General features: G+C 43.5%; 1 protein-coding gene across 1 annotated transcript; it reads left to right on the top strand.

Moving 5' to 3' along the window:
• Nucleotides 1–65,025: 65,025 nt before the first annotated feature.
• LOC124775625 (brachyurin-like) lies at nucleotides 65,026–118,010 on the top strand. The gene is made up of 6 exons (XM_047250454.1): nucleotides 65,026–65,234; nucleotides 86,766–86,936; nucleotides 88,232–88,261; nucleotides 94,544–94,593; nucleotides 108,482–108,603; nucleotides 117,840–118,010. Exons 1-6 carry the CDS (start codon nucleotides 65,026–65,028, stop codon nucleotides 118,008–118,010), a joined length of 753 nt encoding a protein of 250 aa, XP_047106410.1.
• The last annotated feature ends 8,997 nt before the right edge of the window (nucleotides 118,011–127,007 follow it).

The raw sequence follows: 127,007 nt of genomic DNA, 5'->3' as shown, positions 1-127,007 counted from the left end.
TGAGGCGCCAGCAAAACAACAGCCCACGAAAAGTCAAAACAGGGAAGCAGCGGTGGTTGTCGACTCGTGGTACACCACGTCGGTAATGTTGCGTTCTGCCCGCTCAACTAATATAGGGTGCCTAGGAAACCTGCTTCCTCGGATCGCTAGGCAACAGTCCTAGCAGATCGTACTAATGAAGTTTATTAGAGTAAGATAAATGACAATACTTAACTTTGCGTATTCACGAAGGTGTGTCACAAGCAAATGGCCACATGTAATCAATCAATGTCCTTCAGTGTATACAACTCCAAAACAAGCAAAACAATACAGTTCGTAAGTGACTGCTGTAGCGCTATGGAGACGGCTCGTCTTCAACTCGGGCCGTGGCCAGGCGGAGCGGCGCTTACATTCTCTTCGTGTACAGGCCGCTCCTGTCCCGGTGTAGTCATGCAGAGAGGTCTGTCAGCGTACTACTGGCTGATGTCTCACAGCCCTCTCTGCTGTAACGTTCCTGGCCGACGTGCCGGGGCTTCACGTTACACCTGAACAGTGACCAACTTGCATAAATCATTCACGGAAAGTCTTCTATATATACAGGGTGGTCCATTGATAGCGACCAGGCCAAATATCTCACGTAATAAGCAAAAAAAGAAAAAACTACGAAGAACGAAACTCGTCTAGCTTGAAGGAGGAAACCAGATGGCGCTATGGTTGGCCCTCTAGATGGCGCTGCCATAGGGAAAACGGATGTCAACTGCGTTTTTTTAAAATAGGAATCCACATTTTTATTACATATTCGTGTAGTATGTAAAGAAATATGAATGTTTTAGTTGGACCACTTTTTTCGCTTTGTGATAGATGGCGCTGTAATAGAACAAACAACTTCTTAAAGATGACCTCGTACATACAAACTTCGTAAGTGCTACACAGTAACCGTGTCAGGCTGTCTGTGGTAGGAAGGACAGGGCTAAAGAGAGACTGAACATCATTTCTATTGTGAACTTTAACTGAACACACTAAGTTAGGCTTAATAAACATCTATTGGAGAAACAACTCCAGCGTTACTGACTACTAAGAGACGGATTAATTTACAATCATAAATCTGTACCACATTGATTAATAGCAAATAGATGAAACACAAAACTGTAGCTGCAGAATAAAAAGCTAGAAAATTCTTTCTCGAAGAGACATTAAGGTTTAGAATCTTAAACGGAAATACACTCCGCAAATACGCACCACATTAGAAAATTACTATACCGCCGGACAGAGGAGGTGCACAAGACACGCGAGAGAAATTGTGTTCAGAATGATACATACACTCGATGAGAATCTCCATGAACTTAACAGATTTGAAATCTCCTATAGTTTGGCCAGTTCAAAAAGCAGCAGTGCATACAAGGAATAAGATTAATAGACATTCAATTGGCCGAGTCACAGGTGAATAAACACACTTAAGTAGATAAATCTAGTAAATAATCACTTGGCAAATTAGCCCGTTAACACTTCAACAATTTACATAAACTAAAAATAAAAAAATAAAAAGAAGAGTTGTAGTGGGCGTGCAATGATTAAGACACAAATATATCGACGTGCTATACAACTCCGTCTTGGAAACACGTACTGGGCTCGGAAAGATTAAGTGGTACACCCGGTTGGCATTTCGGGTGGCATTTCGGTCGCGCGAGGACTTTGTTCCGCTTTCCGATGCTGCGTGTTCTCTAACAACCACGGCAGATTTCATCCAAGCCCCACTAATAGAAACACAAATAGTAGCCTAATTAACAGCGAAATTAAGTATTGTCATTTATCTTACTCTAATAAACTTCATTAGTACGATCTGCTAGGACTGTTGCCTAGCGATCCGAGGAAGCAGGTTTCCTAGGCACCCTATATTAGTTGAGCGGGCAGAACGCAACATTACCGACGTGGTGTACTGTTATATCCTAGCCAGTAATGCCACCCGAGCCCGCTGCTAAAAGGTTGGCAGCATCAAAGTCCGGACGCCGTCCGCATAAGCAGCGCCAGCGAGAGAGGAAATCGCCGCAAGTCTGCGCGCGCCACCGCTGGCTTCTGGCTTCTTAAGCGCTGGAGTCGCGAGCGCTATGACAGTTCTGTATTCGCCGCTCAGTTGTATACTCGCCACCGAATTGTGTACTTGCTAGTCAGTTGTGTGTTCATCGCAGTAGAGTTGTTGTTTGTCGTCAGCCGACGCTGACCTAGCCGCTCCGACTCGAACTAGACAGATTTCTGTAGACACCGAGTTCACTACTGTGTTACTGTATCTTCATTAATAAAGATAAGTACCGACTTTTATTTAATATGAGTGTTTGGGTTTTCATCTTTCTGTTTACTGTTCTAGCGGACCGGTCGGCCCGCTATTAAAAGTGTGGCGGTGACTTCGTAAGCCGTTTCTACAGCGAATTGCTTGTCGCTACGAACACCGCCACAAAACTGGCGACGAGGTCTTCCGAACTCGTGTGCAGGGCTGGTTCAACTTGTTCTTGTTATACTAATTATAGAGATAAATTTTGGGGGCTGGTTTAATTTGTGTTCACTATGTCTGCCGAATTACAACAGTTGATCTTGTTACAGAGTCAGCAAATACAAAGTCTGGTGGAAGCAATCGCCACACAAGCGGCTAATCCTCCAACACAAAAGGAACAAGCACAGGCAGCACCACCTTTCCGTGCTTTTGATGCATCACGAGAAGAATGGCGAGAATATTTCGCGCAGTTGCAGGCGCACATGACAGTCTACAAAATCACAGGTACTAAGCGGCAGCTTTATTTAATTTGCACTGCAGGCGTGGAAGTCTATCGACTACTTTGTAAGTTGTTCCCGGAATCCCAGCCAGAAGCTTTAGACTATGACGTTGTTGTTAACAAGCTTGCTGAGTATTTCGAGTCGCGAGTTCATGTGGCAGCAGCCAGATTCAAGTTCTTCAGATTAAAGAAACTGCCACATCAATCTAATAAACAGTGGTTAACAGATTTACGGGGCCTCACTCGTCAGTGCCGATTTAATTGTGTGTGTGGAGCTTCCTACAGTGATGTCATGTTACGAGACGCTATTACTCAAAACATTGCAGATTCTCGTATTCGTGCTGCTATCTTAAAGTTGCCTGACCCGTCATTAGAGACTGTGATGAACATCATTGAAGCCCAAGATACTTTTGACTCTGCTGAGTGTGAGTTAGATCAGCCATGTATTTCTCAAATTGCCTGTGCTAAGCAAGTTATGTCACGCCCGCGGCCCCACCGGCAGAGTCGGACTGTAAACACTAACCGGCCGCGTCATGTTAAACACATTCGTCAGCCGCGTGTGCAAAATGATAGAGTTAAGTCTTGCCCTAAGTGTGTTCTTGCTCATCCTCGTGAACGTTGCCCGTTAAGAAACGCGGTTTGTCACTTTTGTCAAAGGAAAGGACACATCCAGACTGTTTGTTTGCGTAAACGCAAGAACAATTCTAGTGCTGCCCAGCCCATGGATATTCATGTTCTTCAAAGCCAGCCCGCCCAGAAGGTCGCGTTTAAAGACTCTTCCACGGTTCGTGTGGGTAATAAACTTGTTCGCAATAAGCCACCCACCCAGCCCTCTGCTATGCGACCCAAGCGTAATTCAAACGCTGTAAAAAGTAATGTACAGACTGCAAGTGAAGCGGGAGTTGTTGTTCCACCCGCCCAACCCACGAGTTGTCGTAAGCAGCGAACACGCACTAAACGCACTGATTTTGTGTCTTCCGCCTCCACTGCACCGATCCAGAGACAGTGTAATAAACTATTTGTGAAGCTACGCATCCAGGATAAGACCTTCAATTTTCAATTAGACACTGGTGCGTCTGTGACTCTCATAAATAGTGCTACGTATGCGGCTATCGGCCGCCCTAAACTTTCAGCGGCAAAACATTCTTTGGCTACTTATAGTGGAGAACAAATTCCTGTGTTAGGTGTATGTAGCGTGCCAGCCACATTCCGTGGCAATACAAGAACAGTTTCATTCACAGTGCTCCGCGCTACAGACAGTGTAAACATTTTCGGATTAGACTGTTTTGACTTGTTTGGCCTGTCTATCCAAGACAATGTGTTGCAAATTAATTCTGTTGTTGTTCCTCAAGACAGCATAACCGATTTGTGTAAACGATACAGTGACATATTTAAAGACGAACTAGGTTGTGCTGCGAACTTTGCCGCTCATATTACGTTAAAAGATAATGCTCAGCCTCGATTTTGTCATGCTCGTCCAGTGCCTCACGCCCTCCGGGCACCTGTAGAAGATGAACTTCGTCGTTGGGAAAACAACGGTGTTATTCAACCCGTTTCAGCGAGCCAGTGGGCTTCTCCCTTAGTTATTATAAAGAAACCGTCTGGCAAGTTACGTTTGTGTGCTGATTTTAAGTCGACAGTTAATCCTCAGACTGTCATTGATTCTTTTCCTTTGCCTAGACCGGACGACCTGATGGATAAGTTAGGGGAAGCTCGTTTCTTTTCCAAAATTGATCTCCGTGAAGCATATTTGCAATTGCCCCTCGACGAGCAATCACAACAGTATTTTGTCATAAACACGTCGTTGGGGTTGTTCCGTTTTCTGCGTTTGCCTTTTGGTTGTGCGTCAGCTCCAGCTGTTTTTCAGCGTTTTTTGTCACAACTTCTGGCTAATGTGCCATCGTGTTGCCACTATTTAGATGATATTGTTGTGTCCGGTCGGACGCCTGCTGAACATTTCCGTAATTTGGAGTGTTTGTTTCAAGTGTTGTCTCAGGCAGGCCTACGTTGCAACATCGATAAATGTTCATTTTTCCTTACGGAGATGGAGTATCTGGGACATGTTATTAATGCTCAAGGCATTCATCCCTCCCAGTCACATTTAGCAGCTATTCGTGATTTGCCCGCCCCTCGCAATCTGCATGAATTGCAAGCAGTTCTGGGCAAATTGACGTATTATATTAGGTTTATACCTAATGCATCACAGATTGCTGCACCGTTGCATCGGCTCCGCCGTAAGAATGTTCCGTTTGTGTGGTCAGCTGATTGCCAATCAGCCTTTCAGCAGCTTAAAGAGGCTTTATTGAATGATCGTTGTCTGGTCCATTACGACCCTAACAAGCCTCTGGTGTTAGCTTGTGATGCCTCTTCTTTCGGCCTCGGTGCTGTGTTGTCTCACCGAGTCGGTAACATCGAACGTCCTATTGCGTTCGCATCTAAATTGCTAAACAAAGCTCAGTGTAATTATAGCCAATTGGACAAGGAAGCGTTGGCTATTGTGTTCGGTGTCACAAAATTCCATCACAACCTCTATGGTAGACCATTCTATTTAGTAACAGATCACAAGCCCCTGACGTCACTGTTTCATCCGTCTAAACCAGTTCCTCAGCGGACAGCTCAGAGACTACAACGTTGGGCTCTTTTGTTATCACAATACCAGTATGAGGTACTGTATCGCCCTACAGCTCAGCATGCAAACGCTGACGCGCTTTCTCGATTGCCGATTGCTGCGGATGATGTCTTCGATTCCTCTGACGACTCTTGCCATCAGATTGACGCCGATGAGCATCAATCCCTCCGGGATTTTCCGATTGATTATCGTCAGGTGGCACGTGAGACAGCTACGGATCCTCATCTGAGTTTACTATTACGTTTTGTTCAACGTGGTTGGCCGTCCAAGGCAAAGGACATATCGGATCCTGTGGTTCGTCGCTATTATCCGCAACGTCATCTGTTGTCTGTTTCGCACGGAGTTTTGCTGTTACGCACCGAGAATGACCAGCTTCGTGTAGTGGTTCCCCAAGTGCTCCAATCCAAGCTCCTCGACTTGTTGCATCAAGGTCATTGGGGAGTGGTCCGCACCAAGCAGCTTGCCCGCCGGCATTGTACATGGATCGGCATTGATAAGCAGATTACGCAAATGTCTACAGATTGTTCGACGTGTGCCGAACACCAAGCTGCTCCGCTTCAACGCTATTTTGAGTGGGCACGCCCTGCCGGTCCCTGGCAGCGAGTACATATTGATTTCGCTGGTCCATATTGGAATTCTCGTTGGCTCATCGTGATAGATGCATTTAGTAATTTTCCGTTTGTTGTGCCCATGCAGTCTACAACGTCTGCACAAACTATACAGGCGTTGACTTCCATTTTTTGTATTGAGGGTCTTCCAGAAGTTTTAGTGTCTGACAATGGTCCACAATTTACCTCTGCTGAATTTGAAAGGTTTTGTTCTGCCAATGGCATTCGCCATGTTCTTACTCCGCCGTTCCATCCTCAATCGAATGGTGCAGCGGAACGTTTTGTACGCACATTCAAGGATCATATGGACCGCCTTCGTGCTACGCACTCTCGTCAGCAGGCCCTCATCACGTTCCTGTCGTCGTACCGGACCACGCCACGCGACGGCCCTTCGCCTGCGGAGCTTCTCCACGGCCGTCGTCATCGCACCCTACTACGGTTGTTGCACCCCCCGCATCGACCCGCCGCTTCTGAGCATCGCACGCGTTTTCAGCGCAACGACGCCGTTTTTTTCAGAGTTTATCACGGTCGCCGTCATTGGGAACGTGGTCCCGTGATAAGTGTCCAGGGTCGCGGTTTATATACTGTTCAAGGTGCTACTGGGGTGCACAGGAGGCATCAGAACCAGTTGCGCCGCGCTGGCCGCCCGGATTCTGCCGCTCGTTCTTTGTCCACAGATTTGGTCCGCGGCGGGTTCCAGCCGCGCCTTCCGACTTCGCTGCCGCCCCCAGGGCAGCAGCAGCAGCCGTCGCCGCTACCACGCCGACAGCCCGTCCCGTTGATGCCTCCCGCGCAGCTTCATCCGGGAGCGCCCCAGGTGGTCGCTCCGGCGCCTGCGGTCCCTCTTCAGTCGCCACCGCCTTCGGAGCTGATGGACGTCGACCCCTCAGCCGGGCCGCCTTCCCAAGCGGTGGCTGTGCAGCCTGTCCTACAGCCGCTTTCCTTGGGCACCCCCAAGGAGTCTGACACCGCAGCGCCTTGTCCGGCGCAAACTTTGCAGCCGTCGACGCAGCGTCAGGAGACGCTGCCTCTCTTCGTGGGTCCCGACGCCCCGTCGCGTCCAGTACCAGAAGCTGCGCCCGTGGTCACAGGCGTGCACCCTGACCTCGGTTTTCAGTCGGTGTTTCCCGAGGCCCCGCGCAGCCAATGCTGGGGTGCGGACCGGGGACTGCCACCGACAACAGTCTCCGCCCCGGTCTCTTCTGCTACGCCTGCGGCCAGACCCCTCCCCCGCCGTCGACGCTCGCCACGTCATTATTCAACGACGGTGCGGCGATTTGGGGGGGGAGGAGTGTTATATCCTAGCCAGTAATGCCACCCGAGCCCGCTGTCAAAAGGTTGGCAGCATCAAAGTCCGGACGCCGTCCGCATAAGCAGCGCCAGCGAGAGAGGAAATCGCTGCAAGTCTGCGCGCGCCACCGCTGGCTTCTGGCTTCTTAAGCGCTGGAGTCGCGAGCGCTAGGACAGTTCTGTATTCGCCGCTCAGTTGTATACTCGCCACCGAATTGTGTACTTGCTAGTCAGTTGTGTGTTCATCGCAGCAGAGTTGTTGTTTGTCGTCAGCCGACGCTGACATAGCCGCTCCGACTCGAACTAGACAGATTTCTGTAGACACCGAGTTCACTACTGTGTTACTGTATCTTCATTAACAAAGATAAGTACCGACTTTTATTTAATCAGAGTGTTTGGGTTTTCATCTTTCTGTTTACTGTTCCAGCGGACCGGTCGGCCCGCTATTAAAAGTGTGGCGGTGACTTCGTAAGCCGTTTCTACAGCGAATTGCTTGTCGCTACGAACACCGCCACAAAATGTACCACGAGTCGACAACCACCGCTGCTTCCCTGTTTTGACTTTTCGTGGGCTGTTGTTTTGCTGGCGCCTCAATTCGCTCCTGTCTTTTCTTTGCAGGGGTGTTTAACTGTTTTTGGTAATCAGTGTTTTCTGGTGGGCGTTGCAAAAATTTTCTTTGCTTTTGTACTATTTTTCTTACTTGCCTTGACTGTTTATTGCATTTGTCTGTTCCAGTATGCCCACCCACTGCTCTGGTGCCTCAGCTGGAAGCGTTAGATGCAACGCAGCTGACACATATGTTTCAATTCCAGACCCAGTAAGTTCTACACTGCTAAACACAGTGCAGCAGCTACCGGCCAACACTGTGCACCCAACAGGTGAAGCTCCTACCGTAGCTCCAAGTGCTATATCATATTTTCTCCAGTTTCATGAACAAGATGAGGAATGGCGGGAGTGGCTGCAACACTTTGAACCCCGCGTAATTGGTCACAACGTACCAGGTACTGTGAAATTGCCATATTTATTGTCCACGGTTAGAAGTGTAGTGTTCCATCTTATTCATAACCTCTTTCCTAATGCTACTCCCAGTGGACTTTCGTATGATCACGTTGTGGATTCGCTAACTCATTATTATGACCAACAAGTGTATGTGGTAGCTGCTAGGTACCAATTCTTTGATTGCAGGAAACGGTCAGAACGAACTTATCCCGGGTGGGTAAGAGATTTGAAGGTATGACGAGGAAATTCAAATTCAGATGTGCTTGTGGTGCTTTATATTCAGATGTTATGTTCTGTAATGTGATCGTGTACATTGAAACTGATATCAAACTCAGAGAACAGATTTTGAAACAGTCGGGTCCATCATTTCAGCAAGTAGTGCAAATACTAGATGAGTCCGATTGAGGTGCCCTTTTGCCCGACAAAACTGAGCAGCCAGCAATTTGTTGGGTTGAGTGGTACCTTGCTAGCCATGGGCCCATTAAGCAACAGCCAACATCTTGCACGTGCCACGCCGCATGAACAATTTTCCATGCCTCGTAAGCAGCTCGTTAAATGGGTGGCTACATAGACGAACAGAATTAAGTCATGCCCTCGGTTTTAATCATGGCACAAACAAGACTGCCCCTCTCGACAAGAACAGTGTTCTGCTTGTGGAAAGAAAGGATAAGTACAATCCGTATGTTTGCAACAAATCCAACCTAAGAATTCGGCCTACTCACAAAAATATAGCCACAAGGCCCATGTAATTAACGCAGTATATTCAAAGACTGCAACAGGCATTAGCAAAACCAGCAAGCGAGCAGTTTCTTCAGAGCTACGCCAGTCCAACAAACTTCGTTCATTTCCTTCTTTGTGGAAAACGTGTGAAATTTCAGTTGTACATGGGTGCCTCTGTCACATTGCTAAATCGTCACGCATATGAACTGTTAGTCTCGCCACGCCTGTCTAAAACTAGCACGCAACTGATAGCTTATAACAGTCAAGACATTCCCGTTCTCAGAACATGTAATTTGCCTGCTAAGTATCGCTCGCATACGCGAAAAGTGATTTTTTACAGTGCTACAATCACGTGATTGTGAGAACATATTGGGTCTTAATTCATTTCATTTGATCTGTTTGGTTTTAACATTCATGACAATGTGTTGTCGGTGTCTGCAATCCATGCAAAAGACAGTGCTTGCTGAAAGAATTCCCAGAACTCTTTTCTGAAGGTTTAGGCAAAACTAATCATTTTGTTGCGCGTATTACCATGAAAGACAATGCTCAGCCGAAATTTTTCCAGGCAGGACGTGTTTCCAGTACATTACGGGGCAAAGGTGCTGCTGAATTTAAAGCAATGCAAGATAGCAGAGCTGTTGCGCCAGTACAAGCTAGTCAGTGGGTAAGGCCACTGGTTTTGCTCCCCAAACCTTCAGGTCGCATTCGCGTCTGTGTTGACTTTGTCTACGGCAACCCACTAACTGTGATTGATATTTACCCATTGCCACGCCCAGAGGATCTCACGAACGGATTAGACGCTGGTCACTACTCTTCAAAAAATGATTTGTGCGACACCTATCTTCAAATACCGCTCGATGAAGACTCTCAAAAAGTGTGTGTAGTGAATACTCGTTTGGGCTTGCTTAAATATTTGCGTTTGCCTTTTGGCAGTGCATCCGTACCCCCCATTTTCCAACAGTATTTGGAACAGCTGGCTGCACAAGTGCCAGACTGTTCAAACTATTGTCGTAGCAGGTCATACACATGATGATCACATTGCAAATTTGCGTGCATTGTTTTGTGTGTTACCTGATGCAGGACTGAAGTGTATACTGGACAAGTGCGATTTTTTAAACCTGAGTTGCAGTGTCTTGGTCATGTCATAAACAGTCGAGATGTACACCCTCTTTAGTCGCCTTTATTAGCAATTTGAGATTTTCCAGTTCCTTGCAATGTCATAGAATTGCAGTCAGTTTTAGAGAAAATCAACTATTATACTCGGTTCATACGGAACGCTGCACAAATCGCAGCTCCATTGCATCGCTTGCGTCGCAAGAATATCCCTTTGTTTGGACAGATGAGTGCCAAGTAGCTTTTCAAAAACTTAAAGATGCATTGCTCAGTGATCGATGCTTAGTTCACTTTGATCATGACAAGCCAATTGTATTGCAAGTTGACGCTTCCTCTTGTGGAGGAATCGGTGCAGTGCTTTCGCATAGAATTGGAGATACAGACCTATTACTTTAACATCAAAAGTGTTGTCCAAAGCTCAGTGTAACTATTCACAAACCGAGAAAGAGGCATTGGCTATTGTGTATGATGTCACCAAATTTCACTACTATTTATACGGCAGAAAGTCCTATTTAGTAACGGACCACAAGCCATGGCAGTCGTTGTTTCATTCGACAAAGCCAATTCCTGCATGAAACGCCAAAAAATTGGGAAGATGGGCTTTTTTGTTGTCTCAATACCACAAAAATAGTGTGTATCGTCCGACAGCTAAAAATGGTAATGCGGACGCACTTTCACGTCTTCCTATTGGCCCTGATACAAACTTTGACGCTTCTGCTGCATCTTGTCGTCACACCGATGCTCAGGATTTTGAATTTAAAAAAAAGTGTGTGAAATCTTATGGGAGTTAACTGCTAAGGGCATCAGTCCCTAAGCTTACACACGACTTAATGTAAATTATCTTAAGGACAAACACACACGCCCATGCCGAAGGGAGGACTCGAACCTCCGCCGGGATCAGCAGCACAGTCCAGGATGCACCGCCTAAGACAGCTCGGCTTATCCCGCGCGGCGATCCTGAATTGCTAAAATCCTTTCCTCTCAACCATAGGAAAATTGCGTAGTCCACGGAAGCTGATTCAGATTTGAACATTTTGCTAAGATACATTCGCACATCTTGGCCTCGCTCCCTGAATAGCATAAAGAACTCTGTAGTGCGCCGATACTTTGCACGTCGGTATAGCCTCGCTATACAGCAAGGTGTGATTCTTGTTCAAAATCACAGTGAACAGTCACGCATGTTGATCCTTATAGTTTTGCAATAAGAAGTGTTGCAGTTACTTCACCAAGAACACTGAGGGACTGTTTGTACGAAACAGTTAGCGCGACGCCCATGTAGTTGCCACGGTCTAGATACCCAACTAGAACAGATGACGTCACAGTGTCACACATGTGTGAAAAATCAGTCCACTCCACCACAAACATTCTCTGCTTGCCCTAAGTTGCAATCACCATGGTGACGTGTGCACATAGATTTTGCGGGATCTTTTTGGAACTCTCGTTGGTTCATTGTGGTTGACTCGTATAGCAAGTCTCCTTTTCCTGTGTCACTAGACATGACAACGTGACGTAGCACAATTCAGGTGTTGTCCACTATTTTTTGTCTCGAATGATTGCCTGAAGTCAGTGTCGGACAACAGCCCTCTGTTTCTCAAATGAATTTGAAATATTCTGTGAACACAGTGGCATACAGCATCTAATTAGAGCACTGTTCCAGCCACAGTCAAACGGCGCAGCTGAACAGTTTGTCAGAACATTCAAGCAGCAGAAGGCCAAACTTCGCCTTGCACACACCACGGATCAGGCATTGCAACGGTTTCTTACCTTTCATCGTTCGCATCCACGAGAGGGGCCATCGCCGGAGAATTTCTTCACGTCCGCCGCCATCGCATTGCTCCGCCTGCTCCACCTCCCTCAGTTTCCGGCGCTGAAGGAAGGCCGCCAGTATTGCTTCGCGCAGCATGATATTGTGTTTTACAGGGTATTTAGCGGCAGCATACGGTGGGTGCTAGGCGACATTGTCCGTAGACTTGGCGCATGCATGTATCTCATTTCAGGCCCCGAGGGATTGCAGCGTCGACGTCACAATCAAATTCTCCACTGTCTAGTGCACGGGGTTCCTGTGTCTCTTGCCCCAGATTCACCGATCCCGAGGACAGAGAAACCACAGTAGCGGCCAGAAGGTGTCATCATGACACCGCGGGACTACCCCATGGAGACGGAGCCTTTCGCCTCCTCCGTCTCGTCGTCCTACCGATGGTGCTGGGCACACCCACGCCGCAGCAGCCGACACTTTCCACAACATGTAGGGGCCTCAGGGGGTGGATGCGTACCCTTCTGGTCGTGTTCCGGGGGACGTGTCCGCCAGAGCGAAGGCCATATGGCGGGGTACGAACTGAAGCCTGACGTCCCCTTTAGCCACGGCTTCAGGTCCAGCGCAGCGTCCACGTTTCTTCCTCCGCCACCATTGTCGTGCTTCCTATATGACGGTCCGTCGCCTTGGGGTTGGAGTGGTAGGGGGGGAGGGGGAAGGGGAGGAATGTTCCAGGGAAACGAACGTCAAGTGCCGGCACGTCGGCCAGGGACGTTACAGCAGAGAAGGCTGTGACCTGTCAGCCAATAGTACGCTGACGGACCCCTCTGTGGGACGACAGAGACAGGAGTGGCCTCTACACGAAGAGAATATAAGCACCGCTCCGCCTGGTCGCGGTCCGAGTTGAAGACGAACCGTCTCCCGAACACTACAGCAGTGACTTGCGAACTGTATTGGTTGTATTCGAGTTGTATACACCGAAGGACATTGATTGATTGCTTGTCGCCATTTGCTTGCGATACACCTCTGTGAATATGCGAAGTATTGTCATTTATCTTACTGTAATAAACTTTATTAATACGATTTGCTTGAATTGTTGTCTAGCGATCCGAGAAAGCAGGTTTCCTAGGCACCCTGTATTAGGCGAGTGGGCAGAACACAAGTCAAAAACCGGTTTTCATGCAGATATCGACGGAAAATGCAAAATTGTGAACTTTGGAGGCCGACGGATGAATGCGTGACGTTGCGGAACAGTTTCACCACACAGCTGGCAGAGATAGTAAACAGGAGACAATTTGATATCAGTCCATAAAGACCTTGAGAATTTCATTGTATGTACTCACCTGGACAGTACTATGGCTCCCAGACAGGGGTGTGAACAATGTATGCTGGTGTCAGCATTTGAGGGAGGACGTGTAGTTAGGCTTGTAGAAGCCAGCTGGAGTAATAGGTGAATCGTTCGACATTTGCATAGGAGCGACGACACTATTCAACGATGTTGGAAGAAATGAGTAAACCATAGCCGAACATAGCATCAAAAAGGAAGCAGTCGACCTAGAGAGACCACTGAACATGAGCGCTGAGCGATCCCCAGAGAGACATTCAGAGCCCTGGATTCATCATTGTCATCGATCCGACTGAGCACGAGGACCATTAATAGGCGGCTCACACAAAGGGGCTGAGATCACGGCGCCCCTTCCGCCGACTACCTTTGAATTCTATGCACCAACAAGCCAGTTTGCACTAGTGGTGGCCACATTTCGGCATGGAATCTCATGAGCGAAGTAGGATGGTTTTCAGCGATAAGACCCACTTCGAACTGAGCCCAGGTTACTAGCGAAGACGTGTCCGGAGACGCCCCAGGCAGTGATGGGATACCAACTTGACATTCGCCCACCGTACGGCTCGACAACCAGGGACGATGGTCTGGGAAGCATTTCATGTCATCGAATGTCCCCTGTCAGTGTCACCGCGGCGCCCTTAAAGCGCAGCGGTTTGTAGACGGTATTCTACTTTCCGTTTTGTTCCGTTTCACTGCAAGTCATCCAGGACTTACATGTCAGTAAGCTAATGCCCGTCCTGGGACAGGGCTGGAACTTATACTGCTTCCCTTAGTGCTTGCCAAACCCTACATTGGTCAGATAGGTCCCCACTTGATAACATTAGGAGCATTATGCAAGACCCTCCAGCCAGTTTGGGATTTTGACGATCCAACGCGCCAGTTGGACAGAATTTGGCTCGATAGCCCTCAGGAGGACATCCAAAAACTCTATCGATTAATGCCAAGCTGAATAATTGCTTGAATGTGGGCCACAGGTGGACCAATGTGTTATTGGCTTTCTCAGTCTGACAAGCTCTTTCTCTTGATTAAATCATCCAGTATTTCTGAAATTGGAAGCATTTGTTTCTCTGTACATGTACATCACATCACCGATTTCCGTCCCATTCGGATAGTTTCGGCGTGGTGCATCGTTCTGTTTTCCTCTCTTATGAGGTGTTCCGAGCCTCGCAAAATTAATATTCTGTTTTCAGTATACAAAGATATTGTTCAAACAATAGTAAAGAAGGTTTAATTCGGCAATAGAAGTTGGAGTAACTATGTCTCTCATTAGGTAGCCAAATGGCGGCGGTCCAGCTGCATCCGGACTTGGCTTTTCGAAGAGCGGTTCTGATGTAGTCACTCTGCTGCTTTGAGGCGCCTTCCTTGGGTTGTAGTTACATGGAGAGTGATGTGCAATCCACGGGCCTAGCCCTTTTAGCCTCTCCTCTCCTGCAGTCTTCCCCCCCCCCCTCCCCCTCCCCCGTTCATGTGGGGCCCGCTGATTTCGCCGAGTGGAAGACTTCTCTGGGGGCTTGGGGGGTTATCAGCCTCCCCTCGAATTATACCCTTTTTTAGTTGGGGGCAGCATGACAGAAAACAGGGGAATTGGCCCTCTCGCTGGAGGTGCCCACACAGATATCCCAGTGCCTACTCAGCCAACCAGCCCTGCTGAGGTTCCTGTACGAGACACAGCACACAAATGCCCGCGCCTTCACCACCAAGTCCAGCCTGGGGGTTTACCGCCGCCGACAACACCAGGTGGCAGCCAACGCAGACATTGTGATGGACCATAAACATGTGAGGTTATCCAAGGAGGAGGCCCTCTCGCTCGCCCGGTCAGAGGCAGAGCTCTCCCTTGGGAGGGACTGCCGGTTCTTCTTCGCCCATCAGGAGCTCCTGCGACTCTTTCCCGACAGGTCGCTCGACTCCATAAAGTGCCAGAGCCGAAAACCTGCGCACCGCCAGGGTGTGCAGGAGTTTCTGGCCAGACTGAGGGAGAGGGACGAGGAGGGGCCGGCGTCCAGCCGTTGGGGTCTCCGCCGCTGGACGGGGGAGAGGACAACACGACACCGCCAGGGACGCCGCCGCCAGAAGCCGATGTTGACAAGGCCATCTGGGAGCATCTAGCGGGGCTTCCCGCTTCCACACCGCGTTTCTCGGCCCTGGACCGCATCATTGGTTTGGGCCCGGGGACGCTGCCCGCTACCATCCTGAGCATGCTCCCTGATGGCCTCGCCGCCGTCGGCTCCAAGAGCCAAAAGGGGGAGAATTCACAGGTCGACGCCTCGCTCACCACCTAAGCGGCAGCAGCCGCCTGAGCGCCGGAGGAAGTGGCGCTGATGGGACACAGGACACAGGAGGCCTTCCGGCGGTCCCGCGCGCTATGCGTAGAGGGCATCCTGGATGGCACCCTGGTGCAGCTGCCACCCGACATCCCCGACCCCGTCCAGCAGCAGCTGCAGTCCACTGCTGGCGCCATCAGTGACTACCTCCTGCCGCACTCGCAGCCCGCGGACTTCGAGTGCCTATGGCGACCGGTCACAGTAGAAGAGGTCGCTGATTCCCTGCCACCCAGGGGTTCTGCGCCGGGCCCGGACGGCCTAGCTCCAGCCGAGCTGCGCCGCCTGCCACTCTGTCTTTGTTGCATCTCTCGACGTGTTCAAGGCGCTCGATTCGCTCGACCATACTGCTCTACGCCCTGTGCTGAAAGCGCATGGTCTTCCAACCGAATTTGCTGACTACGTTGAGAGCTGTTACAGGGGCAGCCCGGCGGCGATAGCGGGCGGCGGCGGCGTGGGCATGGCCGTGCAGCCGTCAAGGGGTGTCCATCAAGGGGACCCACTCTCTCCCCTCCTTTTTAATATGACATTGGACACGATGCTTAACACCTTCCCTTCCCACATAGGAGCCCGGATTTTAGGTCGCAAGATCAACGCTGCGGCCTTTGCTGATGACATCCTGCTGTTTGCATCGACGAAGAGGCGCCTGCAGTCCCTCATCTACCCACCCACAGTAGCCCTCGCCACCTGGGGCTACATATCAACGCTCGGAAGTATTTCACCCTCGCCTTAGTGGCCTCGGACCGCGAGAAGAAGGTGAAGGTGGATGACACCGTCATCTTCACAGCCGGCAACGCCTTACGCGTGGGTGAAATCTTCCAATACCTGGGGCTGTAGTTCTCCTCTTCCTGTCGGTGCCTGTTCCATCCTCGCCGCCATCTGCAGGAGCAGCTGGACATCAGCAGCTGGGCTCCTCTGAAGCCTCAACAGCGCCCTCGTCCACGTGCTGCTGCTGGCCCTCAGCCGCACTCGGATCGGTGCCCTGAACACAACGGACACCGCAATGCACGCAACTGTCAGAAGATGGTTTCTCCTCCCAGCAGACACCCCCTTGGGCTACTTCCACTCTCCTGTGGCCCATGGGGGCCTTGGCATTCCATCTGCCCGCTGAATGGGCCCTATTCTACGGCGGGGCCACCTCCTGACACTGCAGAAGATGGGGCCAGCTGTGGACGACGCGGGCCTGCACGGGGTACAACGCGAGGTCGCGGCGCTCGAGCGGCACTTAACGTGGGAAGGCCACGTCCTCACGACGTCGGAGCAGGTCAGGGACATGTGGACAGCTCGCCTTCACGTCGCCTTCGACGGTGTAGTCCTCTCAGAGTCTGTCCCCATCCGGGGGCAGCACCAGTGGGTCACCGACGCCAGTCGTCTTCTATCTGGGCGCGACTTCATCAACGCCATCCGCACCTGCATCAGCGCCTTCCCCTCCAAGGCGCGTCGAAGTCGCGGGCGCGCGGCTGACAAGCGATGCCGCGGGGGCTGCAGGGCCGTCGAGACCGTCAACCACGTCATCCAGGCTTGCGGACAAACGCACGGGTCCCGCGTGAAACGTCACAACGCTGTCGTGAAGTACCTCGCTCGTAGACTCGCGCAAAGGGGCTTCGATGTCTCAGTGGAACCCCACCTTCATATGCCAGAAGGCATCCGCAAGGCTGACATCATCGCGGTCAAAGGCGGCCAGGCCCACATCGTCGACGCCCAGATAGTCGGAGACCACCTCCGGCTCGACTGGTGTTACCAGCAGAAGGTGGCGAAATACAACACGCCGTCCATCAGCGTGCTGTCCTCGAACTTCGTCCCGGCGTCCAGAGTGTTGTCTACTCCTCGGCTACCTTGAACTGGAGGGGAACCTGGTCCCTACAATCCGCACGTGACCTCTTGAAGCTGGGCTTCAAGGTGCGGGAATTTTCCATCATCTCATCGAGGGTGTTAACGTCGTGCTGCGCATCGTACAAGATCTTCGAGCGTGTGACGGCTCGTCGCCCGATGTCCAGGGCTGGCGTTGGATAGAGCGCTGGTTCTCTTCTACCCTACTCCTGGGGTCTTTCACAGGAGCAATAACCTGTATTTATTCCTTTCCTACCTGTTTCTGTGTTTTGTTTCGTTATTTAAGTTATGTTTATTTTCTATCTGTATACATTGAAGTCTTACGCCCTGTAATCATTCACTCCGGTGGAGGTATGGCGTGACGTAAGGTGCTTATTACCTGTATCTGATGTAAGTTATATTTCGGAATAAGGCGGCTTTGAATAGAGGCACACAGTCAGCCTACATAATGTATATTTAACGGACAGCAAGGCAGTAACTGCGAGAGAAATAATCTGATAGTCGCGGAGGACTAAATTACGTCACAATAAGACATCCCAGATTTCGATCGGGAACATTTGGGTGAGACAGTTACCGATTATACAAGCGAGGTTTAAGCAAAAACTGAATCATTAGACAATAAGGTATGTGGTTGATGCACGATAACGTAGATATCTGAAACGGTGAATACTGAATTGGCATATTCTTTAATGAAGCAGACAGAAAATATGAAAATGTAAGATTAACAATTCATTGAGGAGTGAACTTCATGTTAAGACCGATTCTCTGGACAAATCGGTGAACAATGAGATGAATAGTAAAATTAGATTCTTCGGATAATAAATAAGCAATGGCTAATAAGCTAGATTCTTTGAGGAAATCAGTGGGCAGTGAAGTTAAAGAGACAAACAAGAAACCTTAGTCATATACAAAGCCCGAAGAAGCTGTTTGTCATAACCTTGAAAAGTTAATAGATCGTGAAGTTTGTAAAAGTAAAGGAGCGAGCAGTTTGAAAGATAGACGCTACACCACCACAATTAAATTGTGGTGTATAGGAAGGTGGAGGATGAACACGGGGTCAGATGATTCTGCAAATGCTTAGTGCCACTCTCGTACGTAAGGAAGTTAATGATAACGTTCAGACAAGCGGTATCAGTAATATGCGACAAAAAAATTCAACCTTCGATAATCACGTCAAATTCATAAAAAGGAAACGTAGATTACAGTGTATACGAATTCGTGGTGGTCGCTGCACGTTCGAACTTGAGTGATGAGGAGAGTGAAAGTAGTGCTGCTAATGTACAGCCGGTAACAGAATTTGGGAGACCCCTCGCCTTGTCAGCACAGTTTTACCTTCTGTTACACAGCATGACATGCAAAAATACAACTGCTACCAACATGTTGCCTAAGTTATAAAATACCCGAGCATTGTCGGACTGTTTAGATAATTGACAAACTATATTACTGCTGATAAATTTATCTTCTATATTTATCTGCTGTGTTCAAAAAACTAACGAAAAAACGCGGTTTAGCTGTACTGACCTAATACCAACTGAGTCAGCAATCTTTGCCTCCTCTGGTCCTTGGCGATTTTGCCGCGTCTTGCTCTCTCTCTGCTGCGGTCTAGACACACACAGGTTACAAGTGGCGCCACGTTGTGTTCCCGGCGGTTAAGGCCCGAAGTTTGCTACAGGTGCCGTCACCATCGGTCCGCAGTGTGTGTGTGTGTGTGTGTGTGTGTGTGTGTGTGTGTGTCAAGTAATTGGAGACGCCTTCGGATATCAGTTGTTGTAGGGAGGTCACTACATTCGTGCGAGTGGTGGTCGAATCCTGCTGGTGCCCTATCAGCACTGCGAGGTGAATTTATGCGGATGAGCCATCGTTCTGTTATACACTTCAGATCTGTATGCTCACTAATCGGATCTATCAAAAAGCAGTGAGAAATTGGTCTGTATTGACAAAGTAGCTCTTATCGCCCTCTTAAATAGTATTTATGTGAAATCTCCGACAGGTTCATTAAGTACTTACGTAACTGCCCAGTGTTGTAACTAGCGCTTAATTTTATAGTGACTTGGTTGTCGGTCACGTTATTTGTTATTCTATTAAAAACAGAACTGCCGTGACTACAGCAGTACGGATAACTAAAGATTCTGTTTTAAACACTGGAGGCGCCTGCAGATATCAGTTGTTGTAGAAGGGGTAGTCTTCACTCGTGCAAATGGTGGTCGAATCCTGGTGTGCTCTGTCAATGCGCCTTGTGTACAGTTACTTGCTTGTAGTAATTGTTTTAAGTCACAGGAATATGGTTATATACTTGTTTTTCTCTGTTGAAAATTTTGTATATTCAGGCTGAGCTATAGCAAAAGTGGCAGACCCACAAGATGGTGACCACTTCGACAGAGGGAGCCTCTTGTACTCCTAATGATTGAATACGACACTGTCTGGGAAGTTGAGTAATTTGTTTCTTCTCTTGTTCGTTTATTCTCTCGCGAACTGCATCAGTTCGAGAGGGGGTGTGAAAGAGGGAGGGTGGGAGAGAGGGGGGGGTGAAGAGGGGGGAGAGAGGGGGGAGAGGGATAGAACATACATCAGCGCACATATAGTTACAGAAAACACAATTGAAAGCAAAACCATAAAAAATGGCAACACTTACAAAACCAAATGACAGTATACACACAGAAAATGGCGTTACAGTCATGTATGTTGAAAACAGTGCACAAAAGGAAAACTGTAAACTTTCAACCGGTTTGTCACATGAAAGAAAGTTATTTAGCTTAAAGATAATGAATCAGACGCAGTCTTGTAAGTACTTTTCCATTTTATTAAAAAAGTCTCACTGAGCTGTTTTAAATTTGTAACCTTTATGTGGAAACGGGAGACCTGTAGCGCCCAACAAAGTCCCGTAATATTTCAGGACACTGAAATATTACACTGAAGATGCCTTGTAACAAAGGCGAAATTCATGTGCGTGCACAAGATACATAAAAACCTTAATATACAGCTTCCAGAAGGCAGTTTTCCTTTTAACTACTGCAGATTATGTCTTTCAGAGTTTTAAGCTAAGTGTGTAAATTTAATTTGGTGTAGCTGAACAGCACATTTTTGAATTATTATTAGTTCAGGCTTTTATCAAAAATCGTAAAATCTAGAAATTTTACATAACTGCAACTAAAATTAAGATTGGTCTTATAGAAACACAATTAAGTTTTAAGAGAATTTCAAGCTTTATTGATGGTCTATAAGTTTTCCATGCTGTGGTCTTAAGATCCACTCTGTGGTTGGTCACTTTAAATTGGTTTTAATTTGTGTTTACTTTCTGACAACTTATCTTACTTAAGAATGGTGTCCAAGTTTAACTTTGTACGAAATATAACTTGATTGTTGAGGTCAGTGGTTTGAATAGTCTTTGATCATTCTATGCAAATGTTTAGAGCTGTCATCTTATCAGTTTCCGTAATTTCTTTGTTGTACTTTGAAACTGAATGTAGTAAAATCTTTGTCAAAACGAATCATTTAATTTCGGCTCACGATCTTACCACTCCCTGCCCGCTCCGTACCAACACAAAAACAATGTTTTTTAATAAAACAAATTATCATGAGTTAGCAGGATAATACGCACTTTCAGCTATGAAACGGCGTGTATATGTTCAGTTTGAAGGAGTGTTACAGGAAGAACTGCCAAAAGGTATGAAAAATGTAGCAGTAGGAGTAAATACATATCAAAATAGTTAAAAAATCATTCACAGTCACAATTAAGTCAATACAAATGACAAGAAGCAGAAAAGGCAAGCATTAACAAGTGTGCTGTCCTGCAAGTTTTCTCACCTGTAGATCTTGCCGTTTCAGAATCAAAGTAGCGTCGGAACTTATAGAGGAGAAGTTGTTTTAAGATTTTTTTCCTGATAGTCGATCTGCCTGCTGGTAGTTCTTTCACAGAAGAGGTAAAAATCTTGTCACCAGCGAGACTAGATCAGAAATCTAACGCAACGTTTCCCTTGAAGAGCGAACACTTTATCGCTAAGTTATCGTACAACTATAGCCGACATCACTCCCTTGTTATCACACAATGGCTAATACGGAGGGCTCGTATATGATGAAGTAAGCTGCAGATTCTGTTGCATCAAACTTGTTGGATTCAAAAACATGAAGATGCTACCTCTGCATCAGTCATGAAGTAAGACTCATTCAGAATACTTAATTCAAATGGCAAGAAAAAATTGAGTGAATTGACCACGATAATTCTGAATCGCTCCTGGAAGTAAAACGACAGTCATAGCTGCCAAACTTATTCTAGAATGTTGCCAAATCAATGTCAGACTAGCGACAGGCAGAATACAGTTCCTCAGCTCATGTCTTGCTTGAGGTGTTTACCACTGGAAACTCTCGCGCTCAGACACGTTGACGCTGGATGAAATATAGCGAAGACTGCAAGGTGTTTCTCTCAGACTTGTTTCTCTCATGCATTGCACTGATACTGCTGAACAAGTAAAATTCAAGGGGAGACGTCCAGGCACTGACGATGTTTGCGAGAAATTCAAGTAACCTGCTGGCAAAGTAACTGTTAGTGCCAAAAGGACAAAACTGACCACTTTCCTCAGTGGAATAAGACTAGAAGAATATGCAAAATTTGCAAGAAACAGAACACTCTTGTTTTATCTGTGCTTCAGAAGATTCCACTGCTAAAAGAAATGTATGTGAAGAACTTGTTACATTATTAAATGTACTTTTGTAATAAACGGAATCAGAACGCAGAAATATTATTAGACGTTTGTTGCCTTGCTGATACTTTACCTCGAATCAAAATGTTACACATGTGTAACACATTGTAAAACACTTAAAATTAAAACAATTGTTCATGTGTCCTTAAATCAATAGACAACTGTAAATAATACTGTGCTAGCTACAACCTACAAATAATATTAATTTTTGTGGGTCTTGTCACACTGGTATCCATTCATATCTAAGCCTGCAGTTAGAAAAACTCTATTTCATGAGCAATACAAGCTATAACATCCTAATTCCTAGTCCAGTTTCACATATCTTTCCCATAAAAGGATTTCGAAAGCAAGGAGCATCGGTAACCTACTGCATGCATTTGGTGACATATACAACTCTACAGTTTTCTTTCCGAATACAAGATTGTGTAATCTCGAGCACCACTGAGTTTCTATTTATGTTATCTCGAAATATCTCAGTCTCATCCACTTCACAGTGAAGGCCAGTATCGTTATCACAACGTATGAGTTACTGGTAGTTCCAACAAAACGATTACGCTTGGGACCATCTAGAGTGATACATACTGGTGCATATATTTAATGTTTTAATTTTTATCTTTTCATTCCTTAAGTTACTAAAAATGTTAGTGTATCTTAATGCTATTAAGACTAGTTTGGTCTTTGTATTTTTATGCTATTTTTATCATCAGATGGATTACTGGCACGTCGTCATACCCGTATTTAGGTTGCCAGCAAGCTTCGCCATGAAAACGTCCACTCAGAAGTCTTTCCGAATACCGACAGTCTGCCGTTAACAAAATCGGCATTACTAAGTGCAGTTTTCTGTTTTTCTTCCTACCAGCCATTTTTTGTCACCGTGGCACCCTGGCAACAGCATTTCGCCTAGGGCTCAAAGTATCACTTGAACATGCTATGTACCAGTTACACAGCGTTTTGTAACGTGTATGTTTCCGTTTTAGTACCTAGTTTGTCATTATATTTTATGCGCAATATTACGCCAACTTTTCAGCCACACGCCGCCACTTGGTAACGATAATTTTCAGCCTTTCCAGGTACCTATGTTATGAGTTGTCCGCACAATCGTCGCTGAAGACATCGACCTAGATCGTTACCACGACTACAGTCGTCGTCCCCATGTGTACTTCTTTGGTTTCTGAACTACCATATTGGTTTCTACGTTACCATGGCTGTTCTACTATGAAGAATGTTGTCTAAATTTATGAGTAGTGGTAATATCGTACGTTCACTCACAGTATCAACAGTAAAGAGACGGAGGGCGTGTGTTTGTGAAACTCACTTCACTTGGAATTTGTATCTCTAAGAATCTGATGGCACCGGCAAGGGGTGTTTAATGTCGTTCATTGTTTTACCATTATTTATTTATTTTGGGTCAATACTTCAACCTGTTTTTCTGTAACTGTAGCTAATTTTGTACATGAGTATTACATTTAAGTTTAAACAACACTTAAAGACTGCCAGAATCTCTAATTTTGTAGTTTTGAACATCGAGACTAACTTTCTTTAATGTCTTTTTCAGAAGGTGGATATATTATCTCCAATTCTGACATTGAAATATACAGCATACACTTGTGGAATAATAACGGATCTAAATACGATTCTTTGAAATAACCAATGCTAGTAATAACAAATTTTAAGTCTAATTTTAAATACAAATTTTCAACTGGTATTCTGAAGTATTTACATATTCATGATCACTTCATCATGTGTCAGGTCGCACATATTACAGTCGCCAACACTCTCGGGCAGTGGTAATGACAACCATCAAAAACGTTTTATATGTATTGCTTCGAGATGTGGCAATGGCATGCTTCACCACCGTTCACACTCTTTGGGCTCATTGTCTATGATTGGGTAAATTAAAATAAAGAGCTGACCAAGTATCTAAAGAGAGCTTTGTTAGAGTAATGGAGGCGAAGGCGGCAACGTGATCCAAGTTACGGATCGTGAGATATTTAGGTTTCAGGTCAGCTGGTCGATCTTTCGCAAGTGGTCGACGCAAGCGGGCTCCGGCAGTGTCGTGAAGCGGGCCAGTGTTGGTCGACAATCGCAAGTAGCTTGGGCGCGGTCGCAGCCAGAGGGCTTCTGCATGGGTCGAAGGCTGGCGGATGGATAGACAAGTGCTTCAAACGAAAATACTGCGTAGTTTACATCAGTGGACACCCCTTCTTCCTGAACGGTTGGACGAGTTCAGAGTAACATAAGAAGTCAGAGACAAAGTATTGCCTGATGATCTACACCTCTGTACTCTTGCAAAACACCGGGAGCTGCACGGCAGAGGGTACATCCCACTGCACCAGCTATTTGGGTTTATTTTCGTTCCATTCACGTATGGAACGCGGGTAGAATGCTTGTTTGAATTCCTCTGTGCATGTTGTAATTATTCTAATCTTATTCTCATAGTCATGTGAGCGATTCGTAGGGGGCTCCAGTACATTCCTAGAGTCACTGTCTGAGCCCGGTTCTTGGAACTTTGCCAGTAGTTTACGTCTATCATCAAGAGTCTCCGAGTTCAGTTTCTTCATTATCTCTGTGACGCACACGCATGATACCTATGACCATTCCTTCCGCCATTCTCTGTATACGTTCAATATCACCTGTTAGTCCGATTTGGAACGGTCTGACACAGTTGAGCAGTTTTCTAGGATCGGTTGCATAAGTGCTTTGTAAGCATTCTCTTTTGAAGACTGATTTTATTTCGGCAGTATTCTACCAATAAACCAAAGTCTACCACCTGTTTTACCCACAACTGAAACAATCTGGTCATTGCATTTTATATCCCTACGAAGTGTTGCACGCAGATATTTGCTAACCGAATCCAGCTGTGACTCATTAATACTCTAGTCATAGGATACTGTGGTTTTTCGTTTTGCAAAGTGCACAAATCCATATTACGAACATTTAAACCAAGTTACTAAACTTTACACCATTTGGAAATCTTCTCAAGATCTCACTGAATATTTATGCAGTTTCTTTCAGGCAGTAGTTCATTATAGACAAGTGCATCATCTGCCAAGTCTGAGGCTATTGTTAATACAGTCTGCAAGGTCATTAATATTGGCTAGAACATGAACTGTAAGCGTCCCACACACTGCCCTGGGGCACACAAGAAGTTACTTCTCCATCTGACGATAAATCTCCATCCAACATACCAGGCTGCATCCTCCGTATCAAAAATCCTCAATCCAGACACAAATTTCTCTTTATAGCCCAATGGTCTTATTTTTGCCAATAAGCGTAAGTGTGTTACTGAGTCTCTGGCACTTTCCGGAAATCGAGAAATACTGCATGTGACTTACTTCCTTGATCCAAAGCTTTCAGTATGTCATGTGAGAGAAATGCGAGTTGGGTTTCATACGATCGCTGTTTTCGGGATCCATGCCGGTTGACATGGAGGAGGTCATTCTAATCGACATACCTCATTATATTTGAGCTCAGAATCTGTTCTAAGATTCTACAAGTTCACATCAAGAATATCGGACGATGGTTTTTTGCATCACTTCTACTAACCATCTTGTAGGCGGCTGCGACCTGTGCTTTTTCCCAGGAACTGGGCACAGGTTTTTGTTCGAGCGATCTGCGATAGACTATGGCTACAAGAGGGACTAACTTAGCCGCAAGTTCAGTACGGAATCTGATAGCGATGCAGTCGGACCCTGTAGCTTTATTCAATTTTAACGATTTGAGTTGGTTCTTAACACCACTGACATTAATACTTGTTTTACTCATATTTTTATTGGTACGAGGATTAAATTGAGGCAATTCTCCTTTTCCTTTGTAAAATGAACATTTGAAAATGTTGTGGATCGTAATAGTTGGGAGAGACGTAAAATTATTGCTGATATCATTCTGCAAGAGTCTACCTTGGAGTATTGATGGGATGTATTCTAATATCAACATGGTTGGTCAGCAGAGAGGAGGATGCGCCATTGTTCCAGGAGAACGCGACTGGAGACTGGAGCTCATGTACGTATAGAGCCGGTTCCGCAGTTATGAAAAAATAAGCTTTGTTTTTGCACACATTACACAAAGAATGTTGTCGAAAGTCAAGTCGCGTAGGGAGTGAATATGTTTGGTGATTACAAGTGTTTCTGCTTGGTGACATACGCACAGACCTAAAAAAGTCAGACAATGTGCGAAGCTTATGCCAATCGAGACTGTGAGTTGCTACGATGTAAGTTCGTTGGCCTTACTGTTCCGATGTGTGCCATCTTAGTGTGGTGAAATTCTTATCGCTGATGACCATTTGGTTGTGGCAGGAAGATATTTCAGTCACTTTGTGTTCGTTGTGAAAGTGCCAGCATTACCAAAACTGTGCTGGCGGTGTGTATGAGATGGCAAGACTCGCATTGCTCCAAACATAGTAGAATGATGGGAGGTAGTTACTGTGTGTTCTGGTTTCGGTAACTTCTCTTGTGTATCGGTAATGTCGGCCTGCACGCAAAAGCTACCTTTTCTATTGTACGGTGGATTCTGATAGAAGCAGCTGGAACTGAGTGCCATCACTTTAGCGAATGTACCCATACGAAATTGGAGGACACTGGACCCCAGCAAAATATCAAGACTTTACCAAATTTGCTCATCGTTTATTTACGAGGGTAACTACATCCCCAGAGTGTTATTTTCGTTGTACATTCGTATTCAGAATTCACAGGCTGGTGTACAACGTGCAGTTAGCCTGTGTTGATGTTTCGTTTTGGTAGACAAGAAAAAGGAAACAAGCCAAATTCACGTAAAATACAAAAAGGAAGATAGAATAGGTTACAACATGTAGTTTGTCAGATAATAGATAATTTTCAAACGCCAACTTTTCAGGTATGATCTATCGTTCCTTTTTTCGAACAGAACATATACATTTTGCAATATCATACGTTAATAATCAATGTAATAAACTCAAGGTGATAATAGATAATAGAAAAGCAAAGTACATGTAGCTAAAAAACGACAAGACCTGTACACTAACTTCTGCTAGTGATCATGTTTCCATTATAGGGAGTGTAGTGGAACCGACATATAGTTCATTGTCTGATTGCATCACTGTCCCTATTGCTACACTCTTCTGAATTCTTCTACATGGTGAGCTGGTATGTTCCAGACCGTAGGTTGAACACAAATTCGTATAACACTCACACAACATCCTTGTGCAAATGTGGTAGGAAGATAGACCAGAACCAGTCTCGCACATGTCAGAACATAACTACATACGTGACCGCAAACTATAAGTACTTTGAGAACAAATAATTAGTTGCAATTAGTTATGTTGTTGAATTCTTTGCAATGTTATGTTGGTGTTACATTTATTCTTAATATTTGTACCAGGGTATTTTTGGCAGTGTGTTGGGTATGGCTGGATTTAGTGTTTTCATGTCACTGCAACATATTTTTCTTTTATTATTGGATGGTTATTGTCAGGTTTCTATTGTTATTTGTTTCGATTGGTCACTATTTATTCGTTTCAGAAGGAGGGAGAGTTTGATGGACGGTTCCTTTTCTCAGATGACGACTTCATGTGGACATACCGGGATGATGAGAATGGTCCTGGGTCGGCTATACTTCGTTGGTAGTGCAGCAGATCGCCTAACTGTCGTTTAACCGTTGGAATCAGGTGTGTTGTTTTCTAGGTAATCGGATGTCTTAATTATGAGCTATCAGTGGATATTAAAATCAGCAGTAGAGATATTGGAAATTGGGAATGATATTCGGAGATTTTTTTCAGAATAGGGAAGTGACCTTAGTAGGGAAAAGCAAGAGGAGTGCCAAGAGCTACAGCTTACTTACGGTAAATTAAGATCACAGTTATCACAACTGGTGCATATTGAACGACAGACTGTGGTTCGGATGAAAGGAGGTTGGTTAGTGTACTACGTAAATTTTTAAAAACTGTGTGCAAGATAGTAACAGAGGACGGTGGAACTTAAATTGTACACTCGGTCAGGTGTAGCAAATGTTGAGTTGTGCGAAGGGTGTTGTAGGATTCCATGCAATTCGACTTTCTAGTTTAGCGCAGGGAGTATCAGACAATATGAACTTAGTTCGAGAGTTAACTATGGCGCTAATTCGGTATATCAGTGTACAAAGAAGGTGTTGAATTCAACGACCTGGGAAAGATCAGGGACAATTAAGTTTATTGGATAACAAGTTGGTCATCGTAAAGATGCTCCATGCACTGGCAGATCAGTCGGGTTGAAGCAAGGAGTGAGGTGACCATGCTGCAGGAAGAAATGTATTATGCGGTAAACAGACAACTCAGTTCAGTGTTGATTCCAACACAGGATTTATGCTGGGATTACGCCTAGCAGAGAAACGATTCCCAGCAGAATTAAGACATATAAGTAGAAGTGATAGAAAGTAATTTAGCATTATTTTTTCATATGGCTAGGATAATGGCAAGAACAAATGGAGCAGGGGTATATACAGCAGTTCACTTACCTATAGCAGGGATTAGTTCAAAATTTCAGCATTATACCATTCACCCATATCTGATGAAATGTGAGATAATAGGGAAATGAATATGAATAAGGATGCATGAGGTACTGTCGATCTCAGATAGCAGGGAAACCCATGTGGCTATGTTGTTACTGGATTTGGAGAAGTGCACTCGGAGAGTATTGTTGTCTGGCCAGGTAGACCAGTACAGCAGTACATGCAGGCATATGAAGCGAGTAAGGTTGTAGGAAAAATGGATGAGACAAGTAATGTGAAGGAAATCTTACCTGCATAGTCTTACTTTCAGCAGGCAGGGAGGCACTGGCTGTACGCAATCTTCTTGTCAGATACTATGTTAGCAAATTACTTGAAAATCGAAAATCTGAGAAAATTAGAGCTGTAGGGAAGTGATATTATCATTAACAGAATGGCTTGTGAGATAGTCGGAAGGGTTTCTGGCTTCCAGCTACACTGACTGGTACAACTGTCATGACACTGATGCAGAATACATTGTATTTTCCAGATGGGTGACTAAGGGTATTAGCCACCCAGAATTTAGCTTACCTTCATGCCAGCATCAACCCTGAACTTACGTGATCATTAGACAAATTTATCATATTACAGCAGGGAAAAATTTCAATGGAGTGGATGTTATAACTTGTTTAAAATTTGCACGAAAATCGTCATCACAAGATTATCTCGATAAGCATTTCAGTTCAGCATTGTGGCCTGTTTCTGCCAGGTATTTGCACATTTTATTTCTGTAATAAACACAGGCGTGTATAGTCTGATGCATCGATTACCAGTCGAGTTGTTAGCTGGCGTAGGCCAAGGGAACAAAATGATGAAAGTAAAACTTCTGTTTTACGTAGTATAAGTATTAGATTAAGGACTATCTTATAACAAGGTCTTGGAGACCATACTTCGAGAGTAAGCCCCTGTTAGTACTAGATAAAGGAGGAACCCCTGTGGATAGTTCATGGCGAGAGCTGGGTGTTGCCATCAGCACACCATGGAATTTTTTTTGGTTAAGAGATTCGGGACGAATCTTTTGAGAGAGGGAAGCGTCCTGTATTCCTGAAACTTAACTGTGCAGATAGTGAACTTTTAAAGTTTTATCCTGCTGTGGCCATGCAGGAGAGGCCAGCCCAGTAAATGTGCTAATCAAATAATCCACTGGACGGTGTTGTTGACATTATGACAAAACACGTTGGGCAGACAGGGATTTGTGATACTACTCAACTATTGAGCGTATGGAACAACTAACATGGAGTGACCAAGAGTGGAGTAATATTCTATAAGTCGGTCAGGCGACTGCGTGCTGCTGAGAATCTCACACTTTGTAAGTTTCACTGGGCCTTGCATCCCAAGCTCAGAGCATAGCGAGCTAGGAAAAGGGACAAGTAAAAGGAAGCAGGACGAGAAGAGAATGATGGACATTTGAGTTTCAGAGAAACCACGACCCACTCACTCTTGGTGATAAAGATCAGCTGACTACCTACCTGCTGATTGACACATTGAGATCCAATGAGGCATGTGACATAGTGGCTGCGGCGCTTGGGAAACTTCGCTGATGTGAAGAAGTAGTGTGTGGCTAGCATCAAGACACTGGCAGGCTTCAGCCATTCGACTGCAAGCCATCTAAGACCCGGCTGGGGGAGAAATGCCTTCGCAGCCTTCTATTCACTTAGACATAATCAGGAATCATCCTGGTTGGTCCCTGGGGTCCGGAGGGGGGTGGAGGGAGGGGTCGATGGGAGCATTGCAGCTCAGCAGTAGACATCTGGTGTCAGCTACTGCATCCAAGCTCAAGACATGGGGAAAACTTGTTAGTGTATGGTGCGTAGTGACAAGACTCTGGAGGACCAGGAAGGGCTGTCCTCATTCTTCACTGCTGGTGGCATACACGTGGTCACCTGATGACAGGCTGCTCGTCATCATGGTAGCCGCTGCTTGCGCCCCTACTCAGTGGACGTCATCCATCACTGGTGGAATAAAACGTCAATGTATCCCACGAGTGACTGTGATTGCAAGCATACAGTGCGGCCGTGAGCACTGCGGGAGTTCTGAATAAGGATACGTGAATAAACACCTATGAATACTATCACTGTTCGACTGTACACCCCATGCAAATGTGCCCTCTCCCTCAGGATTATCACCATTTCTCTCATCCATCCTGATACGCAGCCACCACGTTGTTACAATACTTCTGGTCTGATTCTGGAACCTTTCTGGCCCATTTCTTGTGTAGACAATAGAATGCTTCTAATACATTTTTGACTTTGTTGAGTCAGGAAATATTATCCCCTAGCTCTTCTGTTTCCACACTTAAATCAAATAGACATCTGTAACAGAAGCACTAAACACAATGGACATATTATAAAATGTAATATTAACGTGCTGAGATTCTTACATCAGAATTACTTATTTTAAAACTAAAACCACCTATTTTACTATGAGAAATACTTGCTTGAATGACGACACACATGATACCAATCAAAAGCAATCTACTATCCTAGAGGGAACTAATCATAATAGCAAATACATATTTTAGATGTGAAACATATCAAACGAAAAATCAGCCAGCCAAGTCCATTACCCAGATGCCCTCTATATACGTTCTAGTTTGAAATGCACCACACTCCCCTTTAACTTTTGGATCAGAGGGTCTCTAATTGTGCACGTTGTCCCATGTTGTTGCACACTACTTTGATCGTAGCATTCACTGAGGCCAGTCACGTGACAAAATATTGGCCAGACGTGGCCGCAATCGGCTGCGTGCACTTTCTCCTCTGTATAATTTGCCGCATCCGACGAGCGGCGAGTCTGATCGCAACCAAGGAGCCACTAGTGCGCCTCTGCCCTAAGGCACAGCACTGCAAAATGCAAGAGGTGGAAGAGTGGGTAGAGGGGGGGGGGGGGGGGAGGCATGTTCTCGCGGTTCTCTCACTGGGGAGACACTCCTCTAAAACGACCTCGAAAACTGCATGTTTCCAACTGGTAACATGTGTTGCCTGCAAGATACAAGTTATGTGTAAGACAGTGTCAACTACAGCTAGTTCAAGATCTGAAAAAAAAGAAAAAAAGGAAACACTGACATCAGTTGTACAGGTGCACTCGATAGCAGAAGAATCATTAGTTAAAATGGGATAAACATGAAATAAAACTTGCACTTTATAATAAGGAAAAGAAAACATAGAAAAGCTAAGTTTAAAATAACAAGTACAGATTGTACATCGATTTGTAACGACAGACGACCGGAGTGAGGCAGCATAGTACACACAGTTTAAGACTTTTATGTGTACTTAGTGAGTATCTGTGGGTAACCACAGCAAACTCTGAGTTCAGAAGTGGCCACCGCCTTCGGACATGATTGTCTACGTTAGAAACATGACAGAGACACGCTAGGACGACACAGATTTGATACAAAAAAAGACTGTGGCGTGCTGAAGATTATTGCAACTTGGATACCCGATAGAGTAACACTAGTGAAGACAATCACGTAAGTAGAAACGAACACAGAGGTGGAAATCTCTATGAAGAACTGCAGAAATAAAGCATTCCGCAAACCACAGCGTAAGTAAAAATTAAAAACATACACAAACAGAAAAATAAAAACAAACAGAATAGATACCACAGGAAGAAAGGTTGTTCTTATAGACATGGCAGCAAAACGAAATACCCAACAAACGAAAACCATGAAAAGTAGCACAGTGGAAAACTTCGATTGCAAGACAGACTCGATATAATCTTTCAGTTCCAAGGGGAACATAACATAAATATAAAACTTGGAGAACTGTATGATACACACTGCGCTGTCTTACAATATATTCATTCACTAACAGCTTCGATCATGGACCATCTTCACAATGGAATAATATCTATTGTGAGAACCACACATGCCATACTTGCTATTTCACCAGAAAAGTATACGCCATTGCTGACTTGAAAATATCATAGAATGCCACTTAATGCCATAATTCCTGCTCAAACAAGCAGAAAACATTCAAAACATGAAAACGTGTAATAGCATTAAGTGTACAGCACTATTACACTGACAGAACAACACCCAGAAGTTTAACACACAAGTCACTACTGTCACATGGTTTCATGTTTCCAATGTTTTCTGCTTGCTCAAGTCGGTATTGTGGCGATAAGTATCATTACATGACATTTTAAAGTCAGCAATTGCATATACTTTTCTGGTTAAGTTATATGTATAGCATGTGAAATTGTCACAATAAATTATATTTAATTGTGAAGATGGTCCATGTTCAAAACCGGTTATGAATAAATATAGCATGCCGGAGTGGCCGAACGGTTCTAGGCGCTACAGTCTGGAACCGCGCGACCGCTACGGCCGCAGGTTCGAATCCTGCCTCGGGCATGGGTGTGTGTGATGTCCTTAGGTTAGTTAGGTTTAAGTAGTTCTAAGTTCTAGGAGACTGATGACCTCAGAAGATAAGTCCCATAGTGCTCAGAGCCATTTGAACCATTTCTGAATAAATATATTGTAAGACAGCCCAGTCTATCAAGCATTTATTCAAAAATATCGATGCTGTTGACCGTCTCCTGAAAAAAAACTGATAAATATAGAAAATATCTAAAGGGGTTTCTTGTTAGCCAAACGAGAGAGACATTAAAGGGCAAAATACACTCCTGGAAATTGAAATAAGAACACCATGAATTCATTGTCCCAGGAAGGGGAAACTTTATTGACACATTCCTGGGGTCAGATACATCACATGATCACACTGACAGAACCACAGGCACATAGACACAGGCAACAGAGCATGCACAATGTCGGCACTAGTACAGTGTATATCCACCTTTCGCAGCAATGCAGGCTGCTATTCTCCCATGGAGACGATCGTAGAGATGCTGGATGTAGTCCTGTGGAACGGCTTGCCATGCCATTTCCACCTGGCGCCTCAGTTGGACCAGCGTTCGTGCTGGACGTGCAGACCGCGTCAGACGACGCTTCATCCAGTCCCAAACATGCTCAATGGGGGACAGATCCGGAGATCTTGCTGGCCAGGGTAGTTGACTTACACCTTCTAGAGCACGTTGGGTGGCCCGGGATACATGCGGACGTGCATTGTCCTGTTGGAACAGCAAGTTCCCTTGTCGGTCTAGGAATGGTAGAACGATGGGTTCGATGACGGTTTGGATGTACCGTGCACTATTCAGTGTCCCCTCGACGATCACCAGTGGTGTACGGCCAGTGTAGGAGATCGCTCCCCACACCATGATGTCGGGTGTTGGCCCTGTGTGCCTCGGTCGTATGCAGTCCTGATTGTGGCGCTCACCTGCACGGCGCCAAACACGCATACGACCATCATTGGCACCAAGGCAGAAGCGACTCTCATCGCTGAAGACGACACGTCTCCATTCGTCCCTCCATTCACGCCTGTCGCGACACCACTGGAGGCGGGCTGCACGATGTTGGGGCGTGAGCGGAAGACGGCCTAACGGTGTGCGGGACCGTAGCCCAGCTTCATGGAGACGGTTGCGAATGGTCCTCGCCGATACCCCAGGAGCAACAGTGTCCCTAATTTGCTGGGAAGTGGCGGTGCGGTCCCCTACGGCACTGCGTAGGATCCTACGGCCTTGGCGTGCATCCGTGCGTCGCTGCGGTCCGGTCCCAGGTCGACGGGCACGTGCACCTTCCGCCGACCACTGGCGACAACATCGATGTACTGTGGAGACCTCACGCCCCACGTGTTGAGCAATTCGGCGGTACGTCCACCCGGCCTCCCGCATGCCCACTATACTCCCTCGCTCAAAGTCCGTCAACTGCACATACGGTTCACGTCCACGCTGTCGCGGCATGCTACCAGTGTTAAAGACTGCGATGGAGCTCCGTATGCCACGGCAAACTGGCTGACACTGACGGCGGCGGTGCACAAATGCTGCGCAGCTAGCGCCATTCGACGGCCAACACCGCGGTTCCTGGTGTGTCCGCTGTGCCGTGCGTGTGATCATTGCTTGTACAGCCCTCTCGCAGTGTCCGGAGCAAGTATGGTGGGTCTGACACACCGGTGTCAATGTGTTCTTTTTTCCATTTCCAGGAGTGTATTTGCTATAACTGATTCGTAGGATAAAATCGCGGGAGTCTTAATAATAAATGAGTGAGGATACCTTTAAACACCTAAAAGACTGCAGTATCACATTCATAAATTGGTCCCTCAAAAGAAAACTGTTTAAACAAATTGGGCTTCCAATACTCACTAGACGAACAGCAAATCAGGGTTTATATATGGAGTGACTGACTTAACAACAGTAGAAGCCAGACGGGTATACTGTAAACTTACATGGCAAAATTCATAATATCCCGATGACAGTGAAGCAGGAGAAAGGAAGCGTTCGACCTTTCGTTCCACAGTCTGGTAGGTTACGCAGCGTACTGACTTTCTGGTGGCAAAAGGTGCCCGTTATAGTGTTACGATTGAATGCGCCAGTGACTCTATAGTCGTCTATAATCTCTAGTAATCTGATAGATGTCGGAAGTTAGAAAAAATGTAGGCAAACTAGAAAATCTGAAAAGGGAAATGCTAACGCTCAATCTAGATACACTGGCGGTCAGTGAAGTGAAATGAAAAGAATACAAGTATTTCTGGAATGAGATTTTCACTCTGCAGCGGAGTGTGCGCTGATATGAAACTTCCTGGCAGATTAAAACTGTGTGCCGGACCAAGACTCGAACTCGGGACCTTTGCCTTTCGTGGGTAAGTGCTCTACCATCTGAGTAGAGCACTTGCCCGCGAAAGGCAAAGGACCCGAGTTCGAGTCTCGACCAGGCAAACAGTTTTAATCTGACAGGAAGTTTCACAAGTATATCTGATCAGACGACGACTATAGGGTAATTTGAACAGCGACAGAAAATGTTCTAACGGCAGTAGGATTCATTATAAACAGGAAAGTAGGACAGAAAGTGAGTTGCAGTTAACAGTCCAGCAATAGGGTAGTCCTCATCAAAATCGACAGCAAACAGTCGCCGACAGTAATAGTTCAGCTATACATGCCGACGTCAAAGCACAGGATAAAGAGATAAAGGAAGAATATGAGGATACTGAATGGGTAATTCACTACGTAAAAGGAAGTGAAAATCAATTAATAAGGGGAGGAGTGGAATGCGGTTTTAGTCGAAGAAGTAGAAGAAAAGGTTATGGGAAAGTCTGAGCTTGGTAAAATTTGGACTTGGTAGTAGAAGTGTGCGAGGACAAGCAATAATTGTGTTCTGTAACAAATTTCAGCTAGCGATAGCGAATACTGCGTTCAAAAATCACAATAGAATGAGATATACGTGGAAAAGGCCCGGAAACATGGGAAGATACCAGCTGGATTATATTTTAGTCGGACAGAGATTCTACAATTAGATATTGCATTGCAAAGAGTGCCCAAGAGCAGATGTACACACAGCTCACAATTTAGTAATGCTGCAGGCTAGACCAAAGTTTAAGAGAATTGTACGGAACTATCAGTGAGGAAAGATTGGGGATATTGAAGTACTGAAGAAAGATGAGACGCATTTTAATTTTGCTAATATGTGGATACCGTGATAAGGAATACCACAGTAACCAGTTCAGTTTAAGAGGAATGGATATATCTGAAAAGGGCCATCACAGAAAGAAAAACGTAGGTACAAAGAAGGTAACTGCGGACACACAGCATATAACGGAAGAAATACTTCAGTCGATCGCCGAAAGGAGGAAGTACAAAAATGTTCAGTCAAATTCAGAAATACAGTAATAAAAGTCATTTATGAATGAAATGAATAGGAAGCGCCTGGAAGCTAAGGTGAAATGGCTACAAGAAAAATGTGAAGAAATTGAAAAATAAATGATTTTCGGACGGACTGACTCTGTATGTAAAATAGTCAAAACAACCTTTGGTAAAATTAAAAGCAAGGGTGGTAACATTGGGAATTCCACTTCTAAACGCAGAGGAGATACTGGATAGTTGGAATGAGTAAGCTGAAGGCGTCTATAAGAGGGATGACTTGTCTGATGATGTGATAGAAGGCGAAACAGCAATCGATAGGGAAGTGACAAGGAATCCAGTATTAGAATCAGAGTTTAAAAGAGCTTTGGAAGACTTAAGACGAAACAAAGCAGAAGGGATGGATAACATTTCATCCGAATTTCTAAAATTATTGGGGAAGTGGCAACAAAACAACTGCTCACATTGGTGTGTAGAATGTAGGAGATTGGAGATATACCATCAGACTTTTCGAAAAACATCATCCACACAATTATGAAGACTGCAAGAGCCGAAAAATGCGAGAATATCGCACAATCAGCTCAGCATCTGATGCAACCAGGTTGATGACAAGAATAATATACAGAAGTACAGAAAAAAAATTGAGGATCTGTTAGATAATGATCAATTGTGGCCTTAGGAAAGGTTAAGGCACCAGCCACGGAGTTCTGACTTTGCAATTGGTAATGGAAGCATGTATGAAGAAAAAAAAGTCACATTCAAAGGACTTGTCGACCTGGAAAAGCGTTTGACGAGATAAAGTGGTGCAAGATGTTCGACATTATCAGAAAAATAGGGGTAAGCTATAGGGAAGGATAGGTCATATACAATATGTATAAAAATCAAGAGGGAACAATAGGAGTGGGAGACCAACAACGAAGTGCTGTGTTAAATGTCGTGTGCCTAGAGCCTCCCGTCGAGTAGGCCGTTCACCGGGTGCAAGTCTTTCGATTTGATGCCACTTCGGCGACTTGCGCGTCGATGGGGATGAGATGATGATGATTAGGACAACACAACACCAAGTGCCTGAGCGGAGAAAATCTCCGACCCAGACGGAAATCGAACGCGGGCACTTCGGACTGACATTCTGTCGCGCTGACCACTGAGCTACCGGTGGCGGACAGTGCTGTGATTAAAGGGAGTAAGACAAGTATGCAATCTTTTTGCCCCTTTTGTTGAATCGATACGTCGAAGAAGCAGTGTCGGACATAAAAGAAAGTTTCAAGAGTGGGACTAATATTCAAGGTGAAAGGATCTCAAAGATAAGATTCGCTGATGTCATTGCTTTCCTCAATGACAGTGAGGAAGAACTACAGGACCTGTTGAATGGAATGAACAGTCTAATGAGTACAGGATATGGATTGAGGCTAAACCAAAGAAAGAAAAAAGTAATGAGAAGTAGCAGAAATGAGAATAGCGAGAAATTTAACACCCGAATCGGTGATCATGAATCAGACGAAGTTAAGGAATTCTACTACCTTGGAAGGAAAATAACCCATGATGGTCGGAGCAAGAAGGACTTAAAAAGTAGACTAGCACCGGCAAAAGGAGCATTCTGAGCCAAGAGAGGTCTAATGGTATCAAATACAGACTTTAATTTGATGAATAAATTTCTTATTGATTTAGGGGCACAGAATCGTATGGTAGTGAATCATAGACAGAAGGAAAACCGAAACAGAAGAGAATCAAAGCATTTGAGATCTGATGCTAGAAAAAAATGTTGAAAATTTCGTGGACGGTTAAAGCAAGGAAATGTGGTTTTTAACCAAAAGAGTTGCACGTGTCCCTAAAGTCTTTTATTATCATTTCTTAGCCGATTATTGGTATGCGACGAATTCAATGTGTTTACATCTCTGTTTTGAATGTCAGGACCTGCGAGTAGCGCCACATCATTGCCAGTAAATCCGTTTCCACGCATGCTGCTGTTGGCATGCCCATTGGAATACAAAGGCGTGCAGCCACTGTTGCCACTGTCATCTTTAAAGTGCTCCTGGACCAAATCTATCGAATGAAGGATCGATAAGAAATGCTCCAGCTTACGATATGGTATGGTAATTCATTTTTCGGGAATACTGATAGGCTATTTAGCTTTCAAAATCTGCACAACTTTATGCGCTACTGGATCTTCAAAGTAGCGAGTTTCATTAATGCATCGCTCAATGTATTTCCTAAAGCTAACTTGGTTTGAATTGTTCCTAGATTGCAAACGTTTTCCCAAAGTCGTTCTTGTTGACCAATGCTTGGCCAGGAATGCTTTCACAAACTGGTAGTGCATCATGCAATTCTCAGCGGGTTCCAGTAGCCCAAAAGGCACCTTACCTGCCTTTTGCAACAAGACTTGGACGGTACACACCTAAAAGCTTTTCTAAGAGCAACTGGTTTGTGGAGACTATTGTTCCAGTGGAAATACTTGTAATGGGTGACCCTTCAATACACTTTGTTCTCAAAGTATCACCGTTAAGGTGAGTGCCATCTCCAACAATTCAGTTGTATATTCTGTTTATGGACTCGCCTGCCCTGCCTCATCGCGATAAGTTCGATTGTTGTCTCGTACCTTTCATGGGTATTAGTATGTAATGGGGGCCCGTGCTGGGGCAGTCCTTTTACAGCCGTGACCTTGTGATGCATGTGAGCCACCTGAGCAGAAATACTGTGCCGCCATTCGGGAATATCGTGGTTTAATACACGCTTTATGTGTGCTACGTCACTTCGAATAGCTTCACCTGTAGAACCTGATTCGGGTGATACTTCAGTAGCAGCTCAGTGTTTATGTTTTCATAGACAGGTTTGTCTAACCAATTAGTAAATTCATAACAAAATATTTGTCCTTGAGCGTCTAGGCACTCTCGTAACATCCTTCAGGTTCAAGTACTAATTTTCAACTCCTTTGAGACAGCTGCTACACGGCACTTCCACTCTTAGCTTGAGCTGTCTCCAAAGACAACATCTCAAGCTAAATTCTTTACAACTTCGGTTATTCCCTCATAAGTTTTCTTTAAATCATAAATTTCGGTTGAAATATTTGACAAGTTTATATCTACTCACTCTGCCAAGTCTTTGTCACACTCGTCAATTGTGGTATTTATCTGAGCCCTTCAAGGGTAATATTAACCTAAGCAGAGATTCACGTGGCCGACTCTTTGTAACGTTCTGCCAGGGCTGTATTTACCTGAGCAGAAATTCGCTTGACTAACTCTTGATCACGCATATTTATCATTGCTAGTATTTTCTTCAACAAATACGTAGATGTATCTACATTTTCAGTGGTTTCTGGAATTTCCTCACTTGGTGATGATTGTGAATTTAATTCAGGTTCAGGTTGGTTGGCAAGTTGATTTGGGCACGCGACCAAAGAGCGTGGTTAACGGTCCCATCGAATTAGGGAAGGACAGGGAAGGAAGTCGGCCGAGCTCTTTCAAAGGAACCATCACGACATTTGCCTGAAGCGATTTGGGAAAATCACGGAGAACCTTAATTAGGATGGCCGGACTCGGGTTTGAACCGTCGTCCTCTCGAATGACAGCCCAGTGTGCTAACCACTGTGCCACCTCCCTCCGTCTAGTTCAGAAATGATGGGATTAATATCCTGTGTTGTTGGATCGACATTACTGCCACCATCGACATCAGATTTAGCATTTATATCGTCTGCGGTATCAATTGGTACTGCCTTTCCAATCTTCGTCTTTCCACGCAGTAATCAATGTTATTTAAAACTAACTGCCTTATGCCGGCCGGAGTGACCGAGCGGTTAAAGGCGCTACAGTCTGGAACCGCACGACCGTACGGTCTCAGGTTCGAATCCTGCCTCGGGCATGGATGTGTGTGATGTCCTTAGGTTAGTTAGGTTTAAGTAGTTCTAAGTTCTAGGGGACTTATGACCACAGCAGTTGAGTCCCATAGTGCTCAGAGCCATTTTTTTAACTGCCTTATGACATAGATAATAAATGTTACTACCATGCACAGAAAATTTATCTCAAAATGCATTTAAGCAATACGATCGGTACTACTACAAACACCAGGATATCGTCTCCTAACCATCTTGCGTTCGTGCTGCTTAAAACCTGACGTCTTGGTCATGATTTTTCTCTGCCACGTACCTTAAAAATTTTAGAGTTTTTCGAAACAGAACTTAAAATAATTAGACACGAGTCATGAATTGTTCGACGTTGTGTTTGAAAAACCGGGACACGCATTGTGACACAGTGGGATCCCTTACCTTTATTTTTGCTGTGATGTATCGTTGCCTGCTGTTACAACACGGATTCCTTTTTTAGATGTTATTTTACTTTGTTGTACATCTGCTTTTTCATAGTAAATTCTCTTCAGATGAGATGGATGTTTGATCTAAAATTGATTATTATACGAGGTCTGTTCCAAAAGTTCCGGAACACTCGTAATTTCGCGCCAATGGTATGTTGGAGCGAAATGCGGTTGACATCCCTGCCCACGCCTGTGTTTAAAGAGTAACTGCCAGAATCTTCATTGTTGTATGTCTGTTAGCTACTGTTTAGTGCTGTATTGAGTAGAACGTTGTGTTGCGCAGGTTGCAAATTTCGAGATTGCGCCTGCATTAAATTTTGCGTGAAACTTCAAGAAAACCTTTATAGAGAGACACCAAATGATGTAGAAAGTCTACGGTGATGAATGCTTGAGCCGTACTCGGTGTTATGAATGGTTCACGCGGTTTAAAAATGGCCGGACGCAAGTTAAAGATGACAGTCGTTCAGGACATGCTTCGACGTCTAACGGCGATGCTCATGTCAGGAATGTCAACGAAATTGTGCGTGCCAATAGAAGATGGACTGTCCGAGATACTGCAGAAGAATGTTACATTTCAGTTTAATCACTTATGAAATCCTGACATTGCATCTTGGAACGCATCGTGTTGCCACCAAGTTCATTTCACTGCTCAAGAGTCAAAACTAGAAAGACCTTCGCCCCGCAATCTGTGAAGTGCTTTTGGATCGCGCAAATGAGAGCGACATGTTCATTAAGAGATTCATATCTGGTGATGAGACATGGAGCTAAGGTTATTATGTTGAGACCAAAGTTCAATCTTCAGAATGATTAATAAATGATACTATTGATCGGAGCGTGTTACGACGCCTGCAAGAAAATGTGAGAAAAAAATGGCCTGAAATGTGGCGAGACAATCCATGGCTCGTGTATCACGATAACGCACCTGCACATTCATTCCTGTTTGTGAGTGACTACTGCACAAAACACGAAATCACTGTGCTTCCTCATCCTCCGTACTCTCCAGACCTGGCTCCTGCGGCCTTTTCTTTATTTTCAAAGTTGAAAACCCCGTAGAAAGGACGGAGATTTGCAAACGAAAGACGAAATAAAAGAAATTTCGCAGAGGGCGCTTCGCGCGATCCAGCAATAGGCGTACCAAGACTTCTCCCAGAAATGGAAACGGCGTTGGGAGCGGTGAGCCAAGTGTGGAGGAGAGTATTTCGAAGTAGACCATGCACAATAAGTAAAACGTAAGCGACGAAAAGTTTTGTGGACGAGGTTCCGGAATTATCTGAACAGACCTCGTACATGAAACAGAAAAAAAGCAAAATATACAGGGTGCTCTAAAAAACAAAATTCTAGGACTTATAGAAAGGACAGTATATACAGTTAAAAAATGGCTCTGAGCACTGTGGGACGTAACTTTTGAGGTCATCAGACCCCTAGAACTTAGAACTACTTAAACCTAACTAACCTAAGGACATCACACACGTCCGTGCCCGAGGCAGGATTCGAACCTGCAGTGGTCGGGCGGTTCCAGACTGTGGCACTTAGAACCGCTCGGCCACCCCGGCCGGCTGTGTAGACAGTATTTTGAATTGATACGTACAGTTTCTGTACTACAGCGTGTGAAAACATATTTGCTAGGTAGGTATGAAACCATATAGGCATGATGAAATGTGCTTAAGTCGGATCGAGTGATGTCATTCAACCCCTACTATCTGACCACTGAAAAAAATTAAAAATACAGTTCAGATTATGTATATTATAAGGAGACAGGCCACAAGGCCCCGGGAGTAGACAACATTCCATTAGAACTACTGACGGCCTTAGGAGAGCCAGTCCTGACAAAACTCTACCATCTGGTGAGCAAGATGTATGAGACAGGCGAAATACCCTCAGATTTCAAGAAGAATATAATAATTCCAATCCCAAAGAAAGCAGGTGCTCACAGATGTGAAAATTACCGAACTATAAGTTTAATATTAAGTTTAATATTCAGATAGTGAAGGGTGACGAAAATTTAATAGTCTTAGGTGACTGGAATTCGATAGTAGGAAAAGGGAGAGAAGGAAACGTAGTAGGTGAATATGGATTGGGGCTAAGAAATGAAAGAGGAAGCCGCCTGGTAGAGTTTTGTACAGAGCACAACTTAATCATAGCTAACACTTGGTTTAAGACTCATGAAAGAAGGTTGTATACATGGAAGAACCCTGGAGATAGTAAAAGGTATCAGATAGATTATATAATGGTAAGACAGAGATTTAGGAACCAGGTTTTAAATTGTAAGACATTTCCAGGTGCAGATGTGGACTCTGACCACAATCTATTGGTTATGACCTGTAGATTAAAACTGAAGAAACTGAAAAAAGGTGGGAATTTAAGGAGATGGGACCTGGAAAAACTGAAAGAACCAGAGGTTGTACAGAGTTTCAGGGAGAGCATAAGGGAACAATTGACAGGAATGGGGGAAAGAAATACAGTAGAAGAAGAATGGGTAGCTTTGAGGAATGAAATAGTGAAGGCAGGAGAGGATCAAGTAGGTAAAAAGACGAGGGCTAGTAGAAATCCTTGGGTAACAGAAGAGATACTGAATTTAATTGATGAAAGGAGAAAATATAAAAATGCAATAAATGAAGCAGGCGAAAAGGAATACAAACGTCTCAAAATGAGATCGACAGGAAGTGCAAAATGGCTAAGCAGGGATGGCTAGAGGACAAATGTAAGGATTTAGAGGCTTATCTCACTAGGGGTAAGATAGATACTGCCTACAGGAAAATTAAAGAGACCTTTGGAGATAAGAGAACCACTTGTATGAACATCAAGAGCTCAGATGGAAACCCAGTTCTAAGCAAAGAAGGGAAAGCAGAAAGGTGGAAGGAGTATATAGAAGGTCTATACAAGGGCGATGTACTTGAGGACAATATTATGGAAATGGAAGAGGATGTAGATGAAGATGTAATGGGAGATACGATACTGCGTGAAGAATTTGACAGAGCACTGAAAGACCTGAGTCGAAACAAGGCCCCAGGAGTAGACAACAGGCCATTGGAACTACTGACGGCCTTGGGAGAGCCAGTCCTGACAAAACTCTACCATCTGGTGAGCAAGATGTATGAGACAGGCGAAATACCCTCAGACTTCAAGAAGAATATAATAATACCAATCCCAAAGAAAGCAGGTGTTGACAGATGTGAAAATTACCGAACAATCAGTTTAATAAGCCACAGCTGCAAAATACTAACACGAATTCTTTACAGACGAATGGAAAAACTAGTAGAAGCCGACCTCGGGGAAGATCAGTTTGGATTCCGTAGAAATACTGGAACACGTGAGGCAATACTGACCTTACGACTTATCTTAGAAGAAAGATTAAGAAAAGGCAAACCTACGTTTCTAGCATTTGTAGACTTAGAGAAAGCTTTTGACAATGTTGACTGGAATACTCTCTTTCAAACTCTAAAGGTGGCAGGGTTAAAATACAGGGAGCGAAAGGCTATTTATAATTAGTACAGAAATCAGATGGCAGTTATAAGAGTCGAGGGGCATTAAAGGGAAGCAGTTGTTGGGAAGGGAGTAAGACAGGGTTGTAGCCTCTCCCCGATGTTATTCAATCTGTATATTGAGCAAGCAGTAAAGGAAACAAAAGAAAAATTCAGAGTAGGTATTAAAATCCATGGAGAAGAAATAAAAACTTTGATGTTCGCCGATGACATTGTAATTCTGTCAGAGACAGCAAAGGACTTGGAAGAGCAGTTGAATGGAATGGATAGCGTCTAGAAGGGAGGATATAAGATGAACATCAACAAAAGCAAAACAAGGATAAAGGAATGTAGTCGAATTAAGTCGGATGATGCTGAGGGAATTAGATTAGGAAATGAGACACTTAAAGTAGTAAAGGAGTTTTGCTATTTGGGGAGCAAAATAACTGATGATGGTCGAAGTAGAGACGATATAAAATGTAGACTGGCAATGGCAAGGAAAGCATTTCTGAAGAAGAGAAATTTGTTAATATCGAGTATAGATTTAAATGTCAGGAAGTCGTTTCTGAAAGTATTTGTATGGAGTGTGGCCTTGTATGGAAGTGAAACATGGACGATAAATAGTTCGGACAGGAAGAGAATAGAAGCTTTCGAAATGTGGTGCTACAGAAGAATGCTGAAGATTAGATGGGTAGATCACATAACTAATGAGGAGGTATTGAATAGGATTGGGGAGAAGAGACATTTGTGGCACAACTTGACCAGAAGAAGGGATCGGTTGGTAGGACATGTTCTGAGGCATCAAGGGATCACCAGTTTAGTATTGGAGGGCAGCATGGAGGGTAAAAATCGTAGAGGGAGACCAAGAGATGAATACACTAAGCAGATTCAGAAGGATGTAGGTTGCAGTAGGCACTGGGAGATGAAGAATCTTGCACAGCATAGAGTAGCATGGAGAGCTGCATCAAACCAGTCTCAGGACTGAAGACCACAACAGCAGCAACAAATTTAATAAGTCACGGATGCAAAATACTAACGCGAATTCTTTACAGACGAATGGAAAAACTGGTAGAAGCCGACCTCGGGGAAGATCAGTTTGGATTCCGTAGAAATATTGGAACACGTGAGGCAATACTGATCCTACGACTTATCTTAGAAGGTAGATTATGGAAAGGACAGTGTCTTGAAAGAAGGATATAAGATGAACGTCAACAAAAGCAAAACGATGTTAATGGAATGTAGTCGAATTAAGTCGGGTGATGCTGAGGGAATTAGATTAGGAAATGAAACGCTTAAAGTATTGAAGGAGTTTTGGTATTTGGGGAGCAAAATAACTGATGGTGGTCGAAGTCGAGAGGATATAAAATGTAGAATGGCAATGACAAGGAAAGCGTTTCTGAAGAAGAGAAATTTGTTAACATCAATTATAGATTTAAGTGTCAGGAAGTCGTTTCTGAAAGTATTAGTATAGAGTGTAGCCATGTATGGAAGTGAAACATGGACGATAACTAGTTTGGACAAGAAGAGAATAGAAGCTTTCGAAATGTTGTGCTACAGAAGAATGCTGAAGTTTAGATGGGTAAATCATATAACTAATGAGGAGGTATTGAATAGGATTGGGGAGAAGAGAAGACTGTGGCACAACTTGACTAGAAGAAGGGATCGGTTGGTAGGACATGTTCTGAGGTATCAAGGGACCACCAATTTAGTACTGGAGGGCAACGTGGAGGGTAAAAATCGTAGAGGGAGACCAAGAGATGAATACACTAAACAGATACAGAAGGATGTAGGTTGCATAAGGTACTGGGAGATGAAGAAGCTTGCACAGAATAGAGTAGCATGGAGAGCTGCATCAAACCAGTCTCAGGACTGAAGACCAAAAAACAAAAAAAAAACAAAGGAGACAAGATGGTAGTTATGATTAAATAGTGAAATCGACGTATTATGCTGGAATATGTAATTATAAAGCCAGAAAATTACAATGGGTCCTAACTTACATGTTGACAGCACAACCTCTCTCCAACAAAAGACAAGATGGTAGGTCGATGACAAAATGATTAGCCTCTACCGTTTTGCTTTCTGAAATTAATTTAACATTTTCCACCGTTTCTGGAAACTTAGACGTATTTAGTACAGTTATAAAAATGTTCGTTTGGCCATTGAGAAGTAATAACTTTCAACATATAATTTTTATGAATAAATTGTCCACTTATACTGTATGATTGCCAATAGCAGATAAAAGAGAAGACACTAAAGAAAAAAATAAGAGAAAACACTTCAAATCGAACCAAGTGGAGCAGCGGTTACAGCAAGAGAAGTGCAGTTAAATAAGTCGCGATGTTTCTCAATTTACGGTTGCAAAAATTCGGAGAACAGGTGTAAGAGATACATTTTACGTGCAGAAACGCTTACGAAACAGAAAATTTGAAGATTCTTATAGAGATTTAGTAGAACACGTTGACACTAAGCGTTGATCTGTGGTGATTGGTGGACAGCTACTCCTCACAATACATGAGCAGTGTGATGTTACAGGAAGGCAGCGGGTGTGTTTACTGAATCTTGTGAACCGCTGGTAGGAACCAGCAGCAAACCAGATACCGCAATGCGAGACATACTTCGTACAGATTAGACTAGATTGGATTTGCAGAAGTATCAAACGTTACTTAGTTTTGCTGAATTTAGCTGTGCCTTGGACAGAAATTTTTTGTAATGAAAAGCAGTGGAAAGACTGACAGCTATTTAAAAAACATCATTACTACAGCCTGTCAGCGGTACTTCATACACGTACACACAATGGGTGGATATGTAAATGATTAGAGTTGCAACTCTCTGTGACAGGTAAAATGCCCATCAGAGTGTTTTAGTGTTATTCGTTTTCAGTGTTGCAACCAAGCCTGGTAGGGCATCTAACAAGTGAACCTCCCCATCGCACCCCACTCAGATTTAGTTATAAGTTGCCACAGTGGATAGGCCTTGAAAAACTGAACACAGATCAATCGAGAAAACAGGAAGAAGTTATGTGGAACTATGAAAAAAAGAACCAAAATATACAAACTGAGTAGCCCATGTGCAAGATAGGCAGCATAAAGGACAATGTTGGCTCAGGCTTGTGGTTAGCGTGAGCAGCTGCGGAACGAGAGGTCCTTGGTCCAAATTTTCCCTCCAGTGAAAAGTTTAATTTATTTAATTTATGATTATCACATCCACAAGAAAACCGAAATCTGGCAAGCTAGAAGAATCTTTTTACCCATTCGCCAAGTGTACAAGTTAGGTGGGTCGACAACATATTCCTGTCATGTGACCCACATGCCGTCACCAGTGTCGTTTAGGATATATCAGACGTGTTTTCCTGTGGAGGAATCGGTTGACCTATGACCTTACGATCAAATGTTTTCGGTTCCCATTGGAGAGGCACGTCCTTTCGTTTACTAATCGCACGGTTTTGCGGTGCGGTCGCAAAACACAGACACTAAACTTATTACAGGGAACAGAGACGTCAATAAACGACCGGACAGATCATAACTTTGCGAAAATAAAGAAAGTAAACTTTTCACCCGAGGGAAGACGTCGTTCCGCAGCTGCTCACGCTGACCACGGGACCACGGCGCTCCTGAGCTCACATAATCCTTGATGTTACCTATCTTGCGCTTGGTTCCACACAACTTCTTCCTGTTCCTGTTTTCTCGATTGATCAGTGTTCAGTTTTTCAAGGCCTATCCACTGTGCCAACTTATAACTAAATCTGAGTGGGGTGCGATGGGGAGGTTCCCTTGTAAGGAGCATGAACAGCGTCGGATATTAGGTGACCACTGTGAAAGACACGGAGCTGTCGGGTACACGTGTGGGACAGCGTTATCAGCACCTGACAGTGTCTGAAAGGGACCGCATTGTTGGCCTCAACTTGGCCAGCTGGTCAAATTGTGCAACATTCGTTGCTATGGGGTATTAGGATGTGACAAAGCCCACTGCTGGCTTACATGGGAATTTGAGGGCAGGCATACCCGTCGCTAAGGTTCTGTATTATCACGACTGGCCGCCGTGAGGAAGGATCGCCGTCTTTTTCACCAAGCACATGTTAACCCGTTCTCATCTGCCCTTGCTATCCAAGAACAAGTAACGGACTCACTGCAACATTATGTGTCACTCCATACTATTGGTCGGACGCTAGCCGCAACCTAAAGGGGAAGTACTGTCTCACGTATAGGCTGCCGTTAATAAAATGGTACAAATGGCTCGGAGCACTATGGGACTTAACTGCTGAGGTCATCAGCCCCCTAGAACTTAGAACTACATAAACCTAAGGACATCACACAACACCCAGTCATCACGAGGCAGAAAAAGTCCCTGGCCCCGCCGGGAATCGAACCCGCGAACCCGGGCGCGGGAAGCGGGAACGCTACCGCGCGACCACGAGCTGCGCACTGCCGTTAATACCACAACGCCAATGGCTATATTTGATGTAGTGCCGTGATCAGGGCTAATGCTCCTGTCTTCGTGATGTTCTGGCGCTGCCGTGGTCAGAAAGATCCTCAGATCTGTACCTCGCAGAACATGTCTAGGATCAGTGCAAACGTCAACTCCGTCCCATTGCCAGTATACAGAATATCAACGACCAGTCATCTTTATGACATTTCCCAACCGAACCAGTGTAAGCATCCAGGCCAGAGGTGGTCCAACGGCATACTGATAAATGGGCTTATACTGCTAAGTTCTTTGTACATTTCGTTTGAGTTTGTAATCACTGAAGTAACATCGCATATTCTCTCAACCCATGAAGTTTCATTCTTTCCTCCCCCCTTCTGAGCGCTTCAGGGTTTTCGTCAGGCAGTATGCATTGTCTAATAATGGGATCGGTGAGGTGGTTCAATGACAAAGGCATTGTTATCGTATTCAGATGGAATCAGTTTCAAATCCACGTGAGACCACCTCGATTAGGATTATTCACATTTCTTTGGATTGCGAGTCTGTAGCTCGTGGTCTTGCGGTAGCGTTCTCGCTTCCCGCGCACGGGGTCCCGGGTTCGATTCCCGGCGGGATCAGGGACTTTTCCTGCCTCGAGATGACTAGGTGTTGTTGTGTTGTCTTCATCATCATCATTCATCCAGATTACTGTCGGTGGAAGGCAATGGCAAACGACCTCCACTAAAACCTTGCTCAGTCGACGGTGCGGGTCTCCCGCATCGTTCCCTACACTCATCGGAATATGGGACCTCATAATCATAATCGATTGCGAGGAATGCATCTCAGATAACCGTGTCGTTGACTGTATGCCAAACCATTACTCCCTCCTTGATGTTCTTTCGATCAAATATCATGTCTCATTATTTCTAAATGAGCTTTACCTTCTCAATTTTGCAGATATCAAATGGCGCCGTAACCCTAATGAGTGTTTCAAGGTTCCCTTTTTAACTTTATCATAAATTCTGAAACTGAATTTGAAACTCTGAGATCAATACGTGTGCACATTTTCGAGTATAAGAAGGAGCGGAGTGTCCGACTTCGGCAGCTGCTGCTGGAAGACCACTATGAACGTGTTGGCTGTATTGCTGTTTGCCTTAGCGGTTGCGGTTAAGGAAAATGGATGCAGTCACATTAATATATATCTTAGGAGTACGGAAAACAAGCCGACTCATGCAGTGGTGATTTTCACCGTTGTGTAGACTAATCTGAGGCGATAGTCAGTGAATGTATTTATCACTTTAAACCAACCGAAATAGCGTACTTGCATCAGATGTTATGGGCAGTGGTTGAAACACTTTATCACGTTCCCAGTGGACACCGGACCTCGACACTAATCCGCCGGGCGGATTCGTGCCGGGGACCGGTAAGCCTTCCCGCTCGGGCAGCAGCGCGTTAGATCGCACGGCTAGCCGGGCGGGCTGGAAATACTGTTTACTTTAAGAAGGTCTTGTATCTTTTCAGGCATAATTAAGTATGGTACAATTTTTTCCAATTTTGTCTCCAGTTTTCTCAAATAACAAACATTCTAAATACTAACTGACCATATTATTTAACGAGAGCAACGTAACATTCTGCCACTTCGCACACAGACTTTATAGTGTCCTACGATAAATTGTATCAACGTTGTCTAAATGTTGCGGCGACATATAAGATTTGTAATTGTTACCATTACACAAATTTCGTAAATGTGGTACAATTTTTAACATTTTCAATAATTTCTCAAAACGTTAACCTTCCTGTATTTACTTTATAATTTTTTTTCATTTTTCGTTAACGTTTCGGATAAATTCCACTCTTCCTAAGAAGTGAATTATGTGCATATACGATGTGTTCAGTTGTAAAAGAAATGTCTAAATGTGTTGAGTTCACGTAGTTCAAGAACTTAAGAAGTACATCACTAATACGAGAGCTGAATAAGATCTTAAAAACTTTACTTGCACACTCACTAACTTTTATAATACAAACCATTTCATATGTTGTCAAAATTCTCAAAACAGAACATTTGATTAATAGATACTTTACTCCTGTTTGATGTTGTTCATTACATATCCTAAGTAAACATATTAAATTCTTTACACCGATAAAATCCCTAACGTTTCCACAGATTCTATTTCTCCCTCACTAGCTGAAGCGCTTCCATCGCAGCCCCTCCTACTTTATTATCGATTAATCCATTTCATGACAATTATGAACAAACATCACGGAGAAAATGTTTTGTACAGTAGATCTATTGTAATTATTTCATGACAGCTTCAGTACAGGTATTAGCGTCAATTATGTTAGTTTCCCGCGTGTTTGTGTTGATTTTCCGATCCTTTGAAGATTTATCTGGGTATATAGTGAATAGAGCACATCACTACCAATTTTATAATAATGTGTGGCCCGTTTAGTGATCACTGCTTTGATTTCATTCATTCTGATTCCTTATGACGTTATACAGTGTAAATACACATAACTCACAATAAATTGTAAAATAATGTTCTGCTGAAGATGACAACCCCTCGATTCTAGTAAATATTTCAAAATGACGTATTTTCAACATATGATCGGTGCAGAGCACCATATCAACAAAAATGCGTTACATTTGTTTGTTTATACGCGCTGCCCCAGAATGCGACGCCACAGCTTAGTGTTACACCTATGGTGAAGACATTGCCACTAGTGTGGTGTCACCGCCAGACACCACACTTGCTAGGTGGTAGCTTTAAATCGGCAGCGGTCCATTAGTACACGTCGGACCCGCGTGTCGCCACTTTCAGTGATAGCAGACCGAGCGCCACCACACGGCAGGTCTAGAGAGACGTACTAGCACTCGCCCCAGTTGTACGGACGACGTAGCTAGCGATGCACACTGACGAAGCCTCGCTCATTTGCAGAGCAGATAGTTAGAATAGCCTTCAGCTAAGTCAATGGCTACGACCTAGCAAGGCGCCATTAGCAGTATATTGTCTGAAACTACAGAGTCTCACTTGTATCATCAAGAACGCTGTATACAATGATGGATTAAAGTTAAGTATTCCAGAAGCTACGTACTTTTCTTTATAGCATTCATTACGTATCCTGTTTCAGACCTCACGCCATCCTGCGTAAGCTTATAGCGCGTGCCTTTCGGCTTCCTCTCAGTGCGTCTAGGCTGTCTTGTCTAGACACAACAACTGGTGCATAAGTATTTCTACACAGTCCACTCTCATTATGTTCAATTATGTTAGTTTCCCGCGTGTTTGTGTTGATTTTCCGATCCTTTGAAGATTTATCTGGGTATATAGTGAATAGAGCACATCACTACCAATTTTATAATAATGTGTGGCCCGTTTAGTGATCACTGCTTTGATTTCATTCATTCTGATTCCTTATGACGTTGTTGTTGTTGTTGTCGTCTTCAGTCCTGAGACTGGTTTGATGCAGCTCTCCATGCTACTCTATCCTGTGCAAGCTTCTTCATCTACCAGTACCTACTGCAACCTACATCCTTCTGAATCTGCTTAGTGTATTCATCTCTTGGTCTCCCCCTACAATTTTTACCCTCCACGCTGCCCTCCAATACTAAATTGGTGATCCCTTGATGCCTCAGAACATGTCCTACCAACCGATCCCTTCTTCTGGTCAAGTTGTGCCACAAACTCCTCTTCTCCCCAATCCTATTCAGTACCTCCTCATTAGTTATGTGATCTACCCATCTAATCTTCAGCATTCTTCTGTAGCACCACATTTCGAAAGCTTCTATTCTCTTCTTGTCCAAACTATTTACCGTCCATGTTTCACTTCCATACATAGCTACACTCCATACAAATACTTTCAGAAATGACTTCCTGACACTTAAATCTATATTCGATGTTAACAAATTTCTCTTCTTCAGAAACGCTTTCCTTGCCATTGCCAGTCTACATTTTATATCCTCTCTACTTCGACCATCATCAGTTATTTTGCTCCCCAAATAGCAAAACTCATTTACTACTTTAAGTGTCTCATTTCCTAATCTAATTCCCTCAGCATCACCCGACTTAATTCGACTACATTCCATTAACATCGTTTTGCTTTTGTTGATGTTCATCTTATATCCTCCCTTCAAGACACCATCCATTCCGTTCAACTGCTCTTCCAAGTCCTTTGCTGTCTCCGACAGAATTACAATGTCATCGGCGAACCTCAAAGTTTTTATTTCTTCGCCATGGATTTTAATACCTACTCCGAATTTATCTTTTGTTTCCTTTACTGCTTGCTCAATATACAGATTCAATAACATCGGGGAGAGGCTACAACCCTGTCTTACTCCCTTCCCAACAACTGCTTCCCTTTCATGTCCCTCGACTCTTATAACTGCCATCTGGTTTCTGTACAAATTGTAAATAGCCTTTCGCTCCCTGTATTTTACCCATGCCACCTTCAGAATTTGAAAGAGATATTCCAGTCAACATTGTCAAAAGCTTTCTCCAAGTCTACAAATGCTAGAAACGTAGGTTTGCCTTTCCTTAATCTTTCTTCTAAGATAAGTCGTAAGGTCAGTATTGCCTCACGTGTTCCAGTATTTCTACGGAATCCAAACTGATCTTCCCCGAGGTCGCCTTCTACTAGTTTTTCCATTCGTCTGTAAAGAATTCGTGTTAGTATTTTGCAGCTGTGGCTTATTAAACTGATTGTTCGGTAATTCTCACATCTGTCAACACCTGCTTTCTTTGGGATTGGAATTATTATATTCTTCTTGAAGTCTGAGGGTATTTCGCCTGTTTCATACATCTTGCTCACCAGATAGTAGAGTTTTGTCAGGACTGGCTCTCCCAAGGCCGTCAGTAGTTCCAATGGCCTGTTGTCTACTCCTGGGGCCTTGTTTCGACTCAGGTTTTTCAGTGCTCTGTCAAACTCTTCACGCAGTATCGCATCTCCCATTTCATCTTCCTCTACATCCTCTTCCATTTCCATAATATTGTCCTCAAGTACATCGCCCTTGTATAGACCCTCTATATACTCCTTCCACCTTTCTGCTTTCCCTTCTTTGCTTAGAACTGGGTTTCCATCTGAGCTCTTGATGTTCATGCAAGTGGTTCTCTTTTCTCCAAAGGTGTCTTTAATTTTCCTGTAGGCGGTATCTATCTTACCCCTAGTGAGATAAGCCTCTACAACCTTACATTTGTCCTCGAGCCATCCCTGCTTAGCCATTTTGCACTTCCTGTCGATCTCATTTTTGAGACGTTTGTATTCCTTTTTGCCTGCTTCATTTACTGCATTTTTATATTTTCTCCTTTCATCAATTAAATTCAATATTTCTTCTGTTACCCAAGGATTTCTAATAGCCCTCTTCTTTTTACCTACTTGATCCTCTGCTGCCTTCACTACTTCATCCCTCAAAGCTACCCTTTCTTCTTCTACTGTATTTCTTTCCCCCATTCCTGTCAATTGTTCCCTGATGCTCTCCCTGAAACTCTGTACAACCTCTGGTTCTTTCAGTTTATCCAAGTCCCATCTCCTTAAATTCCCACCTTTTTGCAGTTTCTTCAGTTTTAATCTACAGGTCATAACCAACAGATTGTGATCAGAGTCAACATCTGCCCCTGGAAATGTCTTACAATTTAAAACCTGGTTCCTAAATATCTGTCTTACTATTATATAATCTATCTGATACCTTTTAGTATCTCCTGGGTTCTTCCATGTATACAACCTTCTATCATGATTCTTAAACCAAGTGTTAGCTATGATTAAGTTGTGCTCTGTGCAAAACTCTACCAGGCGGCTTCCTCTTTCATTTCTTAGCCCTAATCCATATTCACCTACTACGTTTTCTTCTCTCCCTTTTCCTACACTCGAATTCCAGTCACCCATGACTATTAAATTTTCGTCTCCCTTCACTATCTGAATAATTTCTTTTATTTCATCATACATTTCTTCAATTTCTTCGTCATCTGCGGAGCTAGTTGGCATATAAACTTGTACTACTGTAGTAGGTGTGGGCTTCGTATCGATCTTGGCCACAATAATGCGTTCACTATGCTGTTTGTAGTAGCTTACCCGCGTTCCTATTTTCCTATTCATTATTAAACCTACTCCTGCATTACCCCTATTTGACTTTGTGTTTATAACCCTGTAGTCATCTGACCAGAAGTATTGTTCCTCCTGCCACCGAACTTCACTAATTCCCACTATATTTAACTTTAACCTATCCATTTCCCTTTCCAAATTTCTAACCTACCTGCCCGATTTAGGTATCTGACATTCCACGCTCCGATCCGTAGAACGTCAGTTTTCTTTCTCCTGATAACGACATCCTCTTGAGTAGTCCCCGCCCGGAGATCCGAATGGGGGACTATTTTACCTCCGGAATATTTTACCCAAGAGGACGCCATCATCATTTAGTTATACAGTAAAGCTGCATGCCCTCGGGAAAAATTACGGCCGTAGTTTCCCCTTGCTTTTAGCCGTTCGCAGTACCAGCACAGCAAGGCCGTTTTGGTTATTGTTACAAGGCCAGATCAGTCAATCATCCAGACTGTTGCCCTTGCAACTACTGAAAAGGCTGCTGCCCCTCTTCAGGAACCACACGTTTGTCTGGCCTCTCAACAGATACCCCTCCGTTGTGGTTGTACCTACGGTACGGCTATCTGTATCGCTGAGGCACGCAAGCCTCCCCACCAACGGCAAGGTCCATGGTTCATGGGGGGGGGGGGGGCTTATGACGTTATCCAGTGGAAATACATATAACTCACAATAAATTGTAAAATAATGTTCTGCTGCAGATGGCAACCCCTCGATACAAGATCAGTTTTAATAAGCGACGTAACTATTTCAAAATTATGTATTTTTAACATATGATCGGTGCAGAGCACCATATCAACAAAAATGCGTTACATTTATTTGTTTACAGGCGCTGCCCCAGAATGCGACGCCACTGCTCAGTGTTAAACCTATGGTGAAGACATTGCCACTAGTGCGTAAGGATTTCTACACAGTCCAGTCTCATTAATATGACCACCGCTATGTTCGACGTTAACGTGCAATTGTCACTCACAGAGAGCAGGTGGCAGGATTAGCATTAGAGGGTATATAAAGCGTGTTGAAGTGACGCGGAAAATAGTGCAGTCGTTGTCGTAATGCGGGAACGAAGTGATTCATCTGACGTCCAGAAGCGCTTGATCATTGGCTTTCAGCTCAAGGGTGGAAATATTACCGAAACGCTATGTTTATAAACTTTTTGCATGCCGCCGTGATTGAAGTTTACTGTGCATGGGAAACTGCCGCTATCCAAAAACGGCGGCGAGGCGAATGTGGAGCACCACGGGCCATATACTGGGTGGTCCATTAATAGTGGCCGGGCCAAATATCTCACGAAATAAGCATCAAACGGAAAAACTACAAATAATGGAACTCGTCTAGCTTGAAGGGGGAAACCAGATGGCGCTATGAATCGCCCGCTAGATGGCGCTGCCATAGGTCAAACGGATATCAACTGCGTTTTTTATCATATATTCGTGTAGTACGTAAAGAAATACGAAAGTTTTAGTTGGACCACTTTTTTCGCTTTGTGATAGATGGCGCTGTAATAGTCACAAACGTATATGTACGTGGTATCACGTAACATTCCGCCAGTGCGGACGGTATTTGCTTCGTGATACATTACCCGTGATAAAATGGACCGTTTACCAATTGCGGGAAAGGTCGATACCGTGTTGATATATGACTATTGTGATCAAAATGACCAACGGGCTTGTGCTTTGCATGCGGCTCGGTATCCTGGACGACAGCATCCAAGTGTCCGGACTGTTCGCCGGATAGTTACGTTATTTAAGGAAACAGGAAGTGTTCAGCCACATATGGAACGTCAACCACGACCTGCCACAAATGATGACGCCCAAGTAGGTGTTTTAGCTGCTGTCGAGGCTAATCCGCACACAATAGCAGACAAATTGCGCGAGAATCGGGAATCTCAAAAACGTCGGTGTTGAGAATGCAAGATCAACATCGATTGCACCCGTACCATATTTCTATGCACCAGGAATTGCATGGCGACGACTTTGAACGTCGTGTACAGTTCTCTCACTGGACACAAGAGAAATTACGGGATGATGACAGATTTTTTGCACGCATTCTATTTAGGGAGAAGCGTCATTCACCAACAGCGGTAACGTAAACCGGCATAATATGCACTATTAGGCAACGGAAAATCCACGATGACTGCGACAAGTGGAACATCAGCGGCCTTGGCGGGTTAATGTATGGTGCGGCATTATGGGAGGAAGGGTAATTGGCACCCATTTTATCGAAAGCAATCTAAATGGTGCAATGTATGCTGATTTCCTACGTATGGTTCTACCGATGTTACTACAAGATGTTTCACTGCATGACAGAATGGCGATGTACTTCTAACATGATGGATGTCTGGTACATAGTTCGCGTGCGGTTGAAGCAGTATTGAACAGCATACTTCATGACAGGTGGATTGGTCGTCGAAGCACGTTCACCGGATCTGACGTCCCGGGATTTCTTTCTGTGAGGAAAGTTGAATGATATTTGCTATCGTAATCCACCGACAACGCCTAACAACATGCGTCAGCGCATTGTCAGTGCATGTGCGAACATTACGGAAGGCGAACTACTCGCTGTTGAGAGGAATGTCGTTACACGTATTGCCAAATGCATTGAGTTTGATGGACATAATTTCGAGCATTTATTGCATTAATATGGTATTTACAGGTAATCACGCTGTAACAGCATGCGTTCTCAGAAATGATAAGTTCAAATGGTTCAAATGGCTCTGAGGACTATGGAGCTTAACTTCTAAGGTCATCAGTCCCCTAGAACTTAGAACTACTTAAACCTAACTAACCTAAGGACATCACACACATCCATGCCCGAGGCAGGATTCGAACCTGCGACCGTAGCGGTCGCGCGCTTCCAGACTGTAGCGCCTAGAACCGCTCGGCCACCCCGGCCGGAAAATGATAAGTTCACAAATGTACATGTATCACATTGGAACAACCGAAATAAAATGTTCAAACGTACCTACGTTATGTATTTTAATTTAAAAAACCTACATGTTACCAACTGTTCGTCTAAAATTGTGAGCCATGTGTTTGTGACTATTACAGCGCCATCTATCACAAAGCGAAAAAAGTGGTCCAACTAAAACATTCATATTTTTTTACGTACTACACGAATATGTAATAAAATATGGGGGTTCCTATTTAAGAAGACGCATTTGATATCCGTTTGTCCTATGGCAGCGCCATCTAGCGGGCCAACGATAGCGCCGTCTGGTTGCCCCCTTCAAGCTAGACGAGTTTCGTTCTTTGTAGTTTTTTTCGTTTGACGCGTATTTCGTGAGATATTTGGCCCTGTCACTATCAGTGGACCACCCAGTATAACGAGGGTGAACGACGGCTGCGGGGATGTGTACGGGCGAGCAGGCGTGCTCAGCTGAACCATGGGGCTACCAACAATATCCTCAACGCCCGTTCACCAAACGTTGTTGGGTATGGCTGTTTCGTTCATGCACCCATACTGACTGCTGTTCATTGGTTACGAAGGCTGAGATTTGCAAACCATTACCGCTAATAGAAGCATAGTGAGTTGTGTCCCTTAGTTTAAGTACAGTACAAATCTGTCAGCGAATGTATTAGAAACTTTACACGAAATGTGTACCTATTATTTTACCGCATTTTAATGGTCTTGTAGAGGAAATCTCATTCTCACTTTAATGTAAAATGCTGTTATTTAACACAAGCAAGGCATAGTTCTTACGTGCCTGTATTTACCACCGTCTGCAGCCCACTTTTTCCTGGTCGCTCGAGCCTGTACCTTTAAACAGTTGGCCTTCGGCTCTGGCGCGGTGAAGACGTAAGTTATGCAAATATTGTTATAATTTTATGTTGATAAGAGCCTTTACCAGTGAGCGAATACATTTGTGCGTTTATTCTGACGTGTGCTTAATGTTATCTGGCTGCTGTCTTAAGCCAATGAATGTGATATTTCTGGTTTTTACGAGGGTCGTCCACAAAGTAAGTTCCGCTTCTATTTCTATCCGCGGCACCACGGGGCAGCCTTATGGAAATGCAGAAAACCTGAAGTATTAGAGGCCAACTATCCAATGAAAGCCGACTTACAACGTTTCTAGGAACAGTATTAAGTGAGGAAGCCACAAATATACTATAGCTCCCTACTCGCTTCTCCCATAGGGTCAACAGAGACAATGTCAGGCTAATCACGCAGCGTGCAGATGTATTTAAGCAACCATTCTTCCAGTCCTCTATACATGAATTTCACTGAAAGGAACAATGGGAAGTACTATCTGATAAGCATTTCTCAGTAGTTTGTAATAGATGTAGATGTAGACTTACAGTTAATTCCGTTAGATAATTCACACTTAGCGATATTTCACAGACAAGCCTGTTCAATAAAAAGTGTCTTATCTGTGTAATACACAATCCACCCAAATTCGGACAGCTCTGTAGCTTTGAGTTCACACTCTCAGGACTTGAGCCTTCCTGTCAACACATAACTGAAGCCGCAAATATGAACACGTTTCATAAGCAGCGGTCCTACAGTTTAAAAATTCAAGCATATACGTTCCTTACACTGCTTCACACTGGGGCTAACTCATCATATTGCAGACACTCATATCTCTGTCGATATTTTCGCAACCAAGTCTCCAAACAGGATATTTCGCATTGATCGAATTTCTGCACCTGGCTTATCTACTCATGATGAAATATTAGTTATATTAGTTATTCGTTGCAATCTCCAAATAACAAACTACGAGTGGGCAGACAGAGGATCTAAATGAGTATTTCGGCACGCATATATCACTACTTGAGCAATGCACAAGGACGCAGACCATCGAATCCCTTGAAGTATCTGCGGTCGGTACAAACGAAAATTTTTCTCTGCAGTCAGTAAACCTCAACACAGTGAGGAAGTCAACTGCGCGGATTCGTTCTGAAGCTGCAGGACAGCTGTATGTAGAGACACAAGATCTGGACACCGTTTTTAGAAAACATAGGCATTGCCTGCCGGAGACACAGCGACCATTTTAATGAAAATGCAGATAAAACAGCAACTGGTCACACTCAATTTGATAAGCTATTATCGATTTTGCTAATCATATATGAGAATCGTCACATGTTTGGTAATTACAGTATTTAACAACGGCGTCAGATAAAATCGATAACTTAAAGTCACAGTATGATAACTTACAATATTTGCCGTAATGCCCGCATCTGATGAGCTGTTTCATGTGAATACCTAGTCACCAACGATGAAGCCACTCTTTCATGGTATAGTAACTGAAATATTTATTTTTATATAATTTGAGCGTTTTGGATGAATTATGTAAGAAATGAAAGGAATAAACTTATGAAAGGGAAGAGAAGGGTAATCAACCTCAAAAACCTGGAAGAACATTCCTCGAACATTCCTCCAAAGCAAGTTCCACGTAACTAAAGATGGTGATTTGGCGGAAATGATTGTTTCAAGTGCACAAGATGTCGGTGGCCTATCCCAAAAAAATAAACAACCAAAGAAATTCAGTGCCAAAACTGAAACCCTTTTACAACAGAGGAGAGAAATGAAAATCCAAACCGATCGTGACATGGTAGCGTATTCCGAACTATGTAAGGCAGTGCGAAGAGAAATGAAAACTGGCATACAGAAATTCACTGAAGACACCTTACGCTCAAGCTTGGAAAACACGACAAGTTTAAAGTCGGCCAAACACAAACTCACAATCGGTAAAAAGCAGATTATCGCACTGAAAAGGAGGAGGTTTTGAAGTTCATCAGAGACTTTTATAGCAATTTATATAGCAATCCAAAGGAAAATTTGAGTGTATCTACACTCCTGGAAATGGAAAAAAGAACACATTGACACCGGTGTGTCAGACCCACCATACTTGCTCCGGACACTGCGAGAGGGCTGTACAAGCAATGATCACACGCACGGCACAGCGGACACACCAGGAACCGCGGTGTTGGCCGTCGAATGGCGCTAGCTGCGCAGCATTTGTGCACCGCCGCCGTCAGTGTCAGCCAGTTTGCCGTGGCATACGGAGCTCCATCGCAGCCTTTAACACTGGTAGCATGCCGCGACAGCGTGGACGTGAACCGTATGTGCAGTTGACGGACTTTGAGCGAGGGCGTATAGTGGGCATGCGGGAGGCCGGGTGGACGTACCGCCGAATTGCTCAACACGTGGGGCGTGAGGTCTCCACAGTACATCGATGTTGTCGCCAGTGGTCGGCGGAAGGTGCACGTGCCCGTCGACCTGGGACCGGACCGCAGCGACGCACGGATGCACGCCAAGACCGTAGGATCCTACGCAGTGCCGTAGGGGACCGCACCGCCACTTCCCAGCAAATTAGGGACACTGTTGCTCCTGGGGTATCGGCGAGGACCATTCGCAACCGTCTCCATGAAGCTGGGCTACGGTCCCGCACACGGTTAGGCCGTCTTCCGCTCACGCCCCAACATCGTGCAGCCCGCGTCCAGTGGTGTCGCGACAGGCGTGAATGGAGGGACGAATGGAGACGTGTCGTCTTCAGCGATGAGAGTCGCTTCTGCCTTGGTGCCAATGATGGTCGTATGCGTGTTTGGCGCCGTGCAGGTGAGCGCCACAATCAGGACTGTATACGACCGAGGCACACAGGGCCAACACCCGGCATCATGGTGTGGGGAGCGATCTCCTACACTGCCCGTACACCACTGGTGATCGTCGAGGGGACACTGAATAGTGCACGGTACATCCAAACCGTCATCGAACCCATCGTTCTACCATTCCTAGACCGACAAGGGAACTTGCTGTTCCAACAGGACAATGCACGTCCGCATGTATCCCGTGCCACCCAACGTGCTCTAGAAGGTGTAAGTCAACTACCCTGGCCAGCAAGATCTCCGGATCTGTCCCCCATTGAGCATGTTTGGGACTGGATGAAGCGTCGTCTGACGCGGTCTGCACGTCCAGCACGAACGCTGGTCCAACTGAGGCGCCAGGTGGAAATGGCATGGCAAGCCGTTCCACAGGACTACATCCAGCATCTCTACGAACGTCTCCATGGGAGAATAGCAGCCTGCATTGCTGCGAAAGGTGGATATACACTGTACTAGTGCCGACATTGTGCATGCTCTGTTGCCTGTGTCTATGTGCCTGTGGTTCTGTCAGTGTGATCATGTGATGTATCTGACCCCAGGAATGTGTCAATAAAGTTTCCTCTTCCTGGGACAATGAATTCACGGTGTTCTTATTTCAATTTCCAGGAGTGTAAATTGAATGATGTACCTAGTGTTCCAGATATACTCCCGTCGGAAGTCAAGTGTGCTCTAGATAGCATGAAGAAGGGAACAGTGCCGGGTGATGATGAGCTCAGTGTTGACATCCTCAAACTGGCAGGAGAGGTAACAATAAATCACTTGGCAAAAGTATTTACTTCCTGCCTGCACTATACTTCAATCCCACTATCGTGGAACAAGGCTAAGATTATTTCGATACACAAGAAAGGAAGTATTCACAATATTAAAAACTACCGTCCTATCAGCAAGCTCTCAATTTTGTACAAAATTTTCACAAAGATCTTGTTAAACCGAGTTAGTTCCACCCTAGAGTCACCCCAACCTATAGAACAAGCAGGATTCCGAAGCAATTTTAGCACTATTGACCACATTCTGACCGTTAGTGAGGTGATAAGCAGAGCGAATGAATACCAACTGCCTCTCTGCATTGCCTTTGTTGACTTTGAAAAGGCGTTTGACTCCGTTAGCCATGTAGCTGTCCTCCAAGCTTTGAGTGAGCAAGGAGTGGGAGCAGCATACATTGATGTGCTCAGGAAAATCTACGAGAATTCTTCAGCTTATGTTAACATCAGCGAATCAACTCAAGAATTCCGTATCATGTGGGGTGTGAAGCAAGGTGATCCCATCTCCCCAAAACTGTTCTCTGCTGTATTGGAAATGGCTATGTCAAAACTGAGCTGGGAATGTAAGGGAATTAGAATTAATGGAAGAAGGCTTACCAATTTGAGATGTGCTGATGATATTGCCTTACTGGCCAAAGTCTTCGCAGATCTTGCATCGGAATGTCAGCTGGTTGGCTTGAACACCAACCTTCCCAAAACGAAAGTAATGTCCAACAAATGGGTACCAGCTGGAGATGTGAAAGTCAAGGACAGTCTACTAGAAGAGATCAGTGAATATGTCTACCTTGGTCAGATTATAAATATGAAGGGAGACATAAGGCGAGAAATCTATCGACGCATCAAGCTTGGCTGGCAAGCATTCGGGAAGAATTCAACAGTATTCAGACCAAAAATGCCAGTAAATCTGAAGAAAGCAGTATTTGATCAATGCATTCATGATGACGTATGGCTGCGCGACATGGACACTGAACTCATTTACAAAAGGGAAACTTAAGACAGCACAGAGAGCCATGGAGAGATCAATGCTGGGCTATACAAGAAAGGATAGGAAAAGGGCAGATGACATCCGGTCTGTGACGAAGGTTAATGGCATCTTAGAGACAGAAGGTTCCTTGAAATGGCAGTGGGCTGGCCACGTCCCAAGAAGAAAAGACAACAGACAGACGAAGCTAGTACTGGAGTGGAGTCCGAAGGATCAACTGAGGCCTAGAGCAAGACCACCAGACAGATGGGACAAAGACATCAAGAAGACCGCTGGTAACACCTGGCAGAGAACTGCCCAAGACCGTCCCATTTGGAGAAGACTGCTGAAGCCTACCTGAATCCACGACTCCAAGAGGCCACATCATTTAATGATTGAATTGGCTGATGATGATGAGTTATTACGTCATTTTTTGTTTGAAATTTATAAGTTTATTAATATAATAAATATTGTAGACTTTTCAAGGAAGCTAAAGGCTTCAGAATAACAAGTAGATGTTACATTGTTCAATGTTTTGTTTTTAGTAGAGTATAAGTTGATGTTTTGGACCATAGCGAGATCTTAGGTTCTGTAAGCTCTCTCCCAGTTAGAATCTCGGTTACATTTATGTTTGTTGTTGAAAAGAGTTATTTGTGAAAGTTTCGTTTCGTAAGAGTTACGAATAGAACAGAATCAAAAGTAATTTCTGGTTCAGCTTCGTTATTTATGGAGTTTAATATGTACAATTATTGAAGTGTTGCGATTTTGCATCTAAGGCTGATTGGTTTAAAAATACTAGGCTGCAGTTACTATAATTTTGAAGTCAGCCTAAAGTCAACAGCAGTTAAACAATTTTCATGCAAAAGTTGACTTCCGATCGCAGCACAGAGCGATCGGCTGACTGTCAGTTATTTAAAGAATTTCACCAACTACATTTCAGCAACCTGAAACTTCCTGACAGATTAAAACTGTGTGCCGGACCGAGACTCGAACTCGGGACATTTGCCTTTCGCGTGCAAGTGCTTTACCATCTTCATTTTGTTCGCTTTAGTTCGTTGCATCTGCTCGGGGCGGACATCGTAAGACGTTCATTTAAGTTCGTTGTTGAAGTGTTAACTCAGTTTTTTTATTACAGAGGGCACATTACCCTCTGACCGAACACGCTGAGCTACCGTGCTGGCTGTCCATCTGAGCTACCCAAGCACGACTCACGACCCGTCCTCACAGCTTCAATTCTGCCAGTACCCCGTCGCCTACCTTCCAAACTTCACAGAAGCTCTTCTGCGAACCTTGTTGAACTAGCACTCCTGGAAGAAAGGCACACATTTTTAATCCGTCGGGAAGTTTCATATCAGCGCACACTCCGCTGCAGAGTGAAAATCTTATTCTGGAGACATCCCCGAGGCTGTGGCTAAGCCATGTCTCCGCAATATCCTTTCTAGTTCTGCAAGGTTCGCAGAAGAGCTTCTGTGATGGCTGGAAGGTAGGAGACGAGGTACTGGCAGAATTGAAGCTGTGAGGACGGGTCGTGAGTCGTGCTTGGATAGCTCAGTTAGACGCCGGCACGGTAGCTCAGAGTTAATGGATCAACAACGAACTGAAACGGCTGTCTTTCGACGTCCGCCCCGAGCAGATACAACGAACGAAAACGAACAAAATGAAATTTAAAAAGAAGAAAAAAAGTTAGTAGAGCACTTACCCGCGAAAGGCAAAGGTCTTGGTTCGGCATACAGTTTTAATCTGTCAGGAAGTTTCATATCAGCGCACACTCCGCTGAGAGTGGAAATCTCATTCTGGATTCCAGCAACCTCTCTGACTTTTAGCGTGCAATCTGACGTGAAAACTTAATTACGACGACTATAAGTTGTCAAGACATTTGTTTTCAATTCTGAGTGCTTGAAATCAGTTCTAATTAAAAACAAATAGTGTTTGCTCACCGAATTAGACTGAGCTTGCTTAAAAACATGGCTTGTGAATAAACAATTTACGACGATGTCAAGGTACGTTACGTCCACTGTTATTGTTTCAAGAGATTTTAATAAAGTTTGTGACTCGTCCTCTCAGCTTTAAATAAAAGTTAACTGAACACGGCCCTGGAGATCGAAGACATCGTCAGCCGCCAACTTAATAAACTAAAATTTAGCATCCGCGAAAGACTACAAAAACGAGGAGGAACCACAACCAGGATAAACACTGGTTCGCTTCCCAAATGCCTCCTGTCGCCTTTAAATGAACAGCCCGTCCACGGCCAGCTCCTTGTCTGCTGCAGCTGGACACCCAGAGGCTGAGGACGCTGGTGGCCGCATCGTGGGCGGCAGTGCGGCCTATCAGGGCCAGTTCCCGCACCAGGCCGCCGTCTCCATGGACAGCTCCTACCTGTGCGGCGACTCGCTCATCTCCACCTCTGCTGTCCTCACCGCGGCGCACTGCGTCTCTGGGTGAGTTGGAAGACCAGTGACCCGAAACTAGGATCAATAAGACGATCAAGTACATCCTAAATATGTCCCGTTTACATTCTCTGATCAAAAAAGTGAAGCACCCAGAAGACACGATCAGACGTCAATATAACTTCGCATGTTGTTGTTATGGTCTTCAGTCCTGAGACTGGTTTGATGCAGCTCTCCATGCTACTCTATCCTGTGCAAGCTTCTTCATCTCCCAGTACCTACTACAGCCTACATCCTTCTGAATCTGCTTGGTGTATTCATCTCTTGGTCTCCCTATACTATTTTTACCCTCCACGCTGCCCTCCAATACTAAATTGGTGATCCCTTGATGCCTCAGAACATGTCCTACCAACCGATCCCTTCTTCTAGTCAAATTGTGCCACAAACTTCCCTTCTCCCCAATCCTATTCAGCACCTCCTCATTAGTTATGTGATCTACCCATCTAATCTTCAGCATTCTTCTGTAGCACCACATTTCGAAAGCTTCTATTCTCTTCTTATCTAAACTATTTATCGTCCATGTTTCACTTCCATACATGGCTAAACTCCATACAAATACTTCCAGAAACGACTTCCTGACACTTAAACCTATACTCGATGTTAACAAATTTCTCTTCTTCAGAAACGCTTTCCTTCCCATTGCCGGTCTACATTTTATACCCTCTCTACTTCGACCATCATCAGTTATTTTGCTCCCCAAATAGCAAAACTCCTTTACTACTTTAAGTGTCTCATTTCCTAATCTAATACCCTCAGCATCACCCGACCTAATTCGACTACATTCCATTATCCTCGTTTTGCTTTTGTTGATTTTCATCTTATATCATCCTTTCAAGACACTGCCCATTCCGTTCAACTGCTCTTACAAGTCCTTTCCTGTCTCTGAAAGAAATACAATGCCATCGGCGAACCTCAAAGTTTTTATTTCTTCTCCATGGATTTTAACACCTACTCCGAATTTTTATTTTGTTTCCTTCACAGCATGCTCAATATGTTGTTGTTGTTGTGGTCTTCAGTCCTGAGTCTGGTTTGATGCAGCTCTCCATGCTACTCTATCCTGTGCAAGCTTTTTCATCTCCCAGTACCTACTGCAGCCTATATCCTTCTGAATCTGCTTACAGATTGAATAACATCGGGGAGAGGCTACAACCCCGTCTCACTCCCTTCCGAACCACTGCTTCCCTTTCATGTCCCTCAACTCGTATAACAGTTATCTGGTTTCTGTACAAATTGTAAATAGCCTTTCGCTCCCTGTATTTTACCCCTGCCATCTTCAAAATTTGAAAGAGAGTATTCCAGTCAACATTGTCAAAAGCTTTCTCTAAGTGTACAAATGCTAGAAACGTAGGTTTGCCTTTCCTTAATCTAGCTTCTAAGGTACGTTGTAGGGTCAGTATGGCCTCACGTGTTCCAATATTTCTACGTAATCCAAACTGATCTTCCCCAAGGTCGGCTTCTAATAGGTTTTCCATTCGTCTGTAAAGAATTCGCGTTAGTATTTTGCAGCCGTGACTTATTAAACTGATATTTCGGTAATTTTCACATCTGTCAACACCTGCTTTCTTTGGGATTGGAATTATTATATTCTTCTTGAAGTCTGAGGGAATTTCGCCTTTCTCATACATTTTGCTCACCAGATGGTAGAGTTTTGTCAGGACTGGCTCTCCCAAGGCCGTCAGTAGTTCTAATGGAATGTTGTCTAGTCCCGGGGCCTTGTTTCGACTCAGGTGTTTCAGTGCTCTGTCAAACTCTTCACGCAGTATCGAATCTCCCATTTCATCTTCATCTACATGCTCTTCCATTTCCATAGTATTGTCCTCAAGTACATCGCCCTTGTGTAGACCCTCTATATACTCCTTCCACATTTCTGCTTTCCCTTCTCTGGGTTTCCGTCTGAGCTCTTGATATTCATACACGTGGTTCTCTTTTCTCCAAAGGTCTCTTTAATTTTCCTGTAGGCGGTATCTATCTTACCCCTAGTGAGATAAGCCTTTACATCCTTACATTTGTCCTCTAGCCATCCCTGCTTAGCCATGTTGCACTTCCTGTCGATATCATTTTTGGGTCGTATGTATTCCTTTTTGCCTGCTTCATTTATTGCATTTTTATATTTTCTCCTTTCATCAAATAAATTCAATAATTCTTCTGTTATCCAAGGGTTTCTACTAGTCCTCGTCTTTTTACCTATTTGATCCTCTGCTGCCTTCACTATTTCATCCCTCAAAGCTACCCATTCGTCTTCTACTGTTTTTCTTTTCCCCATTCCTGTCAATTGTTCCCTTATGCTCTCCCTGAAACTTTGTACAACCTCTGGTTCTTTCAGTTTTTCCAGGTCCCATCTCCTTAAATTCTCACCTTTTTTCAGTTTCTTCAATTTTAATCTACAGTTCATAACCAATAGATTGTGGTCAGAGTCCACATCTGCCCCTAGAAATGTCTTACAATTTAAAACCTGGTTCCTAAATCTCTGTCTTACCATTATATAATCTATCTGATACTTTTTAGTATACCGGCCTTTGTGGCCGTGCGGTTAAAGGCGCTTTAGTCTGGAACCGCGTGACCGCTACGGTCGCAGGTTCGAATCCTGCCTCGGGCATGGATGTGTGTGATGTCCTTAGGTTAGTTAGGCTTAATTAGTTCTAAGTTCTAGGCGACTGATGACCTCAGAAGTTAAGTCGCATAGTGCTCAGAGCCGACCTTTTAGTATCTCTAGGCTTCTTCCATGTATACAACCTTCTTTTATGATTCTTGAACCAAGTGTTAGGTATGATGGATTTGTGCTGTGTGCAAAACTCTACCAGGCGGCTTCCTCTTTGATTTCTTACCCCCAATCCATATTCACCCACTACGTTTCCTTCTCTCTCTTTTCCTACTATCGAATTCCAATCACCCATGACTATTAAATTTTCGTCTCCCTTCACTATCTGAATAATTTCTTTTATTTCATCATACATTTCTTCAATTTCTTCGTCATCTGCAGAGCTAGTTGGCATATAAACTTGTACTACTGTAGTAGGCGTGGGCTTCATGTCTATCTTGGCCACAATAATGCGTTCACTATGCTGTTTGTAGTAGCTTATCCGCACTCCTATTTTTTTTCTTCATTATTAAACCTACTCCTGCATTACCCCTATTTGATTTTGTATTTTAACACAGACTCAGTGATTGCAGGCTCTCTTCGACACAGCTGAAACTTCCCCACTAATTACAGGGCCAACGTGATCATCAAATGATTCAGGAAAAACTCATTCGTTCATTCACTCCAGAACAAAAAAGTCACAAACCTTATTTATGGAGGAAATTGTGTATTAAATCCATCTCCATTACATATCCAGATCTCCGGTGATTCCACGCCTTAATTATTTTCCTTTTACAGTCTCTTTCTCCTCAAACAAACCGCTATCGACACAAATGTTAATGGGCTCGCTTTAGCGAGAAGAAAAGCAGAATATGTATCTCTCAGAAACACGTCAATCCCTCAACAGATACTCCAGAAGCTGTCCTAGTTACCACTCTAACAACCATGGAGAATGCATATATGCATCTCTGTTATTTGAAAGAATAAACGCACTAGAAAATACTTTGGCGTCGTCGAGCTGTCGCCGCATATATTACGAGAAAATCAGATCAGATAACTTTTCCAAAGTGAATGAAAGTGGATGGTTTGATTGAAAATGATTAATTGGTGCGTGGTAGAGGGTATTTTCTGTGGGGACATTACAAGTGGACTCCTTACAACATTCTGTATCATTTCGCACCATTGGTTGGAAACTAGAAGCAGCCAGGCTAGGGAATTAACGTCGCATGCGCAGGCTGCCATTAACACCACAACAAAAACTGCTGTTTTCGAAATGGTACCATGACCAGGAAGCATGGATTGCTGATGAATAGTGCCGCATCGTGTTCAGCAATAAGTTGCCGATCTGCAGGCCTTCAAATATGGCGACTACCTGGGGAGAGATCTCATTCTTCCGAAGTTATGACAGGCTCAGCGGTGTTACTCTTGGGATCATGGTATGGGGAGCCTTCGGATACGACTTCAGGTCACGGCCGGCAGTAATTGAGGGAACTCTAATCACACAACAGTATGTAGCGGATATCCTCATATGTTAACCTCTCATGTGACAGTATAGTTATGCCAGTTTTCGACAGAGCACATGGGACGTGTCTCTATGAACAGTCTGTGTGATTTCGAGTGACTCCCGTGGTCAGCAAGACCCCAGATCTGTCATCGTTAGAGCTTGTGCGGGGCCAGCTCGGACGTTACCTTCGTCGAAGTGCCAGTGTACGGGGTACAACGCGTACAATAGTCACAGCCTAGCTTGCCACAGAAAAGGACGTAACGCCTTCATGGAACCCTTCCCAACCGAATCAGTACGTGTATCGCGGCCAGAGGGCAACGTTATTCTGATAAATGAGCTCGTACTGCAAGTTCTTTTTAAATTTGTCTCAACATTGTCCTTACCGAAATGGCATCACACACCCTCTCAACCCACGAAGTTTCATTTTTTTCTTCCTCCTCTTTTAGGTGCTTCAGCTTTTTTCACGAGGCAGTATGTTTGCAGATGTAGTCCTTGACGCCAAATTTCGCTGACAAAATCTTCCCGTGTTATTAACCTTATAAGTATTGTTTTGTAGGGACGTTCTGGCAAGCTTCCTATTCATCAGTTTCAGGAGAAGGCTAGTTACCCTGTATGAGATCATCTTTAGTATACTTCGAAGCAACGCAACACTGTGCTCTCCACCCTGAGGTACAGAGCTTGAATATTTGCGACGAGAAGCGCCTATCTAACGAGCTATAGCTCGTCCGTGACGCCTCCCAATAAAATAACTGTTGGGAGATGTAAACGAGAAGTTTTCTCCCGAGTAACAGCAAAATTAAAGACATCAACAGCCGACTAGGTGTTTATGATATTTGTTGTGCATGCATTAAATGGTGATCTGTCTTTTGCAGTACTGTGTGTGTTGTACCTGAAGAGTTCCTTGCGACCGATGTTGTATAATACAGAAACAATGACAGACTCGTGTTCAGTTCAGCTTCAAACACATGAAGGTACTTTGTAGTTTTCTGTCTCGGGTTCTTCGGCTGATGTTGCGTAGCACGAGTAGCTAGCATTGTCGAAACTTCATCCTCCACCACTGGTGGAGAACTGGAATCGAGCTCGCGGCCACAGATTATATGTACCTGGCGCGCCAACGTCCGAGGGATTTTCCGTGATCATTACTGCTGTGGTTTACCCCTTACTATTTGCAACTGTCGTTCGCTGCAGCCAGTAATCCAGGATCCGTTAACCTCGAGTCTTTTTTCTTTCTTGTTGAAGCTACTATTTTTTGTAGATTTCTATACGGGAGTGTGTTACCTATTCTCCACAGCAAGTTCCTCAATGTCGGCGAATTTAATAATGTGGTCCCTCTCATAAAGCGCGTACTGCGCCACGGCCGAATTCTCCACCTGTACCAACTGCGATGCCGCTTATATTCGGTAATTTTGGCGTTCATAGATCGTCCAGTCGTTCCAGAACAGACTCTCCCACATGCACATGCTGTGCGGTATATTCCCAAAATTGCAAGTGGGCACCTTTATTCCTTTCCCGATCTAGACATTCTTTGACCTTCTTTCCTGATTTAGGCCGTGTTTGTGCAATACGTCACCGATTCTGTACGTCACTTTAGGAATGTGTGGCAAGAAGACCGCATCCAACACGTGTTCTTTCGACGTGTCATTTCGTTCAATGTTTGATTACGTGACACTTCTTATGTAACTCGTGCAGTATCCGTTTCTGCTTAGAACACTTTTTAGGTGCTGAAGCTCTCTTATACGTCTTGCAAGCAATACGATTGTATTCAAATGAAATGTCGTGTGACTAGGGCCACTCGCCTGCTAGATCTGTCGCCTGGTGCAAGTCATTTTAGGTGACACCACTTCGGTGACTTGCGCGTCGATGGAGATGATATGTTGATGAAAGATAACACAACACCCAGTTCCTTAGCGGAAAAAATCCCAACCCAGCCGGGAATCGAACCCGGACCACCTTGCATGGCATTCCGCCGCGCTGATCAGTCCGCTTTCGAGGCGGACACGATAGTATTAATCACACCTCTTTTCTGGAGCGGGCAGTGATTTCACAGTTAGAGTAGGTGTCGATCAATGCGTTTCGCCGACACTGAAGTTCTTGCTGTGGAGAAGAGCTACCACACCCGCATGTGCAGGGAAGATATAGAAATACACAAAAATGACAATAACTTCAACAAAAAAGAGGAAAGCCTCAAGGTAAAAGGATCCTGGCTTCCCGTGCTGCAGCGAACGACCGTTGCAGATAGAAAGGGGAGAGTAACAGCGGTAATGACCTCTCCAGGAGACACCGCATTATAGAAGCACTGTCCGTGTGGGCGGAGAGGTTTGCGTGTTCAGATGACACCAAGAGCTATTCCGGCAGTAGTGTAGCTACTGGCAGGGCCTACCAAGTCGGACAAGTCTCAGTCGATGAACCAGACGAAGTGTGTCTCACAATGACCTATGTTTCCACTCCTTGTCCTTCATCGTTTCACATTTGTAAGAAAACTCGACAGTTGAGGAGAAAGTAATTAATCGAGGGGAAGGTTACCCCAAAATCAAATACTCTGGTCTTCCAGGTTGGGGGTTGGCGATGGGTTACCACTCCATCACGGAAAATTTGTCAATGGTAAACAGACTACAAGGAATTTGGTAATACAAAATAGACGAAAATTGAGAGAACAAGGTTTACGATTTAGAAGGTGGAATACTCGTAGTTTATATAAAACAGGCGCCGCAATCAGTCTAGTCAAGGAGATCGAAAGATATAAGATGGATCTTGTCGCTTTACAGAAAGTCCGTTGGGAGGATACTGCTACCCAAGATATCGAGAAGTACACAATCTTGCACGGAGGCTGTGAGACAGGACACAAGCTGGGTATGGCATTTTGTGTGAATAAGGCACTGGCTGCTAATGTACCTGGATTTGAGGCTGTGAGCCCTAGAATAGCAGTTTTAACAATAGACGGAGAGAGATGTAAAATATCGTTTGTGAATTGCTTTACACACACAGAAGAAAGTACATTCCAAGTGAAGGATGAATTCTACGCGGAACTGGAGGTAGTCATAGATGCCATCCCAAATAATAATTGTAATGTCCTACTGGGAGACATGAATGCTAAAGTTGGAAGAGAGAACGTATTCCAGTCAACAACCCGAAGACACAGTCGTCATGAACTCAGCAATGACAATGGTATCGGGTTCATAACCTTTGCAACATCCAAAGGGATATTCGTAAGCAGCACGAATTTCCAACGGAAGGACATACATAAAGGACCTTGGGTATCGCCAGATGGTAAAACAGTTAATCAGGTAGACCACACTGCAACAGATATCAAAGCAAAGAACTGGGTGAGGGATGTAAAGACAGCAAGGGGTGCAGAGTGTGGGAGTGATCATTTCCTCGTTAACAGCTGGCTAAAAGTACAAGCCAAAGCCAGAGTTAGAAACAACCTTACAAAAACTGTACACTACCATATCGATGCGCTGAAAGATAACACAAAGAGAAGAATTTCAGCTCAGCAACCGCTTTGAAAATCTACAGGAAGAGGTTTCACAAGAGAACCCAGATCAAATGTGGAAAGAAGTTAAGGATGCCGTAAATGAGGCGGTGAATGTAGTCATCAAGAAGCGGATCAGAGGCAAAAGGATTTGGTTTAGGGATGAATACATTACGGCATTAGCAAAGAGAAGAGAAGCCAAGGAGAGCTGATCACAAGGGGCTGATTTTGTTCAAGGCAAAGCACAGTTCGAAGAAGTTGAAGAACTACTCAAGCAACCCCGAGAAGAGCAAAGAGAATGTACGTTAAAGGACTGGTAGATGAGGCTCAACAAGCTTTCTTGGGGAAAGGCGCGAAAGATGTACCAGAAAGTAAATTCTTCAAGAAGGAATATTAAAGCCGCCAAAAATTCATCAAGAACAATAATGGGCGCATACTCGCAAGTGAGCTTGACATTGCTGAAAGGTGGAAACAATACTTCAAGAGACTCTTCAACTGTGATTAACCTAATGATCTGTTTGAATTTCAGTTTCCTGACATTCCAGATTTAGAGTATCCTCCACCCACACTAACGGAAATAAAGAATCAGATAATGAAGCTACAAAAGAACAAAAGCCCGGGAGGAGATGAAATCCAGGCAGAAATCATTCAAGCTGGAGGGGAGGGACTCCACAAGAAAATCCACCAATTAATCAAGGGGATATGGATTTTGGAGGATATCCCAGAAGATTGGAAAACAGCTGTCATATGCCTTATACACATGTAAGGTGTCAGGCAAATCCAACAACCTCCATGAAAACCCTGACATGATAAGCAAATCCAGTAGTATGTCACATAGCTCCAAATAAATCGTGACATAAATTAACCAAAGTAATACGAGTAACGAGAGAGCAAATGGAATACCACAGACTAACACAAGAATGCCTAAATGCATGTCATACCTTCCCACCGTGTGACAGACGCAGTCTTGAGGGGAGAAACGCGAACAGAAGCCGAGTGCAGAACCGTGTTAAGCTGGAAGGCCCTACGATAAGGGACGGACGGACACCCACGTCGCCAGCTGACCGCTAGGTCTACACCACAAGCAAGTTTTAGCTTGAGACCTTTTTCGCGTCTCTATTACGTTAGGACCACCCCCCAGACCATGTTAAAAGATAGAGCCCTCCAGAAGAACAGTATAGATCTTACGATAACGCTGAGAGAACCACACCAGCTGCAAGTTTTAGCGTGAGACTTTTTCGCTTCTCTGTTACGTTGCAAACTTTAAAAACATTGCCCCCCACGAAAAGTATAACGTTTCTCATTGGATAGACAGAATTTTTGTAGGCGGAGCTTAAGGTTAACATTGAGACCCTGATTGGTCAGATGAAAACACAGCCAGATAGTTGTTTTTAAGCCAACATCGGTAAATTATAGTAAGGAGAAGTTGCTAGGGAGTTGCTTCCGAGACAGCGAGGTGAGCGGAGCTGTGCTGCCCGCCGCCCCCTGACGAACACCAACAAGGTAATGAATGCACGCGATGCCGCATTTTTGAGTGCATAAGGCTTCACTCAGAACTGCAGAGGTCTCATCTGTTACATCCCCTTTACGTAATGCTAGTGTCGATCGTCAATTAAAACTCATGGTGTTCACATTTGCCACTTGAAGTAAAAATCTGAAACGCGATGATTTTTCTGTTATATAGTTATTGAGAAGCCACATCAGCCACTGTAATTTACGACAAGTTAGATAAGTAATTAAAGATAATTGAGGGTCACTGTAGACCATTTTGATAGTTTTCTCTTTTGTGAAACTTAATTTAAACCTAGATTATAGATGTGATATGGCATAGGTCATCCTTCGATCCATTGTAGAACTCGGAAACCCATTCAGGGAATATTCGTTCACATTTTTGTTGAACGCAGTTGGTTTTTACCATCCTGTATTAAAACATTTCCTTTTATCAATAGTGCAATTTATAAACGATGTTTTGTGAGTAGACTAAAATTTCCAATGGTAAACTTAATGCTTTTTCGACGATATTTTACCAGCTAACTAAAAATTGGAAAGCCTTGAAACCCTTCCACTAAATTTAGTTAGTATTAAGATTCTGTTACAGGGAGTGAAGTGGAGCTGATGCTGGAATCATTATGTATTTGGTTATATCATCGCTCATCTCACTGAACTCTTCTGAATTCTACATGTCATGTGTGGTCTGGCGTCTCCTTACCAGCAACAGGTCCCAGGTTCAAACTATTCAATTCCCTAAAAAACACCCTCAGAGCGTCGTTGCATGAAAGTGGTAGGGAGACACGATATAGAACAAACAGACACCAGGCAGAATGTTTAGAAAATGGCGACCCTGCCAGGATGGTAAAATACCATGATTGGAGGTCGACCACATGCTTAACTAGGTCCAAAAAATATCCTGTTGAAAAATTTTTGTAGTAAAAAATTTATTTTTCCTAAAGTTTTAAATACTCTAAAACAGTAGCTGCAGTGATAGATAGTAAGAAAGTGTCAGAGACAATAGCATAATTAAGTTGTGAATTTTAATATTGTTAGAATTAAGTTTTCTCGTCAATGCAAGCGCACAGGTGGCGAATACATCGTTGACAAGTTGGTTCTGACCCAACAAGTAAGTGAATGGATTGTCAATCTTGGTAGTGTCAAGTCGTGTGAACAAAAATTTTATGAAACGCGTGAGATCGTATGAGCGCATGTTGACTCGAAGTAGGGCGCGTGAATTGCTTTTAAAACAGAAAATAAGGGATTCGGAAAGATTAGCAATGGCAGATCGAGACCTTGATCGAATTGAGGTAGAGACCCAGCATGAAAATGGACAGAGAATAGAGGACAGTTCAACAGACGATGCAGTATCGCGAGAAGTAGGACATATAACGCACCATAATGAGTATAATGTACGCCAAGGCATAGAAAACGTAAGTCAGCATACGACAGAGGAGCAGGAAAGTAGAGGGACAGTCGATGAGGATTCTAACTTGCGTCTTGAATACGTAGAACCCATAATACAAGTAATCAGAGCTCCCTCACCACAGAGTACAAGGAATGCGAGCAGAAACGTGTCACCGCACAGTTCAATGCAATCGGTTGCAAACCAACAATTGGACGAAAACACAGAGTGTAGGACGTCGGAAGAAAACGCAATAGGACCCACCAATCTGGCAGAATTACTACAACAAATTACGGAAACCATGACAAGACATAATAAAGACATAGCGAACCAAATTCAAATTCAGAATGCAGAAACCACGAGACAAATGCGTGAGATTAAAGAACAAAACAAAAAAATTCAGTTACACCTAAGTCATATTGAAGACGAGGCAAAAGAATCTCGAGAAGTGATAGGAAACTTAATAACAGGTTACAATCAATTGAGAACAGACATTGACAAGGTACAAGTGGACGTACAAACATTGCGTAATGACACTCAGGACGAGATCAAAACATTACGTAACAACACCCAGGGAGAAGTCAAGAAACTAGAGAAACAGATAAACGTAATTACTAGACAAGCAGCAGGTACAGCGCGTGAAATTGTTGAAAACAGTGTATTACACAAACGTATCACAAAAGCAGCGCTGAAAAGATATGATAACCGCATAGTCGAAATAGAAGCGCAAACGAAACGACAATTTCAGAAATTGCGAACAGAGTTGTTGCAAACCATTGAAGAGCGTAGTGAACAGGGCCTAACAAGCACAGAGTCTGCAACCACATCCGTATCTGCAACAGCACCGGAAAAACAAGCAATTAACGAAGATATCATGCATTTGCGATTCCAATCACAGGCGGAAAGTAACATACGTGACAATGGAAGGCCAGGTCGCGAAGAGTACAGTGCAATGGATTCAGCTACACGTTCACAACCGATGGAAGAAAATTATTGCGTACCACTCCAACGATACTACGCAAGGGTAGGCGAAAGTTACAGTGGACAATATCCAATGGATCTACCACAACCGGAAAGAACGACGGGAGAAATGATCAGAAACAAAAGTGGCGAAGAATCGCGAATTTCTTACGGAACTGTGACGAAATACGACAACGATCATTTCCTCACAGTCAGAAAATTTCAACACTTTCGAGAAGGAAACTCATTACATCCACGAACTTTTATTGATCAATGCCGAGTAGGATTACCAGAACACTGGACGCCAGCACACAAATTAGACTTTATATGTGCACACATGTCAGGAACAGTCGCAGAAACCATGCAGAATGTTGCAGCGACATGCCAATCGTACGAAGATTTCAGAGAGAAGTTTCTCTCACGAAATTGGTCCAGCGAAGCACAGAACAGAGTGAAGTACGAATCATTACAGAACCCATATTTTGAAAATTCAGGAGAGAAGAGTCCCGTGAAATTTTTCGAATTAATGGCAAAGAAAAATCAATGCTTAGATGTACCATACAGTGACGGAGAGTTGATTAAATTATGCGCGATGAAGCTACCATTGAAATACCAGCAATCATTAGTAGATCGCGGAGGCAATGACGTCGAAGTATTTAAAGGTATTCTAAAGGAACAGTTCATATTTTCGGAAGATGACGCAAGAAAAAGACGAAGGACACGTGAAAACAAAAGCAAAAAGCAGTGGAATCCACAAGACACAGTACGAAGAAACTATAATTACGAACGGTGTGATAACTTCGCACCAAGAAACGACAATAGATTTCAACAAAGAACCGGTTATGGATTTAGAAGAGAATATGGCAATAACTATAATTCACCCAGGAACGGCAACAACTATTACAGAGGGAATAACGACAACTGGAACGGGTACTGGAGAACCAATAGACCGACAAATTATCAACAAAGAAACCACTATCATCAAGCTGAACAAGAAAAGAGAATAAAGATAGAAGAGGTGGAGGTAAGACCACCAAACCCGATAAACGTTCGATTTGACAGCTAAGCGCCCATGCCAAAGAGAATGACGCACCGACCCAGGACATTGCAGCAACTTGAACAGAGAAGTAAAAATCTTATCACGAGAAGAGAAGAAGGAAGAAACAAATCCGCAGGGACCAGATGAAAACGAAGACAAGAAAATAACAATATCATGTTGGGACGAAATTAGTTGGGAGAATACTGACGAGGAAGATGAATTACCAGAGGCATGCACAACGAATGTAGGAGCAAAGGACGAAGTAATGAGTATTGCAGAGCTATTTGAGATGGAAACCAGGGAAAGCGAATTCAATGAGGATAATGCGCAGTCGACAGAAGTTGAAAATAATTTACGAGTGGGCCCACAACCCGACGTATATAATGAAGGAAGTTATGAAGCGATAATTAGAGCATTTAGGTGCGATTATATGGAAGTAGCGACGAAGAAAGAGAAGATAGAGGATGAGGAAAAAGCAGACGATGTTGAAGAAAGCGTAAATGAAGGAAGAAATAGAGAAGAGGAAATAAAAGAGAGAGAAGTAGTAGTCGAAGCTTATCCTACAGAAAGTTCGAATTCACAAGGGAAATTCCTAAAAAGACTCATGTATGATTCAGTGGAGGATTCATTGATGCAAGAAGAAGAAGAACAGGACCAACCCTTTCAAATTCAACCAATTGTGAAGGCCATGGTAAAGCATATCCCAGTCAATATTGTAATTGATAGCGGAAGTGAAATGACTGCGATCTCAGAACATTTATTCATGCAGTGTAATGACAATGAGGAATTGCCAGTTCTGAAAACACGTAAGATTAAAGTAAGAGGTCCTATTAGAAACAATGCTGCGGAAGTTACGAGACAAACAAGGTTAACTCTTTCGTGCCAAGGTCAAAAGATCGAAGCCAACTTCTTGATTATACCTAAACTAACTGTAGATTTGATTATACGTGCAGATTTTTTAAATCAGAGACGAGCGATAATAGATATGGGGAAAGGTAGTGTAACATTCGGGAATGTCACACTTCTCTTTGAGCAAAAGCTAAAATTAGAAGAAATAGCAGTTATAAACAAACAATTAAGAATGACGTGAGATAAAGAAGATGAAGAATTAGAATGGTATGCACAAAAGGGGGATTCGCCTCAACTCATGTTAGAAGTCCATAAAGAAATCGACGAAAAATTGCAAGAAGTTCAAGGTATTTCGGAACACAGTAAAAGAGAATTAGAGGGTACTTTACGAGATAAAGCAGAGGTATTTTTACCTAAGACTGGCATTATTAAGCACTTTCAGTACAAGTTTGAAGATTAATTTTATTACTGGTAAATAATCAGCACAATATTTCAAGATTATGTTGCAGATAAGATCGTCAGGAGAAAGAAGAATGAAGAGAGAGAAAGGTGGGAAAAAGAAAGTAGTTTCAATAATAACACCAATAGGTGAAAGGATAAATCGTAGATAGTCTAACAGCATGAAATACTAAAATGCTATACACCACGACACTACACAAAAATAAAAAACGAATTTGAGGTTTCTTGTATAAGTTAAGACTAAAAATATCTTAGAATTGTAACATGGAAAGGACGCCAAAATTTGTAAAGCTTTTCAAGAAAGCATAAAATAATGTAAGTACTAAACATATGTCAGATGATTATAAGTAAAACTTTTTGTAAGAACCATTGTAAAAACTCCAGCAAAGACCAGATGCAATGACCCACAAGTTGCAATGTGAGAAGTATCAAGAAAGAAAAGGACGTAATTAGCAAGACTCGATTCCTACAAGGCAGAAGCGTCGAGAGAAGGGAAAGGACAGCAAGACCAACAGAGGCCCTCGTAGAGTGGGAAATAAATTTGACCGCTAGGCAGAACCCTGCTGGGACGGAACATGGACCCGCACAGTAGCGGAGCCCTGCAGAGACGCAATGGGACGCCGAATGCCGGAAGGGTCTCCGAGCACCCCCACTCAGCGGAGTGAGCAAAAAACGGCCCAACGAGAAGACCGCTTGGGCAAGCCACCACTGGCAAAAAATATGTGTAAATGTCACACTACTGCTATTAAACAGCACGCTGATGCACAAAACTGAAGAAAACGTACACAAAGTAGAAATGACATGTCCAAACCATTTATCAAACTGTTACTAGGAGGAGAACTTCAAAGCGACTAGTTATCAATAAATATTTCCATATCCTGCCCAGAGAAGAACCAAGAATCAAGTAAGAAGCAGAGAAAAAGCAGGAAGAACAGAAGTTGAAGATTCGCAAATTGAGACCAAGAAAGAATATGGGTGAAGAATAGACGACATACCTTCCCAAATCCCTATCCTATTGTAAACTAGTCGTCTGCGAAGTATTACAACCAAAAACGACCGCTTTCAGCGACACATAACGATGACTTTCACGCATACAAAGAAAGTAAACCACGAGATTCTGCACTCACAGCTCCATTCCATTATGGGACCTCCACAACAGCAACACACACTTGCAAAGCCAACAAGGAATGACGAACGAAGCTGTACATCAAATACTTGCCGACACCCATCTCGCTCAAGTCCATCACCTTCATGCAAAAACATTCGCCAACCTCATGCTTAAACATTCATAGGATTGTGTGAATGTGTGAAATCAAATTATATGATGTAGGAATTGTGAAAAAGAAATGTGTGAAAAACTAAATAAGTTAAGCACACCAGCCAGCTAATAAACTACAAAATAACGGTCATTGACTATGGACTTAAGTAAAAAATAGACTATCGATAAAAATAAGTCATTAATTCTGAAATGGACAGTATATAAAGAACAAAAGTAAGGCATAATATACACTAAAACTATATGCTACTTATTTTCTCCTCATTTAAATAAAAGAATAACTATATTTTACTTATTTTCTTCTCATAAAAACAAAGAATAAAAAATTATCTTGTTGGATGTTTTCCTTTTTTTTAAACATTTGTACCATTTGTTAGGATAATATCTCAATACTTGTGTATGTGTATTTCTTTGTCAAAGCAATTCTTGGAAATAATTCTTATTTGTTAGTGTAACAATGTTGATACGAGTGTCCAGAAACAAAAACATTTTACTTGTACATGATATTTAGAAAATGTGTTAGGAATAGATTTTACTTAATTACTACATTTATAAAAACAATATTTCTAAGAAAATCGATGAGAAAGACTCACTTTCAATAACAAACTTTTAAAAAAACAAACTTCACACTTAAATAAAGAAAGAAAATAATTAAAAAATTAATAATAACATAAAAATATTCTTCTCTTGTCATTTTTAAGAATAATATGGAAGAATATAAAAATATAAATTAGTAATACAAACTAGCATAGAACAGAATAACGTGGCCGAACAGTAGGCAAAAAAACTTAGACAACAGAATAATTTTTGACTGACTTAGACAACCATTCAATTATTGTCTAAATTCAGCGCAAAAATTAAGTTCGATGGGTGGTGATATGTAAGGTGTCAGGCAAATCCAACAACTTCCATGAAAACCCTGACATGATAAGCAAATCCAGTAGTATGTCACATAGCTCCAAATAAATCGTGACATTAAATTAACTAAAGTAATACAAGTAACGAGTGAGCAAATGGAATACCACAGATTAACACAAGAATGCCTAAATGCATGTCATACCTTCCCACCGTGTGACAGACGCAGTTCCGAGGGGAGAAACGAGAACAGAAGCCGAGAGCAGAACCGTGTTGAGCTGGAAGGCCCTACGATAAGGGACGGACGGACACCCACGTCGCCAGCTAACCGCTAGGGCTACAGCACCCGCAAGTTTTAGCGTGAGACCTTTTTCGCGTCTCTGTTACGTTAGGACTATCCCCCAGTCCATGTTAAAAGATAGAGCCCTCCAGAAGAACAATATTCATCTTATGATAACCCTAAAAGGACCACACCAGCATCAAGTTTTAGCGTGAGAATTTTTCGCTTCTCTGTTACGTTTCAAACTTTAAAAACATTGCCCCACCACGAAAAGTATAACGTTTCTCATTGGATAGACAGAATTTTTGTGGGCGGAGCTTAAGGTTAACATTGAGACCCTGATTGGTCAGATGAAAACACAGCCAGATAGTTTTTTTAAACCAACTTCGGTAAATTATAGTAAGGAGAAGTTAGGAGAGAGTTGCTAGGGAGTTGCTTCCGAGACAGCGAGGTGAGCGGAGCTGTGCTGCCCGCCGCCCCCTGACGAACACCAACAAGGTAATGAATGCACGCGATGCCGCATTTTTGAGCGCATAAGGCTTCACTCAGAACTGCAGAAGTCTCATCTGTTACATCCCCTTTACGTAATACTAGTGTCGATCGTCAATTAAAGCTCATGGTGTTCACATTTGCCACTTGAAGTAAAAATCTGAAACGCGATGATTTTTCTGTTATATAGTTATTGAGAAGCCACATCAGCCACTGTAATTAACGACAAGTTAGATAAGTAATCAAAGATAATTGAGGGTCACTGTAGACCATTTTGATAGTTTTCTCTTTTGTGAAACTTAATTTAAACCTAGATTATAGATGTGATATGGCATAGGTCATCCTTCGATCCATTGTAGAACTAGGAAACTCATTCAGGGAATATTCGTTCACATTTTTGTTGAACGCAGTTGGTTTTTACCATCCTGTATTAAAACATTTCCTTTTATCAATAGTGCAATTTATAAACGATGTTTTGTGAGTAGAATAAAATTTCCAATGGTAAACTTAATGCTTTTTCGACGTTATTTTACCAGCTAACTAGAAATAGGAAAGCCTTGAACCCCTTCCACTAAATTTAGTTAGTATTAAGATTCTTTTACAGGGAGTGAAGTGGAGCTGACGTTGAAATCATTAAGTATTCGGTTATATCATCGCTCGTCTCACTGAACTCTTCTGAATTCTACATGTCATGTGTGGTCTGGCGTCTCCTTACAAGCAACAGGTCCCAGGTTCAAACTATTCAGTTCCCTAAAAAACCCCCTCAGAGCGTCGTTGCGCGAAAGTGGTAGGGAGACACGATATAGAACAAACAGACACCTCGCCGAATGTTTAGACACAAGAAAGGTGACAAAATGAACTGCACTAACTACAGAGGAATCGCCCTACTGAACGTCTACTACAAGTTCTTGTCCAACTGTATACTGGTTAGAAGAAGTGATTGTTGAATATCAGGGGGGGATTCAGAAAGGGCCGTTCAACTGTCGACAACATCTTTACGCTGCGACAACTCACCTAAAAGTTGTGGTAGTATGGTGAAGTACTTCATGTGCATTTCAAAGATTTTAAGAAAGCGTATGACTGCATCCACTATGAGAGCCTGAGGAACTGCAGAACGGAGTTTGGAATACCTAAGAAACTCGTAAGCCTAGTTGGAATTTGTCTCACTGATTCAAAAGGTAAAGTGAAGCTCGGGAACCAACTCACGGAGAGCTTCAACATGAACACAGGGTTAAGACAAGGAGATGGTGTGTCACCGGTTTTATTCAACCTGACACTTGAAACGATAATGAGAGAAGTCTCTCGTTAAAGCTTCGAGGTTGTAGAGGGTGAGAAATTCACACGTCTCGCGTTTGTTGATGATGTGGCCCTGTTGTCCAGATCTAAGGAGGAACTAATGCGGATGAGCGAAAGTGTAGAGGCGGAAGTAAGCAAAAGTGGGCTCCTTGTGAACGAATCAAAGACGAAATATCTGGTGATGAGCAGGACCCATGCTTATTCAAGAGACACACTCCGGCCTTTGATAGTTGGAAACCGACCCTACAAAAGTGTTCGTGAATTTAAGCATGTGGGGTAATCTTTACAGAAGACGCAGCATGTGAAGCAGAAATCAAAGCGAGGATCCAAGTCGCCAACCGATCATACTTTGGTCTCAGTCAACTTCTTGCATCGCGTGGTCTCTCTAGGAATTTAAAACTCCAGCTGTATAAAACAATGATTAAATCCGTAGTACCGTATAGTTGTGAAACTTGGAGTGTCCGGGAAACAGATTTGAACAATCTTGTTTTTGAGTGGAAAGTCTTAAGGAAGATCTTTGGTCCGGTACAAAATGAGGTCACTGGAGAATGAAGGATCAGACATTATTGTGAACTAGACGAAATGTACAATAGACCAAACATTGTAGGACTGATGAGAAGCCGGTCGTTGTGGCCGAGTGGTTCTAGGCGCTTCTGTCGGGAATCGCACTGCTGCTACGGTCGCAGCTTCGAATCCTGCCTCGGGCGTGGATATGTTTGATGTCCTTAGTTTGGTTAGGTTTAAGTAGTTTTAGGGGACTGATGACCTCAGATGTTAAGTCCCATAGTGCTCAGAGCCATTTGAACCTTTTGAACTGATGAGAACCAAGCGTCTTGTATGGGCAGTACATGTCAGTCGGATGGATAAATGCTGATGGCCTTTGAAAGCTATCGATTACACTTCCTGTGGAAGACGCCCAGTAGAAAGACCAAAGAAGTGATGGAGGGATGGAATCCATGAGAACTTGCTGCAAATTGGAACAGAGAATGATTGGCGCCAGGAGGCACAAAACAGAACCCAGTGGAGGAGAAACCTTTTAGCAGCGCACGGTCTTCTGGGCCTGATCGCGTAAAGTAAAGTATGTAAGTACTGACCACGGAGAAGCTCTCAGACGTTGGTGCGCTAGAAAGATACCGCTGTGGTTATAATCTTTGCAGCTACTCATGGAGGTACAGTGTAGGCTGTAATTATCATACATCAGCGAGACTTGGTAGATATGCTAATGTGTTAATGTGGAACCCATTTACGCTGAAAAAAAGATTAATTCAAGTTTCATCCACCAGGTTCAAATCTGGCGCTGTACACGATTTGTTTGACGGTATAACATACATGCTATCATTTGAAAAGCCATAACGTGAGTGAAGAGTATAGCTATCGAGAAGAGAGGCCGTGCACTGTTAGTGAAACTGTTTGACATGAATGGCAGCAATTACATTGCTGCATTGAGAGAGTATCAACTGAAAGGTCTGAGGAGACACCCGATGTCATTCAACGGTTAAAAGTAGATGTTAACGAAATTCGAAAACACACGTGAGCTTGATAAAGCACCTGAAAGAGCAAGGCGTCCTATCCCATTGGAAGTTGTTAACGAGGTTCCTGTTGCTGTAACTAACCATTCAGCACATGTCCCCGGCGGTACTAGTGCTCGTACAGTGTCACGAGAATTGTCCATCCCGTGATCAACAGTACGGAAAGTTTTGCGGTGTATGGCACAATGCTAACCGTACAAAATCTAAACTGTGCAGCGACTCAAACCTCATTCTGAATTTGCTCTTCGGTTTCTGATACGGATCGAGTTTGATGGCATGTAGCTGGACAATATTCTGTGGAGTGGTGGGGCACATTTTGCACTACAGGGAGCAGTGAATACACAGAAGTGCCGAAACCGAGCTACTTTTAAGTCGCGTGTTATACATGAAGAGCCATTGCAGACGCTCTATGTGACTGTATGATATGGATTCACAAGCATCTTTGTTCGCGGTCCGTTGTTGTTTGAAGAGGATACCGTGATGTCTGTGTGTTGTCGAGGCCTTTTTGTGCAGCATGTGATTCCAGCATTGAAAGGGCGCAACTTTGTGGTAACCACTGTTTTCATGCAAGATGGGGCGGCACCTCATGTCGCTCGCCCAGTGAAAGATCTGCTTAACGCAACCTTCCATGAACGTCTTAGCTCTAGATGTTTTTCAGATGCAAGGCCTGCAAGATTACCTGATCTGAATCCATGTGATTTTTGGCTTTGGGGTGTCTAAAAGAACACTTTTACCAGGAAACGCTCGGTCTTTGGCTGATCTGGAGAACAGAATGCAAGAACACGTTGCTCAGTATCTACCGGAGCTGCTGCGAGCAACTGTTGATCATGTTTTACAGATGAAGCATCTGTCGATGTCTCCAGCGCTCATATTGGACAAATTGTTTAACTGTCGGCTTATAACAAAATCAACAATACACCTTACTCATTTTTTTGACCTTTTTTGCCCACGTCCAGTTCCTAACCCGTTACATATGGAAACATTTCTGTGCGTTTTCTTGCATTCGCAGGGCGAAATTTGAACCTGGTGGTCAAAACTGGAACAGTTTTTTTTCTGTCTCCAGCGAAAATGTGTTCTGCATTAACGCATTAGTGTATCTACTAAGTTTGACTTAACACGATAATTACAGCCGACACTGGACGTCTGTGAGAAGCTTCACTTCAGATACAACCACCCGCCACAATCAGCATGAGCGAGCTCGACTCCAGCCCACCACCAGCAGTTGAAGGTGAAGCTTTGACAAAGCCAACCACTCGCGCTGACGAAACGTCAAAAAAGTCATCAAACCATTGTTAGCTGAAGAACCCGTGACAGAACCGAACAACTAATTTGTCAACAAATGGCCACGAAAATCTTAATAATTTTGTACTTTACGGTGCCAGAGGGTTCTCGGACTGTCATCAAGAAGACGCTGGAAGCAACAATAGACGGCTCTCTTGTCAAGTGAGACAGTAGTTATCACCAGGGTTTCCAATAGGCATTCGGCAAGAGCTACATCGGCCCAAAGCGACACTGGCATCGGGCAGTTTGCACTATGAGCCAATGTGATCCGTACTACCTTACACTCGTACACCTGTCGGAGATTTCGTTATTTTCTATCCTTCTCAGTGTTGCAGTTATAATTGCAACCAATAAATTGAAATATAGATAAGAACAGAAAATTTTTCCTCTGAGTAGTTTTCCACGATTGTTGAGGCAAATAGGCTGGTTTAGGCTCGTCCCCAATTTCCGCCTCAGAAAACGCAATACAAAAACAGTTGAAATACAATCTGACGCAGGACAAAGTTTACACGATTCACGACTTCTTTCGCTTGGGGGGACGTGAAGGGTATCCGGCCGCAAAAGTCAAATAAATATAAATCTGTTAAATTTTAAAAATCTGTCAAATTTTGACAGCCGAGTCCGAACTAGACGGGACTAAGGCTAACAAAACAGAAGAATAAGACAGAAAGTTGTCATGATTGTCAAATACGAAAATAAAAAGTACATTCTTCCTTCATCGATGCTCATCTGTAACCGCAACGAGGCCTTTCGCTGCGACAGGTTCAGCAAGTGGGCGGTGAGCCTGGGAGGCATTCGTCGCAGCGGCAGCGAGTCTGGCCACGTGACCATCAACATTAGGTCGACGACAGTGCACTCCGGCTACAACGCCAATACGCTCAACAACGACATCGCCGTCATCTTCCTGGGCACCAACGTGCAGCTCAGCAGTAAGTCCACACGTATGACCATAATTTAGCGTACACACAAATAAAATTGAACTGTTTTTGACACTGCTTAAGAAAGAATATACATATATTGTCTGCTCTTTTGGACACGTCTAAAGAAAGACAGACACAACTTTTTGATCCAGCAGCCACTATGAATTAAGACGCCAAGGAAAGAGGGACATTGGCTGCAAGCGGGCATTGAGTTAAATCAATGGGGAAAGTTGAAAATTTGTGCCAGACTGGGATTCAAACCCAGGTCTCGTGCTTACAAAGGCAGATGAACTGACCACTGCACCATCTGGACACAGTGATCACACCACACGCCAGACCGAAAATCTCAACTTATACGCCCACTACTCATGTAGTGCCAGTTGCCTATTATTCTCACTACTGCGGTATTTCGCTGATTCCTGGAAGAGTTCAAGTCTGGTATAAATCCACACTGTAGAGATTGTTGGCGGTTCTCATCTTAATCATAGATACGTGTTTTCTATTCTTCCTGACAGTGATCTTTTAACAGGAATCGGCAAAATGCCGTGAGTAATGAGGGAAACGGGCAAGGGGCGCTACATTAGTAGGGTGTGGAGAAGTAGAGACTTTGGGGTTGACGGGAGGAGTTCTAGCGTACTCCGTGCAGCTGAGCTGGCTAGCTCTGTGTGCGGATGGTGTAGTGATCAGTGCATGTGCCTCGTAAGCAGGAGACTCAAGTTCGAATCCTGGTCCAGCACAAATTTTCATCTTTCCTCTTTGATTTAAATCAATTTCCGCTTGCAGCCAATGTCTGATTCCTTTGTGTCTTAACTACTTAAGAATGTTCCGAAGCGACATTGAACCTGTGCCAAGCAACCTATAATTATTATATTTAGTTCTGTACGTGGACATAAGAATAACACAGTGAAAAGTGCTTAACACGAAACTGAAGGGGTTGAAAAATCTTTTGGAGTTAAAAGAATTCCCTGTTAAACGATGAAACAAAAGAAACATTGGAGTTTAATGCGTGATCATTACAGATAGAGCACGGGCTCGGATTACAGAACGAAATCGGCAGTGCCCTCTTCAAAGCAACCATGTCGACATTTGCCTGGAGCGACTTTGGAAAATCACAGAAAAGCTGAATGTGGATGGCCGGACGCGTTTTAGAACCGTCGTCTTCCCGAATGAAAGTCTACTGTGCTAAGCACTGCGATATCTTGCTCGTCAGAAATTCGACTTCCTGCTAAAGTTTACTCTTGTAGGTACAAACTGTTTTTTGAAAGTTTATAGTGAGTATGTTACTGAATTTTGAAGTATCATTTCCAGCATCAAATTTTCGACTAATTATTCGATATCGTCCATCGTTTTATCCATTTCGCCACTCTAAAGAGCTTTCAAACAGCTGAGCATCTTTTTAATGATGTTCTGCGTTTATGATATGTTTGAGACAGGAACTGCGGTATTAATTGTCAAATTCGTTGCCGTCGCCTTAAAATCCTTCACGTTGTATTGCTTCATCATGTTACAAAATACTTAAAATGCTAAAATAGAAAAGTGTGAGACGTTTTGGCTGTTATGTAGCGGCCTACCTCAAGGCGTTGATTCCTTTGAGAGGTGGCTGCTTGTGTATGTTACGTTACTGAACCTATCACGATACCACCGAGGTCAAATTTCTTAGATTATTTGACCCTAAGACAACACTGAACTGTTTTAGAAGTGACGCGGTGGGAATGTATGCAGAACTGGCTTCGTGTTTCCGCCAGTGATAGCGGGGAAACGACGTTCCCATCTACTGCATCAAGTTCATCGAACAAAAATGTAAATGTCATGTGACATTGTTGATTGGGAAATTCAGCCGCCTATCGACAAAGGTATTGTTAGGCTACATCGGCAAAGTTCTGTGAAGGTTCTTATCCGCCTTGGCTGCAGGACTACTGCAAAACCACTGCCGCCCCAAGGATATGGTATAATTCCCAAGAACAGCCTGCCAAAAATACGAACCCAGTGATCGCTTAATACTTCCTTTGCGTGTGCTGGCCCCGTTTCTTGCGGATATGCGAGTTGTGTGTGTATTAGTAGAGTGTTGGTGAGTGTAATGGTGATACTGTACGCCCTTGCCGGCCACTGTTCTAGGCGCTTCAGTCCGGAACCGCGCGATTGCTACGGTCGCAGGTTCGATTCCTGCCTCGGCCATGGATGTGTGCGATGTTCTTAGGTTGGTTAGGTTTAAGTAGTTCTTAGTTCTAAGGGACTGATGACCTCATATGGTAAGTCACATAGTGCTCAGAGCCATCTGAACCATTTTGTACGCCCTTCTAAAATATTTCCCAAAATATTTCATTAATTGTCTTTCACGTTAGTAACGTCCATTCAGATCGCAACATACGTAATGCACCCCCCCCCCCCCCCCTCCCATTTCACTGATGGAGAATTCTTGTGCTTCGATACAGCCACAAGTAAGTTTTGTGTAATGCCTTGATCGCGCGATTGCGGTTTTGTGTTCCTCGTAGCCAATACACAGACTGCTCAGAAACATTCTGAAAAGCCTTTAAGCGCGTTGCAGGGTATTTGTGCTGTGAAATAACTGTTACGAAAAGAGATTCGATTCGTTGCTCGTTTACAAGTTAATTAGCGTTGAAGTTAGCCAATTGGGCGCAAATTCAAGCGGCTCGCCAGATACAATAATTAGTGTCAGTCGTTCTAAAGGCATAGGTTATAGCTCACTATACGGCTCAGCCTTTGGTTCGGGTTTGATCCTTACTACCCACGTCCAATTTTTGTACAGCTGTCCTGTTCGGGTTCAGGAAACCAAACGAAGAACATATTTAACGACATCGTCTCTGGCGGGCCCCTTTAATCTACGCGGGCAACGGACCGACAGGCGAACTTCATTGCTAATTAACTCGGAAACGGCGTGAGGTACCGGACTTCTTTCTAGACAGTCAGTTGCCAGCATAAGCTACCCTACAACACCCTTTCAAGTTTTCTAAACTGTTTCTGCCCATCCTGTACAAGCTCTATAGCTATTAATTTAATATCGTGATGTTCTGGACTATCATCAACCATAACTATGACTTAATCTTTTTTGAAAATCGAATTTGGAAATCCAGTCTGTCAATATAACAACCACCATCCACAATGTTTTACTGGTCTCTTATTACTTAAACATAATGGTTTTAAACTTGTCTCATGGAAAATTACTACCTTTTTGAGCGCCATCCGAATTGCATCCTATCAATACCATAGGCCTATCTTTAAAGAGTTTTCTTCCCCGTGAATGATGGTTTTATCGGGTGAATGATTGTAAATGAAGCTGCTTTCGACTGTGTTGGAAACATTTTTCGCTTCATATTTGTAGTTGTAGTAAAAATTTTGAATACTGTGGTGTTCACTTTCTTTTACAATCTGAGCAGCCTGCATACGCAAAAAATTCAATATTAATTTGCTACACTAACTAATCAGCCTTATCCAGCAAAAAAGTGGTCTGATATGGGTGCATTCTGCGACCTAACGTGTTTGAACGAAAAAAGCAACACAGCGTGTTTAGCAGTTCTTATATTTCTCCTCCATGACTGGAAAATATTGCGCTCAAACATTGCCTTAATTTGATTTCTATTCTTTTTAATTAACGCTGACAGTGTGCAGTTAACAAAGCCAATCTCGTTTCTGATTTTCTTTTCTGACTCTCATCTTTCATCAATTGCCTTTGTAGCACTATTCTCATTTCAGGGCAAAATATCGATTTGTTCTGGCTCGATTTTCTACAATTGCGAGTGCAAAATAAAATTACAGCAGCTGTATACAAAAACAAATAACATGAGCAATTCTGACACAAAATTCATTGATTTCAACTCACAAAACATATAAATCGCCGAATTCTAAATGCTGTAGCAAAGGCAGTACCTAAAGACAAGTGATAACAGTAACAAGAGGAGACATCGTTTACTTCGTTCTGCCTAGCGAAAAAAAGTCAAGAACTCTGAGTATCGTCGCGACTGCAGAAAGAAGGTGAGACTATATTTGTTCATCTGAAGATAATATTTTTTTCGAGTTAAAAAAAGTATGAAATTACTCCGTATTTTGTCGTGAACGCAGTTTTGTTTCATGCTAACTGATTTTCCGTGTTAAACATATTTGCGTAAACCTTTTTTCGCTGAATTTTAACTTTCAGAGAGCACACTGAAATCCAGATGATCGTATGCAGAATCTTCCAAATGATTTTTCGTAATCGCAACACAACCAGCACTGTGTTTCGTTGCTAATACAGAGCGGTTCGGGAACAGTCTGAAAACCTTGTAAGGGTTCAAATGGCTCTGAGCACTATGGGACTCAACTGCTGAGGTCATCAGTCCCCTAGAACTTAGAACTACTTAAACCTTACTAACCTAAGGACATCACACACATCCATGCCCGAGGCAGGATTCGAACCTGCGACCGTAGCGGTTTCGCGGTTCCAGACTGTAGCGCCTAGAACCGCACGGCCACTCCGGCCGGCGGCTTGTAAGGGTTTTGAAGGGAAGGTTGTGCTGAGAATTGTTATGAAAAATGCTATACGTGGCGCCGTTTCCGAGTTAATTGTTGGGTAAGTTAGCCAATCGGTCCGTTGCGGGCGCAAATTCAAGCAGCCCACCAAAGACGGTGTCGCTAAATGTGTTCTTCATTTGGTTAGCTAAAACCGAACAAGAGAGCGATACAAAAATTGGACATAGGTAGTAAGGATAGAACCCAAACCAAAGCCTGAGCAGTCTCGTTCGCTATCATCTACGCCATGAGGACAACTGACACTAATTGCATCTGGCGAGCCGCTTGAATTTGCGGGCTCAACGGCGTGATTGGCTAACATCGATGATAATTAATTCGCAAAAGATGCAGGTGTCGAACCTGTTTTGTTCACAATGATTTTTCAGCACAGCCTACCCTGAAACACCCTTAAAAGATTTTTAGACTGTTTCTAACCAGCCTGCTAAGAAGTCGTATGTTTTTGCTGCCACTATATTAAAAATAATGCAGTAAATTGTAATATTGTGGCAATATTGCTGGATAATAAAAACTCTGATTGAATATAAAACACGGATTAAATAAGTATCAAATGCCTTGTTACCGAGAAAGGTATAGAAAATCACTGAATAATTGACTATAGATATACTACGCACATTTCAAGAAAACTCGCCATATCTTACAGAAAACAGCTATCAATGTAGGCAGGAAAGACAAAGAAGCGTCATTCTGCACTTTTACAGCACCCAGACAGTCACTTTATAGCGCAGTACTCGATTAACACGTTAAGATGCTTTACTTCTAACGATAACGGAGCGTAGATAATTTATACGTCTACCTCTTCTTTCTAGGATGCTTCTGCCACCCTGCCACGGAAATCAGTTTGCTTTGTTGGTTGATACTTGAGAGTACTTTTACATCAGTTTTATAATTTTCAGCAGAGCATGCAAATTTAAGTGTTATTTCTCACTTTTTAAAATGTGGAAACTGAAACATCACACGGCACAAATTTTGACTTGTCACTAATAGATTGTACATATATCTGTACGTACTACAGGTGACGTTGAAGGAATTCGCAATCTGCGAACAAATTTCGTGACATTTAATACAGCCGTGGATTGGCAGCATTGCCTTTTCCTTCAGACATGCAAAATAAAATAAGAATTGCGTGTCTAGATGGGCTAAAAACTACGACAATAGCGCTGCTTTCTCCACGTTGCGGGAATGACATTATGTGCGTTAGTGGTTGTTGACAGTGTGGCATAACGAGGTTTAAGTTCAAAAAATGGTTCAAATGGCTCTGAGCACTATGGGACTTTACTTCTGAGGTCATCAGTCCCCTAGAACTTAGAACTACTTAAACCCAACTAACCTAAGGACATCACACACATCCATGCCCGAGGCAGGATTCGAACCTGCGACCGTAGCGGTCGCGCGGTTCCAGACTGTAGCGCCTAGAACCGCTCGGCCACCCCGGCCGGCTGGCAGTGGTCATAATGGTCTGGCTGATTAGTTTGTATCTACGAGTATATCTTGTACACCTGACATCAAACAAATTCGCAATCTGAGAACAAGTGTCGTAATGTTTTTATTGGAGTTTATTGTACCTTTACTCTATAATATATGCCTTGTTTGAAGAAAAAATTCTGATTCCTATGTCTTTTTCGTTATGTATAACAAACGAAATTCTTGGTTTGAGGCGTAATCCTTTTATTTTTGATGCTTGTCTTTAAAGCATCGGCCTGCACTTGATTTACAGGTTCTGAGAATCATTGCTTATATTCAAAAAAACATTTGTCTTTTTCAGCAGATTTTAAAGGCTCATCTCAGTGTAACTGGTCTTCACGATTGGTTTTGACGTCCCTACGTAAACAGGTCCTTCATGGCTATTTTTAGCTTTGTCCCTTGTTTGTTGGAATCCACTAGCAGGTTCAAATGGCTCTGAGCACTATGGGACTTAACATCTATGGTCAGCAGTCCCCTAGAACTTAGAACTACTTAAACCTAACTAACCTAAGGACATCACACAACACCCAGTCATCACGAGGCAGAGAAAATCCCTGACCCCGCCGCGAATCGTACCCGCTAGCCTGGGCGTGGGAAGCGAGAACGCTACCGCACGACCACGAGCTGCGGACAATCCACTAACAGGCACTGATTTTTAGATAGTTTAGCCGATCTAACTGATTTACGCAGAAGTTCTATGAACTTGAAGCTATTCTTTGAAACGAAACATTCAAGCTATGTCTTTTGCAGGAATACAGATACAGGAAATAGCACGACAAATGTCCATTGAAAATGCATCGTGTCTTTTAATTCATATCGTTTTATCATCTACAGTTAAGGTCGAAATAAAAGGCATAGGAAATTTTCTGGACTAGTACTTCTTAAAAAACTGAGACCGTGCGCGATGGTTTGCACTTAACAGTATTTATTTAAGTTGGTTTCTCACAAACTGTGAGTTGAGTGCTGACATTTTTCGAATTCATTGTAATTATTCCGATCAACGACATTTCAAAATCAAGTATATGCCGTACGTTTATTCAAGTACTAAATTCATCGGTATGTGTTGACTGTTTAGGTATTTTCATCACTAGAGATGTTTTCAACAAAGTATTATCATAGATTTTGGGAACTGATTTCTCCAGGGGTTCTAAGTATCGATTCTTCCATGGGAATATTTGGGAATGTAAAAGCATTTTTAAACTTCCTGGTAGATTAAAACCGAGTGCAACGCCAGCACTCGAACTTGGGATCTTACCCTCTCGCTTGTGTGCCCTAGCGACTGAGCTATCCAAGCACGACTCACGAGGCCCCCCTCCCCTCACAGCTTTACTTCCTCTAGAACCTTATCTTCTATCTTCCAAACTTCACAAAAGTTCTCCTGCATACATTGCGGGACTAGCACTCCTGTAAGAAATCTGGGGCATGTGAAAGGAAACTTCCTGGCAGATAAAAATTGTGTGCAGGACCGGCTCACAGTTTTAACCTGCCAGCAGTAGCCCACATTCCTCTACAGGGTGAATATTCATTCTAAAAAGATTTTCTTTGTATCATTTTCCTGTATCTGACAATTTTTTCTATTCTTGCAGGTTACATCGCTCTGGTGAACCTGCCTTCTCGCTCACAGGCGGGCAACAGCTTCGAGGGCCAGACCGCTACGGTCAGCGGTTGGGGTGTGACTGCCGATAGTAAGTACACACTCCCGTTCACAAGTGGCGGCTTCTTGTATGCTTATACTTCATTACACCTCAACACTAAAGACCTTGCAGAAGAATCGTAAGGCATTTAGCGACAATAAGTCTGTAAATGTAAGACTACGTTACAACGTGTAAAAGTTTGAGTGATCTCAGTAAAAGTAGCACGCCTCTGAGTAACCTCGTCGGTGCCACAAGTTTGCTTGAGGTACCTTCTGGATCAGCAAAATCAATGAGGCCCGAGAGAGGAAATGTACTACTACGGTACCAGAAAGACACTGTACTCAACCTGCCGCAATAATTACAATCAACTAACGCTAGGACCCACCACATGATCAACTGGACATGGCAGTTTCATAATTTGCTGACTGTATAAATCTATAGGAAAATACAAATGAATACTCATGAGGTACTGACAGATAGCCAAGAATAAGTCGGAACTTGCATTTCAAAATTGATTAATAAAAAAACATCACGTATGTAACAAGGAATACTACAGTCAGAATTGCGAAGTTTATGGAATACGGTATAGAGATACATGCTTAAGTATAACTTCTGCAAAAACTGAGTAAAGCTAACTAATATTAAATAGCGTGTAGGAGAGGTGCAGTTCATGAATACTGCCAGTTAACATTTTGTGAAGAAGGGAACGGCGAATGCGAATTCACGCTCCAGTCAAGAATACAAAAGTGTCATTGAAGAGGTCTGATGGTGACATTCTTCTCCTAGAAGAAACTATACATGTAGTATGTGTTTTTTCGGCATAGTTATGGAACGTCTGAAGCAATTTGCACAAAATTTGGTACACATATGGCTATGTATGAGGAGACAGTTACCGACAGGGTGTAAAGTGATAACGTTTTAGTTCAGGAAATTTCAAACCAAGCTAGATACGAATAACTCATTATTTAAAAAATAATGCTGTAGCCTAAAACACGCGTAGGGCAAGGGTGTGGATCTTAAGGGGATGACAGGAAAAAAATAAAAGTAAAACGAACGAGACTAGTGTCGATACCACAGTTTCCGGGGTTCCTGGACTGATTGGTGACATTTTGAACGAAAGTTGACCATTGGAGTTGGGGGTAGTAGAAATAAGTGACTTCTGTATCTTACAGAAAATTCAACTAAACTTATGTCTTCCTATATCGGTAAAAAAGACCTCTGGTACCAGGATGCCCCCATAGTTCTCCGGGTAAGACATGAACATCAGAGTAGTGGGATAAACTGTTAGTAGAATGTGACGATTGTAGTGTCTAGGGTGAAATACTGGAGTTGTAAGGTGGAAGCAAAAACCACATTAGCATATAGAAGGAATCTATTAGTGTCAACAATTAAGCTAGATTTGGAGAAGACTGTTCTCAATAGCGCTACAGTTTAACTTGTTCATGTAAGACTCCAAAGAAAAGAACCATTAATTTTTTATAGCAGGTGCCTCATAAGGATGTTACAATTTAAGTTAACAAATGAAATAGGTAATGAGGACGTGTTAGAAAGGATAAAAAACAACGAAATAAATCTGTAGAATATCGATAAGAGAAGAATCGTCGGATGGCAGGACATGTGATCGGGCATTATTAAAATGTAAAAACTGAGGAAAATTGGAACCTTCAGCGCTGACTGTTGATAAAGATCGGTAAAACAAGAGTATACAGAAACAAAGATAAGAATATGAAGACTGCGTCCATGTAAGGCTTATGACTGTAAAAATGAGATACTAACCACTGGTTTTGGCTTTGCGGCTTCAGAGTACACACCGCATCTACTTCGTGCTGCTTATAGAATAATTTTTTTCTGGAAGATGCAGTGTACATTTCGCGCTGGAAGGTCATCAGCTAGCGTAGATTAACCAGCAATCTTTAGCGGATAATCGCCTCTGTATAACACATGAGAGAAGTTTATATTGTATATTCGAACTCGAACTCAAACTTATGATTCTCTGTTGTTGCACTACCAGTTCAATAACAAGCCTCATAGCTCGAACTTGTCATTATTGGTTCTGTTAATACTCACTTAAATGTTAGATTTGTGAATAAAACCTAATATTTTGTGACCCCTGTTGGTCTAATAAAGCAATACAAACAAATTATGTCTGTTATGGGAAATATATAATATGAATACATCACATCGATTTATTGACTGTGTTCGGCCCGCTAGCTGCTTTGCATTATCTGTGAAGTTTCGTGACGTAAAATCATAAAGAACTTATGTAATAAAATGGAACACTTGCAGACGTCCTTTCGATGTTATTTATTGTGTAATTACCAGTTTCGGTGATTCATTATACCAGCTTCAGGCTTTAACTGTGTAAACTCCAATCCTATACACGAACCCATCAGTGGCCAACATCTACGAACTGTACAGACAGCGATGTTGTATCTGCAACTAATAACTAAGTTGTTGGCTGGAGACACGACATCGCTGTTACAGAAGTCTACAGTAAAGGGTTCATAGATGTTGCCCACTGAAGGGGTCGTGTGTACGACTGGAGTTCACACTCTCAGAGTCAGTTATGGTCTGAATATGGTGTATTGAATCACCGAAACTGGTAGCTATATAATAAGTAACATCTAAAGAACGGCTGCAAGTGTTCCATTTTATTACATAAAGCAAACCTCCAATCAGAAGGACGGACAGACAAAAACCATAAAGAACTGTCTTGGCAACTGAACAAACGGCAGCTTGATGCCACTAGTGTGGCTATCACCTGTGACAGCATTCGGGTAGCGTAAGAGGAGGCCGTGTGGTGTGTTTCCAGACGGCAACACGGCCAGCACGCTGCAGTACACGACGCTATGAAACTTCCCCTTTGAACAGTTTATACATGACTGTGCTTAAACTGACACACAATATTTTGTTAGCGCAACGGAATCTGACTTTCAATAATCCCTACAAAAGAATGGGCCCTGACTAACAGTAAACTATACCTTTCACAAATCACTTACCTCACAAAAATCTTCGCTACTCAAGCTACTGCAATACAGCGAGCGCCACTACTGCCAGCTAAATAAAAGATTCAAACTACTGAAGGCACTAACTACTGATAGGGATAGTTAGCAAATGAAAGATATTAATAGAGAACAAACAATGTATTTACCTTGATATCATCATATATAAATATAGCAGTTCATGACAAATTACAAACCTCCGCCATCTCTCTCCCCACATCCACCACTGCTGGCGGCTCACCTCCAACTGCGCAACGCTACGCGCTGTTCACATCCAGCTGCCTAACGCTACAATGGTGAGTATTACAACAATGCAAAGCAGCCACACACTGCACACAGCACAGCCAGTCATTTTCATATAGAGCGCTACATAACTTTGCCAATAAGAAAACATAAACAGCCTACTTACATAAAGAAAACATAAACACCCTACTTACATAGCCCCCATGCTCCCCACAAAAAATTTTACAAAATATTTTTGGGCAGTGGCCAATAACGATTTGATAAAATTTTTCATAATTACAATAACAAAGAAATCAAATGCACACACTTATTGATACAATGTTGGTCAAAAGCTAAAATTTTCTCACAGTCTATAAAGACAGTCCTGATTCATCACAGTAAAATTGCAGTGTTTTTCTCAAAGTCTGAGCAGTAAAAGAAAATGCACACAGAAGTAGTGGATTTCCATGCTGTCTTGAAGAAGTAGTGTTGTCCTTCCAATGGAAAGACAGTGCTGACTCTTGACATGCAGACAGGTAATGCGCCACAATGGAGCAAACCCACAGCAGAGTCAGTCGTAATTTTGAAGAGTATTGGTAGGTAGGTCATCACAGAGCAGACCCACTGTAGTCCTGGTAGAAATTACGGTGCTGGTGGGCCACCAGAGGTGCAGACCCACTGCAGTCCTTGTAGCAATTGGTGGGCCATCAAAGATGCAGACCCACTGTAGTCCTGGTAGAGACGGCCAGCAGCCATCTGTTGCAAATGTGCAGGTGCACAATCACCATCGAAGGGTCTTGTGGACAATATAGCAAGTCCATAAACCACCACTTGTGCACTCACAAAGTTTCTGGAATTGTCCTTAGATCCAGCAATGCTGTTATCCAGTCCCTTGCTGAATCATTAACACACGTGCAAACACTATCAGTCCCTACTTCTCACATATTGTCCCTGTACTATGACCAACAGAAACGTGTGCAGTGAAATGTTACTTAATTTGAAGAACTGGTAACAATTACAATTTGGTAACATAAAAATACAATAACAAAGGTACAAAATACATCATTAAAGAACATAATAATACAGATAACATTTGTAGTACAGGCTTTACAAAAGAATCGAACTAACATATACATCAGTGGAATTATGACATGAGTACATACATAAAAGATCACAATAACTTTTGAAACATCAACTTCACACATGAGCATTAAACAGAACGGAATTAATTATGTCTAACATCTTTACAAAGTAAATAACATATTATTAACGCCAATTGTATTTGAGGATAACAGTATTCCTCATCATAGTGAATGTAACTTAGTATTAGAAGAGAAAAAAGTTCTATGAAACAGTACACAGAGACAGGAAGAAAACAAATACACAAGGGTACACAAACATATAGTGGGATAACACCAATAGGAAAGGACAGGGTTCGTTTTCAGTGTAACATGTGGTACTGCAGTCCAACCCAAAACTTCATATATCTTTCCTCTTATTTCATCCTTTGTTTCCACCAAAAAAATTCTATCTAAGCATGCTTTCTGTATTTATATGTTCACACATTTCTTACCTCAACATTTATTTCCAAGAAAATCCTACCTAAACCTGTTTTCTGTACTTTTTTTTCGTATAACTTCTCTATGCATTTCTTCCAATTCATCGAAACTCATTCTCTTAGAGGCTACCCCCTCTTAAGCTAACTTAAATCTACTGAGCTCAGATGCTAAACTAAGGAACGAGGCAATGCAGCAGCACAAAATAAGTAACACAAACAACAATGACCAAAAAAATAGAAAATTGCAAAGCAAGCTACAGTAAATCTAAATTACCAAGCAATGCAACATTACAACTAATATGAGCCAATGTGCAGCAACAAGAAAAATAAATGAGTAGTAAAATTGGCTTAGCAGAGTAACACAAAGTCAAATTCAGTAACACTACGCCTGGCAAACAGCAGTAACTTATACCTAAACATGACATAGCTCAAGCAGAAAAAATATTACAGTAAAAACAACAATGCAGATAAGGGAAATGTATATTCACATCTTAATATCTATGTAATTAAAGTGGTGCACCACAACAACTGATTGTAAAAAGAAATATTACCATGTACTTGAAAAGAAAATTATGTGTTACTGTTACTAGTTCCTTCTTATTGTTCTTTCCTTTCCAAGTGCTCCTTTTTTAAAGAATGTGGATCATAAAATAATTATTTAATAGATCTGTTGACAGAAAGTGTTCACATTAGCAAATGCATTTCATTTTATAAAAGCAATGCTGCAACACAGCTGGAAACCAGATATCAAATGAAATAAGCAACTATGAAAAGTAAAGCATAAAAATATCATTCAGTAGTCATGTGACATTTCATAAGTTAGTAGAAATTCTCTCAACTCTCATAGAAAGACGCTTGTCATAATCAGGTGTGCAGATGTAAAAATATTTCTTGTCATTTTATTAGGCATTTCAGTAAATATCATAAATTACGAGCTCCACAGTATGCTTTCAACAAGGAAATGTCAGTAGCACGGACAATGGACTCCCCTTTTTTTTCTACCTGTTCTGCTGAAAGGCTAATGGCTTTTTTTCGGGCGGCTGTCGCCCAGGTGGGTGCCCGCGACGCATTACGTGCAGGTGGTCACTTAACTTTCTTATGGAAATATTTACGACAGCAGTTTCCGCTACAGTGACAGTCTCACATAAAAATATTTCACAGGTCAGGAATTAGCATTGCAAATCTGTAGAAACAAAATCCTATAAATATAAGTGTCCAAAAAAATTTTCGCCGGCATTGTGATACATTCACGCATTTACGCACATTTCATAACTCTTAAAGTACGATTCTTGGTTTCCAACATACTTCTTATTCCTCATATACGGTAGCATCATCTTATTGATCATAAACATATCTCAACAGTATAGTACACATCGTCGTCGTAATAATAACATCATAACACCTCAGTCAAATCTCAAAATCGTCGTAGCTTCCTCCAATAATTTCAAAACCTAAAGAAAATTCTCTGCTCATGTCAATAGTGTCATCTACCTCAAACGTACTTTAAAATCATGCTCCCATACCAAATATATCATTCAAAGCTCTCATAGTATCACAATGGGTCCGAAAAAAATATGAAGAGTTCACACAGTACAGACAAAATACAATTTCGTAAGTGTGAAGTTATCCAACGGTGTAATTACGTAAACATCTGTCACTGACGTAGTAAAAAACATGTTTATCTCTCAGTTAAATGATCAGATAGCTGTGTAATTTGTGTGTTAGAGAAATATGGTACCGATGTGTAAAGTTGTATAAGCAAATACCATATTAGCTAGGGTTCCATGTGGTTGCCACACACATGGTACACAAAGTAAACGTGTACCCCCCTGAGGATTAATGTAATTACACCCTCAGGTGCTACAGATCACAACACTGGAATGAAATGTATTACGGAAAACCTTTGTATCATTGTCCTTCAAATATCTTTAAAAATAAATGATTTAAGTACAAAATTAATCCCTCAAACACATGTCCTGTAGCGCTAAATGTACGTCTTGCTGTAAGATAATCTCTGTGAAAGTGTCGTAGTTATTGTCCTCTGAAAGCTAAGTTCTGCAGAAGTCAATGTACTTACCTCATGATAAACAAAAGTGAAATGTTTTGCGTATAGATATCTTAGTTATTACGCTTATTGCTATGATGAAGAAATTACTGTGCTGTAACGTATTGTTGTGCTACGGAAAAGGCAGTCTCATTGTAGCTATACCACAAAAGTTACTACTAAAACATGTTTTACTTTCCAGAATAAAACAGAAAAACTGTGCAGGCGCGTAATGGGGCCCCTTAGGGAAATGGCAGCAAGAGAGGGGAAGAAAACCAATGTGCACTCCGTGTGCATACCGGGGGGAGTCATTCCAGATGTGGAAAGGGTCCTTCCGGATGCCATGAAGGGTACAGGGTGCACCCATCTGCAGGTGGTCGCTCATGTCGGCACCAATGATGTGTGTCGCTATGGATCGGAGGAAATCCTCTCTGGCTTCCGGCGGCTATCTGATTTGGTGAAGACTGCCAGTCTCGCTAGCGGGATGAAAGCAGAGCTCACCATCTGCAGCATCGTCGACAGGACTGACTGCGGACCTTTGGTACAGAGCCGAGTGGAGGGTCTGAATCAGAGGCTGAGACGGTTCTGCGACCGTGTGGGCTGCAGATTCCTCGACTTGCGCCATAGGGTGGTGGGGTTTCGGGTTCTGCTGGATAGGTCAGGAGTCCACTACACGCAACAAGCGGCTACACGGGTAGCAGGGGTTGTGTGGCGTGGGCTGGGCGGTTTTTTAGGTTAAATGGCCTTGGGCAAGTACAGAAAGGGCAACAGCCTCAACGGGTGCAGGGCAAAGTCAGGACATGCGGGGACCAAGCAGCAATCGGTATTGTAATTGTCAACTGTCGAAGCTGCGTTGGTAAAGTACCGGAACTTCAAGCGCTGATAGAAAGCACCGAAGCTGAAATCGTTATAGGTACAGAAAGCTGGCTTAAGCCAGAGATAAATTCTGCCGAAATTTTTACAAAGGTACAGACGGTGTTTAGAAAGGATAGATTGCATGCAACCGGTGGTGGAGTGTTCATCGCTGTTAGTAGTAGTTTATCCTGTAGTGAAGTAGAAGTGGATAGTTCCTGTGAATTATTATGGGTGGAGGTTACACTAAACAACCGAACTAGGTTAATAATTGGCTCCTTTTACCGACCTCCCGACTCAGCAGCATTAGTGGCAGAACAACTGAGAGAAAATTTGGAATACATTTCACATAAATTTTCTCAGCATGTTATAGTCTTAGGTGGAGATTTCAATTTACCAGATATAGACTGGGACACTCAGATGTTTAGGACGGGTGGTAGGGACAGAGCATCGAGTGACATTATACTGAGTGCACTATCCGAAAATTACCTCGAGCAATTAAACAGAGAACCGACTCGTGGAGATAACATATTGGACCTACTGATAACAAACAGACCCGAACTTTTCGAATCTGTATGTACAGAACAGGGAATCAGTGATCATAAGGCCGTTGCAGCATCCCTGAATATGGAAGTTAATAGGAATATAAAAAAAGGGAGGAAGGTTTATCTGTTTAGCAAGAGTAATAGAAGGCAGATTTCAGACTACCTAACAGATCAAAACGAAAATTTCTGTTCCGACACTGACAATGTTGAGTGTTTATGGAAAAAGTTCAAGGCAATCGTAAAATGCGTTTTAGACAGGTACGTGCCGAGTAAAACTGTGAGGGACGGGAAAAACCCACCGTGGTACAACAACAATGTTAGGAAACTACTGCGAAAGCAAAGAGAGCTCCACTCCAAGTTTAAACGCAGCCAAAACCTCTCAGACAAACAGAAGCTAAACGATGTCAAAGTTAGCGTAAGGAGGGCTATGCGTGAAGCGTTCATTGAATTTGAAAGTAAAATTCTATGTACCGACTTGACAGAAAATCCTAGGAAGTTCTGGTCGTACGTTAAATCAGTAAGTGGCTCGAAACAGCATATCCAGACACTACGGGATGATGATGGCATTGAAACAGAGGATGACACGCGTAAAGCTGAAATACTAAACACCTTTTTCCAAAGCTGTTTCACAGAGGAAGACCGCACTGCAGTTCCTTCTCTAAATCCTCGCACAAACGAAAAAATGGCTGACATCGAAATAAGTGTCCAAGGAATAGAAAAGCAACTGGAATCACTCAATAGAGGAAAGTCCACTGGACCTGACGGGATACCAATTCGATTCTACACAGAGTACGCGAAAGAACTTGCCCCCCTTCTAACAGCCGTGTACCGCAAGTCTCTAGAGGAACGGAGGGTTCCAAATGATTGGAAAAGAGCACAGATAGTCCCAGTCTTCAAGAAGGGTCGTCGAGCAGATGCGCAAAACTATAGACCTATATCTCTTACGTCGATCTCTTGTAGAATTTTAGAACATGTTTTTTGCTCGCGTATCATGTCATTTCTGGAAACCCAGAATCTACTATGTAGGAATCAACATGGATTCCGGAAACAGCGATCGTGTGAGACCCAACTCGCCTTATTTGTTCATGAGACCCAGAAAATATTAGATACAGGCTCCCAGGTAGATGCTATTTTTCTTGACTTCCGGAAGGCGTTCGATACAGTTCCGCACTGTCGCCTGATAAACAAAGTAAGAGCCTACGGAATATCAGACCAGCTGTGTGGCTGGATTGAAGAGTTTTTAGCAAACAGAACACAGCATGTTGTTATCAATGGAGAGACGTCTACAGACGTTAAAGTAACCTCTGGCGTGCCACAGGGGAGTGTTATGGGACCATTGCTTTTCACAATATATATAAATGACTTAGTAGATAGTGTCGGAAGTTCCATGCGGCTTTTCGCGGATGATGCTGTAGTATACAGAGAAGTTGCTGCATTAGAAAATTGTAGCGAAATACAGGAAGATCTGCAGCGGATAGGCACTTGGTGCAGGGAGTGGCAACTGACCCTTAACATAGACAAATGTAATGTATTGCGAATACATAGAAAGAAGGATCCTTTATTGTATGATTATATGATAGCGGAACAAACACTGGTAGCAGTTACTTCTGTAAAATATCTGGGAGTATGCGTACGGAACGATTTGAAGTGGAATGATCATATAAAACTAATTGTTGGTAAGGCGGGTACCAGGTTGAGATTCATTGGGAGAGTGCTTAGAAAATGTAGTCCATCAACAAAGGAGGTGGCTTACAAAACACTCGTTCGACCTATACTTGAGTATTGCTCATCAGTGTGGGATCCGTACCAGGTCGGGTTGACGGAGGAGATAGAGAAGATCCAAAGAAGAGCGGCGCGTTTCGTCACTGGGTTATTTGGTAACCGTGATAGCGTTACGGAGATGTTTAATAAACTCAAGTGGCAGACTCTGCAAGAGAGGCGCTCTGCATCGCGGTGTAGCTTGCTCCCCAGGTTTCGAGAGGGTGCGTTTCTGGATGAGGTATCGAATATATTGCCTCCCCCTACTTATACTTCCCGAGGAGATCACGAATGTAAAATTAGAGAGATTAGAGCGCGCACGGAGGCTTTCAGACAGTCGTTCTTCCCGTGAACCATACGCGACTGGAACAGGAAAGGGAGGTAATGACAGTGGCACGTAAAGTGCCCTCCGCCACACACCGTTGGGTGGCTTGCGGAGTATCAATGTAGATGTAGATGTAGATAAAACAGAAACACCGCAAAAGCAACATTGTATATTGTCACTCATTAGTAGCGTCGTGATAAAATCGTGTAGCTGTCACATAAACTAACCACTGTGTCGTTTGGTATCTCACAGAAAGTACTTTAAATCCAGAATATATTTTCAAGTAAACCAAAATGTTGCATTAAAATCTCATTAGCAGTACCAGATATAATGTTATTTTTCTCGGAGCCAGCCGGCGCACGTGTATGCCTGCGGTGCGAGTCATTGTCTGTCTCTTTGTTGCCGCGCGTCGTTACTGGGATTAGGAGGCCTAACTTCCACAAATTCGCCTTGCCGAGAGGGCCCAGCTCTGTTTAAAGCTCGCCAGTTCTGATGGAATTCAGGTCTGTCGTTTTGTCGGTAGTTTACACAGTTTCTTTCGTGTCGGTCACGTGGTGGAGAATTTCTCCCTGAATCGTAACTGCGAGCTGAACTGTTGCGTCTGAAATTATTCTGTCTCCCTTGATAATAATAGTTCTGATTACCATATTGTCTGTTTCTATGGTTATCTCTGTCATATTCATTACTACGGAAATGTGATCTTTCTCTGTAACTATTACTCTGCCAATGGTTGTCGTACGGGTGGTGTCTATTTTGGTCACGATTTGCGTTGTAAGAATAGGCTTGTCGTGGCCAGTTATTGTTTCTGTCGTCACGGAATTGTGACGGATGTGACCTGTAGTGATTGTTTTCCTGTTTTCGCATCCCGCGACTGTCTGTGTCAATTTCTAATTCTTGTAGGAGTCCCTGAAAAGCTTCAATGTCATCTTTGCAACGTCCTGCCAAAATAATGTGTCGTAAATGTTCAGGTAATTTCATTAAGCAAATGCGGATGAGTTCTGAAGGGCTGTATGGGTTTGACAGGTACTGATTCTTGTGCAACATGTCTTCAAAATATTTCACAAGACTGGAGAATTCAGATTGTTCGAAATGTTTCATCATTATGATGCCATGTTTTACTCTGTCTTGTGTAGCTTGAGACCAATATGCTGAGAGGAAGGCATGGTAAAATTCTCCTTCACTGTGACAATCGTGAATGACCGATCGCATTCTTACAGCTGGTTCATTCTCTAAATAGCCACACATAAATTCTAGCCTGTGCTCCAAGGACCAGTTGGGAGGAAAACAATGAGAGAATTGATGGAGCCACGCTTGTGGATGAATGTCGTTGCCAGAATTCTTCAATGTTTTGAATTTACGTGTAGTAATGAACAGCTTATAGTCAAAATCGTCATGTCGGCGAGTCGCATATCGGTCATTGTTAGGTTGTGTCGGCCGTTCCATCTCAAAATTCGGTGCTCATTGCCAATTTCTTTCATAACTTCCGAAATGCCCTGTGTTATTATTTTGCGGCTTTTCCGTGTTTCTAAGTCCCTCTTCCCGTGTTGGAGCGCCAGTGTCCTCTGAAATACGTAATTCTTGTATTACCTGTGTCAGCTGATCTTGTACTTCCCGGATTTCTCTTTGGTGTTGTGTATTAATTTGATTCTGATTTTGTTTGAATTTTCTTATTTGTTCATACTCTTCTGTGTCAGTGAAGGCTACGGGTCTTGTGTCATTCAGATCATCATCTACCTTTGTAGATAAGTTAGTGACCTGATCCGAAAGTTCGGCTACTTTCTCCGATAGTGTCCTTATTTCTTCAGTGTGTTTTGCTGAACCAAGTTTCAGAGTATCTACTGTGTCCTTAAAGTTTTCCTGAGTTTTTGCAAGTTGCGTAACCGAATCGGTAGATGCAACTGAGTCAAATTTAGCTTGCAAGGTCTCATGATTTTCATGAACAATAATTTGCAGTTCTTTTATGGCTGCTTCGTGATTCTGTAATGCATTTTCATGCCGCGAAAAAATAGGTTGAAAATGCTCACAAATTTGTGTTTTTACGTCATTACAGACTTTTTGACATTTCGATTCAATATTATGTAACTCAGTAGTTAAATCTTCACGTGTTTGTTCAAGTGTTTGTTCCAATGAGTCTAACTTTTTAAGACTTTGTTCCACTGTGTCTAACTTTTGAAGCTTTTGCTGTGTTTGTCTCTGATTTTGTTCCATTGTGTCTAACTTTTGAAGCTTTTGCTGTGTTTGTCTCTGATTTTGTTCCATTCTGTCTAACTGTTGCTGTGTTTGTCTCTGATGTTGTTCCATTGTGTCTAACTTTTCAAGCTTTTGTCCCATTTGTTGCATTAATTGTAATAACAATGCACTGGTGTCTGAAACATGTTCCTCAGTGCTTTTCGGCAGTGAAGTTGCACCGGCAACATTCACATTTTGACAAGTGGAAAATGTGTCTTGACTCATATGAGAAAACGGTGGGAACCCAAAACCTGAGTCTGCAGTATTTGCAATATTGTGTTCTGTCATTCCCGATTCCTGAGGCGAGCTGTTGCCGACCAATCGATCGATAACGCTTCCCTGTTCACTACCTGTTTCACTGTCTACACCATTGTTTGCCGCCCGCTCCATTTCCCTATGCGCAATTACCAAATTACTACTTTGAACATTAGTTAATTCATTACTCTGCGGCGCTAACACACTGCTTTCGTCTTCACTGTCATTTCTCAGTTTACTTTGGAGCCTAGTATTACGTTTTTCACACGCCATTATTGTCACAGTATTTCACACGATAACACAGAAAAGCGCAATTTGAAGAGCAAAATAAAATAACATAGCAATGGAAATAATGTCTACTTAATTGCCAGCGCAGCTGCGAAATACTTGGTGCAAATCTACATGCGTGCCACAACTGTTTTACTGTACAACAATGAAAAACTACAACTACAAAGGAAATTCTCTCTATAATTACGCGCTAGCAATAAACAATAGCTACACTAATTACACAAACTACAAGAAAAAATCAGAAGATTCCAGTGAGGTATCCTAGGCTAAGGGTCGACATATGAAACGTCCCCTTTGAACAATTTATACAAGACTGTGCTTAAACTGACACACAATATTTTGTCAGCGCAACGGAATCGGACTTTCAATAATCCCTACAAAAGAATGAGCCCTGACTAACAGTAAACTATACCTTTCACAAATCACTTACCTCACAAAAATCTTCGCTACTCAAGCTACTGCAATACGGCGAGCGCCACTACTGCCAGCTAAATAAAAGATTCAAACTACTGAAGGCACTAACTACTGATAGGGATAGTTAGCAAATGAAAGATATTAATAGAGAACAAACAATGTATTTACCTTGATATCATCATATATAAATATAGCAGTTCATGACAAATTTCAAAACTCCGCCATCTCTCTCCCCACATCCACCACTGCTGGCAGCTCACCTCCAACTGCGCAACGCTACGCGCTGTTCACATCCAGCTGCCTAACGCTACAATGGCGAGTATTACAACAATGCAAAGCAGCCACAGACTGCACACAGCACAGCCAGTGATTTTCATATAGAGCGCTACGTAACTTTGCCAATAAGAAAACATAAACAGCCTACTTACATAAAGAAAACATAAACAGCCTACTTACAGTACACGACGCTGAGCGTCATCTCCAACTCGCTCTGCCAGCAGTACTACGGAGGCGTCATCGTCTCCTCAACACTCTGCGCCACCGGCTCCAACCGACAGAGCACCTGCAACGTAAGTACCTCCCGTTGTACTCATTAAAACTAATACTGATTTTCTTTTAGTCGTCAGTCCTCTAATTGGTTTGATGCGACCCGCCACTAATTCCCCTCCCGTGTTAACCTCTTCATCTCAGAGTGGAAGTTGCAACCACAGACACAGCCTGTACATGTAATTATAGCAGTGCTGACCTATGTTGAAAATAGTAGGGTATCTTCGGAGTCCAATATCAGTTCACCGTAAGGAATGAGTATGTAACTCAAGGAAGGGCAATAAGAGACATGAACTGAAACGACTGTCATATTGAATATACACCTTACATTGTTTGTAAAATACACTATTGGCCATTAAAATTGCTACACCACGAAGATGACGTGCTGCAGACGCAAAATTTAACCGACAGGAAGAAGATGCTGTGATATGCAAATGATTAGCTTTTCACAGCATTCACACAAGATTGGCGCCGGTGGCGATACCTACAACGTGCTGACATGAGGAAAGTTTCCAACCGATTTCTCATACACAAACAGCAGTTGACCGACGTTGCCTGGTGAAACGCTGTTGCGATGCCTCCTGTAAGGAGGAGAAATGCGTACCATCACGTTTCCGACTTTGATAAAGGTCGGATTGTAGCCTATTGCGATTGCGGTTTATCGTATCGCGACATTGCTGCTCGCGTTGGTCGAGATCCAATGACTGTTAGCAGAATATGGAATCGGTGGGTTCAGGAGGGTAATACGGACCGCCGTGCTGGATGCTAACGGCCTCGTATCACCAGCAGTCGAGATGCAGGCATCTTATCCGCATGGCTGTAACGGATCGTGCAGCAACGTCTCGTTCCCTGAGTTAACAGATGGGGACGTTTGCTAGACAACAACCATCTGCATGAACAGTTCGACGACGTTTCCAGCAGCATGGACTATCAGCTAGGAGACCATGGCTACGGTTACACTTGACGCTGCATCTCAAACAGGAGCGCCTGCGATGGTGTACTCAACGACGAACCTGGGTGCACGAATGGCAAAACGTCATTTTTTCGGATGAATCCAGGTTCTGTTTACACTATCAGAATGGTCGCATCCGTGTTTGGCGACATCGCGGTGAACACACATTGGAAGCGTGTATTCATCATCGCCATACTGGCGTATCACCCAGCGTGATGGTATGGGGTGCCATTGGTTACACATCTCGGTCACCTCTTGTTCACACTGACAGCACTTTGAACAGTGGACGTTACATTTCAGATGTATTACGACTCCTGTACGGGCCTTTCTGGATACAGAAAATGTTCGACTGCTGCCATGGCCAGCATATTCTCCAGATCTCTCACCAATTGAAAACGTCTGGTCAATGCTGGCCGAGCAACTGTCTCGTCACACTACGCCAGTTACTACTCTTGATGAATTGTGGTATCGTGTTGAAGCTGCATGGGCAGCTGTACCGGTCACGCCATCCAAGCTCTGTTTGACTCAATGCCCAGGCGTATCAAGGCCTTTATTACGGCCAGAGGTGGTTGTTTTGGGTACTGATTTGTCAGGAGCTATGCACCCACATTGCTTGAAAATGTAATCACATGTCAGTTCTAGTATAATATATTTGTCCAATGAATACCAGTTTACCGTCTGCATTTCTTCTTGGTGTAGCAATTTTAATGACCTGTAGTGTAATTTATATTGTTTCAGCTTTTTACTTAAATTTATTAGCACGACGAGTTTAGGCAGAATGTTGCTATCGCCAGGTGCTTTACAGTTACGAGCATCTGAAGTGCAATGAGGATTATTTGCTGGGTGTGTCAGTGAGATTCTATTCCCAAATTCAACCCTGTACGGAAGGATTAATTTGTTAAAAGTCAATTCTATGTTCACATTATTTAATTAATGTATTTACTCAGATTTTTATTGAAAATCAATGTCTACCACACAGAGCACAATAATAAACACATCATCATCATCAATTTGGCACTTTCATATTGAGATGCTCATGTCCCAGAGCATACTACTAAGATAAACGTATTTCAGTTGCTGAGCGAGTGCAAGTTTTTTATATAAGCATATTTATGTCATGGAAAGCACCAGATAGTACGACTATTTCATATTTCTTTGCTATTCAATAACGTTGAGAGAATGTTTTTATTTCAGTTAATTCTTTATATTAATAAAACAAGAACATAACCTTGGAGAAATTTTTGAAAAAAATTACATTGCTTCCTTCGACCTTGTGATTTAGCAGTATTTTACCATGTACTGTGTGGTGTCACCGCCAGACACCACACTTGCTAGGTGGTAGATTAAATCGGCCGCGGTCCATTTAGTACATGTCGGACCCGCGTGTCGCCACTGAGTGATCGCAGACCTAGCGCCACCACAAGGCAGGTCTCGTGATACGGACGAGCACTCGCCCCAGTTGTACGACGACATTGCTAGCGACAATACGGATGAAGCCTTCCTCTCATTTGCCGAGAGACAGTTAGAATAGCCTTCTGCTAAGTCCATGGCTACGACCTAGCAAGGCGCCAATTGTAACAGTGCATGTATCTTACGAGTCGCATTTGTATAGTCAAGAGAGATATATCACAAGGATCATTAAAGTTAAGTATAAAGCAGCTACGTACTTTTCTTGCTACCATCAATAGTTATCCTGTTCCAGACTTGACGCCAGTCGGCGTGTGTGTACGCGTGCCTTTCTTTCGGCTACTTCAAGTGGCGTAACAGTCTTGTTACGTCACTACAGATTGGCGACGAGGCTTCAAGGAAACGTGTTTTTTCTGATTGCTTACTTTTACTTGTGTCATGGCTTCGCCAGATGTACTGTCCGAATTTTATCGCTTGCAGAATCAGCAGACGCAGGCGTTATTGGATGCCCTTGGACAGCTCGTCCAGGGTCAACGTGCCATTCAAACTGATGCGGCGGCCGCCGCTTCACCGGTACCGCAGCCACAACCTGCCGTTGCACCACCGTTTCGCAGTTTTAATGAAACCCACGAGACTTGGCAGGAATGGTCCCGCCAGTTTGCCTTCCATCTCGCCGCCTACAGAATTCAAGGTAAGGAGCGGCAGCCGTCTTTGCTTTCTTGTGTTGGTGTGTCCACCTACCGTGTGATAGTGAAATTGTTTCCCCGACGCGACGTAGCAACTCTGTCCTACGAGAAAATTTTGTCTGCTTTAGATGCCTATTTCAAAGAAACAGTTAATGTGGTTGCCAAAAGGTATACGTTTTTTCGTACAGAACGTACGGCCGGTCAAACTAATAGGGAGCGGGTAGCAACATTGCAAGGACTTACTAGGGACTGTGCCTTTGACTGTGACTGTGGCCTTTCTTATTCAGATACAATGGTACGTGATGCAATTGCACAGAACGTTTCTGATGTTCGCATACGGGAGCAAATTTTGGAACTAGTTAATCCCTCCCTTCAACAAGTGATAGACATATTGGATAGACAAGACACACTTGACTGTGCTCAGGAATCTTCTGAAACTTCGCCAGCAGTGTGTAACATTAACCGGCCCGCCGGGCGAGCTGCGCGGCCCGGTCAACTGCCCTCGCGCAAACAAACGCACCTGCCGCCGCGCTCTAAGCCACATGTGCCGCGCCAGCGCACAAATGCAGTGAAATCATGCCCGCGGTGTGCTACTAGACATTCGTGTGAACATTGCCTGTCACGCCAAGCTATTTGCTTTTTCTGTAATAGTAAAGGACATGTTCAAAGTGTTTGCCAGAAAAAGCTCCGATCAGACAATCACAATCATTCCAGGCCCTTTGCTTCGCGCCGGAATCGAACCAAGGACACTCAGGTTCGTGGACCTTCGCCCATGGACATTCATGTAGTTAATTCCGATTCGTCCAGTGCCACTTTCTCTAACAGTGACTGTGTTCGTCCCACAAAAACTGTGCGTCGACGTCGCCAGAAATCACATCAATTAGCACGTGATTCTGTACCAGTGTCTATTCAAATTGCACAAAACAGTCGCTCTTGTCGTCAGCAGGACAATAAACTTTTTGTGGACTTAGACTTTGAAGGCAAAGTCATACCATTCCAGCTCGATACCGGAGCTGCAGTTTCATTGCTCAATCACGACACGTACAAACAACTGGGCGCACCTCCGTTGCGTTCCGCAAATGTTAAGCTAACTACATATTCCGGACAGACAATTCCTGTGTTAGGACAGTGCACTCTTCTTGCAACATATAAGGGACAATCAAAACTTGTGTCATTTTACGTTCTTCGTTCTTCTACTGCAGTGAACTTGTTTGGTTTAGATTTATTTCAGTTGTTTAACATGTCTATTGTAAATCAGGTGCTATCAGTGAATCAAACTGTGCCTACGGACAGTGTTTCTAGTGTATGTGAAGAATTTGCAGACATTATTGCACCGGGCTTAGGTTGCGCTAAAAACTGTGAAGCACAATTGGAACTGAAGGTCAACGCGCAACCGAAATTTTTCAGAGCGCGCAATGTTCCTCACGCATTGCGTCATGAGGTCGCAAGAACATTCCACGATTTAGAATCACAAGGTGTGAGTGAATGTGCGCAATGCCTCTTCTCTTTCAGCTCCGCTTCATCGCGTACGCCGTAAAGGTGTTCCGTTCGTCTGGACGACGGAATGCGAACGCGCCTTTCGCCAGTTGAAATCGGCGTTGCTTTCTAATACTTGCCTCACGCCTTTCGATCCCCAGAAACCCCTTTTGTTGATGGTAGATGCATCGGATTTCGGGATCGGTGCTGTGCTTGCGCACAAAGTTGGCTCGCCTGATCGCCCTATTGCCTTTGCGTCCAAATTGCTCTCGTCTGCGCAAAGAAATTACTCACAGATAGAGAAAGAAGCTTTGGCTCTCGTGTTTGGTGTTACTACGTTCCATGATTTCTTGTATGTTCGTCACTTTACAGTCATCACAGACCACAAACCTTTGACATCGCTTTTTCATCCGACCAAGCCTGTACCTCCACGTACAGCGCAGAAATTCATTCGCTGGTCTATTTTCCTCTCGCAGTACCGCTACGATATCTTGTATCGGTCCACTGCTAAGCACGGAAACGCCGATGCGTTGTCCCGTTTGCCTGTTGCTGAGGATAAAGCATTCGATTCTTCCGAACTTGCTTGCATGTCCATTGATGCGGAAACTGATGACGTGGTCGAATCGTTTCCGATTGATTTTCATCGTGTAGCTACCGCCACAGCTGCTGACCCTGCCCTTGCTACTGTTTTGCGTTTTGTTGCTACGCAATGGCCTTTGTCAAAGTCTCGGATTGCGGATCCGTTGGTTCGCCGATTTTTTGCTCACAGGGAGAGACTTTTTGTTCGACGTGGTGTTTTGTTGTTGCGTTCTGATAATGATCAGTCCCGAGTCGTGGTCCCACGTTCGTTACAGTCCTCTGTTTTACGGCTTCTTCACCAAGGACATTGGGGTATAGTGCGAACGAAACAACTTGCTCGTCAGCACTGTACTTGGTTCGGAATCGATGCTGCGATTACGAATATGTGTTCTTCTTGCATGGCGTGTGCCGAACAACAATCCGCACCGCCGCGGAAAATCTTTGCATGGCCAACAGCCACTTCCCCTTGGCAACGCTTGCACATTGATTTTGCTGGTCCATTCTGGAATGCTCGATGGTTGGTTCTGGTCGACGCCTTCAGTCATTTTCCTTTTGTTGTCCGGATGTCTTCCACGACGTCCTCCGCCACCATCCAAGCGTTGTCTGCTATCTTTTGCACTGAAGGTCTTCCGCAGACTATTGTTTCCGACAATGGCCCACAATTCATGTCCGCAGAATTTCAGTCATTCTGCCAGGCCAATGGTATTCAACATCTGACATCCGCGCCGTTTTCGCCTCAGTCAAACAGCGCCGCTGAACGATTGGTCCGGACTTTCAAGTCACAGATGTTAAAGTTGAAAGAGTCGCATTCTCGGGAGGACGCGTTGTTGCTCTTTTTGTCCTCGTATCGCTCTCAGCCCCGAGATGGTCGCTCGCCGGCTGAGTTGCTCCATGGTCGTCCTCATCGCACCTTGATGTCTTTGCTGCATCCGCCGCATCAGGTTCCTGTGCAGCGGCGGACTCATGCTTTTGCTCCAGGCGACGTTGTATTTTATCGCAACTATCGAGGTCCACGGCGTTGGCTCGCAGGGCGCATTCTTCGCTGCCTCGGCCGCGCGATGTATTTGGTTTTGGGGGCCTCTGGTGAGGTGCGTCGGCATCTCAATCAGCTGCGTCTCTGTCGTCGCACGGGTTCTGCCGCTCCCCGTCTGCTTTCAGCGACGGTGCCGTCCGGTCAGCGCCCTGGGGACCCATCTACTGGCTCGCCTCATCCCCAGGTGTTACCGACGATGCCTTCCATTTTGCCCCATGGCGACGCGCCGCTGCAGCAGCCACCGCCGCCGCCGCCGCCGGTACTCCCGCCGGCGCCGCCCGCATTCAACGCTTCGCTGCAGCCGCCAAGCGCCTCCCAGGGTCACGCGCCGCCGATCGCTTCCCGTGACCAGCTGTCCTCCGCCATGGAACTCCCGCCCGCTCCGGACCACATGACGTCATCGCGCGTCGGCTACCCCGACGCAATGGAGGTCGACCCTTCGGCCCCTCCTGTTTCTTTACGGGCGCATACACCGCATGTTGACGTGCACCCTGGACTAGGTTTTCAGGCGTTTCCTAGCTCCCCTCGGACCGAATGGCCGGGTGCGGGTGGCACAGCCTCGCCTGTTGTTAGGCTCCCCACCTCATCGCATACGTCAACATGGGGTCCTCCCCACGGCGGGCGGAAGCCTTATCTCACGACCGTTCGCCGATTTGCGGGGGAGGAATGTGGTGTCACCGCCAGACACCACACTTGCTAGGTGGTAGAATAAATCGGCCGCGGTCCATTTAGTACATGTCGGACCCGCGTGTCGCCACTGAGTGATCGCAGACCTAGCGCCACCACAAGGCAGGTCTCGTGATACGGACGAGCACTCGCCCCAGTTGTACGACGACATTGCTAGCGACAATACGGACGAAGCCTTCCTCTCATTTGCCGGGAGACAGTTAGAATAGCCTTCTGCTAAGTCCATGGCTACGACCTAGCAAGGTGCCAATTGTAACAGTGCATGTATCTTACGAGTCGCATTTGTATAGTCAAGAGAGATGTATCACAAGGATCATTAAAGTTAAGTATAAAGCAGCTACGTACTTTTCTTGCTACCATCAATAGTTATCCTGTTCCAGACTTGACGCCAGTCGGCGTGTGTGTACGCGTGCCTTTCTTTCGGCTACTTCAAGTGGCGTAACAGTCTTGTTACGTCACTACACACTGAGCCATGAATGAATATTTCTAGTCCTCTACTTCTTCATATGAGTTCAATTGGCGCCCGTTGTTCTGTTCAAAGAAATTGGCGGAGCGTGTGTAACAACGTCCGGTATGTTAATCTATTTTTATGAGGGCAGTCCTGTGGTCTTATTGCATGGCTTGAGAACTTCACTTTCAAAGTAGGCAACAATAAAAATCATTCCCCATTTACTAGTTGTACTATGCATTACATTGTCTGGTGACCTCTCAGAAGGAAGTGAGTACCAGTGTCCCAGTGTTTTCTAGTGAGGTACACAGATGGAAATTGTCATTTGCGGACGTTGTATTCAACCAAGCACATGCACTGCTATATCTTAAAGCAGTGCAAGTTGCAAGGGCGGTCTGTTTCATCCAAAATGGATGGACTTTCAGTCGTATTGCTGCAGTTGCCAATGCCTCTTCATGTGTCATCCATAAATTGCGGATGGGCTGCAGGGAAAAAGATCAGTACACAAGGCGAGTTGGCTAATTCCTCTGACGCATTATAAACCAACGTGAATACCGATATCTGGTCGTCTCTGTGTTTCGGTGTCGTACGGATACCGCCAGAGCACTGCAAAATGACCTCAAAAGAGCCACAGGAACCATTGTGTCCGGTCAGATTGTAATTAATGGGTTACGGGATTGGACCTTACGACCCAGACGTCCTGTTAGAGCACCTCGCTTGATACAACATCCTGCAATACGTCTTCATTTCCGCCGTTCCTGTGTCAATTGACGACTTTGTCACTAACGAAACATGTTATTCACAGAGGCGGCCAGATATTCTATGACGTAAGGCGATGGCCTTGTTCGTGTGCGAAGGCCCATAGCGAGCGGCACCTGCCCAATGTTATCCAGGAAATCAACAGATTCTCAAGGTTCTGTGATGTTGTGTGGAGGCTTCAAAGTTGACAGCCGTACTGATCCTCTGTCCTTGGTCGCCTTGTCGCCAGGCGAACAGATCCTTCTAATGCCAGAGGCAATGAGACGGCCGTCAGCAGAGGTGTCTTTTGACGCCTGGACATTGAAGCAATAGCACAGGATGGCACATACGTGGGACATGCTTGACAGAGGAGTCCGTGGTCGTTCAGTTCCGTCACAGACTCTGCAAGAACTCTCATGGGGTCTCACGGGAGAATGGGAACGCACAGCATCTCCGGAGACGTATACCGAGCTTGCCACGTAGGTGTCGGGCAGTGATAAACGTTCACGGAGAACATGCACCTTACTGAAGCGCTCGAAGTCCAATTAAAAGTACCCAGGTTAACGGGATGAATGACTGTTTCCACTTTGTTTTCGACAGCTGTTGGAAAGTTCAGTTCTTTTTATATAACCAATAGAGGATGTAATGGTGTTTTTTGTGTGTCTAATTTATGGAAGACAAAGGTATAATTTGGTAACATATCCAGCCCTCAGTTATTGCTCAATGGAGTATGGGAGCGCCCATAGTCATGTTCCCCTAATTCTTTTGAGATATATATAAGATCATTCGTAATATGCTGGAATTGGTGGCCGGTCTCCTTAATGTGGGTACCTGTTGCTAATTTTGCATAAATGTTTATGCTGAAGGCATATTTGTCTTCATTGTACGATTTTTAAGAAGTCTCTCAAGTTTGGCCTATATAAAAGGCTTTGCATGTACTGAAGTAACTGAAGCAGTATAAATTATTTTGTAAACTTATAATGCATTCGCTGACCTTGCCAGTTTCAGACAATGTGAATCAATTTAAGTATAATGCTATTTAGCATGTCATCGGCGTGAAAACAAAAATGATATATAAAGCGTGGGCTATCCCGGATTAAACTTAACTCGCTATAACTGTAGATTCGCCAAACTGACAGTAGCATTCCAGGACAGCGGCACTATTTTAGAAGTTTAGCGCTACACTGTCATGTTTGGGACTACGTGTTCTGGCCTACACCAGTCAGAGATTATACGGTGTGGTCACGTTGCAGGGTGACAGCGGCGGCCCCATGGTGATCGGCTCGACGGGCAGCTTCACCCTAATCGGCGTCGTCAGCTTCGTGTCGGACGCTGGCTGCGAGAGCGGCGACCCGTCCGGCTACGCCAGGGTCACCTCCTTCCTCAACTGGATCTCCAGCACCGCCGGCGTCAGCATCTCGTAAGGGCACCACTCTAGTGACCGGCTGTTCCAGCTTCCTTAAGAACAGAAACTGTAAACAACACAGTGTTCCAAATAAATAATTCAGTAAATGTAATGTCGTATTTACTGATTTAGTGCACCTTCAGACGTACATCCATTACATCATGGTATCAGTTTTGCAATGCAATTCTCTTTCAGTGTGCCCATTAGACACATTATATTTGGAAATTCCTTATCGAATTCAATAATCTCATTCCTATGCACAACACATACACAGAAACGGCACTTTACGAGGCAGCACTGTGGTGTTGAGACGACAGGAAATGACAAACAGAAAATCCGTTACAGAATTCGTCATTATCAATAAATAGTAGTGATTCTCCAGCAGAAGGAGATTCTTACTCATTGGTCTAAAGATGACCACAGTAGTGGTCGAAACCGGTCACCGTAATAAATAAATTGTGATCAAGACTGTTTTTGAGAGTAAATAAACAAATAATTTTTGAAGCAGACAGTAGGAACTCGAATGTGTCTTTGCTGGTTTTCCTAATGACGTGCATATCGATTCAACGAAAAAATGGCTCAGAGTAGTGCAACAGTGTAAAAACTGACCGCCGGCCGGCCGCCACAGAGACTAAATCCGAGTCGTCCACTTACGGTGGCCAGTAAAACTGATCGCCCCTGACAACTCTCTAAGTCCGGCCATCTGCACAATCTGGCAACACTGTAAGATGCGGAAGTGTTAGTAGGAAGAGTTGTCTACCTCAAAGATGTTCTTGGATTGTGTGAGCCCGTGCTCTAGTGCTAATCGTCGTGCATTCTAAACTTATGGTCGCCTGTTCGCGTCCAACTGTATTTTTCTTTTTTAACACATTTCGGCCCTCGTCTAAAGTTATGAGTCTGATTGAACATCGAAGATAATTCGCTTGACATTCTACCCACCAGCAATAACAAGTATTCCAGAAACAATTCCGCGGGACAGCTCGTGGCTGCGTCTCGATCGTAACAACCTACGCTCGAACGTTTCCTCGCGCCGCAGCGGCTACCGGCCACCGGCCAGACACCACCCGGCGCCTGAAATCCGACGCCGCCCATGAGAACGCGGCGCGACGCTGTCAGTGTATGTATCAACTGTCATTTTCGAATTTGAAGTTCTAGTTATCATCTTGCAGTTAAGCATTGGATTTTGCATACTTGAAAATCATGAACTACGGTTAAGCATTGTAAAACTGAGTCGCAAGTGGAAAAAGGCGTAACATCTGCAACACAACGTTTACTTGTGGTATAACAGAGGAGTGAATGCAGAGGAGGCAACTAGAAAGATTTGAAATGTGTGTGGAGCGAGTGCTTTTGGGAAAAATACGCCAGAAAAAGATATTCTTCTTTCAACAAAGATCGTCCTGGCATTTATGATTTTCCACATTAAGGAAGTCTCGACAACTCATATATGTCATAGATTACCATTTTACCATCATGCGACATTTGCATTCAACAAGCAAAGTTCAGAAGTCTGGCGTAGGAGTACTGCATGCTCTAATTCGAAACAACAAAAATCATGGAGTCACTATTCTTGAACGTCATCAGGTCGCTCATTGAGCATTCCTATGCAGTACTGTTATTGGTGACGTGTTATGATGCCTTTATCGTTAACTTCCTAAGAAGAAATGAAAGGCTGAGCCCCACCAAAAGACGTAAACTCGAGCAAACAGTAGTGTGAACATAACATTTTACTCTGATAGCTCCAAAAGTGTGTTTTGGGCTACGAATTCTGCCCCAAGGGGTGTGTGCAACACAGCTGGAATTTGTTGCCAACAGCTGAGACACCTTTCGGTCGCAGTGTAAGAAAATCGAGCAATAAAACTACATCACCTGTGCTACTGCATGATAATGCACTCTGTTGATCTGAGAAACAAAACTATCCAGGAGACTGATAAGAAAGTCGTCTCTCAGGCACTTGTATTGATAGGGAAGTCCTCTCTCAAGCACTTGTCCCTCTCGACATATATTCGTAAAATTTTACCTTTTCCGCTCTTGATCGATCAACCGTCAAGGCAACTCATTTCTAGACGAAAATACTCGTAAAAGTACACTGGTGTAGTGACATCGTTAGAACCAGTGGGTTTCTACGGGAGTAGAATTTGTAAACAACATTAGCATTGTCAGATTGTTTTTGATATCGTGTAAGAAAATTCTGCTGCTGATTAATTTCTCTTTGATGATTACTGTTGCCTTTAGTAAACTACTGGAAAATGCAATTAAAGTATTCACTGTACTAATTCAAATTAAATTCAGCTTACTACAGAAACATCACGACGGCAGTCTATCTTAATAAAGCAATAAGTTCAAAAATGGTTCAAATGGCTCTGAGCACTATAAGACTTAACTTTTGGAGTCATCAGTGCCCTAGAACTTAGAACTAGTTAAACCTAACCAACCTAAGGACATCACACACATTCATGCCCGAGGCAGGATGCGAACCTCCAACCGTAGTGGTCGCGCGGTTCCAGACTGTAGCGAAGCATTAGGTGTCTGTAAGACGATTGAGCCTATTTTAACACGAATTAGTAAGATGTTACCGACTTTTGACTTCGAAAAGATCTGTATTTACTTCACTTCCTGTATCATTCGCAAGTATTATAAAATGTTGCTTTTCATAGATAAAATTTTGTATTCGCAACAACAAAAAATATGTCGGCAGAAAACAAAAGTCGTATTATGAAATTGGCAGTACCGTAAGGTTTTCGCTCTGACACTAAAGGTTACTGAAAGTAGCAAGACGAATTTTGCTCGAGCGTTGTCTTACGATCCCCTTATCGAGTTTGTATCTGCCTGCTACAAAACAATTAAAAATCTGGCTTTCAGTGAGTCTCGAAAGGCGAACGAAAGCAGCTTGCACCTGATAGCCAAGCATGTTACCTGGGAACTTGTTTTTTCCTAAAGTGGGAAGACATCCTTTTGAGGTTGAATTGTTGGCAAATGTCAGTCAGACGTGTGCCGTTGGTCTAAGCGTTTCGGTGTGTTGAATTTGTTCCAATGAATATGCTACAGGTTTTTTCTGTCCCAAATAGAGAGTTGAAGTCTCCCATTAGTATTTTCACGTCATCTTGGTGAATTTTGCTCATAGTATTTTCGAGTGTGTTAAAGAATTATTCGACATTTTCGGTGCTTTTATTATTTTCGATGTTGGTGGGGGCACGTGCATTGATGAGTGTATATTTTTTACTGGGATTCTGAATGAGCATAGTCATAAGTCGGTTGTTGATGGGCCGGTCAGTCTTAATGAGGATATCCGACTACTACTCTCATCATACAGGGTGTTTCAAAAATGACCGGTATATTTGAAACGGCAATAAAAACTAAACGAGCAGCGATGGAAATACACCGTTTGTTGCAATATGCTTGGGACAACAGTACATTTTCAGGCAGACAAACTTTAGAAATTACAGTAGTTACAATTTTCAACAACAGATGGCGCTGCAAGTGATGTGAAAGATATAGAAGACAACGCAGTCTGTGGGTGCGCCATTCTGTACGTCGTCTTTCTGCTATAAGCGTGTGCTGTTCACAACGTGCAAGTGTGCTGTAGACAACATGGTTTATTCCTTAGAACAGAGGATTTTTCTGGTGTTGGAATTCCACCGCCTAGAACACAGTGTTGTTGCAACAAGACAAAGTTTTCAACGGAGGTTTAATGTAACCAAAGGACCGAAAAGCGATACAATAAAGGATTTGTTTGAAAAATTTCAACGGACTGGGAACGTGACGGATGAACGTGCTGGAAAGGTAGGGCGACCGCGTACGGCAACCACAGAGGGCAACGCGCAGCTAGTGCAGCAGGTGATCCAACAGCGGCCTCGGGTTACCGTTCGCCGTGTTGCAGCTGCGGTCCAAATGACGCCAACGTCCACGTATCGTCTCATGCACCAGAGTTTACACCTCTATCCATGCAAAATTCAAACGCGGCAACCCCTCAGCGCCGCTACCGTTGCTGCACGAGAGACATTCGCTAACGATATAGTGCACAGGATTGATGACGGCGATATGCATGTGGGCAGCATTTGGTTTACTGACGAAGCTTATTTTTACCTGGACGGCTTCGTCAATAAACAGAACTGGCGCATATGGGGAACCGAAAAGCCCCATGTTGCAGTCCCATCGTCCCTGCATCCTCAAAAAGTACTGGTCTGGGCCGCCATTTCTTCGAAAGGAATCATTGGCCCATTTTTCAGATCCGAAACGATTACTGCATCACGCTATCTGGACATTCTTCGTGAATTTGTGGCGGTACAAACTGCCTTAGACGACACTGCGAACACCTCGTGGTTTATGCAAGATGGTGCCCGGCCACATCGCACGGCCGACGTCTTTAATTTCCTGAATGAATATTTCGATGATCGTGTGATTGCTTTGGGCTATCCGAAACATACAGGAGGCGGCGTGGATTGGCCTCCCTATTCGCCAGACATGAATCCCTGTGACTTCTTTCTGTGGGGACACTTGAAAGACCAGGTGTACCGCCAGAATCCAGAAACAATTGAACAGCTGAAGCAGTACATCTCATCTGCATGTGAAGCCATTCCGCCAGACACGTTGTCAAAGGTTTCGGGTAATTTCATTCAGAGACTACGCCATATTATTGCTACGCATGGTGGATATGTGGAAAATATCGTACTATAGAGTTTCCCAGACCGCAGCGCCATCTGTTGTTGAAAATTGTAACTACTGTAATTTCGAAAGTTTGTCTGCCTGAAAATGTACTGTTGTCCCAAGCATATTGCAACAAACGGTGTATTTCTATCGCTGCTCGTTTAGTTTTTATTGCCGTTTCAAATATACCGGTCATTTTTGAAACACACTGTATGATAGGCTGGGTAAACCACATTCTTAATCGGATTGTTGAATCTAGATCATTTATGTATGACAGGGCCTGAATTCTTAAACACTGTGGAATATAATAATCCAATGTGCTTATTACAAACACGTTATTTAAATATAAATATATGAACTAACGAGATAACAGTTTATTTACAGGAGCAGAGCCCCATCAATCATAGCGGAGCAGTGCGAGATTGGTTTCAGGGCCAAGAGAGAAAGCTGTTGCCGTTTGTTCCACGATCACCGAACATCAACCAGATAGAGAATATGTGGGCAGAGGTAACAAGGTCATTGCCATGTGGACCTACAAATGCAAGCGACCTTTGGACGAATATAGAAAACGTATGGTGGGAAGACAATCAACAGACTACACTGTCGACGACTTAATGAAATCAATGCCCCTACACCTTCGAGAAATCTTACGTAATGATCGTTGGTGGGTTGGTTACTAAAAGTATACTCGTCCACAAAACTCATGTGGATAATTATCTGATAATCGGTCAAGCTTTTCTTTGTCGCAACTCTTTAGCATACAAGTCCATTTACTTTCAGTCTCCTCCTTACAATTCTTGCAATGCAAGGTAATTGTAAAATCTCATCCACTCGACGCCAAATCAGGAATTGACTGGTTCAGGTGTTGTTCAACACACAGTAGTTGTCACCCTCACTGGAATAAATGACTGTGTGTGTGTGTATGTTTTCGTGGTCACGCACAATCTGAATCAATACTACTAACGTTAGAGAGACAACCAACAATAAATATTGCATCAAATATGAACGTTAAGTATTTTAATGCGATGGGAAGTCACAAACTGAATTTTTACTCAACCCACGTCCTGCGTATTACGTTAAGTAAGATGTATTAATTCCATAGTATCGTTAGCAGAGACAGTGCGCTCTTCTTGTCGAGGCTCCCGACAAGTACAGCGATTAGCAGTGCCCAATGCCGCCCGGATTTGTTTATGTTGGCTGAGCGTGGACACTGCAGCAGACCCTTCGCCATAAACAGAAAGAAATCACCTTGGCTCTGACTGCAGTGAGCGGATATCACTGCCTGCGAGTTCTTGTAGTAACCAACGAGAGACTCTACTCACAGTTGCCATGGAGCAATTGCAACGGGTATCATCTCATTAGTCATCAGAATATTAACCAGTGATGAAATGTCCACTCTATTTGTATCCCAAGAAAGTAGGAACCTTCTCACATAGGAACGTGAGGTGATATCAAAATTTATCCAACATACATAAATTAACTGCAAGGCTTTCATGTATGCAGTAATAGGACACAAGGAAATATTATGTCTTGGAAGCGTATATTTCATTTCCTCTTCTCATATTAACGCCCTTGTTTTAGCATGAAGTGAGAAAATAAACACGAAAAACTAAAGTTCCTGAGAAGCATATAAGTCATTACCTCTTCTCATATCATAACTTTGGTTTTAGTATGAAGTACAAAAATAAACAGTTTAGGGTTCTGGAGCATAATATGACACCAGATTCGTATCGTAAGCGCTATCGGAAACGCAAAAACAGGGAGCAGTCCATTCTTTTGTCCAACAGTCTGTTTCCTTTCATGCATTACTCTTGCTAGGAGATTCTAATTTAAGGACTTGTGGGTATCAAGTTTTTCAGCGGAATAAGCCTTATGTTATTGTGCTAATTACGGTACGGAAAAAATGCAACAAAGACGGGTTCCCCTAAAGCAGTGAGGATATTTGTCTGTATTCAGCAATGACTGCCAGCTGCCACAACACTTCACTAAATCCATGCGGCAGGGAACACAACTTTGCGTGCACTTGAGACTTCATTCAGCAAGACGTCAGGAGATGGATGGAAACGTCAAATTAACGTCGCTTCCCGAGTCGTATTCAGTCCAGAATGAGGTGTTATTAAGGTAGTTGAGCGTTCTAGCAATTACACTTTTATCATTCCAATATGAGTATTCCAATAGCACAAAAGAACCCGTTAGTGTGAAACCATCGGGAACTGCATTAATATCAAACTGCAAGAACTTGAGCCAATACGTGGACTCTTCTCTTCGCTGGGTGACCTATTACTGTTATTAGGATTCTCTCCGTCCTAGTCGTAATGCAAATGGAACTTCAGAGACACTTCCCGCCAGTCTTGACAAACATCAGCAACTTGTAATCACTGCGAGTTACAACTGCGTGATGATAATGGTTCAGGTTGTCAGTAGTTGTGGTGGTGGTGTTATGCTGTCAAACTGCAGACAGTAACGTTAAAGGGGGCGCACATAATTTAGCGCTGACTACCTACTTAAGTAAAGATAGTGTTGTGGCGTCGTCGCTCCTCTTTATTTGGCCTCAGCTCATTGTGCGGGTATTACATTCATTCTGCAAAGAACTGCTTAACAAATATTACCCTCAGCTATGCAGCTGGAATGACTCATTACACAGCTACTGTATGTTGCACTTGGTTAAGTGATCAGTTCGCTGCAATCCTGCTTCTACTGTTCGTAAATACTTGTATATTTCAAAAATGGTTCATATGGCTCTGAGCACTATGGGACTAAACTTATGAGGTCACCAGTCAGCTAGAACTTAAAACTACTTAAACTTAACTAACCTAAGGACATCAGACACATCCATCCGGAGCCAGAATTCGAACCTGCGACCGTAGCGGTAGCGCGGTTCTAGACTGTAGCGCCTAGAACCATTCGGCCATCTGGCCGGTATACTTGTATACTGATCATTCGCTATTTTTACTAAATATGACCTACAATCTGATTCGCATACATATGACATAGGTTAGCGCCGACACAAAGCAATGACTAAGGGTTGGATGCCGTTGAAGCCCCGTTACATTGATGGCAAGACAAATGTTCGCAAATCACCTCTATTGCCTCAAAAAACAATTACGTAATAAATATCGAATGACCGACATCCGCATGGTCACAGCGCGTTGAAATACAGCGACGACGGCACATGAAAATTTGTGACCGACTTGGCTTCGAACCTGGACCTCCTGCTTACTAGACAGACAACCTGATCACTACACTATTATTTTTTTTAGAAGTGTGAGAAGACTTTCAGCAATAGGTAGGCGGAGGCAAAGATCCGAGGACTGGCCACAGTGCTTCCCCCACACCTGATACTGAGCAGCTGCATTATTCCCATGCATTCCATATTTGCATCCACATATTCGTTTAAATTGTACAACAATATTGAAGTAGTAATTAAGGAAAAATAAATTACAGTTGCCGTCTTCAATGGCGTGCGTTCCTTGTAGAACATAACTTATAACAGTGAAAAGGGTGTCGGAAAAACACATAACAAGCATTCATTAAGAAATATATTCACAATTTAGGTTATTATGCAATGGATGCATATGAAGTCTGTAAGGAAGCCATATATTTTTCAACAAATGAAAAAAAATTTCGGAGGCGGAGGGGTTTTGCCAAATTAGAACAGTTCTGATTTTAGAACCAACGTAAAAGAATATTGCAGGAATAAAAAAAACTGAAAGAATAGTATTCTGCTTCTAATCAAAAAAAACTTTGTAGCCCACATAAAGTAATAGATAAAAAAATTTGAAACCATTCCTTATAATTGCTATTCTTCTTCAGCTTGAAATATTCTTCGGCAATATAAAACATGTACTCTTCTAAGTTCTAAGTTTTGTTTGTTACGACGTTAAACACAAACTGTCCCAGAAGCCATGAATAACTGTTATTCTTTGCAGACGGCTCACATTTCCAGTCGGGTTGTCAAGCTTCAGTTATCGGTATATGACTTTCTGCGGTTCTGTTGATAGTGCTGATCTCTTCCTAGTCCAGTTCCAAAATCTGATTCTGTTTTCACATAAGAAGATGTGCGCTACAGTTTCTGCAAGCCGACATTTGTCACAGTATGAAGATGGTCTCAATTTGACTTTCCATAATCGTTCCGCTGTGGGTATGGTTTCGTTTACAATGTCGCACCAAACGGTACTGACTCCAGTTGGTAGAATTTTATTGTTGACATTTTTCCAGACGTTCCTTCAGTTTTTTGTAGGTTAATTTAGCGGAATTGGTTTGTGAAGACGATGTCTGGCAATACAGGGTGATTCAAAAAGAATACCACAACTTTAAAAATGTGTATTTAATGAAAGAAACATAATATAACCTTCTGTTATACATCATTACA

This window comes from Schistocerca piceifrons, chromosome 2 (assembly GCF_021461385.2).
Source record: "Schistocerca piceifrons isolate TAMUIC-IGC-003096 chromosome 2, iqSchPice1.1, whole genome shotgun sequence".
Taxonomy (NCBI): domain Eukaryota; kingdom Metazoa; phylum Arthropoda; class Insecta; order Orthoptera; family Acrididae; genus Schistocerca; species Schistocerca piceifrons.
The sequence above is the reverse complement of the archived record's forward strand: the minus strand, read 5'-3'. Positions and strand labels throughout refer to the sequence as shown.

Bases quoted from the DNA above. Each gene is read 5' to 3' on its own strand.
- LOC124775625 (XM_047250454.1), top strand. From the start codon at position 65,026: ATGAACAGCCCGTCCACGGCCAGCTCCTTGTCTGCTGCAGCTGGACAC. The intron at 65,235-86,765 runs GTGAGTTGGAAG...TCGCTGCGACAG, and splicing joins GCGGCGCACTGCGTCTCTGG to GTTCAGCAAGTGGGCGGTGA. The intron at 108,604-117,839 runs GTAAGTACCTCC...GTCACGTTGCAG, and splicing joins ACCGACAGAGCACCTGCAAC to GGTGACAGCGGCGGCCCCAT.